Source organism: Hyla sarda, chromosome 3 (assembly GCF_029499605.1).
Source record: "Hyla sarda isolate aHylSar1 chromosome 3, aHylSar1.hap1, whole genome shotgun sequence".
Lineage (NCBI taxonomy): Eukaryota > Metazoa > Chordata > Amphibia > Anura > Hylidae > Hyla > Hyla sarda.
The window spans coordinates 141,648,735-141,791,255 of record NC_079191.1 but is presented as its reverse complement, the minus strand read 5'-3'; the positions used below and the strand labels follow the sequence as shown (position 1 = coordinate 141,791,255).

Below are 142,521 nucleotides of genomic sequence, written 5' to 3'. Positions count from 1 at the left end.
CTATGCCATTCGATGTACAGTAACCCCTCGAGATACGATGGCCTTGACATACGTTATTTTCAACATACGATGGCCTCTCAGAGGCCATCGTATCTTGAAAGCAGTATCGACATACGATACTTTTTGTCGGGCCATCATGAAAATTAACGGTTCTCCGGCGGCGCTGGTTGCTGCAGATGCCGCCGGGTCGCCGCACCGGGCTGTTTCAATTGCAGAGGAGCGGAGCTTTAAATCTCCCGGGTATGTCATGTGACATTATATCGTCACTTGACATTGCCGCGTCACACTGAGATTCACTCAGTGACTGTCTGCTGCGGGCCGAGTGGAGAGTCCTCTCCCCGGCACATTAACCCCCATGCACATTAACCCCCGAACCCCTTAACCTGTTAACGACCATGGACGTGTATACACGTCCATGTGCCATTAACGGGGTATGGCGCGGGCTCCCGACTGGAGCCCACGCCATACCGGCCGGCCCCCAGCTGATTCCTGTAGCTGGCTTTATCAATAGAGCACAGATCATACAGATCAATATGGTTCTATGCAACCATAATGATCTGTATGAGGAATCTAATGATTCCTCCTAAAAGTGTAAAAAAAAAAGAAAAAACTTTAAATACACACACATTAACCCCTTCCTTATTAAAAGATTAAATCACCCCCCTTTTCCCAAATTCCATATAAAAAATATAGAAACATAATAAAAATAAACATATGTGGTATCGTCGCATGCGTAAATGTAATTAATTAAATTGCATGGTCAATGGTGTACATGCAAAAAAATTCCAAAGTCCAAGATAGCCTATTTTTGGTCACTTTTTATACAATAAAAAAATTTATAAAAAGTCCGATCAAAACAAAAATGGTACCGATAAAACTTTAAATCACTACTCAGGAACCAATTACCAGTTTTCCATAGAGATATGTACTCAACATATGATGGTCTCGGGGCTCCGGAACCAATTACCAGTTTTCCATAGACATATGTACTCAACATATGATGGTTTCAACATACATTGGTCCTCCCGGAACCAATTACCATCATATGTTGAGGGACCACTGTATTTGCAATAGATTTTATATAGGCTGTACCATCTGTCCAGTTAACATCAGATTTAGGCAGCACATAAATTCCCTTAAAGGGGTACTCCGGCGCTAAGACATCCTATCCCCTATCCAAAGGATAGGGATAAGATGCCTGATTGCGGGGGTCCCACCGCTGGGGACCCCCGTGATCTTAAACGCAGCACCTTGTTACAATCAGTCCCCGGAGCGTGTTCGCTCAGGGTCTGATTACTGGCGATCACAGGGCCGGAGCATTGTGACGTCACGGCCCCACCCCCGTGTGATGTCACGCCCCGCCCCCTCAATGTAAGCCTATGGGAGGGGACCTGAGGGGGATAAGATGTCTTAGCGTCAGAGTACCCCTTTAAAACAGTTAAAGGCTCCCCTAGACTTATCTCTCATGTCCGAGAAGTGAATAATAGCGATCCAAAGACTTTTGTGTTTTTTGGAGATCGAGAGAGTGAGTACAGCAGATGGCATGGACATCAGAAAATCCCTTCTACAAAAAGAAGGGAAATGGATATTGAAGACAAATGCCCTGGGAGGTCTCAGCTTAAATGACAGGCTAGACATGAGCATCTTTTTAGACATTTTGAAATATGCTAATGGTAGTTGATCTTTCTATGGTTTCTGTATTTGTTTTTAATGTTTGAAAATAGCCTACCTTCCGTGACGTGGAGAAAAAGGTGTATTTACCTGCCTCCAGATGACAGAAGAGGCGTGGTTTGAAGAAGCGCCGGATCTCAGCGCGAAAGCGGCTGTTCACTGCATTCTTCTGTGGACCCTGGCGTCCTATGTTATGGAAGATTTTATGCACCTAAAATGAAGACGAAGTTTTTCACCGCAGATGTGCGTCTGGATCATAAGTACTCCCCTATTTTCTATGCCTTTTTATATATGCACTGCTCTAAAAAAATAAAGCGAACACTAAGATAACACATCCTAGATCTGAATGAATGAACTAATCGTATGAAATACTTTCGTCTTTACATAGTTGAATGTGCTGACAACAAAAATCAAATGTATCACTCAAAAAAAAGTGGAAAACCACTCTACAGGCTGATCCAACTTTGATGTAATGTCAACAACAAGTCAGAATGAGACTTAGCAGTGTGTGTGGCCTCCACATGCCCATATGACCTCCCTACAACATCTGGGCATGCTCCTGATGAGGTGGCGGATGGTCTCCTGAGGAATGTCTCCCCAGACCTGGACTAAAGCATCCGCCAACTCCTGCACAGTCTGTGGTGAATGGAGCGAGACATGATGTCCCAGATTTGCTCAATCGAATTCAGTTCTGGGGAACAGGCGGGCCAGTACATAGCATCAATGCCTTCTTCTTCTTGCAGGAACTGCTGACACACTCCAGCCACATGAGGTCTAGCATTGTCTTGCATTAGGAGGAACCCAGGACCAGCCGCACCAGCATATGGTCTCACAAGGGGTCAAAGGATCTTATCTCAGTACCTAATGGCAGTCAGGCTACCTCTGGCAAGCACATGGAGGGCTGTGTGGCCCCCCAAAGAAATGCCACTCCACACCATTACTGACCCACCCCCAAACCGATCATGCTGGAGGATGTTGCAGGCAGCAGAAAGTTCTCCACGGCGTCTCCAGACTCTGTCACGTCTGTCACATGGGCTCAGTGTGAACCTGCTGTTCAGTCGGGCTATTCATCCGTGAAGAGCACAGGGCGCCAGTGGCCAATTTGCCAATCTTCGTGTTCTCTGGCAAATGCCAAATGTTCTGCACAGTGTTGGGCTGTAAGCACAACCCCCACCTGTGGACGTCGGGCCCTCATACCACACTCATGGAGTCGGTTTCTGACCGTTTGAGTGGAAACATGCACATTTGTGGCCTGCTGGAGGTCATTTTGCAGGGCTCTGGTAGTGCTCCTTCTTGCAAAAGGCGGAGGTATCGGTCCTACTGCTGGGTTGTTGCCCTCATACGGCCTCCTCCACGTCTCCTGATGTACTGGCCTGTCACCTGATAGCACCTCCATGCTCTGGACACTACGCTGACAGACACAGCAAACCTTCTTGCCACAGCTCGCATTGATGTGCCATCATGGATGAGCTGCCTTAGCCACCTACCTGAGCAACTTGTGTGGGTTGTAGACTCTGTCTCATGCTACCACTAGAGTGAAAGCACCATCAGCATTCAAAAGTGACCAAAATATAAGCCAGGAAGCATAGGAACTGAGAAGTGGTCTGTGGTCACCACCTGCAGAACCACCTTTTATTGGGGGTGTCTTGCTAATTTCCACCTGTTGTCTGTTCCATTTTCACAACAGCATGTGAAATTGATTGTCAATCAGTGTTGCTTCCTGAGTGGACAGTGATTTCACAGAAGTTTGATTGACTTGGAGTTACATTGTGTTGTTTAAGTGTTCCCTTAAATTTTTTGAGCAGTGTGTATTGTATCTGTGATATCTGGCATTTTGACCCTTTGCCTCCGCTCTCTGACTCGTCTCCTGGCTCTGCGTATTGGCTTATCTGTAACCTCTTGGTATCAACTCGGACTGGTGACAGCTACTTATTGGCCCTCATTTACTATTGCAAACCCAACATGTTTTGTTGGGTTGTGCGCCAGATTCTGTCGCATTGTGCCAGAAATTCTGTCTGAGCCAGATTTTGCACCACAATTTGAGCCAGAATTGAAAAAACCCCGACTAACTCTCCATTTTGCTAATAAAACCCCAAAAGTGGCGTGGCAGCCGGGGAAAGGGGGCATGGTCTCCAAAAAGGGGCGTGTTCCCGTCATTTTCACAAAAACCCAACATATTTACCAATCATCAGATTTTACCCTATATAACGCTTGGTAAAGCGTTATATAGGGTAAAATCTTTATTTTCACCATTCCCGGGGGATGCTCCTGCCCCCAGGGATGGTGAAGATATGAAGTTATAAACTAGTCACCGCTGCCGCCGTAAGTAGTCCCCTGGGCAGGGAGCTCTTCTCATCTACTCCCGTTCTTCGGCCGGCAGCGACGCCCCCTCCACTTGATTGATGGGCCGCGTCATCACTCTGCTCCGTCTGTTCAGTGAGCGGAACGATGACGCGGCCCATCAATCAAGCGGAGGGGGCGTCTCTCCCGGCCGAAGAACGGGAGTAGATGAGAAGAGCTCCCCGCCCAGGTGACTACTTACGGCGGCGGCGGTGACTAGTTTATAACTTCATATCTTCACCATCCCTGGGGGCAGGAGCGTCCCCCGGGAATGGTGAAAATAAAGATTTTACCCTATATAACGCTTTGCCAAGCGTTATATAGGGTAAAATCTGATGATTGGTTCCCTTTAAGACAATAGATGTGGAGAATTCACACTAAGATGATAAGCTAAGCTTCTTATCTCTTTTTTTTTTTTTTTTTTCGAAAAACAGGGGACTCAATGTGGATTTGAGCTTCTTATCTCATTATCAAAATTTTTTATAACCTGTACTGGATTCTATTTTGCAGCTCACTTTGTCCTGCTTAATTATCAGTCTCTCCCCTGCTCCCCCCTCCCTCCCCCCTTTTTCTCATCCTTATCTATTTAGTCTTGTTCCTATAGCAGGACAATTTATGGCCCATCTTAGTGTGAATTCTCCCCATCTATTGTCTTAAAGGGGTATTCCAAGCAAAAACTTTTTTTTAATATATCAACTGGCTCCGGAAAGTTAAACAGATTTGTAAATTACTTCTATTAAAAAATCTTAATCCTTCCAATAGTTATTAGCTTCTGAAGTTTTCTGTCTAACTGCTCATTGATGATGTCACATCCCAGGAGCTGTGCATGATGGGAGAATATCCCCATAGGAACTGCACAGCTCCCGGGACGTGAGTCATCAGAGAGCAGTTAGACAGAAAACAACTCAACTTCAGAAGCTAATAACTATTGGAAGGATTAAGATTTTTTAATCGAAGTAATTTACAAATCTGTTTAACTTTCCGGAGCCAGTTGATATATAAAAAAAAGTTTGGGCCTGGAATACCCCTTTAACCCCTGCATATTTGTGAGATGTGACCTGTGTCTTCTGCTTGTGAGCTTAGATTTGCTTTGGACTTGATAAAGGGAGGAATCCCGAAAGCTTGTCTCTACAAAATTATGTTATCCCAAAAAAAAAGGTATTGCAAGATACTGCAACATTTTTTGATTTTCATCTAATATATATATATATATATATATATATATATATACAGCAACAGAAGAATGCAGCAGCACACTGCCAGCACAAGGATATAGGTGAAACATGAAAATGCAGTTAAAACATGGAGAGCTATACAGCTATGGTGTAATAGATGCAAATGTGAAACTATGAAATAGTGAGGCAAATTTGTCTCCGCCTTTCTTTGTCTGTATATATATATATATATATATATATATATATATATATATACTTCATCTGTACTTGCTTAGAATTCTCAGCAATAAGTGGTAAACTGGCTTACCATTTATTTATGTGTTTACCGTATTTTTCGCCCTATAGGACGCACCCAATTTATAGGTGCAAAATCTAAAAAAATAAAGATTTTGAACCCAATAGTGGTCTTCAACCTGCGGATCTCAAGATGTAGCAAAACTACAACTCCCAGCATGCCCGGACAGCCGTTGGCCGTCCGGGCATGCTGGGAGTTGTAGTTTTGCAACATCTGGAGGTCCGCAGATTGAAGACCACTGCATAGGAGGTAATACTCACGTGTCCCCGCCGCTCCGGACCCGTCACCGCTGCCCTGGATGTCGCTCCATCGCTGTCGCCGTGTCCCCGTCGCTACGGAACGTCTCTGCTGCCGGCTGGGTATCCTCGCTCTCCGTTGCCGCCATCACGTCGTTACGCACGCCAACTTACGTACGCGACGACGTGATGACGAGGAAGGAGAGCGCCGGCCATACAGGGGATCCCTGAACGGAGAAGACACCGAGGAGGCAGGTAAGGTCCCTCCCGGTGTCCTGTAAGCACTAACCCGGCTATTCTGTCGGGCGGTCCCGAATAGCCCGACTGAACAGCCGGGTTAGTGTCACTTTCCCTTCAGACGCGGTGGTCAGCTTTGATCGCCGCGTCTGAAGGGTTAATACAGGGCATCACCGCGATCGGTGATGTCCTGCATTAGCCACGGGCCCCGGCCGTTGATGGCCGCAGGGACCGCCACGATAGGGGTGTATTCGCCGTATAAGACGCACCGACTTTTTCCCCCCAGTTTTGGGGAAGAAAAAGTGCGTCTTATACGGCGAAAAATACGGTAATTGCAAATTCCCCAGGATCTCAGTAGGTTCAGATGAAGCACAGGGTTACCACAAGAGGAAACTGCAGCTACCACAGCATGTACCCGCATCCAGACATGGCTCCACTTGATATCACTTGATTATAATTAGCCAGGCTAATTAACCTTTTGCTAGGTAATAATGTGGCAGTATCCTTCGATACGTCTCCAAATTTAAAAGTTGTTCTTGTAACTGTGCAGGGTCACCTTTTGGAGTCCTCTAGCTGAATTGACAGGCCAGTTTGTCATTGATGCATCTTTGCTACATTCGCCAACAACATTTAACAATCTTGTGAAGTGGGTGAGCTGTTCTGTTGCAGGCATTCTTGGGCTAATTATAGAAAACTGATATATTCAGCATTTTTACACCTTACTCTCAGCATCGCTACAGACATTGATTTATTACAGTACGAGCATAGGGAGGAGCATTAGGTAGATCAGCTGGTCTTCACCGCATTACACCAGATATAAGGAATACAACTATTCCTACTACTTATACATCTATTATTACCAAGAACCACCAAAGCACAACACAATTCTGTATGTTACTATGACTGCTTAAAGCAGTATATATAAACTAACTATACAAAAGGTAGTACAACCAATGCTCAGGGAATGACAAAATACAGATAAATAGCAAAGAATTTAGCAATAAAGAAATAAATAGCAAAGAGTTGTTGCAAAATTAACAAAAGTTTTAAGCTCCATGGGGGAGATTTATCAAAACCTGTGCAGAGGAAGAGTGGTGCAGTTGCCCATAGCAACCAATCAGATTGCTTCTTTCATTTTCCACAGGCCTCTAAAGAGGCCTGTGGAAAATGAAAGAAGCAATCTGATTGGTTGCTATGGGCAACTGCACTACTCTTCCTCTGCACAGGTTTTAATAAATCTCCCCCCATGAGTAGAGCATTAGAAGATCACCACTAGAACAATCTGGGAGAAGTGGCACCGTGTCATGTGACTGAGATGGTCTCAGTCATTGCAAGTCTACAGGACCATCTTGCTCTATTCTGACTCGTTCTAGTGACTGGTTGCGGTCTGAACACTCAAACCCTGACCGATAAAACCTTTTGACATGTCCGTAGAACATGTCAAAAGTTTTCTTTGTGACAAGTACACTTAAGTGAATCTAACACCTCTTTAACCAGCACTAAACCCAATACACAGGGTTATAGTGCAGATAAACTGGATTCAAATTATGTATTACACCAATCTGTGGTCCGGTTCCAGAGATACTGTCACGATGCCGGCTGGCGGGTAGTGGATCCTCTGTGCCAGAGAGGGATTGGCGTGGACCGTGCTAGTGGATCGGTTCTAAGCCACTACTGGTTTTCACCAGAGCCCGCCGCAAAGCGGGATGGACTTGCTGCGGCGGTAGTGACCAGGTCGTATCCACTAGCAACGGCTCACCTCTCTGGCTGCTGAAGATAGGCGCGGTACAAGGGAGTAGGCAGAAGCAAGGTCGGACGTAGCAGAAGGTCGGGGCAGGCAGCAAGGATCGTAGTCAGGGGCAACGGCAGGAGGTCTGGAACACAGGCTAGGAACACACAAGGAACGCTTTCACTGGCACAATGGCAACAAGATCCGGCAAGGGAGTGCAAGGGAAGTGAGGTGATATAGGGAAGTGCACAGGTGAACACACTAATTGGAAACACTGCGCCAATCAGCGGCGCAGTGGCCCTTTAAATCGCCAAGACCCGGCGCGCGCGCGCCCTAGGGAGCGGGGCCGCGCGCGCCGGGACAGGAGCGAGGGAGAGCGAGTCAGGTACGGGAGCCGGGGTGCGCATCGCGAGCGGGCGCTACCCGCATCGCGAATCGCACCCCGGCTGGCAGCGGAATCGCAGCGCCCCGGGTCAGTGGATCTGACCGGAGCGCTGCAGCGGGGAGAGTGAAGCGAGCGCTCCGGGGAGGAGCGGGGACCCGGAGCGCTCGGCGTAACAGTACCCCCCCCCTTGGGTCTCCCCCTCTTCTTAGAGCCTGAGAACCTGAGGAGCAGACTTTTGTCTAGGATGTTGTCCTCAGGTTCCCAGGATCTCTCTTCAGGACCACAACCCTCCCAGTCCACTAAAAAAAAAGTTCTCCCTCTGACCTTTTTGGAAGCTAAGATCTCCTTGACAGAGAAGATGTCCGAGGAGCCGGAAACAGGAGTGGGAGGAACAGATTTGGGAGAAAAACGGTTGAGGATGAGTGGTTTGAGAAGAGAGACGTGAAAGGCATTAGGGATACGAAGAGAAGGAGGAAGAAGAAGTTTATAAGAGACAGGATTAATTTGACACAAAATTTTGAAAGGACCAAGATAGCGTGGTCCCAACTTGTAGCTAGGGACACGGAAGCGGACATATTTAGCGGAGAGCCATACCTTGTCTCCAGGGGAAAAAACGGGAGGAGCTCTTCTTTTCTTATCCGCGAACTTCTTCATACGTGATGAAGCCTGTAAGAGAGAATTTTGGGTCTCTCTCCATATGATGGAAAGGTCACGAGAAATTTCATCCACAGCGGGCAGACCAGAGGGCAAGGGGGTAGGGAGGGGGGGAAGAGGGTGACGGCCGTACACCACGAAAAATGGGGATTTGGAGGAAGATTCAGAGACCCTGAAGTTATACGAGAATTCGGCCCATGGAAGGAGATCTGCCCAGTCATCCTGGCGGGAGGAAACAAAATGTCGCAAATAATCACCCAAGATCTGGTTAATTCTTTCTACTTGTCCATTGGACTGGGGATGATATGCAGAAGAAAAATTTAATTTAATCTTGAGTTGTTTACAGAGAGCCCTCCAGAATTTAGACACGAATTGGACGCCTCTATCCGAGACAATCTGCGTAGGCAACCCGTGAAGACGAAAAATGTGTACAAAAAATTGTTTAGCCAACTGAGGCGCAGAAGGAAGACCAGGAAGAGGGATGAAATGTGCCATTTTGGAGAATCGATCAACGACCACCCAAATAACAGTGTTGCCACGGGAAGGGGGTAAATCAGTAATAAAATCCATACCAATCAGAGACCAAGGCTGTTCGGGGACAGGCAGAGGATGAAGAAAACCAGCGGGCTTCTGGCGAGGAGTCTTATCCCGGGCACAGATAGTGCAGGCTCGCACAAAGTCCACAACATCCGTCTCCAGAGTCGGCCACCAATAGAAGCGGGAGATGAGTTGCACAGATTTCTTGATGCCCGCATGACCTGCGAGATGGGAGGAGTGACCCCATTTGAGGATTCCGAGGCGTTGGCGTGGAGAAACAAAGGTCTTTCCTGGAGGAGTTTGCCTGATGGAGGCAGGAGAAGTGGAAATCAGGCAGTCAGGTGGAATGATGTGTTGCGGAGAGAGTTCAACTTCTGAGGCATCCGAGGAACGAGAGAGAGCATCGGCCCTAATGTTCTTATCGGCAGGACGAAAGTGAATCTCAAAATTAAATCGGGCAAAGAACAGAGACCACCGGGCCTGGCGAGGATTCAGCCGTTGGGCAGACTGGAGGTAGGAGAGGTTCTTGTGGTCGGTGTAGATAATAACAGGAAAACTTGATCCCTCCAGCAGATGCCTCCATTCCTCAAGTGCTAATTTAATGGCTAGAAGCTCTCGATCCCCGATGGAGTAGTTCCTCTCCGCTGGAGAGAAGGTCCTAGAGAAAAAACCACAAGTGACAGCATGCCCGGAAGAATTTTTTTGTAGAAGAACAGCTCCAGCTCCCACTGAGGAGGCATCAACCTCCAATAGGAAGGGTTTGGAAGGGTCAGGTCTGGAGAGCACGGGAGCCGAAGAAAAGGCAGACTTGAGTCGTTTAAAGGCGTCTTCTGCTTGAGGAGGCCAAGACTTGGGATCAGCATTTTTTTTGGTTAAAGCCACGATAGGAGCCACAACGGTAGAAAAATGTGGAATAAATTGCCTGTAATAATTGGCGAACCCCAAAAAGCGTTGGATAGCACGGAGTCCGGAGGGGCGTGGCCAATCTAAGACGGCAGAGAGTTTGTCTGGATCCATCTGTAGTCCCTGGCCAGAGACCAAATATCCTAGAAAAGGAAGAGATTGGCATTCAAACAGACATTTCTCAATTTTGGCATAGAGTTGATTGTCACGAAGTCTCTGAAGAACCATACGGACATGCTGGCGGTGTTCTTCTAGATTGGCAGAAAAAATTAGGATATCGTCCAGATATACAACAACACAGGAATATAACAGATCACGAAAAATTTCATTAACAAAGTCTTGGAAGACGGCAGGGGCGTTGCACAGGCCAAAGGGCATGACCAGATACTCAAAGTGTCCATCTCTGGTGTTAAATGCCGTTTTCCACTCATCCCCCTCTCTGATGCGGATGAGGTTATAGGCGCCTCTTAAGTCCAATTTAGTAAAGATGTGGGCACCTTGGAGGCGGTCAAAGAGTTCAGAGATGAGGGGTAAGGGGTAGCGGTTCTTAACCGTGATTTTATTAAGACCGCGGTAGTCAATGCAAGGACGTAGGGAGCCATCTTTTTTGGACACAAAGAAAAATCCGGCTCCGGCAGGAGAGGAGGATTTACGGATAAAGCCCTTTTTTAGATTCTCCTGGACGTATTCAGACATGGCAAGAGTCTCTGGGGCAGAGAGAGGATAAATTCTGCCCCGGGGTGGAGTAGTGCCCGGGAGAAGGTCGATAGGACAATCATAAGGCCTGTGAGGAGGTAGAGTCTCAGCTTGTTTTTTGCAGAAAACATCCGCGAAGTCCATATAGGCCTTAGGGAGACCGGTTACTGGAGGAACCACAGAGTTACGGCAAGGGTTACTGGGAACCGGTTTTAGACAGTTCTTGGAACAAGAGGACCCCCAACTCTTGATCTCCCCAGTGGACCAATCCAGGGTTGGGGAATGAAGTTGAAGCCAGGGAAGTCCAAGGAGAATTTCCGAGGTGCAATTGGGGAGGACCAAAAGTTCAATCCTCTCGTGATGAGATCCGATGCTCATAAGAAGGGGCTCCGTGCGGAAACGTATGGTACAGTCCAATCTTTCATTGTTTACACAATTGATGTAGAGGGGTCTGGCGAGACTGGTCACCGGGATGTTGAACCTGTTGACGAGAGAGGCCAAAATAAAATTTCCTGCAGATCCAGAGTCCAAGAAGGCCACAGTAGAGAAGGAGAAGGCAGAGGCAGACATCCGCACAGGCACAGTAAGACGTGGAGAAGCAGAGTAGACATCAAGGACTGTCTCACCTTTGTGCGGAGTCAGCGTACGTCTTTCCAGGCGGGGAGGACAGATAGGACAATCCCTCAGGAAGTGTTCGGTACTAGCACAGTACAGGCAGAGGTTCTCCATACGGCGTCGTGTCCTCTCTTGAGGTGTCAGGCGAGACCGGTCGACCTGCATAGCCTCCACGGCGGGAGGCACAGGAACAGATTGCAGGGGACCAGAGGAGAGAGGAGCCGAGGAGAAGAAACGCCTCGTGCGAACAGAGTCCATATCTTGGCGGAGTTCCTGACGCCTTTCGGAAAAACGCATGTCAATGCGAGTGGCTAGGTGAATAAGTTCATGTAGATTAGCAGGAATTTCTCGTGCGGCCAGAACATCTTTAATGTTGCTGGATAGGCCTTTTTTGAAGGTCGCGCAGAGGGCCTCATTATTCCAGGATAATTCTGAAGCAAGAGTACGGAATTGTACGGCATACTCGCCAACGGAAGAATTACCCTGGACCAGGTTCAACAGGGCAGTCTCAGCAGAAGAGGCTCGGGCAGGTTCCTCAAAGACACTTCGGATTTCCGAGAAGAAGGAGTGTACAGAGGCAGTGACGGGGTCATTGCGGTCCCAGAGCGGTGTGGCCCAAGACAGGGCTTTTCCAGACAGAAGGCTGACTACGAAAGCCACCTTAGACCTTTCAGTGGGAAACAGGTCCGACATCATCTCCAGATGCAGGGAACATTGGGAAAGAAAGCCACGGCAAAACTTAGAGTCCCCATCAAATTTATCCGGCAAGGATAGGCGTAGACCAGGAGCGGCCACTCGCTGCGGAGGAGGTGCAGGAGCTGGCGGAGGAGATGATTGCTGAAGCTGTGGTAGTAGCTGCTGTAGCATCACGGTCAGTTGAGACAGCTGTTGGCCTTGTTGCGCTATCTGTTGTGACTGCTGGGCGACCACCGTGGTGAGGTCAGCGACAACTGGCAGAGGAACTTCAGCGGGATCCATGGCCGGATCTACTGTCACGATGCCGGCTGGCAGGTAGTGGATCCTCTGTGCCAGAGAGGGATTGGCGTGGACCGTGCTAGTGGATCGGTTCTAAGCCACTACTGGTTTTCACCAGAGCCCGCCGCAAAGCGGGATGGACTTGCTGCGGCGGTAGTGACCAGGTCGTATCCACTAGCAACGGCTCACCTCTCTGGCTGCTGAAGATAGGCGCGGTACAAGGGAGTAGGCAGAAGCAAGGTCGGACGTAGCAGAAGGTCGGGGCAGGCAGCAAGGATCGTAGTCAGGGGCAACGGCAGGAGGTCTGGAACACAGGCTAGGAACACACAAGGAACGCTTTCACTGGCACAATGGCAACAAGATCCGGCAAGGGAGTGCAAGGGAAGTGAGGTGATATAGGGAAGTGCACAGGTGAACACACTAATTGGAAACACTGCGCCAATCAGCGGCGCAGTGGCCCTTTAAATCGCCAAGACCCGGCGCGCGCGCGCCCTAGGGAGCGGGGCCGCGCGCGCCGGGACAGGAGCGAGGGAGAGCGAGTCAGGTACGGGAGCCGGGGTGCGCATCGCGAGCGGGCGCTACCCGCATCGCGAATCGCACCCCGGCTGGCAGCGGAATCGCAGCGCCCCGGGTCAGTGGATCTGACCGGAGCGCTGCAGCGGGGAGAGTGAAGCGAGCGCTCCGGGGAGGAGCGGGGACCCGGAGCGCTCGGCGTAACAGATACACCCTATATTAGCCCCTGTTGCTATGTTAATAAACCATCCTCGTACAATGGAGGCGGGAGCCAGTGTTCTAAGCTTCTTTACCACCGTCCTCTCTGCTCCCATAAGTCCGCTCCCCTCATAAATATTCATAGTCTCTTTACACATATGAGCGCAAGTTGGCGGACATAATGGAGCAGAGGGGAAGGAGGCAGAGAGGCTTAAAACACCCACTTCCGCCTCCATTGCACAAAGGGGGTAATTAACATATTAAATAGGGGCTAATATATAGTGGGCCTCATTTACTAAGCTGAAACCGACCAGTTTTTGTCTGGTTATTTTGGCGCAGAGTGTCTGAGACATGTCTGCGCCAGCCTGCGCCTGGAAAATCAAACAAACCCAACATTGCACTGTGAAAAGCCGAAAAGGTGCGTGGTCGGCCCGAAAAGGGGCGTGGTTTCACATCCCGACCAATTTACTATTGAATTCACAGAAAATCCTGTGGATAAATGGCTGGAAATATCCGCCTAAAAAAAGCTGGTCAGAAAATGTTCCCGACTTTTCCCAATAGTAAATAGAGAGGAATCCTGCAAGTCTGAAACAACTTTTCCCATTTATAAACACCCGACACACTTAGTAAATGAGGCCCAGTGTATCTCCGGAACCAGGCCACGGATCGGTATGAGTAATACATCATTTTAATCCAGTTCATCCACACTATAGCCCTGTGTATTAGGTTTAGTGTGGGTGAAACAGGTATCAGATTACCTTTGGGCTAAGTTTCCACTTGGGTTTTTTTCTGGCAGTTTTTGGAATACTTCCACTTCAGTTTTTGAGCCAAAGTCAGAAGTGGATCCATAAGGGAGGAGAAGTGTAAGTCCTTCCATTATATTTCCCATTCCTTTTGAAAACACTTCTGGCTTTGGCTCAAAAACTGCAGTGGCAGTATTCCAAAAACTGCCAGAAAAAAAAAACAAGTGGAAACTTAGCCTAAAGGGAATGTATCACCTCTATTATTTTTTACTATACTAATACATTTTCTTTTTTTTCTAATCTGATTTTAGCTATGTGGTGAGCTGGGTGAGGCAATGGTGTTACAGGGTCTGGTGGTATTAACCCTTACTTGTCATGATGCTAGAGTGCGGTTTGCTTAGGATTGAAGGTCCTGCCGCCAACCGGCCCACAAACGGCAGGGATAATAATGGAATGTCCACAGCAAATTTTAGGAGATAACTGGAAACTTTTACTTGATCTTTTATGCAACAGTCTTTACAAGTATATACAGTGTCTCTCAAGGTAACCGGGATGCAGGTTCCTCACAGGCTTTGCTCACGGTTTTAGTGGCTGCTGGTTCTTAGGCTTTGGCCTAGATGAATTGAGATTGAAGATATGCTGATTGTGCTTGCTTGATAGTCCGGAACTAAGAGAGAAGCCAAGAGAGTCAATTTGGTGACTACAGCCCTTTATATATTAAGGGGGCTGGACTAAGCTCATTGGCCAGCAAACCTGTAGGCCCTGAACCCAGTGAACTCTGGGTACATCACATGACCCAGAAAGGTCCTTAAATCTCTGTACATTCACAATTGTAGATCACATGACCTGGAAAGGTCCTATACATTTATTTTACCTATACATTAAATAATATACATATAAACACAATTATATGAGGCGACCAAAGGGCAAGCCCTGCAGGAGAGCCCTGTGGAGATGAAGGAACTCTAGCTGAGGGGACTCAACACAAGGGACAGGACAAAGTCCTGTACAGGGACACCACATTTACTCATTGTAATTTTTTTTTTCCAAAATCTATACATGGTAAAGATGGTTGTATAAAGGCACAGCAATCTTTCCTGAGCTACTGTTAACAGCTTTTTAGGCTGGGTTCAAACTAGGACAATGCAGACTGCATTGCTGCCCACATAAACAACAATGCATTTCTGAGCAGATATGCCAAAAGAATGTGTACATGAAAATTATTTTGGGGAATCTCCTCAGAAATGCACTGCTTTCTATGGGAACAGCAATGCAGTCCGTGACGTCCTAGCCCTTTCTAAGGGAACAATGGCAAAAATATTGTCTGGAGATACTGTAGTGTTATTTCAGCCTTATAGATACGCTTTACCACAGCCACATAGATCACAGGAACCTGCAGTCTGGAGCTGACTTATTGACTTTTTTGGGGGAATGTTTTAAAAGCATCAGTTATTTAAAGTGTTGTGGTGTTTCTGCTGCTGAAAAGAGTGAAATAGTTCAATGCCTTGGACGAGGCATAAAAACATTAGATATTTCACAAAAACCTAAACGTGATCATCGCACAATTAGAGATTTGTGGCTGATTCAGGGCACAGATGGGTATGTGCAGATAAAGGCACGGTGAGGAATTTTTCAGCCAGATCCAGATCCAGAGCTGCTGCTAAAACACCATTATGTGGTGGCCCAGTACAGGAGTTGCACCCCTGTACCCTTGCTGTCCTGTCAGGTGGACTCTATTGTGGTGTCCCCTGAGCCCCTCCTTGCCCTATGCAATGTAAATGGTTAATTATATCTAACATTATCTATTGTAATGTATATATACTGTTCTGTGCCTTTAACCCCTCCATGACCCAGCAAATTTTGATTTCTGTTTTTTTCCTCCATACATTCTAAGATCCATAACTTTTTTTGACTGAAAAAGTTGTATTAGGGCTTATTTTCTGTGTGACGAGTTGGACTTCATCATACAATGTATTACAAAGCCAGAAAAAATTATATGCAGGACAAAATTGAGAAATAAATATGGAATTGCACAATTTTGAAGGGAAATCATTTTTTCGGAGTTCAAAATACGGTTAATCTGATATTCCATATTTATTTTATGGGTCAGTACGATACCAATGATACCAAACTTGTTTTTTTTTATTGTTAAAAAAATGTAAACCTTGAAATATAAAACTGCGTTCATTACCATGTTCTCACCCCTATAACTTTTTTATTTTTCCACCTACAGAGCTGCTTTAGGGTTTGCTTTTTGCGCCATGAGCTTTAGTTTTTAAGGGTACAACTTTTGTGTAGTTCTGGCTTTTTGATCATTACATTCTTTGGGGGATGTAATGTAACCAAAAATCAGCAATTTTGGCATTTGGATTTTTTTTGCGTTTACACCGTTCATTATGCAGGATCAAAAAACATAATAATTTAATAGTTCGGACAATTACACATGCAGCGATACCAAATATGTGCATTTTTTTTTGTTTGTACAGTGTTATATTTAACCCCTTAAGGACTCATCGTTTTTCCGTTTTTGCATTTTCATTTTTTCCTCATCACCTTCTAAAAATCATAACGCTTTCAATTTTGCACATAAAATTCCATATGATGGCTTATTATTTGCACCACCAATTTTACTTTGCAGTGACTTTAGTAATTTTACCAAAAAATCCACAGTGAAACGAAAAAAAATTCATTGTGCGACAAAATTGAAGAAAAACGTACATTTTGTTATTTTTGGGGGCTTCCGTTTCTACGCAGTGCATTTTTAGGTAAAAATGACACCTTATCTTTATTCTGTAGGTCCATGTGGTTAAAATGATACCCTACTTATATAGGTTTAAAGGGGTATTCCAGGCCAAAACTTTTTTTTATATATCAACTGGCTCCGGAAAGTTAAACAGATTTGTAAATTACTTCTAATAAAAAATCTTAATCCTTCCAATAGTTATTAGCTTCTGAAGTTGAGTTGCTGTTTTCTGTCTAACTGCTTTCTGATGACTTACGTCCCGGGAGCTGTACTGCTCCTATGGGGATATTCTCCCGGGACGTGACATCATCATTGAGCAGTTAGACAGAAAACTTCAGAAGCTAATAACTATTGGAAGGATTAAGATTTTTTAATAGAAGTAATTTACAAATCTGTTTAACTTTCCGGAGCCAGTTGATATATAAAAAAAAATTTTGGCCTGGAATACCACTTTAATTTTGTCGTACTTCTGAAAAAAATCATAACTACATGCAAGTAAAAAATTCTCATATTCTGACCCCTATAACTTTTTTTTATTTTTCCGCGTACGGGCCGGTATGAGGGCTAATTTTTTTTGCGCCATGTTCTGAAGTTTTTATCGGTACCATTTTTGTATTGATCATACTTTTTGATCGCTTTTTATTAATTTTTTCATGACATAAAAAGTGACCAAAAATACGCTATTTTGGACTTTGGAATTTTTTTGCGTATACGCCATTGACTGTGCGGTTTAATTAATGATATATTTTTATAGTTTGGACATTTCCGCACGTGGCAATACCACATATGTTTATTTTTATTTACACAGTTATTTTTTTTTTTATGGAAAAAGGGAGGTGATTCAAACTTTTATTAGGGAAGGGGTTAAATGACCTTTATTAACTTTTTTGTTTTGCAATGTTATAGCTATTGCATTACATTGATCTATGAAATCTGTGCTTGATTGCGAAGGGCTGCCTAAGTATGCCCTGTAATGGCTGGAGTGTGGATCCACTGTACCACTGTGGACGATGGTGAGAGCCTTACCAGGGAGCGGAGTCTAAGGAGCCGCTGGTTTTCACCAGAGCCCGCCGCAAAGCGGGATGGATGCTACAGCAGGCGAACTCCCAGGTTGCTACCCCTGGTGCCACTTGCCCACAGTAACAGCTGAGATGAGGCAAGGCACAGATTCATAAGGCAACTCAGAGTCGGGGACTAGCAGGAAGGTCAGGGCAGGTGGCAAGGTTCAGTGGTCAGGAAACGTAGCAAACGGTACTGGTACACGGTATGGCAGAACACAGTAAGGTAACGCTTCCTCTAAGGCTAATATGCACAAAGATCTGGCAGGGAACAAGGGGAAGTGCTGGCACTTTATAGAGTCAGTGCCCGGCAATAACCAATTACCGGTGTGCTGGCTCTTTAAATTTCAGTGAGCCATAGCGCACGCACTCTAGGAAGCAGGCACATGAACGCAGACTGTCAGGGAGGACAGAAGAGCCAGGAGCGTGGCGGAGTAAGTATATATTGGGGACTGAGTGCACACGCAGCCCAGCATGCAGGGCGCGTTACTGCCCATCCCGGGAACGGTACAGGGGAGCGGGCTAGGAGTGCGCCCGCAGCCAGCATGCCGGGCTGCGGCGCAACTCCTAACAAGCCCTAAGCAATCTCAGAGCCAGGGAAGACGCCAAGGAGCAGGTAAGACCTCGGGCTTCCCTAGCAGCCCATAGCCACCCCTGCAGAGGGCTATGAGACCACGAGACACCAGGGAGTAGCGGCATTTAGTGTTTAAATGCTGTGATCTGTATGTGCAATCGCCGAAGTCCGTCATTACCGGCAGATGTCAGCTGCTGATAGCAGCAGACATCTCCCGGTCATGACGCGGACCTAATCCGCCCATCTGACCCATGACGTACAGTACATGTTTGTCATGGGTCGGGAAGGGGTTAAATACTACTACCATGTGTTGTAACCAAGGAAGGTAGCAGTGATCACGTGACCTATAGGGTGACCTATGGGACCCCTCCAGAGTCTCCCCCATATAAACCCTGGGAGGAGCTAGATAGTCAGATTATTTCTATGCATACTGAAGAACAGTAAGGTCAAGTCCTGAGAGAGTGTCTGGTGTCCTGAGGAGGTCTAAAGCCTACCACGCAGCCACGCTTCCAGAAATACAGTCCCCCACAGGTGAACGTCAAAACCTGGTAAGCTACATACGGGGTGAAGTCAGTCTAGACAAGTCAGTCAAGATCAGTTTATACAAAGTCAGCATGGTCCTGCAATCCAAATCTACTATAAGTCCCAGCAAGCCCTAGAGTCTCTGAAGTCACTGGTCACCTAGCTGTCAAGACTTTTACACCTGTCTACCTCAGTAAAGCTGCCATTGTTACGTAACTTGGCGTTGGAGTCAATATTTGCCCCGAGCCTAGCCAGTGGCGAGATCCAGCGGCATACCTTCGGGTGGTGCAGAGGTTAAACCACACCCTGGTGTCACTAATACAAGGGGTTAATGCCATCTGCCCCTAGGGTAGTAACATCTGCCCTCATGACACCCTCACCACAATTACATAGCAGCAAACAGATATTTGAAGCTGCTGGTGCCTCTGGAGTCCCACGGACATCAACGTGTAGAGTCCTCCAGAGTCTTGCAACTGTGCATAAACCTTCTATTTGGCCATCACTAACCAATGCTCACAAGCAGAAATGGCTGCATTGGGCAGAAAAATACATAAAGACTAATTTTCAAACAGTCCTGTTAACTTTAACTGATGAGTGCCGTGCAACCCTGGATGGTCCAGATGGATGGAGTAGCGGAAGGTTGGTGGACAGCCACCCTGTGCTAACAAGGCTGTGACGTCAGCAAGGCGGAGGTTGAGTCATGTTTTGGGCATGACTGGTCGGCCCCTTTAGGGTCCCCGAAGGTACCACATTTCTTTGGTTATATAGCGCGCTTGTGGCTAGTTGAGCCCTTTTGTAATTGTCATGTGTTACATATGTTCACAGCAAATGTGTTTTTACTGACCTGTTTGTGGTGCAGGAAGTTCAGTAGTTTTTATGGCTGGTTGATACGGTCGTCCATACTTGCTGCCATGTCTGTTCTATGTTGCGGACAATACGTCTGGTCTGCGGGCATTCTGTTTGTTTTGTTTTCTAAGAATGTGCTCACCCTTTTCCCCTCCAATCGAATAAATATTCAGTGTGGACAATTGCTGTTCTCTGTGGATTTGGTTTAGTGTTTCCTCGTCTCCATGCCGCCATCACCTGATGTAATGTAACTAAGAGCGCATGCGCAGCTTCCTTCCACTGTGCAGTCAGCATAGGGTGTCTAGCGTATGTTGGCGCATGCACAGTTGTTCAGAGAAGTCTGAGGAGTCTGCGCTAACATAGGCTAGCCACCCTACGCTAACTGTACAGTGGAAGGAAGCTGCGCATGGCACTTAGTCTTCTATGCATTGTAGAAAACTATGCTTTGTTCCAGGCAACCGTTTTGGTGATGCTGCGGTGGCTCGTCCCATTGGGCTGGTTGCTGCGAGTCTGCTGGGCGGGAACGGCTAACCAAGTGGGCATGAACAAATAGGCCGCAAGGCATGCTGGAAACAGTAGTTTAGTGACCGCATGAAAAACGGAAATAAACGTCACACTACAAGGACAGGCTTGTGGAGGTGTAGACTGTTATTATACATACCTACATACCATACATACCTGTACACCCTTGTCCTGCTCCCCTTCTATAATGCGGGCCCGTGGCTAAAGCTGGACATTACCAATCACGGTAATGCCTGGCATTAACCCCTTAGACCAGGGGTTCTCAACCCGTGGTACGCCTAGGGGGAGAGGGATAATGGCAGAGGGGGGATGGGGAGAAATAAAGCACAAGGCATTAAGATGGAGGGGGAGAGGGATAATAGCAAAAGGGTGTAATAGGGGGGGGGGGATAATGGCACAAGGGGCTCCCTCTGATCCCCGTTTGCCATATCCGATAATAATAGCACAAGGGGATTGTGATGGAGGGAGGAATATTGGCACTAGGGCATAAATATGGAGGTGGGGGGGAGTAATGATTAACCCCCCCCCCCATCTTAATCTCTTGTACCCTTATTCCTCCCTCCCTCTTATCCTCTTGCACCATTTCCCCCCCTCCATCTTAATCCCCTTGTGCCATTCCCCCCTTCCTCTGATCCCTTTTTTGCCATATCGGATAATAATGGCACAAGGGGATTAAAGGGGTACTCCGGTGGATAACTTTTTTTTTTTTTATTCAACTGGTGCCAGAAAGTTAAACAGATTTGTAAATTACTTTTTATTAAAAAATCATAATCCTTCCAGTACTTATTAGCTGCTGAATACTGCAGAGGAAATGATTTTCTTTTTGGAACACAGAGCTCTCTGCTGACATCATGAGCACAGTGCTCTCTGCTGACATCTCTGTCCATTTTAAGAACTGTCCAGAGTAGGAGAAAATCCCCATAGAAAACATATGCTGCTCTGGTCAGTTCCTAAAATGGTATGCAGCAGAGAGAACTGTGCTCGTGGTTCAGCAGAGAGCACTGTGTTCCAAAAAAAAAAAAAAAAGAATTTCATCCGCAGCTAATAAATACTGGAAGGATTAAGATTTTTTAATAGAAGCAATTTACAAATCGCTGATCGGCACGTCCAGATATGGCATGGGCTCCCGACTTGAGCCCGCGTCATACCGGCTGGCCCTCAGCTGATTCCTGTAGTTGGGGGCCGGCGTTAATAGCCAACATGTGGCGATCGCCGCCGGCGGCTATTAACCCTTTATATCTCCGCTGTCAAAGCTGACAGCAGCATCCTAAGGTGCCTTTATCCCGTCCCTGGTGGTTCAGTGGGGTGGATCGCCCCCCCACAGAGCGATCACGGGGGGGCGATCCACTTCGGAGGTACCCGGAGGGCTTACCTCTCCTTCCATGCCGACTACTGTGCTGAGAATGATAAAGCCTGGCAGGACACTCGCAGAGCACACAGATCAATGTGGTTTTATGGAACCACATTGATCTGTATGAAGAATCTAATGATTGCTCCTAAAAGTCCCCTAAGGGGACTAAAAGTGTAAAACAAAAAAAAGTTAAAAAAAAGTTTCAAAACACACACATTAACCCCTTCCTTATTAAATGTTTAAATCACCCCCTTTTCCTAAATTCCATATAAAAATAATATAAACATAAAAATAAACATATGTGGTATCACCGCGTGCATAAATGTCCAAACTATAAAAATATATTGTTAATTAAACTGCACGGTCAATGGTGTACGCGCAAAAAAAAAACAATAGTGTTTTTTCGGTCACTTTTTATACCAATCAAAACAAAAATGGTACCGATAAAAACTTCAGATCACGGCGCAAAATATGAGCTCTCATACAGCCCTGTACGAGAAAAAATAAAAAAATTATAGGGGTCAAAATAGGACAATTGTAAATGCATTAATTTTCTTGCATGTAGTTATGATTTTTTTCCACTAGTAAGATAACATCAAACCTTTATAAGTAGGGTATCATTTTAATCGTATGGACCTACAGATAAGGTGTCATATACCGTAGTCTTATACGGCGAGTATATCTCACACTCTGTATTTTAACTGTAAAAGTTGGGGGTCGTCTTATGCGCCCAGTTGTCTTATACGCCGGAAAATACTGTAATCTGCCATGTGATTGGACCCTTGGCCATGTGGAAATTCTGCATGGAATCATTTTGGAATCAAACCCTCATTGATGTTAATGCAAAGTCCTGATGAAGATTCTATTTCCTTATGGAAATTCTGTTTGAATCTTCTTTTTGAAATTAGTTAGGGTTGGAACACACTGCACTTTGGCCCCCGTTAATCGTATCTGTCGGCATCCCAGTGAAAACGGGATGCAGACATATCCTGTTGACTGGAGCAGCGCACCCCATTCACTTCTGCTGTCGATAAGAGCCGTCCCTATTGACCCCTATTGACAGTAGGGAATTTCCAAAATTTGGCTTTGAAATTCTAGTGCAGTCAATAGGATTCCAGTGGACAATACAGAATTCTGGCGGTATCCGTGCAGTCCTAGCGCCAACAATTGACCGTCCGTCCTCGGAATCTCAGACCAGAATATTTCACGCCTCAGTATCTGCTAATTTCTGCAATAAGAAGTAGAGGATTTCAGCTTTTCCTCATGATTTCTTCAGTGTGAACAGATCACTAAATGACAGAGGATTTCAGGGGTGAAAGCAGACTCTGGATTTTTCGCAGTTTTGGGGAATTTTGGCAGAATTCGGGCAAAATTTCTGTGCACTCACAACACAGAATTCCTGATGAAATTCAGCTGTGTGAATGGGGCCTTAAGGTAAGTTAATACATGTTTTTTTTATTTTGCAAAAACGTCTTTAAAAAAAAAAAAATGCCGCACTGAGTTTTTTGTTGAGAAAACGCATTGGCCAGATGTTAGTGGAAAGTCAATAAGAATTGATAAAACGTCAAACCCACTTGGTGTTTTTAACCTTGCCGTTTTTTTTTCATTCATCATTGGTGTTTTTCTGTGGTAGTTTTAGAAAATTGCAGCATGTTCACACTAAAGTGTTTTTTTTTTTGGACCAAATATTGCCATTTCTCTCCCATAGAAGTCCATGAAGAAAAATATCACATGACTTGTCATGATAAAAACGCAGGAGAAAAAAACAAAAAAAAGTGGCAAGACTGAGGCTAAGTCTCTACTTGGTTTTTTGTCCTGGGTTTTTTTTTCAAACGCCTGAAAAAACGGCAGTGCAATTTCCCGCGTCTGGCGTTTTTTCATTTGTGTGGAAATTGCACCTTGGCAGTTTTTTTTGGTACCCACAATTGGTTGGGTACCAAAAAAAAAAAAAAAAAAAAAGGATGCAGTAGAGATGGAAAAAAATTTATTTAACAAAATTTATATATTTTGTAACTAAATTTTAATTCATTTTTTATAAAGTGTGAGTGTGTGTGTTTCATTTTTTCTCTCTATTTCTTATTTTTTTTTTAGGTAGTGCTACTACTCCCAGCATGAAACAGACTGTTCCATGAAGGGAGTAGTAGTACCTGCACTAATAGATATATCGCCCCGGGTGTCAGTCATGACACCCAAAGCTATTGTCCATAATATAGCAGAGATGTGGAGCAGCTCTATACAGCGCTCACATCTCTGCCCTATACTACGGCCAGTGATGTGAATAGAACATCATTCATATTTTCCGCCCAGAGTGGTGATTGGCCGGATGGTTGCAGCCAATCACCGCTCTCAGACGGAAATATGAATGAGTGAGTGGCCGGCCGGAGTATAGTGCAGAGATGCGGAGTGCAGGAGAAAGCCGCTCCACATCTCTGCAATAGACAGGACGATCGCAGCGGGTGTCAGGAGTGATACCTGCTGTGATCTGTTCTTACCGGCTGCAGGTACTACTACTCCCAACATGGGGCACACTCTGCTCCATGCTGGGAGCTGTAGTATCTGCATTAATAGACAGATCACAGCAAGTGTAACTTTTGACACCTGTTGCGATCTGTCTATTAATGCAGGTACTACAGCTCCCAGCATGGAGCAGAGTGTGCCCCATGTTGGGAGTAGTAGTACCTGCAGTTAAGGAAAGATCACTCTGGATGTTACTCCTGACACCCGCTGTGATCCTCCAGTATAATGTATAGATGCGGCCGGCCGCTCTTCTATGGTCCCCTGCACTGACATATAGACACACCTACTCATAACCTATTCCTATTTCCCACAGAGAGTTGTGATTGGCTGGAACCATCTGGCCAATCACAGCTCTGTGGGAAATATGAATAGGTGTATATATACGGCAGTGCAGGGGACCATAGAAGAGCGGTCGGCTGGCCGCATCTATACATTCAACAGGAGGATCGCAACGGGCGATCTGTCAATTAGTACAGGTACTACTACTCCCAATAAAGAAAAAAAGTGAAAAACATACACACACACTACATTTTTATTATTGTCGGCTACATTTTTAGGTCCCCGCTTGCCCACATAAATTGATACCTGTTTTAAAAATATATAAAAATTTTGTTATAAAAAAGATACATTTTGTTACATACAATTTTTTCCTTCACTACTGTATCTTTTTTATTTTATTTTTTTAATGGTACCCTACACAATTTTATTAAAAAAGGTATCTCCATCACTTTTTTTGGATCGCTAAAGTCCAAAAAAGAATAAAAACCGCCTGCAAAAAACGCCAAAGTTAAAACCGACATATCATTTTTCTTGTCGTTTTTTCAGTTTCATAGACTTCTATGGGAGAAAAAGGCCATGATTTTGACAAAAAAATCGCCAGTGGCTCAACATGCTGCGATTTTGGAAAACTGCCAAGGAGCTGAAAAGAGCAAAAAAAGAGTGAAAAAAACGCCAAAAGGATTTTAAAAAAAATGCCAAAGTTAAAAACGCCAAGTGGAATAAGAATTTAGCGATTTCTCATTGATTTACAGCTAACATCTGTAAACCCAAAAAAACTACCAGCCTACTACAAGCCTAAAACCCACTATTTTGTTAAAAAATAAAAACACAAAAAACAAAAATAAAACTGTGTCTTGGCTGTGCAAAATAAGTGTCATTTTTAGTGGCATTTTTTTCAAATTGAAAAAAAAAAAAGTAAATCTCTTAGGCTAGGTTCACTCATCCGTTGGTTCCCGTCCCGATATTCACCCGTTCAAGTAAAATAACAGAACATGAAAAAAACGGGTTACCAACTGGTGCAAACAGATTGCAAACGGGTCTAGTAACCCATTTTTTTCAAGGGTTGAAAACTCCTATATTATATCCGTTTGCACCCGTTTTAATCCGTTAATCCTTTAATTCCTGGTTCATGCCACCTCTTCTGAGCATGCTCAGAAGAAAATAGAGGTGAAAAACGGATTGAAATTAACGGGGACAAACGGGTACATTAAAGGGTAACCCGTTTGTAACCCGTTTCCCATAGACTTCAATGTTAAACTTAAAAGACCCGTTTTTCACCCGTTATTTTTGACGGGCAAAAAAAATTGTGCATTTGGCCGTCTTTTGGCCGTCAAAAATAACGGGTTAGAAACATAACGGGTGCAAACAGGTGATAAAGGACTGTAAAAAAAATCCCATTGAGATCAATGGGATCCTTTTACAACCCTTTACAACCCGTTTGCAAAATTAGCAAACGGGTGGCATAACGGGCATTTTTTGACGGGAGCAGGCGGCTGTGTGAACGAGCCCTTACAAGAACAAACTATCCACTACGGCAGTGTTTCCCAACCAGAGTGCCTTCGGCTGTTTCAAAACTACAACTCCCAGCATGCCCGGACAGCCAAAGGCTGTCCGGGCATGCTGGGAGTTGTAGTTTTGAAACAGCTGGAGGCACCCTGGTTGGGAAACACTGCCCTACGCTCAGGATAGGGGATAACTCTCTGCGGGGGGCAGTCCAGGCATACTGGGAGTTGTAGTTTTGCCTAATCTGGCAGTCCGGGCATGCTGGGAGTTGTAGTTTTGCCTAATCTGGCAGTCCGGGCATGCTGGGAGTTGTAGTTTTGCCTAATCTGGCAGTCCGGGCATGCTGGGAGTTGTAGTTTGGCAACATCTGGAGGTCCACAGTTTGGAGGCCCTATGGGACTAAAAACTTTGTGACTTGTGGATATTGCAAAAATCCAACAACCTTTGGTTGTCAGGGCAAGCTGGGCATTGTAGTTTTGCCTAATCTGGAGAGGCACAGGTTGGGCATCACTGGTAGTCTGTATACAAATGGATTTATCCGCCATAGGAATACATTTTATACAATTCCACTACAGCGAGTTATAAAGCCATCTCTATTAGAACAGCCATGTTAGTACTCCACACAGTGTAGAGAAGCTGGTATCGTCTGCCATGGGTACAAGCGACAGGAATTGGTACGAGGAGGTGGCAGTCCCCACTGCGGACACTTGTGGGGTTAAATGCCCTCACCAGCTGATAGTCACAAGGTGGCACGACGCATGCGCAGCGACACCTAGTGACTGGGATTAGAAAATGGCGGAAACTCAGTGAGTAAGTGAGTGTGAGCGTCCACTGGGGGTATAGAGATGCTGGTGGGCGGGAGTGGGAGCTGTGCACCCGGGGGAAGGCATACAGCACCGCACTACACCGGGAGGGGGCAGCGCACTATGCAGGAGGGAAGGAGGAGGGTACAGGTGACCCCGCGGCGGGGTGACGGGCTGTCATGAGGGCAGGTGACGGGCGGCTGTATGGGGGCGCACACTGATCTGCGTATGTGTACGGGGCTGACGGGATTGCGTTATGTAATGTCCTGTATCCATGTAATGGTGTCCTGGTCAGTGTATATAATGTGGATTCTCCAGTCCTGACCACACAGGAACAGCTGTATACAGGAGGACAGGACCTATATACCTGAGCACATGTGATGAGTGACATGTAAGCTATATACAGGAGGACAGGACCTATATACCTGAGCACATGTGATGGGTGACGTGAGCTGTATACAGGACAGGACCTATATACCTGAGCACTTGTGATGGGTGACGTGAGCTGTATACAGGACAGGACCTATATACCTGAGCACTTGTGATGGGTGACATGTGAGCTGTATACAGGAGGACAGGACCTATATACCTGAGCACATGTGATGGGTGACATGTAGGCTGTATACATGAGGACAGGACCTATATACCTGAGCACATGTGATGGGTGACATGTGAGCTGTATACAGGAGGACAGGACCTATATACCTGAGCACATGTGATGGGTGACATGTAGGCTGGATACATGAGGACAGGACCTATATACCTGATCACATGTGATGGGTGACATGTAGGCTGTAAACAGGAGGACAGGACCTATATACCTGAGCACATGTGATGGGTGACATGTAAGCTGTATACAGGAGGACAGGACCTATATACCTGAGCACATGTGATGGGTGACGTGAGCTGTATACAGGAGGACAGGACGTATATACCTGAGCACATGTGAGGGTGACATGTAAGCTGTATACAGGAGGACAGGACCTATATACCTGAGCACATGTGATGGGTGACGTGAGCTGTATACAGGAGGACAGGACCTATATACCTGAGCACATGTGATGGGTGATATGTAGGCTGTATATAGGAGGACAGGACCTATATACCTGAGCACATGTGATGAGTGACATGTAGGCTGTATACATGAGGACAGGACCTATATACCTGAGCACTTGTGATGGGTGACATGTGAGCTGTATACAGGAGGACAGGACCTATATACCTGAGCACATGTGATGGGTGACATGTAGGCTGTATACATGAGGACAGGACCTATATACCTGAGCACATGTGATGGGTGACATGTAAGCTGTATACAGGAGGACAGGACCTATATACCTGAGCACATGTGATGGGTGACATGTAAGCTGTATACATGAGGACAGGACCTATATACCTGAGCACATGTGATGGGTGACGTGAGCTGTATACAGGAGGACAGGACCTATATACCTGAGCACATGTGATGGGTGACATGTAAGCTGTATACATGAGGACAGGACCTATATACCTGAGCACATGTGATGGGTGACATGTAAGCTGTATACATGAGGACAGGACCTATATACCTGAGCACATGTGATGGGTGACATGTGAGCTGTATACAGGAGGACAGGACCTATATACCTGAGCACATGTGATGGGTGACATGTAGGCTGTATACATGAGGACAGGACCTATATACCTGAGCACGTGATGGGTGACATGTGAGCTGTATACAGGAGGACAGGACCTATATACCTGAGCACATGTGATGGGTGACATGTAGGCTGTATACATGAGGACAGGACCTATATACCTGAGCACATGTGATGGATGACATGTGAGCTGTATACATGAGGACAGGACCTATATACCTGAGCACATGTGATGGGTGACATGTGAGCTGTATACAGGAGGACAGGACCTATATACCTGAGCACATGTGATGGGTGACATGTAAGCTGTATACAGGAGGACAGGACCTATATACCTGAGCACATGTGATGGGTGACATGTAAGCTGTATACATGAGGACAGGACCTATATACCTGAGCACATGTGATGGGTGACGTGAGCTGTATACAGGAGGACAGGACCTATATACCTGAGCACATGTGATGGGTGACATGTGAGCTGTATACAGGAGGACAGGACCTATATACCTGAGCACATGTGATGGGTGACATGTAAGCTGTATACATGAGGACAGGACCTATATACCTGAGCACATGTGATGGGTGACGTGAGCTGTATACATGAGGACAGGACCTATATACCTGAGCACATGTGATGGGTGACATGTGAGCTGTATACAGGAGGACAGGACCTATATACCTGAGCACATGTGATGGGTGACATGTAAGCTGTATACAGGAGGACAGGACCTATATACCTGAGCACATGTGATGGGTGACATGTGAGCTGTATACAGGAGGACAGGACCTATATACCTGAGCACATGTGATGGGTGACGTAGGCTGTATACATGAGGACAGGACCTATATACCTGAGCACATGTGATGGGTGACATGTAGGCTGTATACATGAGGACAGGACCTATATACTTGAACACATGTGATGGGTGACATGTAGGCTGTATACATGAGGACAGGACCTATATACCTGAGCACATGTGATGGGTGACATGTAGGCTGTATACATGAGGACAGGACCTATATACCTGAGCACATGTGATGGGTGACATGTAGGCTGTATGCATGAGGACAGGACCTAAATACCTGAGCACATGTGATGGGTGACATGTGAGCTGTATACAGGAGGACAGTACCTATATACCTGAACACATGTGATGGGTGACATGTAGGCTGTATACAGGAGGACAGGACCTACAGTAATAGCCGTATATGATGGCAACCCTGAAAGTATTTCTCCCAGAAAAGGATTGCAGTAACACATGTTTTGCTATACACATGTTTATTCTCTTTGTGTGTATTGGAACTAAACCAAAAAAGGGAGGAATAAAAAACAAATTGGACATAATGTCACACCAAACTCCAAAAATGGACTGGACATAATTATTGGCACCCTTTCAAAGTTGTGGATAAATAAGATTGTTTCAAGCATGTGATGCACCTTTAAACTCACCTGGAGAAAGTAACAGGTGTGGGCAATATACAAATCACACCTGAAACCAGATAAAAAGGAGAGAAGTTCACTTAGTCTTTGCATTGTGTGTCTGTGTGTGCCATACTAAGCATGGACAACAGAAAGAGGAGACGAAGACTGCCTGAGGACTTGAGAACCAAAATCGTGGAAAAATATCAACAATCTCAAGGTTACAAGTCCATCTGCAGAGATCTAGATTTGTCTTTGTCCACAGTGCGCAACATTATCAAGAAATTTGCAACCCATGGCACTGTAGCTAATCTCCCTGGGCATGGATGGCAGAGAAAAATTGATGAAAGGTGTCAACGCAGGATAGTCCGGATGGTGGATAAGCAGCCCCAAACAAGTTCCAAAGATATTCAAGCTGTCCTGCAGGCTCAGGAAGCATCAGTCTCAGTGCGAACTATCCGTCAACATTTAAATTAAATGAAACTCTATGGCAGGAAACCCAGGAGGACCCCACTGCTGACACAGAGACATAAAAAAGCAAGACTACATTTTGCCAAAATGAACTTGAGTAAGCCAAAATCCATCTGGGAAAACAGCTTGTGGACAGAAGAGACCAAGATAGAGCTTTTTGTTAAAGCACATCATTCTACTGTTTACCGAAAATGGAATGAGGCCTACAAAGAAAAGAACACAGTACCTACAGTGAAATATGGTGGAGGTTCAATGATGTTTTGGGGTTGTTTTGCTGCCTCTGGCACTGGGTGCCTTGAATGTGTGCAAGGCATCATGAAATATGAGGATTATTAGATTTTGAGTCGCACTGTACAACCCAGTGTCAGAAAGTTGGGTTTGCATCCGAGATCTTGGGTCTTCCAGCAGGATAATGACCCTAAACATACGTCAAAAAGCACCCAGAAACGGATGGCAACAAAGCGCTGGAGAGTTCTGAAGTGGCCAGCAATGAGTCCAGATCTAAATCCCATTGAACACCTGTGGAGAGATCTTAAAATTGCTGCTGGGAAAAGGCGCCCTTCCAATAAGAGAGACCTGGGGCAGTTTGCAAAGGAAGAGTGGTCCAACATTCCGGCTGAGAGGTGTAAGAAGCTTATTGATGGTTATAGGAAGCAACTGATTTCAGTTATTTTTCCAAAGGGTGTACAACCAAATATTAAGTTAAGGGTGCCAATAATGTTGGCCAGACCATTTGTGGAGTTTGGTGTGACATGTACGATTTTGCTTTTTTTTACACATAAAGGGAATAAACATGTGTATAGCAAAATATGTTACTGCAATCCTTTTCTGTGAGAAATTCTTCATTTTCTTGAAAAATTTAAGGGGTGTCAACATTTAAGGCCATGACTGTATATACCTGAGCACATGGGATGGGCAGGAGGTGGCATGTGGGCTGTATACAGAATGTGGATGGACTCCGGTCCTGTCATTCTGTTTAAACTGTTACCATGGAGATTGTTGAATTGTTATTTGAAAATTATTGAACTGTTATTTAAAAATCCCAAAATAATGTATCAATTTTAACAGATACACAAACAGTAGTGTGCAGAGGGCCCTATAGTACATAGCCAGTACAGGGAGGGTCATAGTAATGGGGTGCTAAAAAATGGTGTTTGTATCTCTCTCTCTCTCTCTCTATCTATCTATCTATCTATCTATCTATCTATCTATATATAATTCAAAGTGATTGGAGATTGTCAGAGTTATGAATCTCCTGTGCTCAGGAGCAGAGCGTCCCCCTGTTAACAGGCTTTATGTACTCAAACAGATAAACAGCCCATAAGTCACCAGTAAGAGAGTAGACAGTGGCTTTATCACTATGGGCAGGGGTAAATGTAGCTGCCCAAGGCAAACTATAGAACCCCTCCCCCAAATAATATATATTATATGTACTCTCAGTGGCCACTTTATTCGGTACACCTGTTCCATTTCTTGATACCAAAATAGCTAATCAGCCAGTCACATGGTAGCAACTCAATTGGGGAGATTTATCAAAACCTGAACAGAGGAAAAGTTGACCAGTTGTCCATAGCAACCAATCAGATCGCTTCTTTATTTTTTATTTTTTTGTTGTTTTGTTTAAAAAGGTCTAAGAAAAATGAAAGAAGCAGTCTGATTAGTTGCTATGGACAACTGGTCAACTTTTCCTATGCACAGGTAAATTTCCCCAATGTGTTTAGGCATGTAGATGTGGTCAAAATTACTTGCTAATGTTAAAACCAAGCATTTGACCTTGCACGATGCTTGTCTGTGCCAGACAGATCTGAGTTATTCAGAAACTGCTGATCTACTAGGATTTTCTCACACAATCATCTCCTGGGTTTACAGATAATGGTCCGAAAAAAGTAGATTTTTTATGCTTACCGTAAAATCTCTTTCTCGGAGGATCCATTGGGGGACACAGACCGTGGGTATATGCTCTTGCTGCTAGGAGGCGCTGACACTAGGCAAACAAAAAAAAGAGTCGGCTCCTCCCGGCAGGCTATACCCCGCCTACTGGCCCTGAGCTTATCAGTTTAGTCTCAAAGCAATAGGAGGCAACCGACAAAAAAAGAGAAAACACCAGCAAAAGTCAGAGAGAACCAGACGAAAGAAAACTCTACCCAAACTGTGGGTGCGCGCTATGTCACCCAATGGATCCTCTGAGAAAGAGATTTTACGGTAAGCATAAAAAATCTACTTTTCTCGGTCGGAAACCATTGGGGTACACAGACCGTGGGACGTACCAGAGCAGTCCCCGGGGTGGGGAGAAAAAACTCAACCCAAATTAAGCAGAGGAGGATGCTACTGCCGCCTGCAACACCTTGTGGACCAAACTAGCATCAGCCGATGCAAAAGTATGCACTTGATAAAACTTTGCGAATGTATGCAAGGACGACCAGGTGGCTGCCTTACAGACTTGCAGGGCCGAAGCCCTATTACGGAGAGCCCAAGAAGCACCAACAGAACGCGTGGAATGCGCCGTCACCCGAAAGGGTGGCACTTTGGTCTTGTGGCGGTATGATTCCGAAATGGCCGAGCGAATCCACCGAGCAATGGTCGCCTTGGAGGCCGGAAGACCCTTACGACTACCCTCAGGAATCACGAAGGAGTCCCCCTGACGAAAAGAGGAGGTGACCGACAGATAAATCCGGACTGCCCGGACCACATCAAGGGTGTGAAGAGAACGCTCCTTGGCATTGGAAGGAGAGGGGCAAAAGGAAGGAAGAACGATCTCCTCGTTTACATGAAAGGAGGAAACTACCTTGGGCAGGAAGGAGGGAGGTGGATGGAAAACCACCTTATCCTGATGAAGCACCAAAAGGGGGGAACAGCAGGAAAGTGACGCCAGTTCCGAGACCCTCCGGATAGAAGTGATAGCAATGAGAAAGGTGACCTTCCACGAGAGAATATGAAGGGAGGCATCCCTAAGGGGCTCGAAAGGAGCCTCCCTCAAGGCTCCAAGCACCAGATTGAGATCCCACGGAGGCATGGGAGACCGAAAAGGAGGGGACATGCGGGCCACACTCTGCAAAAAGGTGCGGACATGGGAATTAGAAGCCAACTGCCGTTGGAAAAGGATAGAGAGAGCAGACACCTGACCCTTAAGAGAACTTAGGGTCAAACGTTTATCCAGCCCCGCCTGAAGAAAAGCAATGAGACGTGGAAGGGAAAAAATAACCGGAGAGAAGTCTTGCGCCTCGCACCACCGAAAATAAGCTTTCCAAGTGCGGTGGTAGATCCTGGCCGAGGAAGGTTTGCGGGCCCAAAGCATAGTACGGATAACCCCCTCAGAAAACCTGCGGGCCTTCAAAACACCACGCCGTCAAATGCAGCGACAGTAAATTGGGGTGGCAAAGGGGACCTTGAAAGAGAAGATTGGGACGAAGAGGTAGGCGCAGCGGCACGTTGTCGGCCAGTTGGACCACGTCTGCGTACCATGCGCATCTGGGCCAGTCTGGGGCCACTAGAATGGCGGAGACTCCCTCCGCCTTGAGTTTCCTCAGAACCCTCGGCAGGAGGGGAAGAGGCGGAAACGGATAAGGGAGTCGGAAGAACATCCACGGGATGACCAGAGCATCTGTCGCCAGGGTCAGGGGATCCCTTGATTTTGCTACAAAGAGGGGAACCTTCCTGTTGAGGCGAGATGCGAAGAGATCCACATCCGGGGTCCCCCAACGATCGCAAATCTGTGAAAACGCCTCCAGGTGGAGAGACCACTCCCCCGGATCCATCGAGGAATGGCTGAGAAAGTCCGCTTCCCAATTGTCCACGCCCGGGATGTGGATTGCCGACAGAGCAGGGACCCGAGCCTCGGCCCAGATGAGAATCTCGGAGACCTCCTCCATCGCCGAGCGACTCCGGGTGCCGCCTTGGCGATTGATATATGCTACGGCTGTCGCATTGTCCGACTGAACCCGGACCGGTCGACCCAGAAGGAGACGTTCCCAATGGAGGAGGCAAAGGAAGATCGCCCGAAGCTCCAGAATATTGATGGGGAGACGGGATTCCCCGGGGGACCAGTGACCCTGGACCGCCGTGCCTCGAAAAACCCCTCCCCAACCCATGAGGCTCGCATCGGTGGTGACAATCTGCCACTGGAGGGGAAGAAAGGACTTCCCCAGAAGAAGAAGGGGCGAGTGGAGCCACCAGAGAAGGGACTGACGTACTGCCAGGGGCAGGAGAATCCTGTGATCCAGGGACAAAGGGGACTTGTCCCACCTGCCCAGAACGGCCAGTTGGAGGGAACGATAATGAAACTGGGCGAAGGGGACTGCTTCCCTGGTAGCCACCATACGCCCAGGACCTCCATGCAGAAGCGAATCGGGACCATGGTGGGGCGCCTCAGGCGACGGACCCCACCTGCAGAGAGCGCATTTTGTCCAAGGGAAGACGAACCCGGGCTACTGCGGTGTCGAAAAGGAGCCCCTGAAAAATAAGGGACTGGGAGGGGAGCAGATGTGACTTCTCCCAGTTGATGACCCAGCCGAAAGAGGACAGGGTGTGAAGTGTGATCTGCAGGCTCTCCAAATTCTCGGACCAAGAGGGGGCCTTGATTAAGAGGTCGTCCAGGTAGGGAAGGACGGAGATCCCCCGGCTACGAAGGATGGCAATGACCGCCGCCATGACCTTGGTAAAGACCCTGGGAGCCGTGGCTAGACCAAACGGGAGCGCCACAAACTGAAAATGACCCTCCGGCACTGCGAAACGAAGGAAACGCTGATGCACCAGGAAGATCGGAATGTCGAGATAGGCGTCTCGGATATCCACTGAGGAAAGAAACTCGCCCTGGTCCATGGAGGCCACCACAGACCGGAGGGACTCCATCCGAAAATGATGGAGGCGCAGATGGCGATTGAGCAACTTGAGGTCCAGGATGGGACGGACCGAGCCTTCCTTTTTGGGAACGACGAAGAGGTTCGAATAGAACCCGGACTTGCGTTCCCCCGGAGGAACCGGCACTATCACCCCCTGGGAGAGGAGAGAGCGCAGAGCCGACTGAAAAGCCGCCGCCAAGGTAGGGGACTGAGGAGGGCGGGATTGAAAGAAATGGTGTCTTGGGAGAGAAGAGAATTCTATGCGGTAGCCTCCTGAAATAACGTCTCGCACCCAGGCATCCTGGACCTGAGACAGCCAGATGTCCTGAAAAAGAGACAGCCGCCCTCCCACCAGAGCACACGACGCGGGTGGGGGCGCCCCTTCAGGAAGAGGCAGGCTTACGGCTACCTGATTTGGCAGCGAAACCTCCAGATCGGTTGCCCGACTTCCATGATGGACGTGCCCTAAAAGAGGGTGGCTGCACCTGTTTGGAGGGGCGACTCGGAGCCGCTGACCGAAAGGATCAAAAGGAAGTCGACTTCCGGCGGGGCTCCGAGCGCCGAGCCCTGTTCTGTGTAAGCAGAGAACTTTTACCTCCCGTAGCCTCAGAAATAATCTCATCCAAACGTTTTCCGAAGAGGCGGGAACCCGAGAAGGGTAGCTCCGTCAGAGACCTCTTCGACGCAGCGTCGGCATCCCACGCTTTCAACCACATGGCGCGACGAATCGCAACCAAGTTGGCCAAGGTAAATGCCGAACAGCGGGCGGATTCCAAAGTGGCTGAACAAAGGAAATCGCCCGCTTGAGAGAGCTGGAGAGCCACTTCTGCCAGTTCTTCCCTGGAAGTTCCAGCAAGGGCCCCCTGGCTGAGCTGGGAAGCCCAAACTGACAACGCTTTTTCCACCCAAGTGGAGGCAAAGGTGGGGAGAAATGAGGCCCGAATGGCCTCAAATGCGAACTTCGCAAAATTTTCCATTTTCTTGTCCGCCGGATCCTTAAGGGATGCTGCATCTGCAAGGGGCAGCGTAGTGGACTTGGACAGGCGGGAAACTGGTGGGTCAACCTTAGGCCGAACCGTCCACTTAGTGACTAGGTCCTGAGGGAAGGGAAAACGTGTTTGCACCTTCTTGATTCCCAGAAAACGCATCACATGCATGAGAGCTAAAAGCCTTGGGAGCACGCCGAGACCGGCAAAAGGAAACTTCTGGATTAGGATCAGAAGCTCCGGGGTCCTCCAGATGAAAGGTGTCCCTTATGGCTGAGACTAAACCGTCCACCACATCGGGCTTTGTAGAATAATCCTCATGATCCGAGGCGGAATCTGAACCTTCTTCTACCGCCTCCCCTGAGGAATGGGAGTCAGCGGAGGCAGCCTTCGCCGGGGGTGAAGGAGACCTAGGATGAGAGGACGGAGACCTAGAATGCCGACCCGGAGAACGACCCCTAGAAGCTGGGATACGCCCCAGGGCCGGGGAGGGAGAGCGAGACCTACGAAACGAGGGGCCGCCCTGGACCTGCTCCCGTGAGCACTACTACCTTAGCACGCTTAGAAGTGTGGGGAAAAAGCGGTTCCGGGGAAACAGAGCGTGAGCCCCTATAGCCTCACAGGGATGACCTCTCCGAGGCCAAAGCCACCGACTTGGAGACCTTAGCCAAATCAGATATCGACCGGGAAAGGGAAGAAACCCACTCTGGAGGGGGGCAGTTCCCACGCATTCCACTGAAGCCTCAGGGGCTCCAGAAACGGATGGTGGAGACAGTTTGGAAGAGTAGGCGTAGCAGGAAGATTCAGTAGAACCCACTGGAAATTTGGACTTACAACCCACACAAGCATAGGTGACCAGAGTCGTCGTCTGTCTAAGCGGTGGGTCGGGTCTGGGGTCGGATATAGCTGGAAACTAGTGACAGCAGTGGAAAAATAGAGCAATCTCGCCCTGTCTGTGTCCCAGAACTGGAAGCAGATGGCAGCCCCCGTATCCTCCGTGAGGTAGAGAGAAAGAGAGAGTGCAGGGGGAGGAGCCAGCCACTACCAAGACAGGCCGTCTCCCAGAAGCAGCCTATTGGCTGAACAGTAACCCCTGAGCGCGCACACCAGCTGATAGGCTAATCAGTGACCCCTAGGTGCGCGCGCTAAGCCCCCATTGGAGAAGCGGGCGGTGGGTGGAGCCTCTGCACACGCGGCCGAAGCTCGGCACCGCCGGCCGAAGCTCGGCACCGCAACCGCCATGTCCCCCGAGAATAACAGTAGCTTCGGCGACTCAGCCGGAGGAAAAAGGCAGCCGTGCGATCCCTGCAGCGGTCAAGCAGACTGCATGCAGGGAGGACGCCGGCAGAGAGAGCCGCCGTGCGCATCTCAAAAATGAAACTAACAGACTAACAGCCGTTCAATCCCTGCAGCGGCCGAACGGACCATATGTAGGGAGACGCCGACTGTACTAGTAAAAATACACGAGCTGGCAGGGGCGGGGAAGGAGAGGGAAACGCTGTCCCAGCGCCCCGACCCTGCCAAAGAGCTCAATCCCCCTGAATGCCCCCAATCCTTCATAAGTAGCCCCAATAGAGAGCTCCCTCCTGGGGGGGGGGGGGGAAATCAGGGGTTACATAATTCTAGGGGTCTCCAGACGTTGCCTCTAAAAATAATTAAAAGGAGGGCCCCCGTTAGAATATACTCACCTAGCACCATACTCACCTGAAGATGTCTTCTACCTGAAGATATCTTCAGCCAGATTTATGGATGCCTGCCTCACGTCATGCTGCTACAGACCAGGACGAGCAGGGAAAATAGGGTGACCTGGACCCAACGGTACTACTCCAGGTGCTGGCTGTTGGCGGGAAGGTGTTAACGGTGCATTTGTATATTATGACCCATGCCCCTTAGCCGCATATGGGCGAACAGGTAGCGCCATGCTGCTGAACCCCCACCTGAAAACAGTGAAAAAATAAAATGAATGAAAGAAACTAAACAGTCCCTAACTATAAATTAAGAAAAAATAGAAGACCAGGTCTGGAGAAATCCAGACCTGTGTCTTGCCTCCTAGGACACTAAGCTTAAACTGATAAGCTCAGGGCCAGTAAGCGGGGTATAGCCTGCCGGGAGGAGCCGACTCTTTGTTTGCCTAGTGTCAGCTCCTCCTAGCGGCAAGAGCATATACCCACGGTCTGTGTCCCCCAATGGTTTCCGACCGAGAAAGAGAAAATAATCCAGAATGGCAGTTGTGTTGGCACACTTTGGACCCCTTAGTACCAACTGAGAATTGTTTAAACGTGACAGCCTGAGTATTTTTGCTGACAATGATGTAGCTTTTATCAGTACTCTTGTAGCTATCTTAATCCCGGCCAAATCCGTATACAGAATGTATATACTGAAGTATAGCGAAGTAAATCAAACAGAGCCATGTCTGTTTCAAATGCTTCTACCCTTTATTCAGTCCTTCACTTGGCTCTATTACCTCTGTAATTAGCATAAGTTCCCAACCTCACTAGTGGGATGTTTTAGCATATAGGGAGTGTGCAAATAACAGAGAGTAGAATGGGGAATGACATTAGGGGGAGGGGGGCTCCTAAATGAACATTTTCTTACATATTAACATAGTAAGCTGTATACACATATATACATCTATTACAACAATGTCCATCACTTTAACCCCTTAGGGACTCAGCCCATTTTCACTTCAAAGGGGTACTTTTTTTTTATCAACTGGTGCTAGAAAGTTAAACAGCTTTGTAAATTACTTCTATTAAAACATCTTAATCCTTCCAGTACTTATTAGCTGCTGAATACTACAGAGGAAATTATTTTCTTTTTGGTACACAGAGCTCTCTGCTGACATTATGACCACAGTGCTCTCTGCTGACATCTCTGTCCATTTTAGGAACTGTCCAGAGTAGGAGAAAATCCCATAGCAAACATATGCTGCTCTGGACAGTGTAGTGTATTAACACAAGCCAGGCTGTATAGGTTGCTTCTTTATTCCATGAACTCCACACAGACACTAAACCAGCCACTCCCAGCACCAAGGCATAAACATAATATTGTAACATTTTGCAGCCAGCAACTTAACCCATTGTTTACCATACTACATTCCCTCCTCTCTTTGAACAACACATAACATGCACAACAGATCAATAACATTAACAAAATGCATGGATGAACAACTAACATTTTAAACTGTAAACTCCTGACTATACACCTAGTCCTTAAGGTAGGCCGGTGAATTAGTTGCTCGTTTTTCTCTTGGCCATTCCGATGTGGATGGTTGTGGATTGAAGTCTGAATCACTGGAAGTACCATTGCTACTCTCTGCATGTTCGCCATCCTCCGATACTTGACCTTCTGGCTCAATAAATTTCTTCACAAATGAGGAATTACGCACTTTTGTGTGTCCATCTAAACCCTCCAAAACCACTTGAGTACCTCTTTTCTCCTTTACAAGATAAGGCTTAGGATCAAAGGACGGAGCCAGTTTGTTAAACTGATCATTTTGAAGCAACACCTTATCACCCTGTTGAAGGCTACTAGTTTGACAATGGCGGCGATGGTTTGCATATACTGTTCAGCCCGGATCTTCCTTTCCTCATCAATATGCAGAAAAGGTTTCTGACTCGTAGGAGGACCCCCAATGTCTGGCAATTTTGTCCTGAATTTGCGACCATAAAGAATTTCCGCAGGACTAACTCCAGTGACAGTATGCAGAGTTGTACGATAAGCCAAAAGAAAATGCCACAGTTCCTTTTTCCTGTCTCTTTTCTCTAGATGAGCAATTCGCAAAGCTTTTAGCAAGGTTCGATTCTGGCGCTCCACTTCCCCGTTAGCCTGTGGCCAGTATGAGGTTGTATGATGATGTTCAATAGCATTTGATTCAGGTAATCATGAAATTCCTGAGAAGTAAATTGAGCACCATTATCACTCACAATCCGTTTAGGCAACCCATGAGACGCAAAGATGCTCTCCAACCCGTCAATTACAGTTGATGATGTAGCTTTAGTGAGAACTATCACCTCTTGCCACCTTGAATAATAGTCCACAACAACTAAAAGATGGTGTCCAGATGGAATGTCACACAGATCAATTGCTAAATCTTCCCATGGTCCCTCAGGTAGAACAGTGGGAGTTACTGTTCTGGTTTAGGTGTGCTGCCCACCAGCTGACATGCTCGACATGAAGAAACCAAACGTTCCACATCCTTGTCAATTCCTGGCCACCAGACTTTCTCACATAATCTTTGTTTGGTGCGTACAATGCCTTGATGGCCCTCATGGGCTAAGTGTAATGATCGTTTTCGTAAGTCTTTAGCCACGTAAAACTAGTTGTCCTGCAATACTCAGCTCTTGTTTGATTCTGTGATAGCTTGGGTCACAATCCACCCAAACACCTTGTCTTACACCTTTTCTCAACCGAGCAATTTCCGGATCAACTGATGACAATTCTTCAACCTCCCGCGGTGTCAATGCCTGAGGCATGGCGTTAGCAGCCACAAATCGAATGTACTCTTCTGCTAGGTTATGAAGAGGTGCTGAAGACTGGGGCAATCTGGAAAGTGCATCTGCTGCATTAGTCGGTCCAGGTCTGTACCGCACTGTAAATCGGTACGGTAACAATCAGAGAACCCATCTTTCAATTCTGGCGGATGGTTTTGATCGTGGAGAATATATCACTTCCAGAGGCTTGTGGTCTGTGATGATTTCAAAATCAAGTCCATAGAGATAAGTGTGAAACCGTTTGCATCCTTAAACAACAGCCAAAGCTTCTTTCTCAGTCTGAGAATAACGTCTCTCCACATCAGTAAGGGATCTGCTTGCATACTGAATAGGTCTGTAATCGCCTGTGCGTTGTCTCCGGACCAAGATTGCACCTAACCCCACAGGGCTAGCATCGACAATAACTTGGGTTTGTGCAGTAGGATTGAAATAAGCTAAAGTTGTGGCACAAGTCAGCCGTTCATTAAATGCACCTTGTTCCAAAGGGCCCCACTTCCAAGGGACTGCTTTGCGAGTCAACAATCTCAAAGGTTCACTGACAGTCGCCATATCTGGAATAAACTTAGCACAGTAATTCACTAGCCCAAGAAAACTCTGTACTTCTGCAGGGTTTTCTGGATTTCTGGCATCAGACACGGTTTCAAAAATGTCCTGGACTTGTGGTCCAGCTAGATGCAGCAGCATGGCTCTCTTCTGAGCAGGTGCAGTTACTCCTGTGGCTGTAACATAGAGCTGAAATCCCTTTTTCCACTTGTCCCAGCGCTGTGAGAGACTAGTGTGGTCTCCAGACACATCAAATGGTCCAATAGCCGGTAAATCCAGAAATCTAGCCATCCTCGTCGCCAAAATGTAGTGTATTAACACAAGCCAGGCTGTATAGGTTGCTTCTTTATTCCATAAATCCCACACAGACACTAAACCAGCCACTCCCAGCACCCAGGCATAAACATAATGGCCCTCATTTACTATTCTAAACCCGACCTCTTTTGTCGGGTTTTTTTGTCGGATCTTTGTCTGCGCCATGTCGCAGACATCGTGCGCCAGTCTGCGACACGATGCAACATTTTTTCCCGACAGACCCGATGTGGATTCTCCCAAACCCTAAAAAGGGGCGTTACCCGACATTTCTTAGCTTTCCCACGTATTTATTAAGGTTTCCAACCCGAATTTGTTGAATTGTTGTGGATTTTTTCCCGACAGCTCAGAGGAGTTGGAAACCAAAACCAACAAAACCCACGTGCGACAAACAGGATGCGACATAATAATAAATACCAGGGGAAAAAAGCAGTCGGGTAAGAAAGCAACATAGACTTACAACCCGATTTTCTTAGTAAATGAGGGCCAATATTGTAACATTTTGCAGCCAGCAACTTAACCCATTGTTTACCATACTACAGACAGTTCCTAAAATGGACAGAGATGTCAGCAGAGAGCACTGTGGTCATGATGTCAGCAGAGAGCTCTGTGTTCCAAAAAGAAAATAATTTCCTCTGTTGTATTCAGCAGCTAATAAGCACTGGAAGGATTAAGATTTTTTTTAATAGAAGTAATTTACAAATCTGTTTTACTTTCTGGCACCAGTTGATTTAAAAAAAAGGTTTTTCACCGGAGTACCCCTTTAACCCCTTAAAGGGATATTCCGCCCCTAGACATTTTATCCCCTATTCAAAGGATAGGGGATAAAATGTCAGATCGCCGGGGTCAGGTCGCTCTGTGCGTAATGACGGGCGATACGGGGGACGGAGCAGCGTGATGTCATGGCTCCGCCCCTCGTAACATCACGGCCCGTCCCCGTAATGCAAGTCTATGGGAGGGGGCGTGATGACTACCACGCCCCCTCCCATAGACTTGTATTGAAAGGGGCGGGCCGTGACATCACGAGGGGCGGAGCCGTGACGTAACGATGCTCTGGCCCCTGTACCGCCCATCATTACGTGCAGAGCGAACTCGCTCTGTGCTGTAATGATAGCGGGGATCCCAGGGGTCCCCAGCAGCGGCACCGCGGCGATCTGACATCTTATCCCCTATCCTTTGGATAGGGGATAAAATGTCTAGGGGCGGAATACCCCTTTAAGGACCACAGGTTTTTCCGTTTTTGCACTTTCGTTGTTTTCCTCTTCACCTTTTAAAAATCATAACCCTTTAAATTTTGCTCTTAAAAATCCATATGATGGCTTATTTTTTGCGCCACCAATTCTACTTTGCAGTGACATCAGTCATTTTACCCAAAAATCTATGGCGAAACGGAAAAAAAATCATTGTGCGACGAAATTGAAGAAAAAAAACGCAATTTTGAAAATTTTGGGGGCTTCCGTTTCTACGCAGTAAATTTTTCGGTACAAATTACACCTTATCTTTATTCTGTAGGTCCATACGATTATAATGATACCCTACTTATATAGGTTTGATTTTGTTATACTTCTGTAAAAAATCATAACTACAATGCAGAAAAATGTATACGTTTAAAATTATCACCTTCTGACCCTATAACTTTTTTATTTTTCCGCGTATGGGGCTGTATGAGGGCTCATTTTTTGCGCCGTGATCTGAAGTTTTTAGAGGTACCATTTTTGTATTGATCTGACTTTTTGATCGCTTTTTATTCATTTTTTCATGATATAAAAAGTGACCCAAAATACGTTATTTTGGAATTTGGAAATTTTTTGCGCGTACGCCATTGACCGTGCGGTTTAATTAATGATATATTTTTATAGTTCGGACATTTACGCACGCGGCGATACCACATATGTTTATATTTATTTTAATTTACATGGTGTTTTTTTATGGGAAAAGGGGGGTGAACTTTTATTGAGGAAAGGGTTAAATAACATTTATTAACTTTTTTTTTTTACACTTTTTTTTTTTTTTGCAGTGTGTTAGCTCCCATAGGGACCTATAACTCTGCACACACTGATTGCCAGCACTGTTCACTGCAAAACAATAGCTTTGCAATGATCAGTGTTATCGGCGGTCGATTGTTCAAGCCTGCATCTCAGGCTTGGAGCAATCAATCGCCGAGGGGACACGCTGGAGGCAGATAAGAGGACCTCCGCTCATGTCCCAGCTGATCGGGACACCGCATTTTCACTGCGGTAGTCCCGATCAGCCCCGCTGAGCAGTCGGGAAGGTTTACTTTCGTTTTAGACCCGGCGTTCAACTTTGAACGCCGCGTCTAAAGGGTTAATAGCGCATGGCACCGCGATCGCTGCCAGGACCGACCCGATATGACGCGGGGTCACCGCATGACCCTGCATTATATCGCGGGAGCTGGCCAAGAATGTAAATATACCTCCTTGGTCGTTAAGGGGTTAAAGGACTCCAAACAATTTTTGTTTTTGCACTTTAGTTTTTTTCCTCCTCATCTTCTAAAAAATCATAACGTGTTACATTTTACATCTAGAGTAGGGATCGACCGATATCGTTTTTTTATGGCCGATACCGATAATCGGTGGAGGTTAGGGCCGATAGCCGATAACTTATTCCGGTATAAGTTATCGGCTATTCATCCCCCCTCGACACCGCTGCAGGTCATTGATTTAAAGCGGGCGCTTTAAATCAATGCACTGCAGTGGCTTTTGCGGTGCCATAGGCCGCCGCCGCCACCACCCGCTTCTCTGCCGCTACCTGTCAGGGTGGTCCGGGCCACCCTTCCTTCCTGTAGTGTCCAGCGCCATTCCGGGTGGAGGGTGAACCGGTCCGGGCTGTCCTTCTCCGGGGGTCATCTTCTCCACTCCGGGCAGGCTCCGGCCTAGTAGCGCAGCAGTGACGCCCGTGCGCAGCGACGCACCTGACGTCACGGCGTAGCGGCGTCTATGCAGCGTACTAGGCCGGAGCCTGCCCGGAGTGGAGAAGAGGACCCCGGAGAAGGACAGCCCGGACCGGTTCACCCTCCACTTGGTATGGCGCCGGACACTACAAGAAGGAAGGATGGCCCGGACCACCCCCATTACGGGTAAGTTTATTTATTTTTTTATTGACTCGGAGGGTGGGGGAGGGGCCAGACCGGTATAGTGGTATGGGCAAAAATCCATACCGGTATACCGGCCAGCACTACGGTGGGGGGTGCGATGCGGTGGGTCGGGGGGGGCGGTCGCGGTGCGGTGGGGGCGCGTTGCGGTGGGGGCAGTGCGGGGGGCGGGGCATTATCGGCTTATCGGCAAGATAATTGCCGATACCGATAATGCCCAAAATCGTGATTATCGGCCGATAATATCGGCCATACCGATAATCGGTCGATCCCTAATCTAGAGACCCATAAAAGGGCTTGTTTTTTGCGTCACCAATTGTACTTTGTAATGACATTACTTACTTTATAACAATCTGTGGCGAAACAAAAAAATTATTTGTGGGGTGAAGTGAAAAAAAAAGAAACACCATTTTGCAACTTTTTAGGGCTTCCAATTCTACGCAGTGCAATTTGACACCTTATCTTTATTCTGTAGGTCCTACGGTTACAGGGATACCCAATTTATGTAGGTTTTATTTAATTTTACTGCTTTAAAAAAAAATTATATATTATAAAAACTACATGCACCAAAATTAGTATGTTTAAAATTGTCAAATTCTGACCCCTATAACTTTTTATTTTTCAGCGTACGGGACTATATGAGAGCTAATGTTTTTTGTGCCGTGGTCTGTAGTTTTTAATCGGTACCATTTTTGTTTTGATGGAACTTTTTGATCGCTTTTCATTAATATTTTTATGGTATATGAGGTGACAAAATGCACAATTTTGGACTTCGGTATTTTTTTATGTGTACGTCATCGACCGTGTGGTTTAGCTAACCTTTATATTTTAATAGTTCAGACATTTACGCACGCAGCAGTACCACATATGGTTATTTTTTTTTACATTATTTTTTTTTTTAAAGGAAAAGGGGTGATTCAAACTTTTATTAGGGGTGTGTGTGTGTGTGTGTGGGGGGGGGGTGCTTATTCACATTTATTCCCTTATTTTTTTACCACTTTTTTACTTTCTTTTTTTTAGCCCCCTTAGGGGACTATACCATGCAATCTTTTGATTGCATACACTGATCAATGCTATGCCACAGGCATGGGACAGTAGATCGCTGATCGGATGAGGAGGAGGCGGCAGGTGAGGACCCTCCCGTCGTCCAGTAAGCTGATTGGGACATTGCGATTCTGTCGCGAAATTCCTGATCAGCCCCGCTGAGCTGCCGGGATACTTTCACTTTAGACGCCGCACTACTTTGATTAGCTGTGGGTCTTGACTGCCCATAGCAGCTGGGACCCACGGGGTTTAACCTGTTCTCTGCTCGTGAGAACGGTTTAAACCCCATTAGTGGGACTCAGGACGTAGAGGTACGCTCGGAGTCCTTAAAGGGGTACTCCACTAGAAAAAAAATGTTTTAATTTACTTTCTGTCTGACCACAGTGCTCTCTGCTGACACCTCTGTCCATTTTAGGAACTGTCCAGAGCAGGAGAGGTTTGCTATGGGGATTTTCTCCTACTCTGGACAGTTCCTAAAATGGACAGATGTGTCAGCAGAGAGCACGGTGGTCAGACAGAAAGGGAATTCAAAAAGAAAATAACTTCCTGAGGAGCAAATAGCAGCTAATAAGTACTGGAAGGATTAAGATTGTTAACCCCTTAAGGACCAATAGTTTTTCAGCTTTTGCACTTTCATTTTTTCCTCCTTACATTAAAAAAATCAGAACCCTTTAAATTTTGCACCACCAATTCTACTTTGTAATGACATCAGTCATTTTACCCAAAAATCTACGGCAAAACGGAAAAAAATCACTGTGCGACAAAATTGAAGAAAAAACGACATTTTGTAACTTTTGGGGGCTTCCGTTCCTACGCAGTAAATTTTTCGTTAAAAATGACACCTTATCTTTATTCTGTAGGTCCATGCAATTAAAATGATACCCTACTTATATAGGTTTAATTTTTGTCGTACTTCTGGGAAAAATCATAACTACATACAGGAAAATGTTTAAAATTGTCATCTTCTGACCCCTATAACTTTTCTATTTTTCCACGAACGGGGCGGTATGGGGGCTCATTCTTTGCGCCATGATCTGAAGTTTTTATCTGTACCATGTTTGTTTTGATTGGAACTTTTGATTGCTTTTTATAAAAATTTTTATGGTATAAAAAGTGACCAAAAAGACGCTATTTTGGACTTTGGAATTTTTTGGCGCGTACGCAATTGACCGCGCGGTTTAATTAACAATATATATTTATATGGTTCGGACATTTACGCATGCGGCGATACCACATATGTTTGTTTTTATTTTTATTTATACACTTTTTTTTTTATGGGAAAAGGGGGATGATTCTGATTTTTATTAGGGAAGGAGTTAAATCACATTTATGAACTTTTTTTTTTTTATTTTATGCAGTGTTATAGCTCCCTCCAGTGGCTAAAAAACTGCATTGACTGATCTCTTACACTTTTCAATGCATTGCCAAGGGATTGCATTGATCAGTGTTTTCTGCGCTTGATTGCTCAAGCCCTGATTTCAGGCTTGGAGCAATCAAATGCCGATCGGACAGCCAGGAGCAATGTAAGACACCTCTCGCTGTCCTGTCAGCTGTTTGGGATGCCACGATTTCACAGCGGCGATCCCGAACAGCTCCGCTGAGCTAACGGCAGTGTATTCTCCCGTTTTAGACACCGTGATCAACTTTGACTGCGGCGTCTAAAGGGTTAATACCTAACATCAGTCCAATCGGCGATGTCCGGTATTAGCCGCGGGTCCTGGTTGCTGAAAACAACAAGGACCTTGCAGATACGAAGTGTGCTCAGCTTCTGCGCGCGCTTCAGATTGGGAGCGGCCACAGGACATAAATATACGTATGTGGTCGTTAAGGGGTTAATGGAAGTAATTTACAAATATGTTTAACTTTCTGGCACCAGTTGATTTAAAAAAAGAAAAACATTTTTTTCCAGTGCAGTACCCCTTTAAGGACTCGGGAACGGGTGCGTTGCCTGTTTGCCCTGCGTCCTTAACTGGTTAAGACCACAGTGTACTGATCTTCTTCCAGCAGAATAATGCACCATGTCACAAAGCTCACATTATTTCATACACGACAATGAAGTCACTGTTCTCCAATGGCTTCCACAGTCACCAGATCACAATCCAATAGATGACCGCGGGGATGTGGTGGAAGAAGAGATTTGCATCATGGATGTGCAGCCAACAGATCTGCAGCAACTGTGAGATGTCATCAATGCCATATGGAGCAAAATCAGCAAAATCTCTGAGGAATGTTTCCAGCATGTTGAAGTATGCCATGAAGAATAAGTGTATATGTGTGTGTATATAGGGATATAAAATATATATATATATATATATAATAGGGGTAAGTATTTTCCTTAGGGAGGAGCACTGCTTCTGGTGTAGAACGGAGATCCAAAAAGGCCATTAGCACTACGCGAGCTTTTTGGGTAAAGGAATATGCAAAGCCGCTCATCACACCACCTTCTAAGGTAGCATGCCCTAAGATCAGCCATCAGACATAATGCCAAGCCAGAATTCTCCACAGAAGGGAAGAAGACCCGCGGAGTGCTAATGGCCTTTTTGAATCTCCGTTCTACACCGGAAGAGATGCTCCTCCCTAAGGAGAATACTTGCCCCTTTTAGCTAGTCACAGGCCTCTCACCTCAGCCAAGCCAGATTACCCTGTTCTGTACTGACGAGGGGCAAGCACCCCGAAACAGCTGTCTGCAGATGGGTCTTCTGGGGAGAATTCTGGCTTGGCATAAATCCCAATCAGTTTCTGAGACTTGGCAACTGGAGCCAGAGCTGATCTTAGGGGATGCTACTAGAAAATGACAAATCAAGATTTAACTGTTAACTGTATCTTTTAAGAAGTTTTGGTGATTTTGTTTTCTCATTATCAATTTTAGTGCCCATTCACGCTACGGAACCTATGCCCGCAATTTCTTACTGGGCAGCAGGTGCTGGCAGAACAAGCTGGCACTAGAACTGCTTGGAAATGCATTGCCTCAAAAGACGGCAATGGATTTTTTTTGCGGATTCCTTTGAAAGAAAGAACATACTAATTCTTTTGTTGGAGTCTGGGATCTGGGAATTTCCGCAGCGGAACATCCGCCGCGGAAATTCCGTAGTGTGAATAGTGTAGCAGAATTCCACTAAAATTCAGCTTGGAAAATATGTAGTTTGAATGGGCCCTTACTATCTATATTTTATTATAATCCTGAAATCTTGCGTTCTCCATTCTGGCCACTAGGCCTAAAACTAAGCTAAAGCTCTGTAGAGATCATTGCCCAGCAGTGCCCTCCTTATCAACACAGACAGGAAAATAGTGAAAGGTGACACAAGTAGAAAACAGAGGTGTACACAATGGCTGTTGTTCACAGCTCAGCCTCCCCCTCCCTGTAGAATCACCTCTAAAAAGATCACAACCAGACCCTTTCCTGTTCATGTGAATGGGACAGCTCCTGTCTATTATTGCCTATGTCCATGGGGCCTACTGTAAAGCATATCTCTAAATGCAGTTTAAAAATAGCTCAGGCAAGATGGTAGCCCCTACAATAATGTACAAAAAATGTAATTAAAAGAATTACAATCAGAAAATAAAAACATAACACACGTACGCCACAGAAAAACCAAATGCTGCATTTATAGGTATTATATTCTCAGGCTATTATAAATGCCGTTCCACGGTATATAACAATATTCCACGCCCCCCCCACAAACCCCCCCCCCCCAAAAAAAAAAAAAAATATGACCCACGAGCGATGTCCTGCTTCTGCTCTCACCCCAAATAATTATCAGCCCAGTGCTGCGCTTTCCCCATCGGGGTAAATACTCACATATCACCCGCAAGCGCTGCCCTCCTCGTCGTCCTGTTTGTTGCTGGCCACCGGTGCTGACACTCTGTACTGTATGCTGTATCCCTTTGCCCGGGCTGCAAAAGATTAACTAAATAAACTTTAACGCATGTTCCTATGTCGGCCTTACGCTCTTCCTGGGAACAGGAACGTCTGAGAGCTGTCAACCTATCACCAGCCGAGGCGGAACATCGCTGCGGCCGGTGATGGGCTGACGGCTGTCCGACGTTCCCATCCCCAGGAAGCAGGTCCGGACCAACGGGGAAGGTGAGTTAAATTTTATTTTGTTTATCTTTTACAGCCTGGGCAAAGGGATACAGCATACAGTACAGAGTGTCAGCGCCGGCGGCCCGCAACAAACAGGAGGACGAGGAGGGCAGCGCTTGCGGGTGATATGTGAGTATTTACCGCGATGGGGAAAGCGCAGCACTGGGCTGATAATTATTTGGGGTGAGAGCAGAGGCAGGACATCGCTCGTGGGTCACATATCATTAGTTCCCAGATGTGGGGACAGCACAGCGCTGAGCTGATAATTCATTTATTCCCGAGGGGGAGGGGACAAACCGGTATTGCGGTATGGGGAAAAATTCATATCGTGCAGGACAAAAATTTCGGTATTCGGTATGAACCGGTATACCGCCCAGCCCTACTGTATACCTCTAAATAAGTCATACAATCAACAGCAATACTAGTATACAAGGGACAACTATTATCATCATACATATTAACACATACTGGAGCTACCACTGACCAAGTCATACAGTTTGAGGGTAAGGTCACATGTAGCGCATCCGCAGCGTATTTGTCAGCCAGAGTGAGCCTCCTGCTGTGCCCGTGTGTCATGCAGGGATCTGCTAGTCGCACGCATGTGCAGTTTACTCACAGACATTGCGGTCGCTCCCCCTGCTCTCTGAGCTAGGCCAAGAGTGGCCTGTGAATAAACTGAGCATGCGGGCGTGACTTGCAGATCCCTGAGTGTCTACTCATAGCGGCAGATTGCTGCTACGAGCTGACAATGCAGGACACACAGGCACAGCAGGAGTCTCATGGTCATGATCAGCACATCCGCAGCATCAAATATGCTGCTGATGCGCTACGTGTGACCCTATCCTGAGGCATAATCAACTACTCTTCTGAAGAGGGTGGAGATCACGCATATACACTCTCCTTAGCATCAGGATATTGTGGAACCTGGGAGTGAATGGAATTAGGAACAGGGAGATATGAAAATCTAAACGCCTGGTCTGCAGAGGGTAGTTGTTAAAGTCCAAAAACTTTATGAAGTCTATAAAAGTGCATGGTCTTAAGTGTAATACCAGGGAAGGTCTGCCCTGGATTTGTGAACGGGACTCTTCTCTATGGTCTATAAACAGGGAAGTTCTGTTGGATGACTTTCTTTGTTCACATTGGCCATTTATTTATGATTATTTACGTTTCGATCACAATTTCTACCCCATATTATAGAAAATGGTCATGTTTAAAGTTGTGTTTAAAAAGCTACTAAAACTGAATAGCATACACTATCATATAATGTCTGGGGTGGGTATGCAACTCACCATATATACTGAGCAACATATCAGTGAATCAGTTTTTGTCCTCCAGAAACTTTAGTATTTTTTTTTCCTCCCCTAGACAGAGTGAAATATTAACCAGGGACCATGGAGGGTGAGCACAACGTTACCACATCGTCGCCATCTCCAACAACTACAAGCACTTCTGCTTCCCATCCTCCCCCTATCTCTGTGTACAGCTCAGACCGCCATGCTGTGCAGGTATGTGTCCCCTATTGCTGGATAACACCACAGGAAGGCTGATTCTTGTCTTATATGTTCAATTCCATCTTGTCCAGGATGTCTTCCTTTTATGTGGCTGGCGATGAATAATCTAGTAGTCAGTATGTTCTCATTCTCATGACACAAGGAAAGAATTTCAGGCTGTTAGAAAGTGAAGTGAGTTCTCTCGCTGTAAAGAGTGGAGAGAAAACACTGGGCCCAACGCAAAATCTGCAACAGGGCCTCATGTGCCATTCATAATACTTGGGGCCACCTTAGTCACCAGGGCCCGGTGCGCCTGCTACCTCCACACCCCTGATAAGCCTGTAATGCTGGCATTTGTCAGCCTGTGGTGCCAAAATGGGGATGTATGATTATTTATATAATATGTATGACCAACCTTATTACTGGAATGATAGCCCAGAATTGCATTCACAGTTGTACCCGCTGGCTGATAAGACAAAAAGAGTAATATCTTGAGTTATTGCATTATAGAGGGGAAAGTCATTCAGTGCTAGCTTTGCCAATAAAATCTAGCCTTTATTTCATGAGTACTCATTTATGACTTGCTTATGCATTTCTGACCATGCAGCCATTAGTCATAGTTTTTAGGGCTTGCACTTCTCCATGTCTGCACATGCTGTCATAGGGTAGGGTCACACATGCCGTATTTTGCTGCCTTTTTACCTACCCATTGAAGTCAATGGGTAGCAAAATCAGCTGCAGAAAATATGCAGTAAATATGTCTTGTCCAACCCCACCCTTATACTATAATACATATGTGATCATCCAGAAGCTGCATCTGTGCCTGGACGGGCCTTTTGAAGAATTTTAACAGTGACCTAGAACAAGCTTTATATATCTATTTTTTTTTTTTTAAATAAGGATATCAATAAGTGATGTGGTTAAAAATATGTGAAAAGTTTTTGTCAATTGTATGAGCCAAACATAGCTGTAGTTTTATAGATCCGTGTACATGTTAAATATGATTTTTACTGCGTTTATTTAGAGTATAGAATCATTTGTGGCATTCTTCTCTTACACCTTATTATAGTGTGTATAGTGAGAGTGGCAGAAATAGTTTCTTAGGCTAGGATTACATATGTCCAGTGTCCGGCATACGAAAACCCAACCTAAATTTTGACGCAACTGATGCCACAACTGATGGCAATGTGCATCATTTGTCATCAGCTGTTTAGCATCCAGTGTTTCTAAACGGTGGACAGGGGAACGCAGCAAGATGCATTCCCCTGTCCGGTGCCGGTCTGCCGAGTCCAATCATCCGGTGTCCAAACTGAGACGCGGGATGAATGTAAACTGTCCCATTTAAAGGAAAAGGATCAGTTCTAGCATCAGTTGGCGGACAAATGTAAAGGAGGCCTTGGTGAGTTATTATATCATTTTATATATATATATTTTAGAATCTTGATACATCCGCTCGAAAATCACAGTATGTATAATAGCAATAACATTTTTATAGCATAAAAGATCTTTTCAGCTCAGTTTGCATTGTCTCTACCACAGCCGCTCCTTGCTCACAGCATTATCCTGTTGGGGGAGGGTTCGTACAAGTGCATGGGGTTTCTCCATGAGACACTGCTTTCTGCCAAACAAGGGAGAGATCTTACACAAACAGTGAGCCTCCAGCTGTTGCGAAACTACAACTCTCAGCATGCTGGAAGTTACAGTTTTTCAACAGCTGGAGGCACACTGTTTGGAAAACACTGCATTACAGTTTACGAAAAGGCATGCCACATTGCTTTTTCCTACCCATTCTCACAACTGGTACAAGCTTGTGTGTTGCAGTGCTAACAGTGTTAATGCTGTAGTGTGATATGATAGAGACAACTCAGCTGTGTATGGACCTTATTAAAATCATTAGGTGGCTTGTACCACTCCATATAGAATAGGAAGTGGTTATTTATAAATAAAATGAGGTAAGTTTGGGGCGGACACATCACAACCTGTTTAATACGTATAGGAATTCTGAACACCACCATGAAGAAATCATTGTGGAACTACAAAGGGGAAGCTTTTTGTTCTTCCATTTTTTAACCATACTCTTAACCATACTTTTTTTTATCTGTATAATTTATAAAGATCACCACTAGGTGGCGATAGTAAATAAAATGGATTAAAAAAAAGAACTTTGCCAACTACAAATACTACTGTATTTATATGTAAATAATACACTTAGGTCGCTGTATTACCAGAAATAGATGCCTAAATATAGAAATGAAAGTGCACAATACAGAAAAACTCCAAGCGGAAAAGGGATTAGGTCCTTTAAAAATTTTGGATTGGTAATCTTGTAAGATGCCAGATATATTTGGAATCAATTTCACTGTAAACTACAGTTTTGTCCCCTGTGGCAGATTTTTCACCGCCTTCAGGGTACCACTCCGTGGGTCGGATGTAGAGCGCCTGGTCCACAGAGTGTAAGGAGATGAGAAGTGATGTATAGCATCACTACTCACCTCCCCTGGCCATATAGTATACATAGGTTCATAGTATACCCGTGTAATCTATACAGATAGCTGTATATAGTGTATACAGAAAACGAGGTCCACTTACTTCCCTTTCTCCTGTCCCCGCCAGGTCTGTGATGAGAATAAAATACAGGGAACCCTATGCATTTATTTAGAGTCTCCCTGTCTGGAAAGACACTGCCAGAAGGGTTTGTACAATGTGAACACATTCTCAGACTTGGTATAAATAGAAAAAAGAATGTGTAGCTCACTTAGTTTTGAGGAAGTATATACCCAAGGATAACGGTGATGCCTTCACCCAAAAAGGGCAAAAATGTATAAAAATGGAAATAGAATTAACCAGTCCTCAAAGGTATATTAGAAAAGGAGGAAAACATAGAAGGAAAAAATAGAAAATGGATCCAGATATTGCAAGTTTATATGAGGTGTATAAAATATATATAAAATCAAATCAGCCTCATATCGCCTTAGCAGGGGCTTAATATAACATAAAAAATTATATGTAAAAAAGGGGGTAATAAAAATATGCTGATGGTTGAGGCGTATATACCAACTGAGGTGAATAGCAGCTGAAAATGGTAAGGTGCACTTAGTTCATAGAATAGTTTGTTAGTGGTACAATGTAACAATTCAGTGATAATGTAGCAGTATTTAGCAATAGTTCATAGAGTAGTTCATTGGTGGTATAGTGCAACAGTTCAGCAATAATGTAGCAGTGTTTGGCAATAATTCATAGAATAGTTCATTGCTGGCACAGTGCAACAGTTCAGTAATAGTAGCAGTGATGTAGCAAGTAATAACTTCCACTATTGGTGAATGATCGTTGGTGGTATAATGACACTGGAATAAAGCAAGGTTGGTGCACGGCACCACTCACCGACCGTAAGGGATGTAGAAGGATGAACAGTCTGGGCTGGCACGGAGCACAACACTTACACCAGGACGCCGGCATCCACTCGTGTACCAGCACAGGACTCATCTGTGTCTCCATCTGCCAGCCACCATGGCAATTATCTTCCCATAGGCCAGAAGCTGGACTGTGCCAGCCGAATATCACGGAACAAACCTGGTGACCGAGATCCTGTACAATCGCACAGACGGGCACACTTTTGAGTGCCTGGACGCCACCGTGACAACCCAGACTTTTCATCCTTCTACATCCCTTACGGTTGGTGAGTGGTGCCGTGCACCAACCTTGCTTTATTCCAGTGTCATTATACCACCAACCATCATTCACAAATAGTGGAAGTTATAACTTGCTACATCACTGCTACTATTACTGAACTGTTGCACTGTGCCAGCAACGAACTATTCTATGCATTATTGCCAAACACTGCTACATTATTGCTGAACTGTTGCACTATACCACCAATGAACTACTCTATGAACTATTGCTAAATACTGCTACATTATCACTGAATTGTTACATTGTACCACTAACAAGCTATTCTATGAACTAAGTGCACCTTACCATTTTCAGCTGCTATTCACCTCAGTTGGTATATACGCATGAACTATCAGCATATTTTTATTACCCCCCTTTTTTTTTTTTTTACATATTATCATTTTTTTATGTTATATTGAGCCCTTTCGCCCAATGCAAGGGCCCTGCTAAGGCGATAGGAGGCTGATTTGATTTTATATTTATTTTATACTCCTCATATAATAAACTTGCAATATCGACATTTTCAGAATTGCCACCCTGGCTCCTGTTTGTAGCTTCGCCCTTTATGACATCATCACTACATGGACAGGAGCGAGGGAGGTAAGTGGACCTCGTCTTCTGTATACGCTATATATATACGCTAGCTGTATATATTGTATACTACACAAAGGGTTAAAGAGTACCTGTCACCAAACAAAACTTTTAATGTAGTGTTCCTTGTGTAATTAGAAGACACTTTCCCATTCACTTTCTTTTAAAATTATCAACATAAATATGTTCAAAATGTAATAGAAAAATCGGCCACTAGGTGGCTCTGTTCTGGTCCCTGCTGCAATTACGGTAATCTCCTCCTGGCCTGTCAGAAAGTGTTTCTCTGTACTGAGCTTGATTACTGAAAGATGCATAGAGCTTGAGGTCTTCTATTCATCACAGCACTGCAACGATGTGAGAACGGAAGTGGTCCCCCAGCAGGCTTCACTGATGTCATGCCTGCTGGGAAACGCCCACTTTTTCCTGTGGGGAGATTGCACTATGTGAGTAAGAATAAAAGTAAGATACAGAGCTTTGGAAAACTTTTTTTTTTTTTTTTTTAATCAACTGATGCCAGAAAGTTAAACAGATATTTAAATTACTTCTATTAAAAAATCTTCCAGTACTTATTAGCGGCTGTATACTACAGAGGAAATTCTTTTCTATTTGGATTTCTTTTCTGTCACGACCACAGTGCTCTCTGCTGACACCTTTGTCCATGCCAGGAACTGTCCAGAGCAGGAGAAAATCCCCATAGCACACATGCTGCTCTGGACAGTTCCTTAAATGGACAGAGGTGTCAGCAGAGAGCACTGTGGTCATGACAGAAAAGAAATCCCAAAAGAAAAGAATTTCCTCTGTAGGATACAGCCTCTAATAAGTACTGGAAGGATTAAAAAATTTTAATAGAAGCAATTTACAAATCTTCATGCAATAGAAAAGGAAAGAAACGGAACAACTCAGCACACCAACCCAGGTATTCTTTGCAAGTGGTACTTTATTCCAAAGCTTCAACCATGGAAGACAATTTACAAATCTGTTTAACTTTCTGGCACCAGTTGATTAAAAAAAAAAAGTTTTCCACTGGAGTACACCTTTAAAGCTCTGAATTTTTTTTTAAGGGTAGTTGGGGAACGTAGCCTGAGTTAGTTTAGAAAAGTTTATTTGGTGACAGGTATTTTTTAACCTACACTGTCCAGCAGTGTAAGTTAACTCTTTCCTTGCTGCACTGGCACATAGCTCTAAGCTCAGCAGGTGGTTAAGTGAACCATACTATATACACATTGTAGGTTCACTGTAAATTCTTGCTGGGCAGTATATATATGACGTATATCTACTGCTCAGCATCTGCTCTGTAGCCATAGCACACCTGCAGATCTATGCAGGGACAGCTCCCAGTGCAGCAACATCCTGTGCTGGAAAATGCTGTGTGGCTGCGGAGGTAAGTAGAGACGCTATTTATCACTACTTCCCTCCAGGGATGCTAAAACTATGGTGTTTTTGCTTTAATAAAGCATCATAGTCTCAGCTTGCTGCGATTATGCAAAATTGCCAGATCGCAGCAAAACGCCGGGGTCAGGGGAAAAAACACCAAACCCAATAACGCAAAGGAGGTTTGGCGTTTTGCGTTTCCCTATTGACTCCCTGCTAACATCTGGCCACAGCGTTTTCCCACGGAAAAACGCCATGTGGCCATTTTGGCGTTTTTTTATTTTTATTCTTTTGGTAAAACTCTCCAAAAAAACCAAGTTGAAACATAGCCTTACATAGGTTTTATCCTAGAACTGGGCAAAAAAAATCAACTCCCCTGTGACAAACTTTGGACCAAATTCACAATTGAAAAATATTTATATTTTAATAAATAAAAATGTATAAAGATGTGTCAGTACTATTTCTTTTTTTTTCATGCTATACCAAAATGTATGTTACTACTTAATATTGCTTTAATAGCTCTAACATATTCTGCAGTGCTGTACAGAGATACGCATTCCAAATAAGTCATTCTAGGAACTTTTTAAAAATTGCTGCAGAATTCCTATGTACACTTATCTCTTCTACATGGCAGGAAAAAGGGGTTGGGCAAAGACGGTCTAAAGAAACAATGTAACATTTTTGCTGCATGTACAGTAATGTACTGTGCCGTAAAACTAGATATTTCCCTTTCACAATGACAGCACCAACTGAGAGAGGGACTCTGCCCCTAAGGACAGGAAACCTAGAGGATAAAAGGCAGGTCTCTCCTCCCCAGCCTCAGTGGTTTCCTGTCCTTGGGAAGCCTAGTGGGGCAGGAGTTCCTGTCCCAGTTGAATACTGAGGCTGAGGGAAGAGATCTACACCCTGCAGTCTATGGTTCTATTCCCTAGCAGGCTCCCCTAGTCTGGGGAAATAAAAAAGAGAACAAGGATGCGCTCCATAGTGTGACACTGAGGGATAAAATAGGTAACGCACTGTGTGAATTGCGCTTACCAAAGGAGGTTGTACTGCGTCCATGTACAACCATGGATAAAGGTGCAATACAGGGCGGTCTCTGCAGCTACTCCACGCCGATAAAATCCAAATAAAACCAATTTCTCCAAGCAACAGGGCGGGATGAACAGGAGCGCTGAGACCAGGTACTAAGGTAAAAAGATTTATTTCCCACAATGCATCAGGTGCAGAGGGCGGCCTGATAGTATTTAGGCAGCCCTCTGTACCTGCATCGTCTTCCACAAGCAGGAGTCATCGAGCCTGTCATTGTGAGCTCCAAGGGGGACCCCAAGCGAGACTTAGCTGAGGTCTCAGCAAAGATCCCGTCCACGGTACCTGCAATAAGTTTCAGGATACCTGATTGAGTGTACTCTTCCGTTTTTTGGTGTTTCTAATTGTAGTCTGTTTTTTTCCTGTTTTTTTTTAGAGAGATGATGTGCCTAAAAAATCTAAAAAAAAATCCAAGAGTGTAGCTCTTGTAAAGGGAAGATGCATCCTAATTATGACAAGTCTATCTGTCAAGCCTGTATAGCTAACATAATAGCAGCAGTGAGATCCTCTTTTTTGGCGTTTTTGTTTGGTTATGTATTATCAGATATTTTAGAGAAAGGGGGAGATGGGAAAAAGCTTTCCCTTATTCTCAGATCTACAAGCCTAATAAGTCTTTACATCCCAATTAGAAATCTAGGTGCCCAGAACACGATAAAGTTGGAGTCCTCTAAGTGGCATTTTCCCAAGAAAACAAAAGGTTACATGTTTAACCAGTCCCCAAGTAACCCCAAAAAACCTAACCCAAATTGATGTTTCGGGGCGTGTAGGAGGCAGACTGCAGAATTTCTTTCCGGAATGGGAGAAAATATCAAACAGCAGCTAGATCCTCAGTATCATCAAAGAGGGCCCTGTGGTTGGAATTCTCCAGTCTGGCTCCTCCCTGCCTGGTAGTCACAAAAAAATCAGGATTAAGGAGGTCAAACAGGAAGTTTTTTCTTTAATCAAAAAAGATGTGCTGATTCCAGTCCCAAGGGAAGAAAAGGGGCAGGGGTTTTACTACTCCCTTTTTCTAGTAAAAAAAAAACAAAAAAAAAAACAGACGGTTCATACTGGACAATTATAAACCTGAAACCTCTAAACAAGTTACTGATTTATCAAAAATTCTAAATGGAAACCATAAAGTCTACTGTAAATCTGTTAAAAGACTGTTATATGGTCTCACTAGACCAAAAAGATGCCTATTTACATGTCTCTATTCACCAGGATTATCAGAAGTACCTGAGGATAGCAGTAGTATTAAATTCAGAAGAAGTGCATCTCCAGTTCTGGGCCCTGCCCTTCGGTATTTCTGTTGCCCCTAGGGTATTTACAAAGATCATTTCAGAGATGGCGACCCATGTCAGAGAAGGGATGGGAACTTTTGTCCCCATCTAGATTATTTTCTGCTTATTGGTCATTCAGTAGAGGAGGTAAATTCCTTCCTAAATCACACCTTACTAATTCTAAAAAGTTAGGGTGGATCATAAATTGGGGAAAGTCCTCCATAGTTCCTGCAAGAAAGAAAGTATTTCTCAGAATTATACTAGACTCCAATCTTCAAAAATGTTTCCTTCCTCAAGAAAAGATCCAAAAATTACAAGACCTAGCCAGAGAGGTGTTGAGGTTGCGCACAGTACCAATAAGGAAGGCAATGTCTTTACTGGGCCTTTACACAACCACCATCCAAGCGGTCCCTTGGGCTCAATTCCATACAAGAAAGCTTCAGTGGGAAGCTCCGGCAGCCTTGAACAAGTCCGCCTCAGATCTGGACAGTCCAGTAGAATTGTCAGACGCTGCACTAGCCTCTCTCCTTTGGTGGCTAGATGCCGCAAGTCTCTCAAAGGGTCTGGAGTGGAGGAATTAAGATCTAGTTCTTCTAACCCCAGATGCCAGTGCTTATGGCTGGGGGGCTCCCATTTTGGACACAAATTTTCAGGGAAGGTGGGGAAAGGAGTCCTCCCTCTCTTCAAATTAAAAAGAGTTACTGGCCATTCAAAAAAGTCTGGATCAGGCCAGGCCTTGTCTGTTCCAAAGAAATGTCAAAATTCTGTCAGACAACTCAGCAGTTGCAGTAATAAATCTCCAGGGCTCCACAAAAAGCAAAAATGTCATGTCTATTGCTACTCAAATGTTTTCCTTAGCAGAAGATCATCTTTTGTCTCTCACAGCCGTACACCTAAATGGAAGTCTGAATGTAAAAGCAGATTTTCTCAGCCGTCACAGTTAACACCAGGTTGAATGGTGGAGACTCGACCAGGACATCTTCCAAAAGATTACACAGCTATGGGAAGTTCCTCAGGTGGACTTATTCGCCACAAGACAAAACCACCAAGTAAGAAATTTTTGCTCCCTAGACCAAACAGAAAGGCCCTAGGTGGTGGATGCCTTAGCTCACAGGAGGGACTGGAGGGACAGGTGACCTGTCGGCCCTTTCCAGTGTAGAGCCCTATACTAAAATCCTAGCTGATAGGATCATCTTCTATCCCGATCCTGCTTACCAACCAAAAGTAGTGTCCAAATTTCACGTGTCACAGAATATTGTTTTGCAATCCTTCTGTTCGGAAGTTTCTAATGAAAGAGAAACTTTTCCATAATCCAGATGTGAGGAGGTGCATTCTAGAATATCTATAGAAAACTAGGTCCTTTTAGGAAGTCCTCATCTTTATTTATTCTGTTTTCTGGCTCAAATAAAGGGAAGCAAGCTAGCAGGAGCTCTGTTGCTAGGTAGATTAAACAAGCTATATCTCTAGCCTATATAGCTTCTGAAGTTTCCCCTCCTTCAGATCCCAGGGCTCATTCCACTAGATCAATGGCTTCCTCTTGGGCCGAGAGAAGAGGAGCTTCCATAGACCAGATTTGCATGGTGGCCACCTGGTCGTCTCTACTTACCCTTTTCAAGCACTACAGGGTGGATGTGGGCATTTCTTCCTCTGCTGTTTCTTTTGGACGGAAAGTCCTCCAGGCTGTAGTCCCACCCTAGGTGTTATCTCTGTTATCTCAGTTGGTGCTGTCATGGCGAAAGGGAAAGCCGGTAGTTACTCACCAGTAATTGTGTTTCCCCCAGCCATGACAGCACCGGGGCATTCCCACCCTATGTTTCGGAAGAATTATTTTAGTGTTTTTTTTCTGCACTGGTATGACCCTTATTATATTCTTCTTCCTATTTTTGTAATTTTATGTATATTTTGTATACTAACCAATGGTAGGCCCTTCTCAACTTGGAAATTCACTGAGGCTGTGGAGGAGGGACCTGCCTTTTATCCTCTAGGTTTCCTGTCCTTAGGGGCGGAGTCCCTCTCTCAGTTGGTGCTGTCATGGCTTGGGGAAACACAATTACCGGTGAGTAATTACCTTCTTTTGCTCATACCTACATTTTTTTACACTTAAAAGGAAAAAGATGTATAAAGAAATATAAAAATATAAGGATGTAGCAGCCCCCAACTTGATGGGGATGTGCTCCTCTGTTTCTTTGGCTCGCTGTGCCACTGGTGTAGTAGAGAACTCAGAGGTCAAATCCTGCAGAAATGTGTGGGAACTGAGTTCCTGCCCTTTTTCCACAGCAGCAACACCATTCCTATTACCAGGAGTCCTGAAGGACCAGCCCTTGAGTGGAAATTATGGGTGAGTTCCCTCACTTTTTTTTCCAGGACTTGACCCTAGAGAGAACCCTTTGTCACCATAGTCTTTCATAGGCTAAAGACTACAAGAATGTGGTAAAGGTCAATGCTGACCTGCGAAATATCAACACGCCGATGCAGAAAGCTGCAATATGGAAGGTGTATATTTATAAGCATTCATTTCTATTTAGGTAGGTATATAGGATCCCAGTTTAACATTATCCCTCATACTAAAGATTGAAGATATTTTTACTTTGCCTAATATGTTCTATAAGTAATGATATCACTGCCACAGAACTACAAAAGAAGAAAAAGTCATTATGTCCTTAATAATCTGAAAGGTTCCTGATGTGTTTCTATCTTTCTAGTTTGTGATAGTAAAGGAAGTATGTGGTGAATAGCAAACCACGATGAGACATTTTTATAGCGACCGTGAGTGCTGACAATTTTTTTAATCTTTTCAGTTTGGTAATGTTAATTTCCCTGCAGGTTATTCAACAGACACTAAATCGTCCTCCTAGCTCTGCGGCCCAATATCTTCAGCAAATGTATGCAGCCCAACAGCAACATCTAATGCTCCAGACAGCAGCACTCCAACAGCAGCATTTGAGCAGCACACAGCTTCAGAGTTTGGCCTCTGTTCAACAGGTACCAGATGTGCAGAGGAATACCTTGAATTTTCAAGCCCCCAATGTAAAATCTTTGACAGACTCCATTAACTCGACACTAGAAAATGTACAGATACTGTATGGGAAAAATTCTTACATAATGTTCAGATGGTGCACATAATAATATCCTACCACAGGGATTAAAGTCACAGTGCAAAGATAGGAATAAACTCTCCACAGGGATCTTAAAAACATTGACATCACAGCACATGGGTAATGACCAAAGTTTAGTTACATTAGTTGTAATAGTTATAGTAATGTTACAGTTCAGGGACAGCGCACACCGTGATGTCACATTACCTAATAAAAAAACCATTGTATAGCCACAGATAAGGCTGTTTACACACAGTGATGTCACAGTGCAATAACTTTCACAATGTTTTACAATGCAGGAACGATTCACAAAATATTATGTGCCACGCACTACAAAGACTCTTGCACTCACCATTCAACCGACGGCTTAACACTCCTATCGTAGACATCTCAGACATGGCTGCAGCAACTGCATGGGGTGCTCAGAGGCGACTGCCGGCGGTTTTGCGCAAGTGCGCTTCTTCTGGCCTCTTCGAGGCCGGAAGAAGCGCAGTTGTGCGAAATCGCCAGCAGTCGCCTCTGAGCACCCCACGCAGTCCCTGCAGCCACGTCTGAGGTGTCTACAATCGTAGTGTGAAGCCGTTGGTTGAATGGTGAGTGTAAGAGTCTTTGTAGTGCGCGGCACGTACTCTTGTTAATTTTCTGTTTGGTCTACGTTTCCTCCTAGTACCCCCATACCACGCCTTACATGTTGACACAACCTCACAGCCTTGCTTTATTGATCCTCAGTCCTCCATGAACCTACAATTAGTTGTCCTAGCAGTGCCGTCCAGCCAATTTTTCTACAATTCAAAAAAAGATGTCACAATACTGGAATAACACACATGGTGATGGCACAATACATGGATGTTAAACATATGAGTTAATGCACACAGTGACATCATCACAGGGTGCAAATGGCTTATGCTATGCCTAATAGATTTGTTTTTAATGTAAAACTAAGCATTCCAAAGTTTTGTATCAGGGAACAAATGAAGTCCTCAAAGAGAATAAATAACTGAAATTTTGTTTAATACGATTTACTTAAAATGTTACTGTCATGAAAACATTTTTTTGGACATGTCATGCAGACATGAACAGAAAAATGACAGCAGCACTCTGCTAGTGCTATGTTATATAATATAAAACTGCCACACTACTATAGAGGAAAAGCCTCTTCTAACATCTGGCTGCCTTCATTTTTGGTTAGCCCAGAAATATCCGAGATTTACAGAGGTAAATGGACAAGTTCTCCTGAAGCTTTTCTTATAGAACTGTATATCAATCTGCTCAGCTCCTCCAGCTAATATGATGTCTGCAGAGTAGTCTGCATGTTTTGCCTGACAGGTTCCCTGTAAGATATTGATGGTGCATAGTATAATGTTTATTTCATAAGTTGGGGGGGGGGTCACTTCGGCTCTGCTATACGTATTCTTTGTCAGAAATGTTCACCTTTTCTTGTGCTTGTCTCTAGGCAGGTGTGTCTGGCGACAGACGGTCTGTTTCTCCTTGCGCTGTTAGCCAGCAGTCCTCTGTTCCTCAGTCATCTGTAAGTTTTATTGTCAGATTGACCTTTTATGGTTCTTGTCTTATGACATGTTAATAAGAAGTAATAGGCACTTATTGAATAAGCTAAGACCATGACATACAGGGAAATGGAATACTTACACCATGCAGCTTCTTGACTATTGACTGTGAAAACATTGTATGAAAAGCTCCTATTCTGACACGGTTTATGTGAAAATGAAAAAAAAATTCTTAATAAACTATATAAAAAATCTGTAAGTGGCCAGGACTGAGTCCCAACAATTTCTGTTCTAACACAAACTACAAAAATGGATAAAGGAGGTAGCATGGTTGTTATGATTTTTATTTCCATATTTTTAAACCTTTCTAGTATCTACAAGAAACCTTTAAAGGGGTTGTGCGCTGCCCTGCAGTTCGGAGCTCCGCTCACAGCGTCCGGAAGTTCATTACTCCGAACGCTGTGTGCTGGCTTCCGTGTTCGCAGCCGCTGGGCGTGACGTCACGCCCGTCCCCTTCGTTACGTCACGCCCGCCCCCTTCGTGACGTCTTGCCCGCCCCCTTCGTGACGTCTCGCCCACCCCCTCGTGACGTCTCGCCCGCCCCCTCAACGAAAGTCTATGGGAAGGGGGCGCGACCGCTGTCACACCCCCTTCCCATAGACTTTGGTAGAGGGGGCGGGCGAGACATCACGAAGGGGCCGGGCGTGACGTCACGCCCGGCTGCTGCGAACACGGGAGCCTGCACACAGTGTTCGGAGTAATGAACTTCCAGACGCTGTGAGCAGAGCTCCGAACTGCAGGGCAGCGCACAACCCCTTTAATACAATGAACAGATCACAGTTTATGTGCTCATTATGATTCAAGAGAAACTATAGAAAGAAAAGGGAACAGAAAAAAAGCGCAGCAATGTGCCGTTACTCCTAATAACTGAGGGTAAATGAGAAGAGAAGCAGTTCTGCTCACCTTTGGGTGTTGCACTACGGGTACAACACCATATAGCGTAGTGAATAGAAAGTCCGGGAGTGCTGCCACGTCACCTTCTCCGTCTTAGAATGATCCTAGGCGGTCTTGGAAATAGAGGGAACTGTGGTCTGCATTGCAGCAGAAAATGCCGGTGTGTTCAGGCGCTTTCCTCGCAAGTGTAGATCAATCCAAGGTTGGATACAAATCAAATCCAAAATGGGAAATTATATATAGGCAAAAGGATTTTATTTAACATAAAAGAATAAAATGGGGATAGTGAAAAAAGGCCGTAACATGGGGGGCGGGCCCGGGTGGGCCCTCCCCTCCTCTGTTATTGGATGGGAAACCTAAACCCTGCCAGTTACCTTTATGGTCAGAGCACAGTGTGTGGAGAATAGGAGAAACTGTGAGGCAGGGACTGCAACTGTTTAGTTTGGACTGAGCCCAGATGAAGCAATTCCTTTTAGGAGTCAGGGTGCATTGGAATATATGTGGCCCCTTCTGCACCGCTGCCTGCCTTGTTTTCCTGGGATCTGATATGATCCAGAAGGACATTTACTGATCCACAGAAGGTTTTCCTATCCAGACTTGACATCTAGAAGTCCGCCAACAACTGGAAGCGAGCCGGGACCAGACGACAGGCACTCCTCCTGGTATAAATGACGACATCTCCATCTGCATAACCATTGGACCTGACGAAGAAGGGATCACGCCCTTCGAAAAGCGTTGTCCCACCCCCCATGTTACGGCCTTTTTTCACTATCCCCATTTTATTATTTTATGTTAAATAAAATCCTTTTGCCTATATATAATTTCCCATTTTGGATTTGATTTGTATCCAACCTTGGATTGATCTACACTTGCGAGGAGAGCGTCTGAACGCACCGGCATTTTCTGCTGCAATGCAGACCACAGTTCCCTCCATTATGATTCAAGAGCACAGAAGTATAATAAAATCTATATGATAAGAAAACACAACATTAATAGTATATTAACATGTAGAGTATTCTGCGCAGATGCACAGATTTAATGCACAGTATTTTCTGCTGCAGATTTCAATGTAAACTGAATGACTGGACACAGCTTCAAATCCTGCACATCAAATCTGCACAGAATACTGTACGTGTGAATAGACCCTAAAGGGGTTATCCAGCTGAAGGGGGAGTTTCGCAACTCTGGCCATACTTACAGTGTGCCTGTAGTGTCCAGCCTCTGTCCCGGCTGCGCTTCTCTTCCTTTCAGAAATCGTGACGTCGGGCCCAGAGTGTCATACTGCTACTCAACCAATCCCTGTCCGAAGCAGCACATTGTTACGGCCAGTGATTGGCTGAGCAACTGTATGACACTCTGGGCCCTCTCTCGCTCCAGGCCCAAGTGTCACAATTTCTATGAGGAAGAGGATCGCATCTGGGACCGGAGCGGGAATGCAATGAACAAAGTTGTGGAACTCCTCCTCCCGCTGGATAACCCCTTTAAGCATTTTATTAGAATGACCTTCTTTGTTTATATGTTCTCTGGAATACCTCAGTTAGGAGGACCTCTCAGCTCTCCTGATATGTCTTTTATATATTTGCATCCCCTAGAATTATAAATTTGGAACTTTATTTCTTAGAAATCTGAATTGTGCCGTTCTGCTAATCCCCCTGGAAATGCATAAAAGCTTAACTACATAGTTTCAGTGGCAGGATACACTTTTTGAACTTTGGCAAATCTGTGGCTTGCTGCTATGGAATTGTCGGAAGTCCCCTGCAAGCCTATGGAATTATTAGTAGTTCCATAGACTATTTGCTTTAGCTGCGTTCTATATACACTGCTCAAAAAAACAAAGGGAACAACACTTAAAACATTGGAACTCCAAGTCAGTCACACTTCTGTGAAATCACACTGTCCACTCAGGAAGCAACACTGATTGACAATCAATTTCACATGCTGTTGTGAAAATTGAACAGACAACAGGTGGAAATTATAGGCAATTAGCAAGACACCCCAAATAAAGGAGTGGTTCAGCAGGTGGTGACCACAGACCACTTCTCAGTGCCTATGCTTCCTGGCTTATGTTTTGGTCACTTTTGAATGCTGGTGGTGCTTTCACTCCAGTGGTAGCATGAGACGGAGTCTACAACCCATGCAAGTGGTTCAGGTAGTGCAGCGTAGTGTCCAGAGCATGGAGGTGCTACCAGGAGACAGGCCAGTACATCAGGAGACATGGAGGAGGCCTTAGGAGGGCAACAACCCAGCAGCAGGACCGCTACCTCTGCCTTTGTGCAAGGAGGAGCACTGCCAGAGCCCTGCAAAATGACCTAACTGACGTTAGAAAATCCCATTATAGTCTATGGGATTTTTCTAATAGCAGTTGTAACCCGTTATCGCCTGTTATTAATAACGGACGTTATTTTGTGATGGGCGATAGTAACGGGAGAAATAGTGCATGCACTATTTCTTCCGTTCATTCGCCCGTCACAAAATAACGCCCGTTATTAATAACAGGCGATAACTGGTTAAAACGGCTATTAGAAAAATCGCATAGACTATAATGGGATTTTCTAACGCCCGTTTAACGGCCGATTTGCAAGATTTATATGACGGACGTTCATTACGGATGAATTTGTATAGTGTGAAAGGGGCCTTAGACTGCGCCCACAGAGTTTCTATGAAGACACCCTACTTACAAATGTAATGGTAATGCCTATTTGTAAATTTATTTATACATTTCTAGGAAGAATTGCACAATAAGGAATTCTAAAGAAAGGTGCTCCAGCATTTTTCTTTTATGAGGAATACAAGCATTTACTATAGCAGACAGGTCTTTTTCAAAGTGAAACTGACAGGCTGTTCACCTGCACTAAACCTAATATACTGGGCATGGATGTGGAAATCCTATTGCCCGACAACCCCGGACATGTAGTTCCGGGCGCTTGGCAGGTGAATGTTTCATACATTTAGCCCTGTATCGGGCAAGCAGGGCCGGACCGACTTCTCCCTTTATTTTTATATTGCCGGTGCTCAGGGTATATGGAGCTCCTGACTTGTGCCTGCTCCACACCCGGTGACCCCCAAGGCCAACTATTACCCCTTTTAGATCGCCGTTGTCAAAAACCAAATCACAGAATTGCCTTTTTTAATGTTTATAACTTCAAGTAAAAAGTGTTCAGAAAGTCAGATGAAAATCAAAATGGTGCCGATACAAACAGCAGATTACGGCCCAAAAAATGACCCATCATACAGCCCACTATACGGAAAAATAAAAATGTAATAGGGGTCAAGAAATTGTTTTCAATAATTAAAAAGTTTTTAAAAAAATTTCAATTAGTAAAACATGACGGAAACTAAACACATTTAGTTTTGGTGTAATCAGGCCGACCTAAAGTATCAAAATAACATGTACGTTTGACCACAAGGTGGATGGCGAAAAAAAAAAGAAAACCCCCAAATGAGCATTTTTTTTTTTTCAATTTCACCTCACAAATATATTTTTTAGTTTCAGAGCATACGTTATGGAAAAATTAAAGGTTTCATTACAAAGTACAATTGGTCGCGCAAAAAAGGAGCCTCATATGGGTCTGTAGATGGAAAAATAACAGTTATGGCTGTTATAGGGCAAAAGTGCAGAAACTAATAAAGACCTTATTTACAGACTATTTTGGTTGAAATTATTTTGTCTACCAGCACAAGTGGATTTCACAAGGGACAAGTAGATTGGGCTCTGTTTTAGTCCCTTGGACAAGTACATTTTTTTTATTTTTTATTTCCACACCCCTGCTGTGTTATAGTCTGGGTAAACAGCATTATAATGTGGGGTCACTTACTTGAGTTAATGAAGTATTGGCAGAGTTACGTCTTTAGTCTAGTTATATTTTGTAGCTCTGTGCATTGAAAACAGGGACTTGGCTCACTGTGCTCCCCTGCCTCTTTTATATTCCCCGCTCTGGCCTGCCCCCCCGCAATGACTATTCAAAAGTATTTCAAGTCACTCGGTCTTAGCAACATGAGTGAATAATTTTGAACATTCATTACGGGGCGGGCCAGAGCGGGAACTATGGAGGAGGAAGGGGAGCACTGTGAGCTGGCTTCCCGCCTCCATTGTGCAGAGCAGCACAATACAACTAAAAGACTAACTCTGCCAATACTACATTCATTCAAGTAAGTGAACCTGCATTTTATTGCTGTTCACCCACACTATCACCCAGTATATTGGGTTTAGTGCAGGTGAACAGCCTGTCAGTTTCCCCTTAAGCTGTCTCATAAGCTTTCTATTATAATCAACTTGAGGGCAATACATTTCTTGCCTCATTTCTACACTTATGTTCACCTCTGGTTGTTCTGCCTCACTTCTTTTACCATGAAGCCTGTGTAGTTTTTATCTCATATATAAACACAGTTTTATAAGACTGTTTGTTTGTTGCCATACATTTGACATAGATTTTCTCATTCTCAATTTTTCCTGTTTCCTAGTTAAAACTATTTTATGTTTTCTTTCATCAAGCTTAACCTCTCCACTTCACCTCCTCCAACGCAAATTGTTAGTCGATCACAAACATCCAGCACAACAAGCAGCAGTATTACACAGAAAACAATGTTACTTGGAAGTACTTCTCCGTCTCTGAGTGCAAGCCAGGCTCAGATGTATCTACGAGCCCAGATGGTGAGTTTGTATCCTTGCTTAGTCGATTATTTAAAAATTTTTTTTTGCAGTTAGTGTTTTTATATATTGGCTAATAGTGTTTCATGCAGTATACATGTAAATGTGTACTTACCATTTTAATAAATATTGTCCAATAATCATTTATTTTTTATTTTTTTTAAGATCTTTCTTTTAAAGGGGTTATCCAGGAATAGAAAAAAACAGAGCAAATTTCTTTCAAAAACAGCCACACATCTGTCCTCAGGTTGTGTATGGTATTACAACTTTGCTTCATTCACTTCAATTAAACTGAGGTACAATACCACACACAAAAAGGTCTTGCCAAACCTATAAAACAATTTGAAAATGTTGACGGTACCAAGAAGTACTCAATTAAATCATATATGAACTGTAATTACAATAATGTGGTTTATGTCATTGAGTGCACTGTGTGTAAATTAAAATATGTGGGTTACACCACAAGAAAATTAAAAACGCGTGCATTAGGACATTTCAATGACAGTAATACCACTTCTGTAAGACATCGGTCGGCTGCATCAATTCATTTTTACTCAGTGTATGGTGGTAATGTAAATTCGTTAAAAATGTATGCCATCGAACATGTTAATGTTGGCATAAGAAAGGGATGTTTCTGTAAAAAATTGGCTCATAGGAAACCATATTGGCAGTTTACTTTGGGGACTCGTGCCCCAGCAGGCTTAAATGTTTGCCGTGAACTATTATTCCTTTATTGAGCCTCATCCCTTACTTAGCCACATACATCGGTATATTCTATTTTATATGTTTTATCATATTTGGATTTGATATGTTTTACAACTGTTTTACCCTTGTATATTGATCCGCCAGTCAGTTGTATCTCCGGTGAGGTGGGAGGTATCACTTGTTGATCCCCCGCCCTACATCTAGGTATTTAAACCTCACCTGGACATACTCTGACATCACCGAGGAAGAGCGCATGGCCTCGAAACATGTCTGACTGTCGTTTTACTGTGTGTTGTACATCCTAATAAAGCTGCTCATCATCGTAGTGCTGGACCTCACGTTCATTCTTCAGTCAACCTGAGGATAGGTATGGTACTGTTTTTGGAAGAAATCAACTCTGTTTTTCTAATCCTGGATAACCGCTTTAACAGAATATTAACAGTATCTGTCACCAAACTAAACTTTTAATATATTCTTCCTTATGTAATTATAAGACACTTTGCTGTTTACTTGCTGTTAAAATTCCCAACCTTTATATGTTTTTCATGTGATTGATAAAACAGCCACTAGGTGGCTTTGTTCTGTTCCCTGCACAAGTCAAACAGTTAGTTTGGTCTCCTCCCTGCCAGTCAGGACACCAAACTCAGGAAGTGCGTGGGGGGCATGGCGAGGCACAGCTCTCTAAGGCTATAGTGACATCACACCTGCTGGGGAACACCCATTTCTTCTGCCAGGAGCTCACACAATGTGAGCAAGGGGAAAGGTATAATTCTGAGCTTTTTAAAGCTCGGACATTTTTTTTAAGGGCGGGAGGGGTGTTAGGAGTAGTTGGGGGATATAATCTGAGTTAGTTTAGAAAATATGGTTTGATGACAGGTAATCTTTAATTATTATTAAATACTGTACAGGGTGGGCCATTTATATGGATACACCTTAATAAAATGGGAATAGTTGGTGATATTAACTTCCTGTTTGTGGCACATTAGTATATGTGAGGGGGGAAACTTTTCAAGATGGGTGGTGACCATGGCGGACATTTTGAAGTCATCCATTTTGAATCCAACTTTAGTTTTTTCAATAGGAAGAGGGTCATGTGACACATGAAACTTATTGGTAATTTCACAAGAAAAACAATGATGTTCTTGGTTTTAACGTAACATTATTCTTTTATGAGTTATTTACAAGTTTCTGACCACTTATAACATGTGTTCAATGTGCTGCCCATTGTGTTGGATTGTCAATGCAACCCTCTTCTCCCACTCTTCACACACTGATAGCAACACCGCAGGAGAAATGCTAGCACAGGCTTCCAGTATCCGTAGTTTCAGGTGCTGAACATCTCGTATCTTCACAGCATAGACAATTGCCTTCAGATGACCCCAAAGATAAAAGTCTAAGGGGGTCAGATCGGGAGACCTTGGGGGCCATTCAACTGGCCCCTGATGACCAATCCACTTTCCAGGAAACTGTTCATCTAGGAATGCTTGGACCTAACACCCATAATGTGGTGGTCACCATCTTGCTGGAAAAACTCAGGGAACGTGCCAGCTTCAGTGCATAAAGAGGGAAACACATCATCATGTAGGCCACTGGATATGCAAAATTGCTACATGATGATGTGTTTCCCTCCTTATGCACTGAAGCTGGCACATTCCCTGAGTGAAAACTTTAGGTTTAAAACTTATTTTATTCTATTTGTTCCCCTCAAACCATTTTACTTGGGTAAGCATAGCAAACTATGGTTTACACCTGGTTTGGGGATGTAATGTTTTATTAGTTCCATACAAACATAAAGGTAAAGTTTAACAAGTGTGAATATTATAATAATGTTAATATGTTACTAATATTATTATTACATTTTCTGTGTTCTCAACAGCTTATTTTCACTCCGGCTGCCACTGTTGCGGCTGTGCAGTCGGACATTCCTATGATCTCGTCATCTCCATCTTCAACCTCCAGTCAGTCATCTGCCACTCAGGTAAATGGGGAAAAGAATCTCTTAAATCATATCCATGTTTGAGGTCCATTGCACATATAGATTACTTTACAACTTTCCCTGCCAACATCCAAATTGCCCTTAAAACCAACCTCAGAACAGAAGAGTGCTAAGCTGTAGCAAACAATGCAGACATCATATACATTGTGAGGCATAAGCTGTCATAGTCACACTTTACTATCTAGATGTCTGTTGGACAAATCTACGTCTGGCTGAGGCTGTGAATATACTTGATGTCACTGCAAAGAACCAGGAGAATGGTTCTGGTGTTGATTCTCATGATTCAGAACAGGCTTTTTTTTCTGCACCGATTGAAAACTTCATGCAGAAAATGGTGTACTTCCACCTTCATGCATACAGTTTGGGAACAATCTTTTCTATTTTGGCATGATAGCTCCCTATCAAATGATTTGCAGTTGGATGATACTTTGCCTCTCAACTCCATGAAACAATTTTAGGATAAATTCGAACTGTTTTTATGGCAGAGTGGATGCAAATCCCCAGAGCCATGTTGCAGAACCACTGGAAAACCTTTCAAGCAGCAGCAAACACGAGGGGAGACCAATACCTTATCATAGGAGACCTACCTTAAAGGGATATTCTGGCTTTATACATCTTGTCTCTTATCCAAAGGATAGGGGATAAGATGTATGATCACAGGGGTCCCACCACTGGGGACCCCTGCGATCTTGATGCAGCCCCCGGCATTCTGCCGGGGGCTGCACCGAGATTGCAGGGGTCCCCGGCGGCGGGATCCTTGCGATCATACATCTTATCCCCTATCCTTTGGATAGGGGATAAGATGTATAATGCCGGAATACCCCTTTAAGGATAGAAGAGGCTATTTTTAGAAGATTAGGATAGATAGTGGTTTAAAATTACAGGACCAAATATTAAACGGGTACTCCGCACCCCTAGACATCCTATCCCCTATCCAAAGGATAGGGGATAAAATGTCAGATCGCCAGGGTCCCACTGCTGGGGACCCCCGGGATCTCGGCTGCTGCACCCACCTGTATGGATTCCAGTTCACACCGGCAACGCTGGAGGCTTCGGATCCCGACCACAATGGCGGACGAGCGTGACGTCATGACTCCGCCCCGTGTGAGGTGGAAGCCGTACAGGTGGGTGCAGCAGCTGAGATCCCGGGGGTCCCCAGCAACGGGACCCCGGCGATCTGACATCTTATCCCCTATCCTTTGGATAGGGGATAAGATGTCTAGGGGTGCGGGGTACCCCTTTAAAGCTGTACTGCAAAGAGATTCTGATAACTCCCTTCTGGTTTCTGTCAAATGCAGAGCTCTCATGAATTTTGTGGATCCAAATCATCATCCATAGCAATATCCAGTAATGTAATAATTATTTACCAAATATAAGTTAATGCTATTAGGTCTGTACCACCGATACTGCTCTGATGGTAGACCGGAGTGTAAATGCTTCAGTCTAGAATGCTATTCCAGGGATCAAGGCTTTTCACCACTCTGTATCAACTGAGGTTTGTTAGTTGCGCAGCATTAGTAAATATCCCTAAGATATGCCATTACTGACTACTGGGACCATCAGTACTTAAAGTGAAGTGGCCATAGTGCCTCCTCAGTGTATTCCTGTATATGAACACTTCTGGACCATGCAACATGGCTCTATTCATTTGAAGGGGATCGTGTTGGAGTTTCCTGCACAACACATTGGTAGAAGTCCAGTTCATAGTGATATGCAGTTGGGAATGTTTGTATGTTAATAAAAATTTATATGAATTCAGGTAGAAAAAACAGACATGGTCGCACATCTACAATCTTGTATAATGATCTTATTGCTTCTCAGCATAATATAAAAAACTAACAGGTAGTTAGTATACATTTTTGATCAAAAAGTACAAGCCCACTCGCCACGTCAAGGCCACCTATTTAGAGTGGGTCCTTAATGTCCCTAGCATAAAATGGCGTAGCACCGGGCGACGACCACCACCGCCGCGCAACCAGTGCCCACGGGGGGGGAACGACCCACTGGCAGAGCGGCCCCAATGCCACTCAAACCAGTCTATGGGCCGCACCCCCCACAGACACGGCGGCAATGGACGCCGCACAGCACCACACCAGTGGGAACAAGGTGTTATAGCACACTTACCATGCTCTCCCAGTCAGACTGGGAGGCTGCTAGGAAAGAAATGGCCCTTGTGCAGCTAACTACTACTTGGGCTGAGGGGGTGGGGAAGAGTGCAGACACATGTTAAAACATGGTGTGGTGCTGTTCGGCGTCCGTTGCTGCCGTGGCGCCGTGTCTGTGGGGAGGTGCGACCCATAGACTGGTTTGAGTGACATTGGGGCCGCTCTGCCAGTGGGTCGTTCCCCCCGTGGGCACTGGTGTCGCGGCGGTGGTGGTCGCCGCCCAGTGCTACGCCATTTTATGCTAGGGACGTTAGGGACCCACTCTAAATAGGTGGCCTTGACGTGGCGAGTGGGCTTGTACTTTTTGATCAAAAATATATACTAACAACCTGTTAGTTTTTGATATTATGCTGAGAAGCAAGCAGATCATTATACAAGATTGTAGATGTGCGACCATGTCTGTTTCTTCTACCTGAATTCACAATAAAAATGTATATATTTTTCTTTTTTATGAAAAGCATATTTATTTTATTTTTTTTACTTAGGTTCAGAATTTAACACTGCGGAGCCCACCAATATTGGAATTATCTTGCCCTCAAAACAGTCCTCCAAAAATAAATAACCACGAACAGCCCCTCGCCATGTGTCACAAGACAACCGTCACCAGCTCCAAAACCATACACACTGACTCTTATGAGGCAAGCCGTAAAGGAGAAAGTCCTGGATCAGAATCCCGCTGCACCGCCGTAACACGCACAACAAGTTTACATCAGCTGCTTGCGCCAGGCATGTTTTATTATTATTATTATTATTATTATACTTTTTTTATTCCGTTTTTCATTGTATAACCATAACATTTTTTGCATTTTCCAACATAATGGCCCACATTTCTAAATCTGCCTGAAACCAAAACTGGTTTTGTCCATAACAACCAATCACAGCTCAGCTTCCATATCTTAGCCATCTCTGGTAAAATAAAAGCTGAGCTGGGATCGGTTGCTGTGAGAAAATCACACCAGTTTTTATCTCCCAACAGGCTGATAAATTGGGGCCATTGGGTACAGTAATGCTTGGGGTCCATGAACTAATTGTAGCAAATCAGGTTAAAAACCTAGGTTAATAAAACTACCATAAAAAATGGTAATAAATATGTCAGAAGTAGCGGAGTGCTGCAGGGGGAAAAATAGAAAAAAGAAGGTGAGATTAACAAATACCGTATTTATCGGCACTGGCGTATAACACGCACCCCCATTTTAACAGGGAAATTTAAGTAAAAAAAATAAAATGTAAAATAAATGACTTGGACTAAATGCCACATCATCCCCCCCCCACTTTGTTTTCTTCTGCACCTCAGTTTGCCACATCATTCCTTCCCTTTTATCAGTCCCTGTGCCACATTTACCCCTCTCATCGCCATCCCCCCCCATGTCTCATCATCCCTCCCATGTCTCATCATTTCCCCCTGTCATAGACCACCACTAGCCATACAGACATTAAGCATTTAGTGCCTCCCCCCACATAATTTCCCCCTGTCTCATCATCCCCCACCCAGTCTCATCATGCCCCCATCATCCCCCCCTCATCATCCCCCACCCCGTCTCATCATGCCCCCCATCATTCACTCTGTCTGATCATCCTCCCACCCTGTCTCATCATGCCCCCCATCATTCCCCCTTCATCATCCCCCACCCTGTCTCATCATGTCCCCCATCATTCCCCCCCTCATCATCCCCCACCCTGTCTCATCATGTCCCCTATCATTCCCCCCCTCATCATCCCCCTCATCCTGTCTCATCATGTCCCCCATCATTCCCCCTCATCATCCCCCACCCTGTCTCATCATGTCCCCCATCATTCCCCCTCATCATCCCCCAACCCTGTCTCATCATGTCCCCCATCATTCCCCCCTCATCATCCCCCCACCCTGTCTCATCATGTCCCCCATCATTCCCCCCCCTCATCATCCCCCCACACTCTCATCATCCCCCCGCACTGTCTCATCATCCCCTCCCAACCTGTTTCATCATGGCCCCCATCACCCCCCCCTCATCATTTCCCCCTGTCTCAAGCCAGTGGTCTTCAACCTGCGGACCTCCAGATGTTGCAAAACTACAACTCCCAGCATGCCCAGACAGCCAGCGGCATTCTGGGAGTTAAAGTTTTGCAACATCTGGAGGTCTGCAGGTTGAAGACCACTGTATGCTATTCTTCCCCTCCCTCATCATTCCCCCTTTTCCCTGCTTTTCATAGTTTTTTAAATTTTCCTTACCTGGCTGCGCTTCGGCAGGCGGGGGTCTTGCGGGCTGCAGTCAGTGTAGCAGATGAGTGACATCCTCTCCCGGCTCCTCTGCGCGGCATCAAGGGCGGTGACTACAGGAAATGAAAAGTGATGTTACTGATGCCGGCAGAGGACGTCACTCATCTGCTTCACTGACCGCAGCCCACAAGACCCCCCCGCCTGACCTGACCTGCCGAAGTGCAGCCAGGTAAAAGAAACAAAAAACTATAAAAAGCAGGGAAAAGGGGGAAAGATGAGGGAGGGGGGAGGTAAGAAAAATTAAAAGTAAAACTGTCACTTGTTTTCTCCCGCACTATCCACAGGTACTGGTGGATAGTGCGGGAGATGCTGATTAAAAGGTAGGGCAGATCCGGACAAGGTAGGGCTCATTTTTATCAGCGTCTCCCGCACTATCCACCACACCAGTACCTGTGGATAGTGCAGGAGAAAACAAGTGACAGTTTTCCAGAGTGGGGAGGAGATGCCGCTGGTCACTGATTTAAAGTGACCGCGGCCTTGCTGCTAATACCTAACAAGCAGACGCTGCCGCGGCCGCTTTAAATCAGTGTCCAGAAGATTTATCTGCGGATACCACGCAGGCAGACTTTTTGCCTTAAATTTAAGTTTTAAAAGTGCGTGTTATACGCCGATAAATACGGCAGTCAACGAGGGCATGAATGAGGAGAAATAGGGGCAGGTATTAAACAGCCAGTTTCTACATTAGTGGAGTTAATGAGAGGAGGTCAGAAGAACTCTCCAGTTCTAGTGAGCACTATGACACCATGATTGGCAGGACACGACTGATATGAACAGGGAATACAGATGTTCCTAGTAACAAGAACACAGTCCAGGACAGATTTGTGGTGAGCTGAGTAAAGGATCCCTTCTCAGGTAGTAGACCTGGCCCCCATCTCATTCATTTGAATGAGCCGACCGGAGCCAGATAGTGACTCTGGTCGGCTAATTTTTGCCCCATATCTGGTTTTCTGGCTGGACTAAAAAACGCAGCATACCATGGTTTTCAGTCCAGCCAGAAAACCAGATACGGGGCAAAAATGAGCCGACCGGAGTCACTATATGACTCCTGTCGACTCATTCAAATGGAGCCAGGTCTGGCTAGGATACGGGAGCACTCGGTTTTCCCATCCCCCAGCCGGATCCCGGTCCTGGTATGGACAAAACGTAGTGTGAATGCAGCCTTACAGCCCGAATGAAGTGTTTAGCAGCACAGCCCTCACTACCCGGCTGCCACTCAAACCGAATCATTCATCATTACCTCTAATACAGTGTGTAAGTTGGATGTGATGGCCAGCGAGGCAGTCTTAAATACCATGAGGAGTTGAGCTATTAGAAAGTATATTGTAATACTTGTATTACATAACTTACAATGGTTCAGTTACTTTCCTTTACACGCTGAAACTTCTTGAGTACTTCATTAAAAGTCATCTCTTACCAGAGATCAGGTAGAACGAGGTTAGGGAGACATAACTAGTGACAATTATTAAGGCCCATTCACACTACGTATTTTCTGTGCGGAATTCTGCTCAGAAATTAAGGTGCAGCAGCCTCTCATTATTTCTCCAGATCCCAGACTGAGCACTTATTTTGTGTGGATTTGATGTGACACATTATATGCATCCATGATGTTCATGCAAAATGCATCTATTTTGCACAGAATTGTCCATTTTTTAATGGTTTTATTATTATTATTATTATTATTATTATTTTTTTTTGCATAACTCAGAACTCTCTTTCAGCGCTGTGGGTAGGATGATCAAGCTAACACACTGCCAGTCTATTTTGTTTTATTTCTTTTAAATGGGTGAGCTCTATATAGTGTCTGTCATTATAGAGGATCACATATAATTCTATTTGAGCATCAGAAGCTGGAATATAAATCTATGTATTGTGGTCATCTAGGGCAGTGTTTCCCAACCAGGGGGCCTCCAGCTGCTGCAAAACTACAACTCCCAGCAAGCCCAGAAAGCCTTTGGCTTTCCGGGCATGCTGGGAGTTGTAGTTTTGCAACAGCTGGAGGCCCCCTGGTTGGGAAACAATGATCGAGGGGTGCAGAACACTGGTACATTTAGGCTGATAATAGATTATTTTATTGGATGCCTTCCATCATTGTTAATAGAATCCAGACTTCTGCTACTGACTTTAGTATCCTAGACCCAGAGGGAATATTTTTCCACCGTGTTGGATTTTATTGGCTGTTACAGAGTTCCCAATGATATAAGTACCACATGTCTCACAAGGTCCACTAGTCGTTATAAGTAAAGCTGCTATAATGCAATGTTATGTGTTGTAACTTTGGAATTTTGTTGTTCTATGATGTTTTCACTTCTCATTTGAGTTACTTGGTATACACTTTTCCATTTTTTTTTTTTTACAGTATCCTATTCATCAGTCCCGCCACATTCTTTGGTTAAACACCCAACAATGCAACTCCATCCAGATCCACCAAAGCTGCCACATCATCAAATGATATTACAACAGCAGCAGCAGATACAGCATCGCCATCAGATCCAAACCATTACCTTACATAACCCATCCTTAGAGTCCCCATCTGCCCAACAGTGTGTGCCAGTCCAGAGCCCAGCATTTCTGTCCCTTCCCAGCAGTGCTCATTCACACCATAGTACCCCAGCCCCTACTCCTCCATCTCCAACTCTCACACACCCTTCCCAGCAGTCTGTAGTTGTATCACCATCTCCAGCACAGTCACCATGTCAGTCTCCAACTATAATTATTCACCCACAAGCCCTTCTTCATTCTCAGCCGCCTTTGCTTGTGCAGTCACCACTTCCATCCAGAGAAAATACTCATTTGCACAGCACATTGCATCCATCACCACAGGTGGTTATTCCAACACATCATTCATCTACAGTAACTCCAGGAAGCGATACTGGATCATCACATCAACAGATAATAGAATCCACTGCACCGCACTTAATGTCTCCTATAGATCCAGTGCAGTCAACACTCCAGTCCTTGCCACCACCAATCGCATCCTCCCCAAATTTGCCTGCATCTCCACCTTCACAGCTTCAGTCATTGCCTTTACAGTCCATGCAGACCATATCGGTACAGCCAGAAATCTTAACACCAGGCCAGGTTCTGGTGCAGAATGCATTACTGACAGAAGAAGAGCTTCCTGCTGCAGAAGCACTTGTTCAGCTGCCTTTCCAGACACTTCCACCACCTCAGACAGTTGCCATAAACCTGCATATACCGCAAGCACCAGTGGAGCCACCAGTGGTAAGCTACCAACATGACACTTATATAATGAAATACTTTATACAAAATAAAGGACAATCAATCATTTATATATGATTTAATTGTCTACATAGTAATCTCATTAGGGCTGCAATTAACGATTTTATATCGATTAGTAAGCGATAAGTCGATTCACTGTGTGAGCCCTACAATACCTGTCTCCGATCCGTTTCACCTGTTACTTCCTCCGTTCAGGTGTCGGGCGGAGCTTGCTGATGTCACCGCTGGGGGGCCTCACTGTGAGCAGACCAGGGGAAACACCAGCGGTGAAGTCATGAAGCTCTGCCCGGTGCCTGAACGGAGGAAGTAACAGGGGAACCGGGCCACGCTTCAGAGATGCGTATCAGGGCTAAACCAAGTAATCGATTACTAATCAATTAAGTTAATCGTTAGTTGCAGCCCTATATCTCATTATCTGACACTTCTGTGTTTTGGTTGTTGCCCATAAATAGGTTCAGTCAGTATGGCCACATTTACACCTGGCACTGAGGTTTCTTCCTTGCTTTGCCTGACCAGTAAATGTGAATAGTTAGCCAATGCAACATGCTTTACTGCGTAGTCCCTGTGTAGCTATGTCAGTAATCTGGGAAGAGTAACCACCTCTAGAGAAGTATGAAATGTCTTCTGTATTGGTTGTATACCAACTTTTCCTTAAAAAGATATAGATTAAAAAAATACTGAAAAGAATACTAAAAGAATTAAAGCAGAAGTGTCCAAAATATATGGGCCCATCTGTTGAAAAGCTAAATGTATTTACTACAGTCAAGTAAGTTTTATATATTTTTTTGCCTGATCCACTGCTTTTTGAATTCCACTTCCTGGTCCGATCTGAACATGCAGAAAATGGCCTCTCAGCTATCCACTGGCTGCTGCAGTGACTTTTCTGAGCCAGAGATTGGCTGACCCAGCATTTTCTTGCATGAAGATAGGACCAGGAAGCTGTGATCAGTGTGGATCCAGTGATTGTCGAAATGGCATCAGCATGAGATCAAGCAGAGTATTGCTGTTTTTTTTTACTCCAACCTTATTTATTTAAATTACATGAGTATTAGTAATAGCTAGTGATATGTTTTGAAGATTTCACTTTACACTAATAAGGCTTTGTTCATGTAAAGAGCTTACATTAGAGGTATACATCAGAAGGATCTCCTACTATGTACCTCTTCTGAAAGTTTGCAACATATCTCACTTTATAGGCTAACAAAGAGATAAATTACTAATAGGGTCAAAAGTTTTGATCAGCTGGGGTCTCAGTGCCTAGACCCCACCGATCAGGAGAAACGAAGATAAGTGTTCAGTAGTGCACTTTACTCCCCGGCTCTTTGTTTTGCTGTCCCACCCTTTTTCCCCATTGGAAGAATGTGAACATTTCCTTCCTACTTGTACAGTGTACTGGAAGCTCTTCTACATTAAAAACTGTTTTTGTTGTTTATTCTGTTGGTAATATTGTCCGGGGTTTGAGTTGTAAGAAAAAAAAACTAAAGGAAATGTTTTCATTAGCTGCATTGTTCCCAAGGGCATATCAAAATGATTTAATCCATTAATGTGGACCATGTCGTTTTAGCTTATGCTTTTCCCTATCTAGGTTTACCAAGTAGGAAATTTGTGTTCTGAAGAAGTGCCAATAGAACAACAAGAATGTGTACGTGTGATTACACAGGCCCCCACACCTCCGACGCTATCTCCCCCTGCGCTTCCTTTAGGAAGTGGAGAGGAGCTTCCTGTAGATCATATCATGCAAGGTAAAAATAACCTATAACACATAGTAAAAGATATTATGCCTTAAGTTTCTGCCCAATATAAAATACATTACAGTAGTCCGCTCAGAAAGAGTCCCAGGTATTTTGTAGGGCTACTGGTACATCTTAGAGTTATTGAACAATTTATTTTTTCTGCTCAGATTAACCACTTTTTCATTTAATATATAAATTTTTATTAGAACTGATTAAAATTAATTCACATATACAGTGTTAGCACCAGGTTATAGCACGAGCAAACAAGAGACTGATGTGACGTCTTGGACTGCTATACCTACCTGCAGTCCGGAGCCCCACTTCTCCGAAGGGCCCCCTCTTCTAGTGCTGACTTGCGCTTTGAGGCGGGCCTGCTGGCTAGATTTAAATATTCATAAGCGCCGGTCACGTGAGCGCTCAGTAGGCACGAGTGCTCATGTGACCGGCGCTTATGAATATTTAAATCTAGCTGGCAAGTCAGCACTGGAAGAGGGAGACCTTTGAAGGAGTGGGGCTCCGGACTGCAGGTAGGTATAGCAGTCCAAGACCCTGTATCGGTCTCCTGTGCACCCATACTATAACCTGGTGTATCGGGTTACAGTGCGGGGGAACTGGTGACCGTTTTTCCTTTACATAAATAAATAAGGTACTTCAGAGAAATATACTGATTATAAGGGGACACATCAACACAAACCTCAGATCAATTGCACATATCCCTATAAGTTCACAACTTACTGGTTACTGTCTTATGCCATAAATCGAAGAGGAAATTGGGCTAATACTCATACATACTTCCAATACAGCACCTATCCTCCTAACAACAGTCCTGGTCTCCAATAAAATCATACAGCGATCGCTCCACAGTAAGGTTGTAAAACACAATTAGATATTCTTAGTTCTTACCCCGGTCTGTGCAAGATGTGTCCTTACCGTACGTGACCTCTGTACCCCTACGTATGTTTCGTTCCCACTTCCTCAAGTGGCTGCTACTTCTTGTCCTTCTCCTAACTATTTATATACTGATACCGGAAGTAGTATATGTCACGTGGACGGTAACGTTGGTGCTCCCGCCTTATCCCCGCCTGCCCCTCTCTGCCCCACTTTCAGCTCCCTCACACCAGTGCGCAGGCTCGGGACCAAGTCTCCAGTCATGGGCACTAGGCTACAGACGCCGGAGGGGACAGCGCACTATGGAAGAAGCAAAGGATCTCAGAAAAAAGCCCTGTACTTGGTGCTACCGTAGGCTACCTTTGTTCCTGCAGTTGAAAAAGGGAGATATAACTCCCGAAACGCATCTGGCTTTTAGTGTGTACCTTTTATTGTTTTTATATGTAGTGTCAATAAATCGTGATACTTTTCAACTTGTTCTAATCTGGATTCAATTATGCGAGCGCCAAGTACAGTGTTTTTTTCTGAGTTCCTTTGCTACTTTCCATTACTGTCTCCTCCTGTGGATACCGTCTCACACACTGTCGGCTGCACAACCTGGGATCCATATGGTACCCCGTGTGCTGGGGTTATATGCCTGAAAACAAGCTTCACTCCAGGTGAGAGACGCCAGCCTCTCTTCTTTTTTTCTATTACTATTGCACTATGGAAGAACACAGACTTAGATTCTATCCTATTCTCACCAATGATCTATTTATTATTCGGGTAATATTGGGGCTCCTGTGGAGGATCGCTGCTCAATAGTGCATAACTACTATACAATTTCAAATAAAGTGCTAGTGCTAAAGTGTGTTGTGTATTATTACATGACCTAATGTGCAAAGGTAATACAGTACATCGTAAATATTACTTAATAAAGAATAATCTATATACAATATAATAAAAACATAAATATATAATTGAAAGTGTGACAATAATTATGGTAGTAAATTGCATCTTTATACCAAAACATGACATATTATACAAAATATCAATCTTTAATGTGCAAATTAAATTTACATTAAACACTGTGATTACACACTGACAGGTAAAACCTTTATTTTCCACACCCGTGGATCAACCCAGTACTCATAAGTACATTTGTGAATATTTATATACTCAAACCTTAATATATATATATATATATATATATATATATATATATATATATACAATTACAACCCCACTGCACAAAAATCAGATTTTTGAATGCAGCAAACAATATAGTATCATATTGTTTTATATTATACACATATACCACTACAGTAACTGTATTTCCTCTTCACAGTTTTTATTTTTGTTTAAAAATGTTTTCAAAGGGGCAGAGGTAACAACCAATTACAAAGCGCCAACATATTTCGCAGCGCTGGTAAGATTGGCATCACTTACTTTGGTCCCTGTCACCAATGGGGTTCACAACCTATATTCCAACTTACCGTAAGCTATCAGTATATTTTGAAATGTGGAAGAAAGCCAACACAAACATGGGGAGACAATACAAACCCCATGCAGCTGTTGTCCTTGGTGAGATTTAACAGTGTTAACCATTGAACTACTGTGTATTAGAGTACAGTCCCACATAGCGCTTACGTGGCGTATTTCCCGCTGCAAAAAATCTGCTGCTCAGCGGGAAATACGCTGCATATTCTCCGATCAGCATACACTCAGGGCTGTGCGGCAGCCCTGTGTGTTCAGTGAGGTCTGAAGGCAGGGCTGTGCGCTGATGTGGCTGTGATGCGCGGCCCCACCTCCAAACCTTAAAGAACACACAGGGCTGCCGCGGGGTAGCCCTGAGTGTACGCTGATTAGAGAATTTGCAGCGTATTTCCCACTATGCAGCAGATTTTGTAGTACGCTACATAAGCACTAAGTGGGACCATACCCTAATAGCATATCTACTACTCACTGGAGGAGAAATCATACAAGACCTGAAATGTAAGGCTCCAACATCTTGGGTCTAGGATGTCCATGTTGGAGTATACATAGCCTTGGTTGTAGCCATGACATTTAGAATAAAACATCCAATACTAACATTGCTGACAATGATGCCTGTTAGCTTTTTTTCTCATAAAAAAAAAAAAAAAGAATCCTTTTATATAGTGAAATAAAATACCTTCACTCCAGCATTAGCATAAACCAACGCACGATCCATTGTAAACATTTCAGGTGATCATGGAGTAGCACTTGATCTATAGTGGATCTGTCACCTGGATATACTGGTGGTATATTACAGGGCCAGGTCCACTCTGCTATTGGTCCAAACAGCACAAGGACATTTTGTGTCGCTTGTTTAATAAACCCTTACAAAGAATACAGTGGACTCTTGGATATAACTTTGTTGTATTCATAAGGGGAGCACTTACCCAGTCATCTTCACCAATGACTGAAAGCTGCTATGTATCTGCAGTCAATAGACATTGGTGAGAAGGGTGAGAGTTCCACTCCTCTTATGAATAGCACAGGATCATAAATATATTGTATTCTTTGTTGGATTCTAATAGTAAAAGAGCTGTTTGAATTAGGGTGCATTCACACCACGTTTTTGCTATACAGTTCCCATATCAGGTTTTTGATGAAAAACTGATTCCTCATAACTGGACTAAACTGTATCAAAACGTGTGTACAAATTTTAACCTGTATACTGTGAAAAAACGTATTCAGTTTGAAAAATGATGTGAAAAATGATGTTCCGTTTAAGAAAAAAATGGATAAGTTTTTAACGTTTCACTCCATTATGAATAAAATTTCACTTGTTTGAAATTCAAAGAAAAAAAACTGTGCAAAGTCAAAAACTGTACGGAGCAAACCGTATGGAACCGTACACACATACGGTTCTGTACAGTTCCCATTGACTCCCATGTTAAAAAAAAAAAAGTATACTGTTTAATATGGTTTTTCACCCGGACCAAAAAAAGTGGTAGGCTACGGTTTTGGGTACGGGGAAAAAAAAGGACAAAACCGTACAAGACGCAAAACAGACACAACCGGATGCATCTTTTGGCATACGGTTTTCAATGGAAAGTCAATGCATACGGTTTTCAATACGGTTCCGTAAGGTTTTCACATTGAAAACGTATTTGGGAACTGTATTGCAAAAACGTGGTGTGAATGCACCCTTGTAGAGTGGACCGGTCCCCATCCTATGCTCTCTTTACATATGACTTCACACAAAAAAAAATCTGCTTTAAAGGTGTACTCCACTGGCCAGCGTGGAACTAAATGTTCCGAACGCTGTTTTCACGCGGCGGGGGTCGACCATGCCCCTCGTGATGTCACAGCCACGCCCCCTCAGTGCAAGTCTATGGGAGGGCGCGTGACTTGCATTGAGGGGCGCAAAAACAGCGTTCAGAATATTTAGTTCCATGCTGGCCAGTGGAGTACCCCTTTAATAATGAAATGGTTCTATCTGGAACTCAGAAGTGGTGGTTAGAACCTGCAGGCTGTGGACTTAAAGGGAATCCGTCATTATGTTTTACCATATAGAACGAGTGGCAACACGTAATAGAGATTAATATCATGTGTCCTACCATGTTTGGATGTCTGCTGGCACGTCTGTAAATGTGGCAAAAACCACTTTAATAACTGTCACATGTAGTATGTAAATGAGGCTTAAGTAGTCACCAGGCATGCTCAAGTAGTCACCAGGCATGCGGCCTGCTGAAGAAGTAACGGCTCCCCACGCTGTACTCATGTTCATTCAAGCTCTAATCACTCCTATTTAGACATGATTGACAGCCTACCTCTGAGAAATGACATCAGACCCTGACTGAGCTGCTGAATCATACCTAGATAGGTATTATTTGAGCCTGAATAGGCGTGATTACTGATCTGGTAGCCATGACTACTTTAGCAGCCGCACTCCCGACTGAGCCTCATTTACATACAGCATGTGACCATTTATAAAAGTTGTTTACTTCACATTTATAGATGTACCAGCGGACATCCAGACATGGCAGAACACGTGATATTAACCTCTATTATGTGTTGCCACTGATTATATAAGGTAAAACTAGTGATTGGTTCCCTTTAAGAAGGCCATGCACATCAGATGAAGATCGGTTGTATATGTTCCTACAGATGATCCAACCAAGCCAAACTGGACTGGCTTTCCCAGAGCGTCAGAAATTGTCTGATATTGGCTGATCCCACATGGCTTTAGCTGTCAAAATTGAACATGAGTATTTCTTTTCCAAAGGCATTGGTTGGTTATTGGCCTGATGTTCCTTTTGCCCATCTTTCATCCATGTGTATGGCAAGCTTCAAGCTCATCAGAGGTAGAGATCTGGGCTGCCCAAAATGAAAGAGGCAGATCAGAATGAAATACCGTAGTTCTATTGTAAAAGATGCCGTCAGTAATTCTTTACCAGTGGAAACTTGTAATTTGTTACTGCTGGTAAGCCTGGATTATCAAGGTCTTTGTGGGAAACGAGGATAATTATAATGATAAATTTAGCTACAAATGTATATTTACAGGTTTTAAGATGTATGCGCATGGTGTAGAATAATATACCTATGTCTGTATATGTGGATAATGAAATTATGTTTTTATAAATGACAGGTCTCCCTACAGCTGTGTCCTCAGTTAGTGCCTCAGTTATAAAGTCCCCATCTGACAATTCATATGCCTCCATACCAGCACCACCACTGCTTCTACCGGCTGCTACAACTAGAAGCAACAGTACCCAGAAGCCTAACAGCATTCCAGGCTTGGATAGCAAGCTTCCTCAAGCCATAGTGAAACCACAGATTCTGACCCATGTCATTGAGGGATTTGTCATTCAAGAAGGCCTAGAACCATTCCCCGTAAGTATAAGCATCACCACCTTTTGTAGTAAGATGTGTAGCAGCAGAAGTTGCAGCTGCATGGTCAATCACTACAGCAGTGTTTCCTAAACAGGATGCCTCCAGCTGTTGCAAAACTACAACTTCCAGCATGCCCAGACAGCCGAAGGCTGTCTGGGTATGCTGGAAGTTGTAGTTTTGCAACAGCTGGAGGCATCCTGTTTAGGAAACACTGCAATAGAGGGAACAATCCCTGCTGACTACAGAGGAGATTGTTCATAGCCTGAATCCCCTAGTTAACTATAGGATTCTGTACATCAGTTGTAAATATATCCAGGTGTAATACGGGACTAAGGACTATAAATAGGTAAATAAGATACATTACAAAGTTGTCGATTTTTATAATTTGTAGGTATTTGCCTTAACTTGCTTAAGGGTACGTTCACACGAGCGGATTTTCGCAGCGTATTTCGCTGCGGATCCGCTGGTGAAGGCCCGCTCTATGCTGTCTTTACATGTGCCTGCTCGTAGCGGTGTAGCAGACACACTGCGATATGCGAGTGGCAGTATACTCGCACATCGCGGGAGCTCTCTGCCTAGCTCAGAGCAGGGAGAGTGGCCACGATGTGCGAGTATGGCGCGCACATCGCTGCAGTGTGTCTGCTCGTCACGGCGTATTGCCGCTACCAGCAGGCACATGTAAAGACAGCATAGAGTGGGCCTTCACCAGCGGATCCGCAGCGTAAAATACACTATAAATCCGCTCGTGTGAACGTACCCTAAAGGCGGGGAAAAAAATGGACATGTCAAAAAATTTTGGGTCAGTTGGGGTCTCGGTACATGACATGTCAGACGTTTTGCTGTCTTCATGACAGTAACTCTTTTAATACTTTGGCTATTTCTTTTCTTATTGTTTTATTATGTTTTTGTGTGTATGTCTACCATTTTGTCACATGAATGTTTTGCTGATATAACTATCTTTAGATGAGAAATGATGATTTTAGTTTATAGATGGAGAGGGATGAGCAAAAGCATAGAGATCTGTAGCAAATGTGAATTCATAACATCACTGCCTTTGTTTTAGATTTAGTTCCTGGCGCCTGGAATTGTGCTCTATAACAAACTAATAAAAAGACGTTCTATATTCTAGGTGAGTCGATCTTCCCTCCTTGTAGATGAACCTGCTAAAGGGAATCTGCCGCTTGATGAACAGACTATGAACCTTACTGACATGGAGTCGGACATTCAGAGCACAGCCAAGCTTCCGGACAACTCCACTGACTCAGATGTAGACGATCTAACAGCTGAGGGTCAGTTATTGGTTTTATCTTTTATTTTTCTTTATCATAACATGCTTTTCATCTAATGGTGCAACCCGGATTGTACTGACTGCTACTTGATCCTATAAAAGAGAGATATAGACAGACCTCAGTACTCAGGAGCTTCTAGAAGTATAAACAATACTGTTATGTTGTGTTATACATCCTTAAAGGGGTATTCCTGCGCTAAGACATCTTATCCCCTATCCATAGGATAGGGGATAAGATGCCTGATCGCAGGGGTCCCGCCGCTGGGGACCCCTGTGATCTTCCACGACGCACCCCATTAGAATCAGTCCCCGGAGCGTGTTTGCTCCGGGTCTGATTACTGGCGATCACGGGGACGGAGCATAGTGACGTCACGGCTCCACTCCCGTGTGACGTCACGCTCCGCCCCCTCAATGCAAGCCTATGGGAGGGGTCGTGACAGCTGGCACGCCCCTCCATTAAACTTGCATTGAGGGGGCGGAGTGTGACATCACATCGTGGTCGAGATGGTCTCAGCCTGAGGACTTCCAGCGGTTCCGGAAGCTGCTAAAGGTGGGTGCTGCATGGTAGATTCCGGTGGTCCCCAGCAGCAGGACCCCGGCGATCTGACATCTTATCCCCTATCCTTTGGATAGGGGATAAGATGTCTTAGCACCGGAGTACCCCTTTAAAATGCCATCAGGGTAATTGTTTCCACTTGTTAAGAAAATAAAAGCACAAAAAATGCTTCCACCTTTTTCTTACATAGTTTTGAGTTTTTATTTACTGTAAATCGCTACATGGAATAGGCATAAGACTATCCCCTATATATAAGATAGGGCCAGGGAATATTGATAGTATTCAGAATATTCATCACAATAGATTGGCCACATAGCTCTTATCTGCCCACACATTCCTAGTTTCTTTGTTTCTATGCTTTCCTATTACTACCGGGCACAGAATATCAGTTTACTGTATAAGTGCTAAGTGCCGTATATTCTTAATACCTCTATAAAATGAACCTAATTGATAGTTCATATAAACATCCATTACTTTAGCAACTATTATTTTTTTTTTCTTTTTCTGCCATAACCCTTCTGCTGTTTTCTTTACTGGATAGCAGGGTGGTACACAGATATAATGGTCACTTGTGCCAAAGAGGATACTAGTATTATAAATGGCACATGGGGAATCTCTTACAGTTTTACATCATTGCCTGGGGACTTCAAGTTACATTTCTGATCACTCTCTAGTTTGTTGTATACATATTACATGGTAACATAGTTCATAAGGTTGAAAAAAGACCAGAGTCCATCAAGTTCAACCTATAACCCTAATGAGTCCCTACTGAGTTGATCCAGAAAATATTAGGTTAATGTGGTTAACAGGAACATTGCCAACTTGCCAATATAGACTGTGCTTACTCAAAGTTGTGTGTTGTATTTTTTTCACCCCATGGTTAGCAAAACCTTCGCCCCCCCCAACAGAATGCCACTGGTGTCCACAAGACGGCAAAATATGGAGGGTGAGATGTCATAACTATCAGCCACCTCCACTGAAATAAACTTTACAAGGCTTTGCTAACCAGATGGTGTTTTTCTCAGAGTAAAAAAAAAAAACTGCAGAATTTCTGATGTGTATATATTAGTAAGATGGCTATATGCTTTCTTCTCACATATTTGTAAAGACACTAAATAAAGTAGCTAGGTCTAAAGTATGGCTGCCATCACCACACCAGTAGGTCTATAGTATGGCTGCCATCACCACACCAGTAGGTCTATAGTATGGCTGCCATCACCACACCAGTAGGTCTATAGTATGGCTGCCATCACCACACCAGTAGGTCTATAGTATGGCTGCCATCACCACACCAGTAGGTCTATAGTATGGCTGCCATCACCACACCAGTAGGTCTATAGTATGGCTGCCATCACCACACCAGTAGGTCTATAGTATGGCTGCCATCACCACACCAGTAGGTCTATAGTATGGCTGCCATCACCACACCAGTAGGTCTATAGTATGGCTGCCATCACCACACCAGTAGGTCTATAGTATGGCTGCCATCACCACACCAGTAGGTCTATAGTATGGCTGCCATCACCACACCAGTAGGTCTATAGTATGGCTGCCATCACCACACCAGTAGGTCTATAGTATGGCTGCCATCACCACACCAGTAGGTCTATAGTATGGCTGCCATCACCACACCAGTAGGTCTATAGTATGGCTGCCATCACCACACCAGTAGGTCTATAGTATGGCTGCCATCACCACACCAGTAGGTCTATAGTATGGCTGCCATCACCACACCAGTAGGTCTATAGTATGGCTGCCATCACCACACCAGTAGGTCTATAGTATGGCTGCCATCACCACACCAGTAGGTCTATAGTATGGCTGCCATCACCACACCAGTAACCTTTTTCTCTTTACCAGTCTACATACAAACTAGTCAAACCGTATCTTGATGTTTTTCCCAACCTACCTTCTGTTTTTGGTGTTGTGGATGACTTAAGTCTTTTTTTATTATGTCCTTTTGTATAACTGTATTCTTGATATGTTTCATAAAGTGAGAAATAAGCTATTGCCTTGAGTTATGACATGCTACTTTCCACAACGTTACTCCAGGGATCCCCAAGCTGCCCTTTTTCTATTCTGAAGTTTTATCATGTGCATACCAGCAGAGGGAGTATTGCCTGTACAGACCTCCATCAATATGCTGCACAGAGGCCATCGTATGGCACAGGATTAAGCTTTGGCCTAGAAGAGGACATTGGGGATACTTTCAAACTCTAGTCTGAAGAAAAAACATTTTTTTTTATACTTATGTTGACTTAGGAAGCTGTAGATTGTTGCATAGTCTATCCATGAACATTTAAACATATTGAAAGTTAATAATGCAAAGAACTGCTCCGTTTGGCCAAAGCATTCCCCTTAGTTTTTTCCATAGTTCCTTTGCATTCATTTAGTCTACTCGCAAGATTTTTTTTTTTCAAGTGAAGTGTAATAATTTGGGGCAGTGTTGTTTCTTTCTTAATTTTACGAGGTATTCTCCCTAATCCCAGTCTTAATGGTGTGCCCCCAAACAGAAGTCTCAAAATCAAGGCCCAGGAAAAAGCGCTTCTACCATGAAGATCTTACAGTGGAATTTAGCAGGTGAGGTGCAGGCAGGTAATGCTGTGTTGTGGGCTCACAGGTGGTTCCAACAGGACCCCTGTTTATTAGTAGGCAAGCAGGACGTTACCTTGAATATCTATATCATTGTTGAGACATTTCTAGCATGCAGATTTCATCCATCCAGTGGTAAGTATTTTCTTTCAGCAATTGTTTAACTTTAAAAAGTGACTTGCAATGATAATGTTAATGAACAATAATATGCCACAGTTACTTCTTATAGCGTTCTTGCAGGGAAACCATTCCAGCATATTCACAGTTTCCACTTGTTGTCACAGGCCTTAGAGCTGGTGGATTTAGAAGCAAAGCATTTAGAAAATAATCCAAAATGAATAAGTTCAGACTGTAACCATATTTACACGAGTTGCTACTCTACCAAAAATCTTAAAGAGGACTTGTTTCCAACCCCCCTAAATTTAGATTTTACTTAGATTAGATAACTTGTCTGACAATTCAGAGAATTCATCAGATGGGCGTGAACATAATTTTAATAATTGGAGTAAATATCAGGTGATGGGGTGACTGTATAATCCCACCCATCACCTGATTGTACCTCCCACTATTAAAATTCATACCTCATTTTTGGGGGGTTGGCTACAGGTCCTCTTTAAACAGTTTATTGCTCATGGACGTCATGAATTAGTAGACAGTCCCATATCCATCTAACCATAGAAATGATCACATTATATTCTATTACTCTTTGTAGATTTAATGGTCTGTCTGGAGTAAAAAAAATATTTTTTCATTTATTATGTGTAAGGCATTTTTAGGCCTAAATGTAAACCACCAATGGGTTTATAGAGTAAAACTAAGTTGCCAGAATTAATTAAAGGGGTTATCCACCATAAAGTGATTCTGCCAGACAGTAATGGACATGCTTAGGAAGGATCCTTGCTCGTCTTGGAGCTAAATGGCTATGTTGTGAGTCCACTATAATGCTGCTGATTTCTTTTTGTGAAATGGCTTTCCTGTTGGAATTCCCTCCCTCCAACTGCAAGTCCCAGGATTCCTTGTTTGTAAGTATGAGGTCACTTTGCTCCCTCCAACACATCAGCCACCCCACCCATTGAAGCACACCAGTGTTTTCTAACCAGGGTGCCTCCAGCTGTTGCAAAACTACAATTCCCTGGAGAATGATTCTCCCCCTACCCAGTGGTCACTCCCTGTCATGACCTGACTAGTGATATGTCTCCGGCCACACAGCAACCTGGGAAAACCTGAGACGACAGTCATTTTGTATGCTGTTAAAAATAAATATTGTGGTGAAAATCACATAAGGATTGTGAGAAAACCGTCACACACAGGAACAGACACTATATTATGAACTTCACTAACTTTACTGCCCCTGTAGCAATGTAAAAAAATAAATCCTGGAATACCCCTTTAAATCTGAAACCTATAGTCCTCTCAAGGTGCCATGTCACTATGGACCCCTCCCATTAAAGGGAAAAAAAAGAAAGGGAGTGTAGCTTAACTGGCTTACCATCAGAGATGCTTTAAAGCTGTCCTCGTTCATCAGCCAGATGATAGTAGATATTGGTAAGAAAATGCACTTTTCACTATTAACATACCTTTCATAGAAATAACCTAAAACTAATTTTTCGGTGAGAAAACATAAAGGGAAATGGTGTGTATGTATATGTATATAATATACATATATATAGAAATAAATACATTTATATATATTTATTTATACTTATTTTTGTATTTACTCTCAATTACACAACATTTCATGTTTTGGCTTGTCAAGGACAAGACCAGAGTGATTCAAGAGAGGTACTTAATGTTGTCCAGGTAGGGAGTAAGTTTTACTGCACTGGAGTACTCCTTTAAAGCAACAACCAATATCCCCAAATGTCTGCAAATTTATCATCCCGCCCCTGATAAGAGCTCATCAGTTCTTCTGTACGCTGAATATAGTTGAGTTTAGGGAGTCATTTGAAGAGTGTCAGGGGATTTGTGGATTTCCAGTGCCTAGAAATCACCTAGGAATATTTTTTATATAATTAAAATATGTGGAAAGTGTTTATAAAGAAATGCATTTGAGACAGTTTCTAAAACCTATAAATGTGTGAGAGGAATGAACACTGGGCCATTAAATAATCCTTTGTGTGAAATAATTGGTACAAACAAAATAAAAATAAGATTAAGGATTTCTGGGAATGTCACGCCCCCTCCCATAGACTTGCATTGAGGGGGCGTGGCGTGATGTCATGATAGGGCTGGGCTATGACATCACGAGCTCCAGCGTTCTAATGCTGAGCAACGGAGTACCCCTTTAAAACTAACAAGCTTTGAGAGAAAATAAGTCAGTATGTGTCATTCTAAAACCATGGCCATTTATTTATATATATATATATATATATATTTTCTTTTAACAAAATGTTTTATTTGCACCAAAGAAAGAGAGAAAGTTTACAATTGTACAATTTATCGTAAAAGTAGCGGTATAAATTTATAAACTTAGCATATGATAAAAATATAATTTATTAACATATATTATAATATAAACTAATAATTAACTAAAAAAAATAATGCAACCAAAGCCTTCAAATATCTAATTTAAAATTGAGAAATTATGGTCTAGAGAGTCGCGTCTAAAGAGTTAATGACGGACATCTGCCGGAACAGCGATGTCCGGCAATAGCAACGGGTCCTGGCTGCTGATAGCAGCCGGGACCGTGCGGGTATGATGTGAGCTCAGCTCCTGAGCTCGCTTCATAACTTTCCAGTGCCGCAGCGCCGAGTATACCCGGCGTTCTGCGGCAAAGGGTTAATTCGTACAAACTTTGAACCCCTGTTTCACCCCTTCAGGGGTGGAGTTTTAGAAAAGTTAAAACATGTGTTTCTTTATCTCTGATTGTTAGACTATAAACAAAGTTTCATGCTTCTAGCTTCAAAAACAAACTTTCAACCCCTTCCCCCCCCCCCCCCCCCCTTAAGGGTTGAATTTCAAAAAAATCCTTTATTATTCCTCATCTATGTCTTAAAAACACCTGTGAAAAATTCAGGTTTCTAGGTCCAAGGGTTTAGGCTGGGGCGTTGATGAGCCAGTGAGTCAGGTCTTATCTTTTTATATATATACGGTGTATAGATTGGGCCTTTTTCAGCTTCAGAAGCCTCCACTTTTCCGTTATTTTTGCGTTTTCCATTACTAGAAATACTTGCACATTCAGCCCAAACAATATTTGTCAAGGTAGGTACTCTTCTTAGATGAGAATGTATGGCCTACTATCAGGGTTCATACTCATCCCAAAGGTGTAGGATGCCTATTGGACTTCTTTGAGCGAAGAGTTACCCGTTATGCTTGAACACAAAAGGGCCAAACCCAAATTGTCCCCAGAAAGTTAGGAGCATAAAATTAAATGTCATTATATTATCTCTCTTCATATAAATTCACAACAGGCACTGTGCAATCCAGAAGGCAGTGTTCTCCAAGCTTCTGCCAAACCCAGAATCACAACCGCACTGCCAGACAGTGAAATGAGATTCTTTACTCCAGAGGGCATGTTTCCACTGGGGTCGCCCTTTACTATTCATGGTCTTCTAGTTTGATGACGTTGATGAAATTCTTGGTGGTTTACAACATTGAAGTCGGTATATTCCTGGTGGTCATGGGCAGAGAAGGTGGTCAGTAGTCTACTCCCTCCTCTAAGCTCCAGTGTAAAAGTAGCAGATTGTTCAGCCTCCCGTTCTCTCTGTCACACAGCTTCAAGGTGGACTTACATTTCCTTTAGAACTGTTCCTGCTAATGTCATACACAATATTTATGGATGCTGTTGCATTACAGTTTTAACTTCAACTTTAACTTTAAAATTAAGGATTGTGGAAGGAGGAATGTACAATATTGGTTTGTTTGTTTCTTTTTTTTTCAGCAGAAGGTGTCGATGAGCTGGAAAGTGAACTCTTGCAGTGTGAGTTTTGTGGGAAATCGGGCTATCGAAACAAGTTCCTGAGATCGAAGAGATTTTGTTCACAGTCATGTGCAAAAAGGTAATGTGAATAGTTCCGTATGAAATTGAAGTAAATGTGAACTTCATTAACTGAAAAGTATTAGAATTTTATATTTAAATGAATCGTTAAGGGTGTATTTTCACGTACAGCATCCTGCACATATTTGATGCACAGGATTTGAAGCTGCAGATTTGAAGCTTTGTTCAATCATTTAGTTTACATTAAAATCTGCAGCTTCAAATCCTGCGCATCAAATGCGTGTGCACAGGATACTGTATGTGTGAATAGACACTTAAACAATAATTGTCAAAAGGGACTTTGGGGGAAAGCTTTCTGAAATCAGCATTAACTCTGCAAGCCTCTGAGGCAGCTATTCCCAAAGTTTTGTTTAGTTTTTTTAATAAATCACTGAAAAAACATTTTTCCCACCTTGAGTAAGTCCTAATAGTTATTGAAAATATGTACAGAGGGCTCCAATCCACAGACAACACACAATTCTCACAGATCCTTTTAAATTGCTGTCTAATGTATTAAAGGGGTACTCTGTTGCTAGAGTATTATTATTCCCTATCCATCCTGCCACTGAGACCCCCTGTGATCTATGTGCAGACACCGGGCACGACCATGGCCTCCCAAACCCAGAGTTCTAAACAATGTTCTGAGCGTCTGGTATCTGCACGGAGATAGGGGATCGATCATATTATAAATGACACATATCAGTCCTGCTTTAATGGTAGACATAGGAGAAAGCTCTGATCCTGTGTGTTTAACCCAATGTTTGCCACAATTAAAGGGAACCAGTTACATTGAAAATGCACCCAATCTGCTGACCTAATGTTGTGAAGCAGAAGATGCAGAGCAGATTGTGGGAAGAATTCCAAGATAACTTGTCATATTCAGATAAATCTCCGCTCATTTGGAACAAAGTAGTCATGTGGAAGGTTCTACTCACAGCTATCTGTTGTTGGAGTTTAGCTCGGTAGAGATAGGCAAATGGCATAAAACACCAGCCAGAGACAGTGACATGGTTTAAATGCAGGGTTTCTTAAGCAGTTTATTGTCAAAACCAAAATACAGTTGTAACAAAATAGGCCAAAAATAGGACTTGCCAAAAGTTACTAGCTTGCTAAGTTTTGTTAGAATCAAAAACACTTTATATGTTGTATATCTTGGTAAAATATTAACCTTTCTAATATACTTTGTAAAAAAAAAACTCCTTTTTATAAAAATCATGGCAGTTAAAAAAAAAAAAAAAAAAAAAAGACCACTAGAGGTCCCCATACCACCCAGAACATAATCCTGTCGGGCTGGAGAATCATCTTTTTTCCAGCTGAAGCACAGACTGGGACAAAGTCCAGAAAGTCAGGGTGGGACTACACTCCTCTGTGCTCACTCCTGTCCTTTTAGACTGCAGCATGAAAACAGAAAGGAGCGTGTAACAGAGCAGCCTGCAGTGATTGGATAAGGAGACATAGTACAGCACAGCAGACTCAGGGAAGAAGTGAATGCAGGGTGAGTGAAGGCTGGCTCAGTGGATTAGATATGTGCCTCCTGAAACTTCGTTTCTACATATGCCAGGTACGTTGGTGAAATATTGTGATCCCCGACCACCATTCTTGTCACTGTTCCACACTGTGTACAAGTGTGCATGTAGAGGGAGCTGTCAATGACTGAACAGGACTATCCACTTGAGTACTTAGGTCAGAGTGACCTAAGTACTCAAGTGGATCGTCCTATTCAGTCATTGACAGCTCCCTCTACATGCACACTTGTACACAGAGTGGGTTATGTAGTCAAATAGATGATTTACAGCTTTCTCTCTACATGCATACTTATACATACATATAGCTGTCGATCAATGAGTAGGACCGCCCACATGACTACTTAACGTAGAATGAGAAGAAATTTAAGAGGGTAAATGACAAGTTATTCTGAAACGTTTCCCACAAAAATTTTTAAATTCTTGTTAATGTACGAAGGCTTGGTCAGCATGCTGAATTTACTACCTAAAAAAGTAACTTACAAAAATGAATACATTTTTCATTACTTTTCTTTAAAGAACAAAAAAGTTGCAAGCTAACATGTGGAACAAACAAAATATAACAAAAGGGTAATAGACTACAAAGGGTGTGGGGGAGTACATTCATCATAGGTTGTTGCATACAAGTATTTAGTGCGCAGATTTGATGCACAGGATTTTCTGCTGCAGATTTCAATGTAAACTAAATGACTGAGAACAGCTTCAAATCTGCAGTTACAAATCCTGTGCATCAAATCGGCACAGGATCCTGTACGTGTGAACGTACCCTATAGGGGTTATCCAGGAATTGAAAAACAGAGATAATTTCTTTCAAAGACCACTCCCCGTCTGTCTCCAGGTTTTGTGTGGTTCTGCAGCTCAGTTCCATTGAAGTGAATGGAGCCAAGTTGTAATACCACACCTAAAGTGGAGACAGATAGGGTGTGGTCTTTGAAATAAATTAGGTCTGTTTTTAGATTTCTGGATAACCTCTTTTAATAACAAAGGAATGGACAACAGAAAAAGGGAACATAATACACTAATGTATCTGCATATGAAAGACAAAAGTTTCTGTATGTAACTCAATGTTTCCAGGTTATAACAAAACAGTGATCAGTGATAAGTTCTGCTCTCCCAATTACCTAAGTCTGTGAGTTTGGTCGCATGGACTAAAACTTTGGGGGTTTTCCGACTTCCAAAAAGGAGGATATTAGGATTCTTTCTTTGGCTAGTTGGATCAGGATCATTTGAAGAAGGAAGGTCTATTTGAGTGAGTTGGGGTATAAAAAAAAATGTTAAAACATTTTTAGGTTAATGTTGGAAAACAAAAGCAATCTTTGGGCAATACTATTGTCTTTATCTGGGATTCACAGTTGGATCTCACATTACTTTATTGACTGCATTTTAGTTAGATGAAGGGAATCCATTTTGTTGTTTTTGTATTGGTTGTATATCTTTTTATTTGTAACGAGAAATAACAAAATAAATTATTTAAGGTGTAATATAAGCGGTACAAAGCATCTTGGGCTTTACAAGACTGATAAAGGCAACAGATGGAGTAGAAAATCTGAAGGAAATCTAGGGCGGCGTGGGAGGCGTCCACACAGCTCTGGAGGCTCAGCACGAGACCACTATTTAAGACAGGTTTGTACAATGAAGTTTATCAGCAATGACTGCTGACATATGATGTATGTGAGTTAAATGTTATTCTATTCTACATATGTATCTAGCAGCTCTCCTCTTCATATGCTGAAGCTTTAGAGGATCCCATCCCGGTGCCTATGACCACTCGTCTGCGGAGGCAAAGTGAGAGAGAGCAGGAGTTGCGTCGTCTTCAGATAAGGAAAATATCTTCGCCATCTGAGTCCCCACCTGATACACAGACTGAGCCATCTCTATGGACGGTTGAAGATGTGTGGGCATTCATACATTCATTACCAGGTATTATCAGATGTTTATACAGAATAACCAGTAAGGTTACTCAGCCATAGAATAAAAAGAATATTTTAACCCCCTAGTGACCACCCTCTTGTAGACCTGAATGACCAACCAATTATTATTTTTTATTATTTGTCACACACCAAGTTGTGTAACACCAGGGCTCAAGTCCTGCAGGACTGTGTGGGAACGGAGTTCCTGCAACTTTTTCCACAGCAGGAACACCATTCCCATTAGCAGTATCAGCCCTTGAGTGGAAATCTTGGTTAGTTCCCACACTTTTTTTTCCAGGACTTGACCCCTGTGTAACATCATGAGAAGTTTTTTATAGTACCATTTTGGGGTTTCTGTAACTTATTTATTAGCTTTTATTGACACTTTCTGAAAGGAAATATTAATGTTTTAAATTTAGGTTTACCTTGCTGTAAAAAAAAAAAAAATAAACAACATCATTTTTTCTCTGGGACAATACAATTATGGTAATGCCAAATATATAGTATCATTATAGTACTTAAAGCGTATAGGTATGCCCTTGCGTCCTGGTACTTAAAGCAGTACTCCACTGGAAACATCTTTATCCCCTATCCAAAGGATAGGGGCATAACCTGTTTGATCGCAGGAGTCCCGCTGCTGGGGACTCCTGCGATCTCTGCTGTGGCACCCCTGTTATTTAGTGCACAGAGCAAACTCCACTCCGTCCCCAATGATTGGCTGTTGCAACCACCACGCCCCCTCCATTCACGTCAACACGTACACGTACATTCATAGTTACATAGTTAGTATGGTTGAAAAAAGACATATGTCCATCAAGTCCAACCAGGGAATTGAAGTGAAGGGTGTAAGGGGATAAGGGAAAGGGATGTAGTTTTATAATTCTGCATAAGCATTAATGTTATTTTGTTCCAGGAATGTATCTAACCCTGTTTTAAAGCTGTTAATTGTTCCTGCTGTGACCAGTTCCTGAGGTAGACCGTTCCATAAATTCACAGTCCTCACGGTAAAGAAGGCGTGTCGCCCCTTGAGACTAAACCTTTTCTTCTCCAGACGGAGGGAGTGCCCCCCCGTCCTTTGGGGGGGTTTAACCTGGAACAGTTTTTCTCCATATTTTTTGTATGGGCCATTTATATACTTATATACGTTTATCATATCCCCCCTTAAACGTCTCTTCTCAAGACTAAACAATTGTAACTCCTTTAATCGCTCCTCATAGCTAAGATGTTCCATGCCCCATATTAGTTTAGTCGCGCGTCTCTGCACCCTTTCCAACTCCGCAGTGTCCCTTTTATGGACAGGTGCCCAAAACTGAACAGCATATTCCAGGTGAGGCCGTACCAATGCTTTATAAAGGGGGAGTATTATGTCCCTGTCCCTTGAGTCCATGCCTCTTTTAATACATGACAATATCCTGCCAGCTTTGGAAGCAGCAGCCTGACATTGCATGCTATTCTGTAGTCTGTGATCTACAAGTACACCCAGATCCTTCTCTACCAGTGACTCTGCCAGTTTAATCTCCCCTAATCACGTCACTAACGCAGAAGCTGCAAGCTTCCATGTTCCAGATGCTGCTGCTGGCCCAGAGATCGCAGGGGTCCTCATCTTATCCCCCCATCCTTTTTCAGTGGAGTACTCCTTTAAAGACCAGGGGCGTACCTGGTTCCATTACCGGTGTTTAAAGCAGGCTCACGTGCTATCAGCAGACGGGACCCAGAGTTAATGTCGGGTATCACCGATGGGGCCTATGCCTGGCATTAACCCTTTAGACGCTGTGATCACAGTTGATCGCGGCATCTAAAATGAAAATAAAATGATCCATGGCGTAGCCCCTTATGGACACAAAAAAAAAAAAGAAAGAAAGTTAATAAGTGTGAAAAAACCCCTCCCCTAATAAGTTTGAATCACCCCCCTTTTCCCATTTTTTAAATAAAATAATCTAATGAAAAATAAACATAAACATCTGTGGTATCGACGCTTGCATAAATATCTGAACTTTTAAAATATAAGGTCAGTTAAACCGCACGGTCGATGGCGTACACTTAAAAAATACCGTATATACTCGAGTATAAGCCGAGTTTTTCAGCACGATTTTTCGTGCTGAAAACACCCCCCTCGGCTTATACTCGAGTGAACTCCCCCACCCGCAGTGGTCTTCAACCTGCGGACTTCCAGAGGTTTCAAAACTACAACTCCCAGCAAGCCAGGGCAGCCATCGGCTGTCCGGGCTTGCTGGGAGTTGTAGTTTTGAAACCTCCGGAGGTCCGCAGGTTGAAGACCACTGCGGCCTTCAACATCATCCAGCCCCCTCTCACCCCCTTTAGTTCTGAGTACTCACCTCCGCTCGGCGCTGGTCCGGTCCTGCAGGGCTGTCCGGTAAGGAGGTGGTCCGGTGAGGAGGTGGTCCGGGCTGCTATCTTCACCGGGGAGGCCTCTTCTAAGCGCTTCGGGCCCGGCCTCAGAATAGTCACGTTGCCTTGACAACGACGCAGATACGTCGTTGTCAAGGCAACGGCTCTATTCCGGGCCGGAAGCGCGGAGAAGAGGCGCCCCCGGTGAAGATAGCAGCCCGGACCACCTCCTCACCGGACCACCTCCTTACCGGACAGCCCTGCAGGACCGGACCAGCGCCGAGCGGAGGTGAGTACTCAGAACTAAAGGGGGTGAGAGGGGGCTGGATGATGTTGAAGGCCGCAGTGGTCTTCAACCTGCGGACCTCCGGAGGTTTCAAAACTACAACTCCCAGCAAGCCCGGACAGCCGATGGCTGCCCGGGCTTGCTGGGAGTTGTAGTTTTGAAACCTCTGGAGGTCCGCATGTTGAAGGCCGCAGTGGTCTTCAACCTGCGGACCTCCGGAGGTTTCAAAACTACAACTCCCAGCAAGCCCGGACAGCCGATGGCTGCCCGGGCTTGCTGGGAGTTGTAGTTTTGAAACCTCTGGAGGTCCGCAGGTTGAAGACCACTGAGGGCGAATGATGAGAAGAGGATGATGAAGGGGGGGGGGGGGGGTGTGGGGATGATGAAGGGGGGTGGGGATGATGAAGGGGGGGGGTGTGGGATGATTACAAGGGGATGATGAAGGGGGGATGTGTGGGATGATAAGGGGATGTGTGGGATGATGACAAGGGGATGATGAAGGGGGGATGTGTGGGATGATGACAAGGGGATGATGAAGGGGGGATGTGTGGGATAAGGGGATGTGTGGGATGATGACAAGGGGATGATGAAGGGGGGATGTGTGGGATAAGGGGATGTGTGGGATGATGGCAAGGGGATGATGAAGGGGGGATGTGTGGGATGATAAGGGGATGTGTGGGATGATGACAAGGGGATGATGAAGGGGGGATGTGTGGGATGATAAGGGGATGTGTGGGATGATGACAAGGGGATGATGAAGGGGGGATGTGTGGGATGATGACAAGGGGATGATGAGGATGTTAATGACGGGTCTGGATGATGACAGGGGGGGATGAGGTATTTCCCACCCTAGGCTTATACTCGAGTCAATAACTTTTCCTGGGATTTTGGGTTGAAATTAGGGGTCTCGGCTTATACTCGGGTCGGCTTATACTCGAGTATATACGGTAATTAAATTTAAATAATTGTTAGTTTTTGGTCACTTCATATACCATAAAAAAATTAATAAAAAGCAATCAAAAAGTCCCATCAAAATTGAAATAGTACCAATAAAAACTACAGGCCACGACGCAAAACATTAGCCCTCATATAGCCTCATATGCGGAAAAATAAAAAAGTTATAGGGGTCAGAATAGGACAATTTTAAACATACTAATTTTGGTGCATGTAGTTACAATTTTTTTAAAGTAGTATAATAAAATAAAATTGGGTATCCTTGTAACCGTATGGACCTACAGAATAAAGATAAGGTGTCATTTTTACCGAAAAGTGCACTGCGTAGAAACAGGAGCCCCCAAAATTTACAAAATCTCTTTTCTTTTTTTTTTTTTTATAGTTTCAACGCAGATTTTGTTATAAAATAAGTGATGACACCTTCTCTTTATTCTGTAGGTCCATACGATTAAAAGGATACCCTACTTATATAGGTTTGATTTTGTTGTACTTCTGGAAAAAATCATAACTACATCATAACTTTCATGATATATAAAAAGTGACCAAAAATACGCTATTTTGGACTTTGTAATTTTTTTGCATGTACGCCATTGACCATGCGGTTTAACCCCTTAAGGACGCAGGGTTTTTCCGTTTTTGCATTTTCATTTTTTCCTCATCACCTTCTAAAAATCATAACGCTTTCAATTTTGCACATAAAATTCCATATGATGGCTTATTTCTTGCGCCGCCAATTCTACTTTGCAATGACATCAGTCATTTCACCCAAAAATCTACGGCAAAACGGAAAAAAAATACAATGTGCGACAAAATTGAAGAAAAATTTTTATTTTGTAACTTTTGGGGGCTTCTGTTTCTATTGAGTTCACTTTTTGGTAAAAATAACACCTTATTTTTATTTTGTAGGTCCATACGGTTAAAATGATACCCTACTTATATAGGTTGGATTTTGTCATACTTCGGAAAAAAATCATAACTACATGCAGGAAAATTTATATGTTAAAAATTCTCATCTTCTAACCCCTATAACTTTTTATTTTTCTGCGTACAGGCCAGTATGAGGGCTATTTTTTTGCGCCGTGTTCTGAAGTTTCTATCGGTACCATTTTTCTATTGATTGGACTTTTTGATCACTTTTTATTCATTTTTTCATGATATAAAAAAGGGACCAAAAATTCACTATTTTGTACTTTGGAATTTTTTTGCACGCACGCTATTGACCGTGAGATTTAATTAACAATATATTTTTATAGTTCGGACATTTCCACACGCTGCGATACCACATATGTTTATTTTTATTTACACAGTTTTTTTTTTCTTTTTTTTTTTTTATGGGAAAAGGGGGGTGATTCAAACTTTTTTTTAGGGAAGGGGTTAAATGACCTTTGTTAACTTTTTTATTTCCACTTTTTTTTTGCAGTGTTATAGCTCCCATAGGGACCTATAACACTGCACACACTGACCTCCTATGCTGATACCTGCAAAGCCATAGCTTTGCACGGATCAGTGAGATAGGGGCTTGATTGCTCAAGCCTGTAGCTCAAGCTAGGAGCAATCAATCGTCGATCGGACGGCACGGAGACAGGTAAGGAGACCTCCGCCTGTGTCCCAGCTGATCGTAACATCGCGATTTTATCGCAATGTCCCGATCAGCCCAACTGAGCTGCCGGGAAGCGTTTACTTTTGCTTTCAGACGCGGCGGTCAACTTTGATCGCCGCGTCTGAAGGGTTAACAGCGCGCGGCACAACGATCGATGCCGCACGCTTTTAGCCCAGGGTCCTGGCTATGATTAGCAGCCGGGACCAACCCGGTGTGATGCGGGGTCACGGCGTGACCCATTTTAAACACCGGGCGTAGGGCGTACAGGTACATCCTACGTCCTTAATGGGTTAATTAACTAAATATTTTTTATAATTCGGACATTTCCGCACGCGGCGATACCACATATTTTTCTTTACACTTTTTTTTTTTTTAATGGGAAAAGGGGGGTTATTCAAACTTTTATTAGGGAAGGGATTAAATGATCTTTCTTAACTTTTTTTTTTTTGCAATATTAAAACCTCCACACTGCACACACTGATCTTTTACATTGATCATTGTTATCCCATAAGATAACATTGATTAATGATTCTGCCGCTTGACTGCTCATGCCTGGATCTCAAGCACTGAGCAGTCATTTGGCAATCAGACACACAGGAGGCAGGTAGGGGCCCTCCTTGTGTGCACCAGCTGTTTGGGACGCCGCAATTTTGCCCCGATGTCCGCCATTAACCCCACAGATGCCGTCATCAATACAGATCACGGCATCTGCGGCAGTGCGGTACTTTGGATGATCGGATCGACCGCAGTGCTGCCGCGGGGATCCGTTCATCCAGCATGGTGGACGGAGGTCCCCTCACCTGTCTCTGGCTGTCTCCTGGGGTCTTCTGCTCTGGTCTGAGATCGAGCAGTCCAGAGCAGAAGATCACCGATAACACTGATCAGTGCTATGTCCTATGCATAGCACTGAACAGTATTAGCAATCAGATGATTGCTATAAATAGTCCCCTATGGGTAAAAGTAAAAAAATTTAAAATAAAAAAGTAAATAAAATGTGAAAAATCCCCTCCTCCAATAAAAAAGTAAAACGTCAGTTTTTCCCATTTTACCCCCCAAAAAGCGTTAAAAAAAATTAGAATTAAACTATTAAAATATATTGTTAATTATCCCAAGCAAAGTCCAAAATTGCTGCTTTTTTGTCACATTTTAATAAGCGGTACAATTATAAAAAAGCATAAAACATGGATATCATTTTAATTGTATTGACCCAAAGAATAAAGAAAACATGTCATTTTTACCGGAAGTGTACAGCGTGAACACAAAACCTTCCAAAATTTGCTAAATTGCTCTTTTCATTTCAGTTTTCCCACATAAATAATATTTATTTGGTTGCGCCGTACATTTTTTGGTAAATTAAGCGATGTAATTACAATTTACAATTGGTGACGCAAAAAACAAGCCCTCATATGGGTCTGTGGATGGAAAAATAAAAGAGTTATGATTTTTAGAAGGCGAGGAGGAAAAAACGAAAATGAAAAAATAAAATTGGTCTGGTCCTTAAGGCCAAAATGGGCCTGGTCCTTAAGGGGTTAATGAGTCAACTCCACACATTTTTGTAAACATTTTATTCTATCTTTTCATGTGACAACACTGAAGAAATCACCATAGAAAGGATAAAAAGGACCTGTAGTATCCAGTCGCTGCTAACATGGCCAAAGTAGAAAAAGTTCAGAAGAAACCTTAGGTTCTTTATAAACACGATTGTTTATTGGTACAACATAGGTAAAAGACAGATGACGCATTTCGAGGGGAGGTCCCCCTTTTCCTCAGATCAGGTATACAGACAGTAAACAGGAAGCATATTTAAAGGTGCAAATGGCGTCAAAACCTCAAAAGGGGGCGTGGCACAGATGGGGGCAGGCACAGATGTTGAATACAACCTGCACAGATACAAGGCATATTCATACAAAACACATAATCTATTCACAGCATACCGGGACCACAATGGGTTTGAAAGTAGCACCCAGTTTTGCCAACCTCTTTGTTGGTCTTTTTGAAGAACGTTTTATTTATCCCCATGTTTTATTTCAGAACTGTCTATTTTACAAATGTTTTATTGATGATATATTTTTTATTTGGAATGGACCCCAGGATCTTTTAAATGAGTAAAATGTAAACCAAAGGAATTATCATTAAAGGAGAACTCCAGAATATAAAAATTGTTCCCCATACTGCCAGCAGTAAAAAATAAAGATGTACATACCTTCCTCCGCCCCCCTAGGCCCTCCGGTAGCCGTCTCCGGTCCCCGCCGTGATCCTCTTCCTGGTTGCCGGTGGTCGGATGAATCATACTGCGCTCAGCCAATCACCAGCCGCAGCGAAGTCCGACTCGGCCGGCGATAGGCTGAGCGGCAGTGTGAGAACGCTTCAAGACACACAATTCTTCACTACACCGGCACCTGCTGCCAGGGCCGAAAACGTCACACTACCACTCAGCCTATCGCCGGTCAAGTCGGGACTTCACTGCGGCCGGTGATTGGCTGAGTGCAACCAGGAAGAGGATCGCGGCGGAGGCCGGAGCCGATTACCGGAGGCCCTGGGGGAGCGGAGGAAGGTATGTACATCTTAATTTTTTTTTACTGCGGGCAGTATGGGGGACAATTTTTATATTCTGGAGTTCTCCTTTAAAAAGGCTAAAAATTCAATCTGTTTTTACCAACTACGCAGAGTTTTTAGACGTTGTTGTTTTTTATGATGATAGTGGCTCTCTCAATACTAAGACATATTTTAAAAAAGTGGACAGTAACAGTTACTTGGACTTTTCCAGTGCCCACTACAAAAAAATGGTTAACGAATATACCCTTTGAGCAATTTAAGCATGTACAGCTAAACTGCACCACAACCAAGGATTTTAGCGAACAAAGTAAAATCCTAAAAGCCAGGTTTAAAGCTAAAAATTATCCAAACACCCTGGTTGAATCTGCCTTTGAGAGAGCCAATAAACTATCCCAATCTGGCTGCCTGAGAAAGAATAAACCTGTTGAGGATTCTTACATTGGTGACTGGTCTTTAAACTTCATCACCACCTACACCAGGAAGAACAGGCAGATCAAGGACATTCTACGTAAACATTAGGCTGTACTTTTAAGAGATCCTCATTTGCGCAAAGTTCTCCCCCCAAAACCCACAGTAGAGGGAGAACTCTAGGCAATATTATTGCCCCTAGTAGGCTAAGGTCCTCCAAGACGGGTGTCACCACATTTTTATCCACTACCGGTTTGGTTATACGTGGTCTTCTAAGATGTAAATGTTGTGTGAATATGAAGAACAACTGTGAACAATTCTGCTCCAGAAACACAGGTGAAATGTTTAATATCAAGTCTTTTCTGAATTGCTCCTCCCAGTACATTATATACATGCTTGAGTGCCCATGCGGCTTCAATATGTGGGACGTACAACTAGATGCTTTTTTACTCCATAGTGTATCTAGGCACCTTACACAGTACCATAAACAGTATGTTGGGTGCATAACTCTCATTCCTATAGAAATGATACCTAAAGACAATCCGCAGAGATTCAACACACCCCATAAAAGAGAAAATTACTGGATTTATAGACTTCAAATGCTGGTACCAATAGGGCTCAATCAAATGATTGAATGTCATTTTTGACTGTTTTTTTCTCTCCTCTGGTGCGCAGCTTACTTAGTTCCCAGTCTGTTGTTATAATAACACCATCCCGGTGTTTATCACCTTGTCATATTATATTAATTTATTTTATTTTCTATCCATTCCTTGGATGTTATTAAGGTGATCTGTTCCTATCTTACCATTCCATTATATTATATATACATTTTTATCCCTCTATTGGTCTAGAGAGTTCTAGTTTATTTCTAATATTTATATTTTTATATCTATTTATATTTGCATACTATGCTATATGTATTTATTAATTTATTTATTCTGCAGTGTCACTTTACACCTACTTTTATGCATCTATTTATATATTTATTATGTACTCTGCAGTGACACTTTATATCCACCGTTTATACCTCCTTGTTCCTGTATCTATACCATCTGAATCACACATCATGCCTTCTACCCCTGTATTATCCATCCGCTCTTAACCTGCTACTGTCCTAATATTTCCCCAGTGCATTGTGCATGTCCTTTTACTCCCCCCTTACTTTGCATATAATATTAACCCCTTAACTATGCAGGACGTAAATGTACGTCCTGGTGAGCTGGTACTTAACGCACCAGGACATACATTTACGTCCTATACATAACCGTGAGCATCGGAGCGATGCTCGGGTCATGCGCAGCAGTTTCCGGCTGCTGATAGCAGACGGAGGTCCCCTCACCTGCCTCCGCTGCCTTCCACTGGTTTTCTGCTCTGGTCTGAGATCGAGCAGACCAGAGCAGAAGATCACCGATTACACTGATCAGTGCTAGCACTGAACAGTATTAGCAATCGAATGATTGTTATAAATAGTCCCCTCTGGGGACTATTAACCTCTTAAGGACCCAGGACGTATGGGGACGCGGTCGGGCCCTTTACTGCAATGCATGTCGCCGTAAAGCGACATGCATTGCTGTATTGGGACCCTGTATACTATAACTCCCAGCATGCCCAGACAGCCCTTGGCGTCTGGACATGCTGGGAGTTGAAGTTTTGCAACTTCTGAAGGTCCACAGTTTTGGGACCACTGTGCCCTTCCAGATGTTGCAAAACTACACATCCTCAGCATGCCCTTACTGTCCAGGCATGCTGGGAGTTGTAGTTCTGTAACATCTGGCCCTTCAGATGTTGCAGAACTACAACTCCCAGCATGCCTGGACAGTTTTGGCATACTGGGAGTTGTAGTTTTGCAACATCTGGAAGGGCACAGATTGGAAACCACTGTATTAGTGGTCTGCAAACTGTAGTCCTCCAGATGTTGCAAAACTACAACTCCAAGCATGCTAGGAGTTGTAGTTTGGCAACATCTGGCTCTAAAGATGTTGCTGAACTACTACTTCCAGCATGCCTGAGAATGTTTGGGAGTTGTGGTTTTGCAACAACTGGAGGCACACTGGTTGGGAAACATTTTTGCTCTCAAAAAGCCAAATATGACTCCTTCTCTTCTGAGCATTGTAGTTCGCCCGTAGTACACTTCAGGTCAACTTATGGGGTACCTTCATACTCAGAAGAGATGGGGTTACAAATTTTGGGGGGTATTTTCTGCTATTAACCCTTGCAAAAATGTGAAATTTTGGGGGAAACAAACATTTTTGTGAAATTTTATTTTTATTTTTTTACATATGCAAAAGTCGTGAAACACCTATGGGGTATTAAGGCTCACTTTATTCCTTGTTACATACCTCAAGGGGTCTAGTTTCCAAAATGGTATGCCATGTGGTTTTTTTTTGCTGTTCTTGCACCATAGGGGCTTCCTAAATGCAACATGCCCCCAAAAAACCATTTCAGAAAAACCTACTCTCCAAAATCCCCTTGTCGCTCCTTCGCTTCTGAGCCCTCTCCTGCTCCCACCGAACACTTTACATAGACATATGAGGTATGTGCTTATTCGAGAGAAATTGGGCTACAAATATAAGTATACATTTTCTCCTTTTACCCCTTGTAAAAATAAAAAAATTGGGTCTACAAGAACATGCGAGTGTAAAAAATGGAAATTGGGAATTTTCTCCTTCGCTTTGCTGCTATTCCTGTGAAACACCTAAAGGGTTAAAGCGCTGACTGAATGTCATTTTGAATACTTTGCGGGGTGCAGTTTTTATAATGGGGTCATTTGTGGGGTATTTCTAATATGAAGACCCTTCAAATCCACTTCAAACCTGAACTGGTCCCTGAAAAATTGTGAGTTTGGAAAGTTTGTGAAAAATTGGAAAATTGCTGCTGAACTTTGAAGCCCTCTGGTGTCTTCCAAAAGTAAAAACACATACATTTTATGATGCAAACATAAAGTAGACATATTGTATATGTGAATAAAAATTTTTTTTATTTTGAATATCCATTTTCCTTACAAGCAGAGAGCTTCAAAGTTAGAAAAATGCAAAATTTTCTAATTTTTCATAAAATTTTGGGATTTTTCACCAAGAAAAGATGCAAGATACCACAAAATGTTATGACTATCTTAAAGTAGAATATGTCACGAAAAAACATTCTCGGAATCAGAATGATAACTAAAAGCATTCTAGAGTTATTAATGTTTAAAGTGACAGTGGTCAGATGTGCAAAAAATGGCCGGGTCCTAAGGTGTAAAATGGCTGGGTCCTTAAGGGGTTAAAGTGTAAAAAAAAAGTTTAAAAAAAATAAAAGTGAAAAAAATTTGAAAAAACCCCACCCTTAATAAAAACATAAATTGTCCCATTTTCTCTATTTCACCCCCAAAAAGTGTAAAAAAAATAAAAATACATTTTATATACATATTTTGTATCGCAGCTTGCGTAAATATCCAAACTATTAAAATATAATGTTGACCCCTACAGGACCCACGACGTACCGGTACGTCATGAGTCTGCTCCCGTTCTATAACGCGGGACCCGTGGCTAATAGCGCGCGGCACTGAACGCTGCATCTAAAGTGAAAGTAAATTGTTGCCAGTTAGCTCAGGGGACTGTTCGGGAAATCACGGCATCCCGAACAGCTGTGACACAGCAGGAGGGTCCCCTTACCTTGCCTCCTGGTGTCCGATCGCCGAATGTCTGCTCAGTGCCTGAGATCCAGGCATGAGCAGTCAAACGGCAGAAACCACTCATGAGAAACCACTGATCAATGTAAAAGATCAGTGTGTGCAGTGTTATAGGTCCGTATAAAAAAAAGTGAATGAAGATCATTTAACCCCTTCCCTAATAAAAGTTTGAATCACCCCCCTTTTCCCTTTAAAATATATTGTTAATTAAATCGCACGGTCAATGGCGTACGCGCAAAAAAATTCCAAAGTCCAAAATAGTGTCTTTTTGATCAATATGTCCTATGAATGCAAAAATGGTACCTCTAAAAATTTCAGATCACGGTGCAAAAAATAAGCCCTCATACCGCCCCATACACGGGAAAAATAGAAAAGTTATAGGGGTCAGAAGATGACAATTTTAACCCCCTTAAGGACCAGGCCATTTTACACCTTAAGGACCAGAGCATTTTTTGCAAATCTGACCACTGTCACTTTAAACATTAATAACTGTGGAATGCTTTTAGTTATCATTCTGATTCCGAGATTGTTTTTTCGTGACATATTCTACTTTAACTTAGTGGTAAAATTTTATGATAACTTGCATCCTTTCTTGGTGAAAAATCCCCAAATTTGATGAAAAAAATGAAAATTTAGCATTTTTCTAACTTTGAAGCTCTCTGCTTGTAAGGATAATGGATATTCAAAATACATTTTTTTTGGGTTCACATATACAATATGTCTACTTTATGTTTGCATCATAAAATTTATGAGTTTTTACTTTTGGAAGACACCAGAGGGCTTCAAAGTTCAGCAGCAATTTTGAAATTTTTCACAAAATTTTCAAACTCACTATTTTTCAGGGACCAGTTCAGTTTTGAAGTGAATTTGAAGGGTCTTCATATTAGAAATACCCCATAAAGACCCCATTGTAAAAACTACACCCCCCAAAGTATTCAAAATGACATTCAATAAGTGTATTAACCCTTTAGGTGTTTCACAGGAATAGCAGCAAAGTGAAGGAGAAAATTCAAAATCTTCATTTTTTACACTCGCATGTTCTTAAACCAAAAAAGGGACCCTTTGGAAGTCACAGAACATACGCAAAACATAGTATGAATACACGGAGGACCAGCGTATAATGAATCAAAGATAGAAAAAGTTTATTTCAATATAAATCATTAAAAACAGTCACAGACAAGAAAATAGCCTTAAAAGCAAGGAAAAACTGACAGGGAAAACCGAAGAAATGGAGTCCAGCACTTGGAAGGGAATCACAAATATAGTCCCCGAATATACAACCTTGATCACCAAGGTAAACCAATAGTGAGGGAAATGGGATAGTTGGTACCCACCCAGGGGTTAACACAAACAAAGTTAGTAAACAGTGATCACATAGTGTGAAATAACATTACCAAACAATGCAGACCAAGTGCAGGACGCCACTGCCCGATGTTTCGCCACTCAGGGAGGCTTCTTCCGGGGCGCTTTGTTTGTGTTAACCCCTGGGTGGGTACCAACTATCCCATCCCACTTTTTGCAAGGGGTAAAAAGGAGAAAATTTTTACTTGTATTTGAAACCCAATTTCTCTTGAGTAAGGACATACCTCATATGTCTATGTTAATTGTTCAGTGGGCGCAGTAGAGGGCTCAGAAGGGAAGGAGCAACAAATGGTTTTTGGGGGGCATGTCACCTTTAGGAAGCCCCTATGGTGCCAGGACAGCAAAAAAAAAACACATGGCATACCATTTTGGAAACTAGACCCCTCAGGGAACGTAACAAGGGGTAAAGTGAACCTTAATACCCCACAGGTGATTCACGACTTTTGCATATGTAAAAAAAATAAAAAAAAATTATCTAAAATGCTTGGTTTCCCAAAAATTTTACATTTTTAAAAAGGGTAATAGCAGAAAATACCCCCCAAAATTTGAAACCCAATTTCTCCCGATTCAGAACACACCCCATATGGGGGTGAAAAGTGCTCTGCTGGCGCACTACAGGTCTCAGAAAAGAAGGAGTCACATTTGGCTTTTTGAAAGCAAATTTTGCTCTGGGGGCATGCTGCATTTAGGAGCCCCTATGGTGCCAGAACAGCAAAAAAAAAAACACATGGCATACCATTTCGGAAACTAGACCCCTTGGGGAACGTAACAAGGGGTAATGTGAACCTTAATACCCTACAGGTGTTTCACAACTTTTGCATATGTGAAAAAAAAAAATTTTTTACCTAAAATGCTTGGTTTCCCAAAATTTTTACATTTTTAAAAAGGGTAATAGCAGAAAATACCCCCCAAAATTTGAAGCCCAATTTCTCCCGATTCAGAAAACACCCCATATGGGGGTGAAAAGTGCTCTGCTGGTGCACTACAGGTCTCAGAAGAGAAGGAGTCACATTTGGCTTTTTGAAAGCAAATTTTGCTCTGGGGGCATGCCGCATTTAGGAAGCCCCTATGGTGCCAGGACAGCAAAAAAAAACCACATGGCATACCATTTTGGAAACTAGACCCCTCGGGGAACGTAACTAGGAGTTAAGTGAACCGTTATACCCCACAGGTGTTTCATGACTTTTGTATATGTAAAAAAAAAAAAAATTTTTTACCTAAAATGCTTGTTTTCCCAAAAATTTTACATTTTTAAAAAGGGTAATAGCAGAAAATACCCCCCAAAATTTGTAACACAATTTCTCCCGAGTACGGCGATACCCCATATGTGGCCCTAAACTGTTGCCTTGAAATACGACAGGGCTCCAAAGTGAGAGCGCCATGCGCATTTGAGGCCTAAATTAGGGACTTGCATAGGGGTGGACATAGGGGTATTCTAAGCCAGTGATTCCCAAACAGGGTGCTTCCAGCTGTTGTAAAACTCCCAGCATGCCTAGACAGTCAGTGGCTATCTGGCAATACTGGGAGTAGTTGTTTTGCAACAGCTGGAGGCTCCGTTCTGGAAACAGTGGCGTACCAGACGTTTTTCATTTTTATTGGGGAGGGGAGAGGGGCTGTGTAGGGGTATGTGTATATGTAGTGTTTTTTACTTTTTATTTTATTTTTTGTTAGTGTAGTGTTTTTAGGGTACAGTCACATGGGCGGGGGTTCACAGTAGTTTCTCGCTGGCAGCTTGAGCTGCGGCAGAAAATTTGCCGCAGCTCAAACTTGCAGCCGGATACTTACTGTAAACCTTCGCCCATGTGAGTGTACCCTGTACGTTCACATTGGGGGGGGGGGGGCATCCAGCTGTTGCAAAACTACAACTCCCAGCATGTACGGTCTATCAGTGCATGCTGGGAGTTGTAGTTTTGCAACCGCTGGAGGCTCCGTTTTGGAAACAGTGACGTACCAGACGTTTTTCAATTTTTATTGGGGAGGGGAGGGGGGCTGTGTAGGGGTAAGTGCATATGTAGTGTTTTTTATTTTTTATTTTATTGTGTGTTAGTGTAGTGTAGTGTAGTGTTTTTTAGGGTACAGTCGCACGGGCGGGGGTTCACAGTAGTTTCTCGCTGGCAGTTTGAGCTGCGGCAGAAAATTTGCCACAGCTCAAACTTGCAGCCGGATACTTACTGTAATCCTCCGCCCATGTGAGTGTATGTACCCTGTACGTTCACATTGGGGGGGGGGGGCATCCAGCTGTTGCAAAACTACAACTCCCAGCATGTACGGTCTATCAGTGCATGCTGGGAGTTGTAGTTTTGCAACAGCTGGAGGCACACTGGTTGTGAAACACCGAGTTTGGTAACAAACTCAGTGTTTTGCAACCAGTGTGCCTTCAGCTGTTGCAAAAGCTACAACCCCCAGCATGTACGGACAGCGGAAGGGCATGCTGGGTCTTGTAGTTATGCAACAGCCGGAGGCATACTACTTTGGCTGGGGATTGTAGTCATGCAACAGCTGGAGACACACTGGTTTGCTACTTAACTCAGTGTGCCTTCAGCTGTTGCAAAACTACAACTCTCAGCAGTCACCGACAGCCAACGGGCATGCTGGGAGTTGTAGTTATGCAACCACCAGATGCACCACTACAACTCCCAGCATGCACTTTAGCTGATTGTGCAAGCTGGGAGTTGTAGTTATACAACAGCTGAAGGTACACTTTTCCATAGAAAAATGTGCCTCCAGCTGTTGCAAAACTACAAGTCCCAGCATGCCCATAAGGGCATGCTGGGAGTTGTGGTGGTCTGCCTCCTGCTGTTGCATAACTACAGCTCCCAGCATGTCCTTTTTGCATGCTGGGAGCTGTTGCTAAGCAACAGCAGGAGGCTGTCACTCACCTCCTTCTGCTGCTCCACGATGCCGCCGCACATGTCAGTCCCGCCGCCGCCGTCGCTCCTGGGGCCCCGATCCCAACAGGGATGCCGGTAATCGGAGTCCCCAGCACCCGGGGTCTTCTGCCCGCACCCGCTCACATCCTCCGGAAGAGGGGCGGAGCGGGTTGCGGGAGTGACACCCGCAGCAGGCGCCCTGATTGGTCGGCCGGGAAACCGCCCGACGAATCAGGGCATTCGTGAGGTGGCACCAGTGCCACCTCACCCCTGCTGGCAATGGCTGTTCGGGGCCGTCTCTGACGGCCCCGATCAGCCAGTAATTCTGGGTCATCGGGTCACTGGAGACCCGATTGACCCGGAATCCGCCGCAGATTGCTGGACTGAATTGTCCAGCGATCTGCGGCAATCGCCGACATGGGGGGACATAATGACCCCCCTGGGCGATATGCCGGGATGCCTCCTGAACAATTTCAGCAGGCATCCGGCTCCGCTCCAGCTAGCGGCTAGGGCCGGAAATGTGCAGGGCGTATCCATACGCCCTGTGTCCTTAAGGACTTGGAAACTGGGGCGTATGGATACGCCCTGTGTCCTTAAGGGGTTAAACGTATACATTTTCCTGCATGTAGTTATGATTTTTTCCAGAAGTACGACAATATCAAACTACATAAGTAGGGTATCATTTTAATCGTATGGACCTACAGAATAAAGTGAAGGTGTCATTTGTACCGAAAAATGTACTGCGTAGAAACGGAAGCCCCCAAAATTTACAAAATGGCGTTTTTTTTTCAATTTTGTCTCACAATGATTTTTTTTCCGTTTCGCCGTAGATTTTTTGGTAAAATGACTTATGTAATTACAAAGTAGAATTAGTGGCCCAAAAAATAAGCAATCATATGGATTTTTAGGTGCAAAATTGAAAGAGTTATGATTTTTTTAAAGGTAAGGAGGAAAAAACGAAAATGCAAAAACGGAAAAACCCCGGGTCCTTAAGGGGTTAATCGTATTGACCCAAAGAATAAAGAACACATGTAATTTTTACCGTAAATTGTACGGTGTGAAAACAAAACCTTCCAAAATTAGCAAAATTGCGGTTTTCTTTTTATTTTCCCCACACAAATAGTATTTTTTTGGGTTGCGCCATACATTTCATGGTAAAGTGAGGGATGGCATTACAACGGACAACTGGTTGCACAAAAAAAAAGCCCTCATGCTAGTCTGTGGATGAAAATATAAGAGAGTTATGATTTTTTGAAGGCGCGGAGGAAAAAACTAAAACGTAAAAATAAAATTGTCTGTGTCTTAGGGCCCAAATGGGCTGAGTCCTAAGGGGTTAGGACAGCTCAGGCAGATCGCTGTCAAATGGAGCTCTGTGTACTCTACACGGCACAGAGTTTGACTCTCCCCGCGTCGTGATTGGACACCTAGCAGTCACATGACCGGCCCTCACAGCAACCCGTCCTTAGTGACTGAGGCGCCGGCGCACAAGCAAGCAAACCACTGCTCAACACAGCAGACATCTCCGGGTCTATGCTGACAGCTGGAGATGAGTGAACTTACAGTGATTCGATTTGTCACGAACTTCTCGGCTCGGCAGTTGATGACTTATCCTGCATAAATGAGTTCAGCTTTCAGGTGCTCCGGTGGGCTGGAAAAGGTGGATACAGTCCTATAAGGCTCTCTCTGACTGTATCCACCTTTTCCAGCCCACTGGAGCACCTGAAAGCTGAACTAATTTATGCAGGATAAGTCATCAACTGCCGAGCCGAGAAGTTCGTGACAAATCGAATCACTGTAAGTTTGCTCATCTGCACTGACAGTGTTACTCTTTGTGATTTTTACCAATTTAAAGCTACAATGGTTATATATGTATACTTATGTTATGATTGATGTTTGATTGTGTGTTTTGTATGATTATGCTTGTATCTGTGCAGGTTGCATTCAACATCTGGGCCACGCTCCCTTTTGTGGTTTTGACCCTATTTGCATCTTTAATTATGCTTCCTGTTTACTCTGTCTGTATACCTGATCTGAGGAAGAGGGGGGACCTCCCCTCTAAATGCGTCATCTGTCTTTTACCTATGTTGTACAAATAAACTATCATGTTTATAAAGAACCTAAGGTTTCTTCTGAACTTTCTTCACTATCTGATGACCATGTTAGCAGTGCCTGGATTCTACAGGTCCTTTTTTATCCTTTCTATGGTGATTCCTTCAAGACAAGTGGCTACTTGTTTCCTGTGACCTCCGGCTCAGCTGCTCCTTGGACATCAGTGAGTACCCCTTGCACGGAGCGATATACTTTTACTTTTTGCTTAGGTGAGCGGCCACCTATAAGACACATGGGTCTCCGACACCTATTTGCCCCATTTATCTAAGGTAATACACAAGGTTCTGGTCCGCTTTTTTTTTTCCTTCCCTTTCTTTCTAACACTGAAGAAATTACACTCTGTTACAATGTACAAAGTAGTGAGTGCACAGGCTCTTTAACAGTGTTTAATGTTGTGTCCTCTCAAAATAACTCAACACACAGCCATTGTAAACCTTGGCAACAAAAGTAAGTACACCTTTAAGTGAAAATGTCCAAATTGGGCCCAATTAGCCATTCTCCCTCCCCGGCATCATGTAACTCATTAGTGTTACAGGGTCTCAGGTGTAAATGGGGAGCAGGTGTCTTAAATATGGTGTTATCACTCTCTCTAATATTGGTCACTGGTAGAGCAATGTGGCATCTCAGTGCAAACAGCTCTCTGATGATCTAAAAAAAATAAAACAAATTGTGCTCTACATAAAGCTGCCTAGACTAGAAGAAGATTGACAAGACCTTGAAACTAAGCTTCAGCACAGTGGCCAAGACCATACAGCAGTTTCACAGGACAGGTTCCACTCAGCATAGGCCTCACCCTGGTCGACCAAAGAAGTTGGGTGCACATGCTCAGTGTTATATCCAGAGGTTGTCTTTAGAAAATAGAGGTTTGTCTGCTGCCAGAATTGCTGCAAAGGTTGAAGGGGTGGTGGGATCAGCTTGTCTGTGCACAGACCAAACGCTGCTCACAGCCTCTTGTAAAGATGATGCACAAGAATGCCCCCAAACAGTTTGCTGAAGTCAAGCAGACATGGATTACTGAAATCATGTCCTGTGGTCCGATGAGACAAAGATAAACCTATTTGGTTCAAATGGTGTCAAGTGTGTGTGGCGGCAACCAGGTGAGGAGTACAAAGACAAGTGTGTGTGTGTCCTACAGTCAACCGTGGTGGGAGTGTCATGGCCAAGTCTGCATGAGTGCTGCTGGCACTGGAGAGCTACAGTTCATTAAGGTAACCATGAATGATCCCCTCCTTTCAGAGACTGGGCCACAGGGCAGTATTCCATCATGATAATGAACCCCAACACACCTCCAAGACTACCACTGCCTTGCTAGATTAGCTGAGGGTAAAAGGCCAAGCATGTCTCCAAACCTTAACTCTATTGAGTATCTGTGGGGCATCCTCAAATGGAAGGTGGGGAAGGGCAAGGTCTCTTACACCCACCAGTTCTGTGATGTCATCATGGAGGAGTGGAAGAGGACTCCAGTGGCAACCTGTGAAGTTATGGTGAAATCCATGTCCAAGAGGCGTAAAAAGTACCTGTCACCAAATAAACTGTTCTCATCTACCTCAGGCTATCTTCCCTGACTACTCCTCAAAACTATTTCACCTTTCTTTTTGCTCGCATAGTGCAATTTCCCAGCAGGCATGACATTACTGAAGCCTGCTGGGGGACAACTTCTGCCCTCACATGGTTGCAGCATTGTGATGAATAGAAGACCTCAGGCTCTGTGCATGTTTGTCTGTGTTGTCAGTGAGGTTCTCCTTCAGCTTTCAGTCTGTGTGGTATTCTGTGAGAATCTGTGGAGCTTTCACTTTCTGTGCAGCTGACAATCGAACTCCGTGCAGAGAAACACTTCCTGAGTTCAGACTCCTTCCAGGCCGGGAGGAGAACGAACTCACTGTATTAATTGTGGCAGGGAACAGAGCCACCTAGTGGCCGTTTTTTATATTACATTTTAAACATATTTATGTTGTTAATTTTAAAAGCAAGTGAATGGGAAAGTGTCTGCAAATTACACAAGGAACATTACATTAAACGTTTTATTTGGTGACATGTACTCTTTAAGGCAGTGCAGGAAAATAAAGGTGGCCACAAAAATATTGACACTTTGGGCCCAATTTGGGCAGTTCCACTTAGAGGTGCACCCCCTTTTGTTGCCATAGTTTAACCATTAATAGCTCTCTGTTTTGTTATTTTGTTACATTAGACACTGTACAGTACTACACAGTAAAGTATTGAGTGCACAGTCTGTATAAGTATGTAGTTTATTCAATGTTGTCATATGAAATATTTAGAAAAATAGACAAAAAATTAAGCAACATTTTTTTCGGAGTTGAAAATACAGTTAAACTGACATGCCATCTTTATTCTATGGCTCAGTACAATTCCAGTGATACCAAACTTAAGTAATATTTATGGTTAACCTGTTGGGGACGAAGGGCGTATGCATACGCCCTTGCGTCCTGGTACTTAAGGACGAAGGGCGTATCCATACGCCCGTGGGAATTTCGGCCCAACAGGCGGGGACCGGGCCGGGGTGACTGCTGATATCTATCAGCAGGCACCCCGTGCAAATGCCCAGGGTGGTCATTAGACCCCCCCCATGTCGGCGATCGGCGCAAATCGCAAGTGAATTCACACTTGCGATTTGCGCCGATTCCGGGTCATTACGGGTCTATGGTGACCCGGAATAGAAGGGGGATCGCGGGTGTCTAAGACACCCACGATCCCCCTAAAGCGATAGGAGTGAGGTGGCAGAGTTGCCACTCCTCCTATCTCTGCTATTGGTGGTCTAGACGCGACCACCAATAGCAGATCTGGGGCGGAGGGGTTTACTTTCGTTTTCCCCGTCCTGCCCTCCCACAATAGGCGGGGCAGAGCGGGGAAAACGAAGAGGAGCGGCGCCGGAGTCCACTTACCCCTCCGGAGGCAGCGGAGCGACGGGGATCGGCGGTCGGCGACGGAGATCTGCGGCGGCGTGCGACAAAAGAGGACGGCTCCCAGATGCGACGGAAGCCGGTGAGTAGTTGCCTAGCAACATCTAGAGGGCTACAGTCTGAGACCACTATAGTGGTCTCTAGACTGTAGCCCTCCAGATGTTGCAAAACTACAACTCCCAGCATGCCCAGACAGCTGTTTGCTGTGTGGGCATGCTGGAATTTGTAGTTTTGCAACAGCTGGAGGTCTGCAGTTTAGAGACCACTGCACAGTGATCTCTATACTGCCCTCTAGATGTTGCAAAACTACAACTCCTAGCATGCCCACACAGCTGTTTGCTGTCTGGGCATGCTGGAAGTTGTAGTTTTGCAACATCTGGAGGTCCACAGTTTGGAGATCACTGTTCAGTGGTCTCTAAATTGTAGCACTCCAGATGTTGCAAAACTACAAATTCCAGCATGCCCACACAGAAAACAGCTGTCTCGGCATGCTGGGAGTTGTAGTTGCGTACCTCCAGCTGTTGCATAACTACATCTCCCAGCATGCCCTTCTGTGATCAGACATGCTGGGAATTGTAGTTTTGCAACAGCTGGAGGCTCACTGGTTGGAAAATACTGAGTTAGGTAACAGAACCCAACTCAGTATTTTCCAACCAGTGTGCCTCCAGCTGTTGCAAAACTACAACTCCCAGCATGTACTGACAGACCGTGCATGCTGGGAGTTGTAGTTTTGCAACAGCTGGAGGCTCACTGGTTGGAAAATACTGAGATAGGTAACAGAACCTAACTGAAGGTTTTCCAACCAGTGTGCCTCCAGCTGTTTCAAAACTACAACTCCCAGCATGTACTGACAGACCGTGCATGCTGGGAGTTGTAGTTTTGAAACAGCTGGAGGTTTGCCCCCCCCCCCCCCCCATGTGAACGTACAGGGTACATTCACACGGGCGGGTTTACAGCAAGTTTCCTGCTTCAAGTATGAGCTGCAGCGCAAATTCCTAGTGGGAAACTCACCGTAACCCGCCAGTGTGACTGTACCCTAAAAACACTACACTAACACCTAATAAAGGGTAAAACACTACATATACACCCCATTACACTGTCCCCCCCAATAAAATTGAAAAACGTATTGTACAGCAGTGTTTCCAAAACGGAGCCTCCAGCTGTTGCAAAACAACAACTCCCAGCATTTCCGGACAGCCACTGATTGTTCAGGCATGCTGTGAGTTTAGCAACAGCTGGAGGCACCCTGTTTGGGAATCACTGGCGGAGAATACCCCTATGTCCACCCCTATGCAATCCCTAATTTAGTCCTCAAATGCGCATGGTGCTCTCTCACTTTGGAGCCCTGTCGTATTTCAAGGAAACAGTTTAGGGACACATATGGGGTATCTCCGTACTCGGGAGAAATTGCACTACAAATTTTGGGGGGCTTTTTCTCCTTTTACCCCTTATGAAAAGGAAAAGTTGGGGTCTACACCCCCAAAATTTGTAACGCAATTTCTCCTAAGTACAGAAATACCCCATATGTGGGCGTAAAATACTCTGTGGGTGCACAACAAGGCTCAGGAGTGAGAGCGCAACATGTACATTTGAGGCCGAAATTGGTGATTTGCACAGGGGTGGCTGATTTTACAGCGGTTCTAACATAAATGCTAAAAAATAAATACCCACATATGACCCCATTTTGGAAACTACACCCCTCACGGAATGTAATAAGGGGTACAGTGAGCATTTACGCCCCACAGGGGTCTGACAGATTTTTGGAACAGTGGTACGTGAAAATGAAAAATGTAATTTTTTTGTTTGCACAGCCCACTGTCAAACGCCAGTGGGGTGTAAATGCTCACTGTACCCCTTATTACATTCCGTGAGGGGTGTAGTTTCCAAAATGGGGTCACATGTGGGGGGGTCCACTGTTCTGGCACCACGGGGGGCTTTGTAAATGCACATGGCCCCCGACTTCCATTCCAAACAAATCTCTCTAAAAGCTCAATAGCGCTCCTTCTCTTCTGAGCATTGTAGTTCGCTCGCAGTGCACTTGACGTCCAAACATGGGGTATTTCCATACTCAGAAGAAATGGGGTTACAAATTTTGGGGGGCATTTTCTCCTATTACCCTTTGTAAAAAAGTAAAATTTGGGGAAAAACCAGCATTTTAGTGGAAAAATATTTTTTTTTCATTTACACATCCGACTTTAATAAAAAGTTGTCAAACACCTGTGGGGTGTTAAGGCTCACCGTACCCCTTGTTACGTTCCTTGAGGGGTGTCGTTTCCATAATAGTGTGCGATGTGGGGTTTTTTGCTGTCCTGGCACCATAGGGGCTTCCTAAATGGGACATGCCCCCCAAAAACCATTTCAGAAAAACTCACTCTCCTAAATCCCATTGTTGCTCCTTTGCTTCTGAGCCCTCTAGTGCACCCGCCGAACACTTGACATACACATATGAGGTATTTCCTTACTCGAGAGAAATTGGGTTACAAATTTTGAGAGGATTTTTTTCCTTTTACCCCTTGTAAAAATTCAAAAACTGGGTCTACAAGAACATGCCAGTGTAAAAAATGAAGATTTTGAATTTTCTCCTTCACTTTGCTGCTATTCCTGTGAAACACCTAAAGGGTTAACACACTTACTGAATGTCATTTTGAATACTTTGAGGGGTGCAGTTTTTATAATGGGGTCATTTATCGGGTATTTCTAACCAGAAGACCCTTCAAATCCACTTCAAACCTGAACTGGTCCCTGAAAAATTTTTGCGAAAAATTTGAAAATTGCTGCTATATTTTGAAGTCCTCTGATGTTTTCCAAAAGTAAAAACTCATCAATTTTATGATGCAAACATAAAGTAGACATATTGTATATGTGAATCAATATATAATTTATTTGGAATATCCATATTCCTTATAAGCAGAGAGCTTCAAAGTTAGAAAAATGCAAAATTTTCAAATTTTTCATGAAATTTTTGCATTTTTCACCAAGAAAGGATGCAAGTATAGCCAAAAATTTACCACTAACATAAAGTAGAATATGTCACGAAAAAACAGTCTCGGAATCAAATTTATAAGTAAAAGCATTCCAGAGTTATTAATGCTTAAAGTGACAGTGGTCAGATTTGCAAAAAATGCTCCCGTCCTTAGGGTCATAATGGGCTCCGTCCCCAAGGGGTTAAAAAAAAAAAATACTTTAATCATGAAAAAAAAAAAAGTTTGTTCATTATTTTTATTTTTCCACCAACGGAGTTGTTAAGGTTTGTTTTTTGCACCATGAGCTGTAGTTTTTAATGGTACCACTTTTGTGTAGTTCTGGCTTTTTGATCACTTTTAATTATGTTTTTTTGGTGGTGGTGTTGGCGGTCTATGGGGCCACTAGACAACAGGGAATAATGACATTTAATGTTTTAATGCTGTGATCTGCATAGATCACGGTATTTAACAAGTTAAATCACATACATCGGAGTTATCTCCGACGTCCATAATTACTGGCAGGTGTCAGCTGCTGAAAGCAGCGGGCATCTCCCAGTTGTGACATGGACTGGCCCCACAAGCCCGCTTCATGTCCACCCATCGACCCATGACGTACATGTATGCCATGGGTCAGGTAGGAGTTAAGTCACCAAGATAAAGGTTATTTTTATATAATTTTTTTCTGTAGTAATCCCAACGATAAGGGGTTTACACATTTTAGGAATATGCTACCAGACAGGAGAGAGCACAGAGGAGTGCTATCAGAAAGGAGAGAGCACAGAGGAGTCCTATCAGACAGGGGAGAGCATAGAGGAGTACTATCAGGCAGAAGAGAGCACAGAGGAGTCCTATCAGACAGGAGAGAGCACAGAGGAGTGCTATAAGACAGGAGAGAGCACAGATCCCCTGTGCCCTCTCCTGTCTGATAGGAGAGAGCAAAGAGGAGTCCTATCAGACAGGAGAGCGCACAGGGGAGTCCTATCAGACAGGAGAGAGCAAAGAGGAGTCCTATCAGACAGGAGAGAGCAAAGAGGAGTCCTATCAGACAGGAGAGCGCACAGGGGAGTCCTGTCTGATAGGACGCCGCTGTGCTCTCCCCGTCTGATAGCACTCCTCTGTGCTCTTCCCGTCTGATAGGACTCCTCTGTGTTCTCCCCGTCTGATAGGACTCCTCTGTGCTCTCTCCTGTCTGATAGGACTCCTCTGTGCTCTCTCCTGTCTGATAGGACTCCTCTGTGCTCTCTCCTGTCTGATAGGACTCCTCTGTGCTCTCTCCTGTCTGATAGCACTCCTCTGTGCTCTCTACTGTCTGATAACACTCCTCTGTGCTCTCTCCTGTCTGATAGTACTCCTCTGTGCTCTCTCCTGTCTGATAGGACTCCTCTGTGCTCTCTCCTGTCTGACAGGACTCCTCTGTGCTCTCTCCTATGAGAGAGGAGAGAGCACAGGGGAGTGCTAGCCCATAGATATTGCCCAAGCCTGTGCTTTAGCTTAGACAAAGCCATGATTTTATAAGCTATGATATCTATAAAAAGGAAATAAAATTTTCTTATGAAGTACAGTGGTCCCTCAACATACGATGGTAATTCGTTCCAAACGACCCATCGTTTGTCGAATCCATCGTATGTTGAGGGATCCGTGCAATGTAAAGTATAGGAAGCTGTACTCACCTGTCCCCGCCGCTCCGGACCGGGTCCTCACCGCTCCCGATGCTGTCCCAGGGGCTCCAGATGCTGTCCCGCTGCTCCGGTGTCTTCTTCGCGATCCTCCGGCTTCTTCCGCATCTTCTGCAGGGTCCGGGCCTCGCTTTCTGGTGACGTTACTACGCTGCTGCGCCGGCGCGGCGTGCGTAGTGACGTAATAACGACGCCGGAAAGCGAGGCCCGGACCCTGGAGAAGAGGCACAAGACACCGGAGGATCGCGAAGTGGACCCGGAGCAGCGGGAATAGGTAAGCGAACCTGCCAGGGATGCTTAAACTGCTATCCGACAGCAGCTTAAGCATTTTGCGCTGTCGGATAGCAGTTAATGCGATGGCCCCGACATATAAACGCATCGTATGTTGATGCTGACATCGACATGCGATGGCCTCTGAGAGGCCATCGTATGTCGATTTTATCATATTTCGGGGCCATCGCATGTCGGGGGGTTACTGTATATTAAAAAGGTACATTTTTTGCCAAGATGTACATACAACATATAAGAAGTTTTTGTATGACAGTGCCCATTTAAGGTTTTACTGTAAATGTATTTCTTGACTGTCTTACTGTAAAACATAGCTTCCACTTATATATCTACAGGCTGCCATGAGATTGCAGATGAATTCAGGACACAGGAAATTGACGGACAGGCTCTTCTTTTATTGAAGGAAGATCATCTGATGAGCACCATGAATATTAAGTTGGGACCAGCCCTTAAGATTTGTGCCCGCATTAACTCACTAAAGGAAACATAGTTTACTACAAGGCGGCATTAACTAAGTGTACAGTGAAGAAATAGTCTTTGCAAGTAGACAGTCCACGCATTGGATAGTTTTGTAGTCATTTGTTTCTTGAATCAGTGTAAGCCTGTTCCATCACTGGACAGTCAATGGAGATTTTGAAAGAACCAGCACTTGGTATTTACAAAGAAAACGCTCAATACAGCTGAAGGCAGAAACCACATGGAACATTTGGTCCCTTATTTTGCAAATTGGTCCTCATTTATATATTTAATTCCAGTTTTCTTCAATTTCTATAACTGGGAACATGTTGGGTAGTTGAGATTCTGTAACGTATTGTTCTGAACATTTCCCTACATACTTAACTTCCATTGTATGTTTTCTACCACTTGTATTTTTCTATCTTACTGAAAGTGAATCAAGTATTGCACAGACAGATCGCCAGTATTCTTTATATCTTAAAAGCTATGTAATATGAAAGCTTTGCGTGATTTAATAAGAACTACGGTACTTTCCACATTGTATTATATAATACGTCAGTGATCTTCAGTGTGAAAGCATTTGTCATAATACAAATATGCAGCCAAAGTTACTTGGCACTGCATTGACCTTAATAAAGAAGCTCTCCACCTCCCAAAGTATTCATAGCATGATGGGTTTTATTTAGCTGTTCACTTCATGAATATTAATGGACAGAATGAATGTGGTTTTAAAAAGTAAAGCAATATGGCACCTTGCTTTTGTTACAGTATAAGGAGAAATCGTTAAGTATCTTGAATATATGCAATGAAGGCTATGTATACATATGAACATTTCAGATGTAAGTGACAAATATTTATTACTATTTGTGTTAACATGGACTCTGTAGTGTCAACTGATGTGTCCTTGAAAAACAAAAAGTAAAACAATTGGAGAATTACTGAGGTTGTCAAGTGGGATTTATTTTATTTATTTTTTTAAAAGGGTCAGCTTAATAAAAACACCAAAAGCATTACTTACCTCCCCTATTCCCTTGTATGGGTCCCTGCTAATCTCAGGAAATGCCTACCCCCAAAATTTGCTGAATAGGCCTTTCCTGTGTGAGCTGCACGCCAGTGCTTGAGGCTCAGAGTCTGAAGCTCACAATACTCCGACCCCATAGTCATGAGGCTTCAGACCGAGCCTCCAGCGCTGTCGTGCTTCTCACACAGGTGGCTGCTGCCTAAGAGATTGCGGGGGTCCCTAGCAGATAGGGGATCAGATGTCTTAGGACCGGAGTACCCCTTTAAACAGCAGCTGGGAATCAGATGGGAGATAAGATCTATGTAAAATAAACTACAGCATACTTACTTGCTTAGACTAGCACCATCATTCTGTTCCACCCTAGTACCTGTGTTATTTACCCTAATGATATGCTTTCTCTTTCTGCTCTCCCGGTGACTTCTGAATCCATTGTAGTCAACCAGTAAATTTGAGGCGATAGGTAGACCAGTAAACATAGGCATTATGGCAGAAAAGAGCTGGTCTGGGCAAGAGAGTACGCTGCAGTCTGCTATTTCACTGCTCTAATAGGAAATAAATGTTTTACTTTTAATTTAAGACCAAAAAACACAGAATAAAAAAGGTTTAGTGTTTAAAGTATCGGAGGGTGGAATGTGGGAAGCTTTTGCTGAACTCTCCCTTCAGGTTTTCTCTTCATTCTACCAGTGCTATGACAATAGATTTCTTAAAAAGCTAATTTTCTGGTTTGCAAGAAATGGGGACTGTTTACATAGATAAGACATTTACACCCAGCACACTTGACAAATAATACTTACAGTTCACTAGCAAAGCGCCTGCATCATAATAAAGCCGTTAATGTGTTTTAGTTATAAAAGTGGCTCCAAAGCAAAGTTGTACCGAAAAGCCATTAGTTTACACAGAAAATTGTATCATAGGAACATATGCACTATTTCCAATTATAGGTGATCGCCTTTACGGTACAGTCACAAGTGAGGGATCTACAGCAAGTTTCCTCCTGCAGGTTTGACTTCAATATAATCTGCTGCGGCTCAAACCTACTGCAGGCAACTCGCTGTAGATCCTGCTGTGTGAACCTAGCCTTGGGCTGAATTCACACAGTGAAAACACCACACACACACATTTAAAAAAAAGAATTATTATATATAGATATACACATATAGATATATATATATATATATAGAGAGAGAGAGATAGATAGAAGGAAATGCGATGACAGCACACTGGAGTAGTCCCACAGTAGATGGGTGCAAGCCAAAATCAACAGTCCCAGTCGCAGACTGTTTAGCCAATATCCAGAATAGATATTAGGCAGCACACCAAGTAGTGTTCAAATCAAAGTGCGATTTAATATCCCATATGAAGATATAACGTTTCGGCAGTATCACACTGCCTTTCTCAAGCATAACATGGTGGGTATCAGAGTGACAATATATCAGGTGAACAATCAAGTGTTTTTCAATTACAATCATTACATGATTACAAAAAGATTCTCAAAATTCATATACAACATAGTAACAAAATAAAAACCAATCATATATAGTGTTAAAAAGTAAAGTGCAAATATTCATTATAGTACAGATGGTAAAAATCAGTGCATGTATATACTATAAAAACCATATTTAGTTAATTGCAGTGCAGGTGTAATAATTAAAAACATTAGTGAGGGGGCGGGCTGTCATCACTCACCATAATAAAATTTATCATCATAAGTATACGGTATGTGTCTTGGTTACACATACCGTATACTTATGATGATAACTTTTATTATGGTGAGTGATGACAGCCCGCCCCCTCACTAATGTTTTTAATTATTACACCTGCACTGCAATTAACTAAATATGGTTTTTATAGTATATACATGCACTGATTTTTACCATCTGTACTATGAATATTTGCACTTTACTTTTTAACACTATATATGATTGGTTTTTATTTTGTTACTATGTTGTATATGAATTTTGATAATCTTTTTGTAATCATGTAATGATTGTAATTGAAAAACACTTGATTGTTCACCTGATATATTGTCACTCTGATACCCACCATGTTATGCTTGAGAAAGGCAGTGTGATACTGACGAAACGTTGTATCTTCATATGGGATATTAAATCGCACTTTGATTTGAACACTACTTGGTGTGCTGCCTAATACCTATTCTGGATATATAAATATAATTTTATGCCAAATAAAGACTGTATGACAGAAGCCTTAAAGCTAAAACAGGGAGCCCAGCCCAAACAAAGGAGGTTTCTTTACCAGAAGACGGGACAACTGGATCCTGCATCAGGAAGCCACTAAGCCAGTCCTTTTATTTCCAGGTTTCCCATCTCAACTTTCCGGGATGCTGTTGTGACGAGGAGAAAGTTTATTTTCTCTATTGGCTCCATTGGGGGACACAGACCGTGGCTGTATCTTGCTGTCTCTAGGAGGTATGACACTATGGTAATAAAAAAAAAGTCAGCTCTTCCCAGCAGGATATACCCGCCTTCAGGCTCTGAGCTAGTCAGTTTAAGCTTAGTGTCTGAAGGAGGTGGACTGGTCTGGGTTGCCCAGACCAGGTCTTCTGTTTTTTGTTTTCCTAGTATAGGGACGTGTTAGTTTTTTATTCCTTTTTCTTTCTGTTTTCAGGTGGGGACTCGGGAACTGCGGTTCACTGTTTCCCCATTGCGAGTAAGGGGGCACAGACATTGCGTATATGCGCTGTTAACCCCCTTTCGCCAACGGTCAGCGCCTGGGTGGTACCTCATGGGTCCGGGTCTCCCTATGTCTCTGCTCGCCTCGCTCGCGCATAGCAGCCAGGCGTGATGCAGGGACCTTAAGCTGACTGAAGACTTAACTGAAGACTCCATTAGGTAACTTCTTCTGACTGAGGTAAGTACTTTTTTTCCACAGGTACAGCCTCGCAACCTCTGGAGACCCCCTGTTTTGGCCCACCCTCAGTTTTTGGGGCTTGTTTAACAGCCTGGGTTTCTTCCCTGACCCAGTATATGGCTGACTTGACCCAAGTCTCCCGTTATGTGGCTGAGGCCTCCCGCGAAATGGTGTCCGCTTTGAAGGGGTCATCCCTGCGCAGGACCTCCGAGAGGGCCCGCTCGTCGTCTCCTCATACTTCACGCTCTCACAAGCGTGCTAGGGGTGCCTCGTCTGACTCTTCCATTGAGTCTTCGGATAGACGTGGGCGTTTCCCCTCGCGGGTCTCGCCCCCCCCCTATCATCTGGGCACAAACGTCGCTCCTCCAGAGGACGTTCTCGGAGTCGCTGCTCTGCCACACCAGAGCAGTGTATCCGGTCTGGATTGCCCCCCTCCAGGACTGCCTCTACTCATTCACATTCCCCTGGGGAACTAGTGGACGAGGCTTCCGAACCGGCATTTGACCCAGAGGACCGCGCGGACTCAATTGCTATGGTGAACTCATTGGTGACAGCCATAAGAGACACCTTTCACTTGGAGGACCCAGGATCTTCGGATGTCAATCCGGAAGTATCCTTTCATCGTACTAAGCCAGCACCTCAAAGGTTCAGCTCTCACGCTGACTTTGATGACATTTTGGAATCCGCATAGAAACATCCAGACAAGAGATTCCCGGGAGTCAAGACCATTCAAGAACGTTATCCATTTGACAAGGACTTTGTTGCTAAGGTGGCTTCCCCTCCCTCTGTGGACCCACCAATCTCCCGGATCTCAAAGGCGACTATGCGGCCTCTGGCAGATGCCGCTTCCTTCAAGGATCCAGCGGACAAAAAGGTAGAATCTTTAGCGAAGTTCGCTACTGAAGCAGCTGGCTCTTCTCTTCTTCCCATCTTTGCCTCGACATGGGTGTCCAAGGCTCTGTCGGAGTGGTGTCAACAGCTCCATCAGGATATTTTAGCGGGATCCCCCCACCAGAGGATCTATCTGCTCTGGCTCTCCGTTGCGCTAAGGTTGGGGACTTTGTGCACAGCTTCCATGCAGGCAGCCCGTTGTTCTGCCTTTGCTGTGGGTCACCTAGCAGCCCTCCGCCGCTCTACGTGGCTTAAAGCCTGGAATGCGAATGCCGCTTCCAAAAGGTCTCTCACTGAGCTTCCCTTTACGGGTGGCCGTCTTTTTGGCAAACGCTTTAATGAAATTATCTCCGAGGCAATGGGAGGTAAGAGTTCCTAGTTACCTCAAAATAAGGCTCGCCCTACTTCCCAAAGGAAGTCTTTTTCCTTTCGGTCCTTTCGGACCTCTGGCTACAACAAAGGGTCCGGACAGGCGCCCTTGAGGGACAAGAAGGCTCCCTCATTTCGGGCACGCCCATCTTGGAAGTCGGGCTCCAACCGCTCTGGCCGTTTTGCGCCCAAATCGGGCAACCGCAAACCCACTTCTGCATGAAGTAAGGCCTCCACGCGCGGTTTCTTTGCGGGTGGGAAGTCGTCTTTTGTTTTTCCGAGACATCTGGACCTCACACATTCAGGACTCTTGGGTCAGGGACGTGGTGTCCAACGGTTACCGTATCAAATTTGCCTCCCTCCTGAGGGATTGCTTTTTTCGATCCGGGCCCCCCGGTCTCCTCCCCTGGTGAAGCAATTTTGTGCGGCTCTCCAGTCCCTGCTTCTCTAGGGGGTGATTGTTCCCGTCCCCCTAGAGGAACGTTTTCGGGGTTTCTATTCAAATCTCTTTGTGGTCCCCAAGAAGGACGGTTCTGTACGACCAATCCTAGACCTCAAGCGTCTCAACCGTCATCTTCTCATCCGCCACTTCCGGATGGAATCTCTCCGCTCGGTGGTGGCATCCCTGGAACAGGGGGAGTTTCTCTCCTCAGTGGACATCAAAGATGCCTACCTCCATGTGCCAATATTTCCAGGCCATCATCGGTACCTCCGCTTTGCAGTTCCGGAGGGGCACTTTCAATTTGAAGCTCTCCCCTTCGGTCTAGCCACGGCTCCTCAGGTCTTTACGAAGGTCCTTGCGCCAGTGATGGGCCTGTTACGGTCGAGAGGCATCTCTGTGATACCCTATCTGGACGACCTTCTCATCAAGGCTCCAACCAGAGCCCAGACTCGGGAGAATCTGGACGTCACTCTCCACACTCTGACTCGTTTCGGCTAGCTGGTCAATCAGGACAAGTCAGTCCTCCGGCCTACCCAGTCTCTAACCTTTCTGGGGTTTCGATTCGACACGGCCTCTGCCCGAATTTATCTGCCGCCGGACAAACGTCTGGCGCTCTGGGAGGGGGTCCGCTCCCTGTGGACTCAGGTATCAGTCTCCATCTGCACTTGTATAGAAGTCCTGGGTCGGATGGTGGCAGCTATGGAGGCCGTGCTCTTTGCTCAGTTCCATTACCGCCCTCTCCAACTGGCGATTCTCTCTCGATGGAACAGGTCGCCTCTGTCCCTTGATCATCAGATTATTCTCTCTCCCAGGGTCCGTCAGTCTCTGCTCTGGTAGCTCCGCTCGTCGCTTCTTATCCAGGGGCGGTCCTTCCTTCCTCTTCATTGGCAGGTGGTTACGACGGATGCCAGCCTGTCAGGCTGGGGCGGCGTGTTCAGGGATTGGACGGTTCAGGGTCTCTGGTCTCCCCAGGAGACTCTTCTTCCGATAAACATATTGGAATTACGGGCGATTCTTCTTTGTCTTCTTCATTGGGAGCTCCGTCTTCAGTCCCGTCCTGTCCGCGTTCAGTCAGACAACGCCACGGCCGTGGCGTACATAAAACAGGGCGGCACCCGCAGCTCGGCAGCCATGGCCGAGGTGACCAAAATTCTTTCCTGGGCGGAGAGCCAGGTTCCGGCCATTTCGGCGATCCACATTCCAGGAGTGCTCAACTGGGAAGCGGACTTCCTCAGTCAGTCCTCTCCCGAGTGGTCTCTTCATCCATAGGTCTTCACGCAGCTCTGCGACCTCTGGGGAGTTCCGGACGGGGACCTCTTCACGTCTCGGCACAATCGCAGGGGTGTGGAAATTTTATAAAAAACTACTTGTCCACGGGACTAAAATGGAGCAAAATCTACTTGTCCCTCATGACGATCCACTTGTCTGGGCCAATTTTCGCTTTTACACTCTCGTTTTTTCCTCCTCGCTCTATAATAGCGATAACTACCTACTTTAATGATAAATACCTACTATAAGGATATCTTTTAATTTTTCAATAACATATTCTCCGAACTATATATATATATATATATATATATATATATATATAAATATATATATTTATTAAGGGAAGTGAAATTAAAATAGTAAAAGATAATTTTGCAGATTTGGTGGTTTTCTTTTCTGCGCCATTTACCTTGGGGTTGAGGTAACATGTTAGTTTTATACTTTAGGCGCCTGATTACAGCGATACCAGATTTGTATCGTTTACGTCATGTTTTACTAATTCTGAACTTTTTCTAGTTTTATTAATTGCCATTTTTTAACCCCTGTAGCTTAATTTTTTTCCGCATACCAGGCTGCATGAGGGCTCATTTTTTGCGCCATAATCTGTTTTTTGTATCGGTACCATTTTGGCATTGATCTCACTTTTTAATCGCTTTTTAACTTTTTTTTCTGGGATATTATAAAAATTGCAAATCTGTGGTTTGGTATTTTTTTACATTTACCGTACGGGATACATAATGTTATATTTTCATAGGTTGTACAATTACGCACAAAGCGATACCAAATATGTTTATTTTTATTATGTTTGCATGTTTTTATATAGGAAAAGGGGGTGATTTGAACTTTTAACATGGAAGGGGTTAATGCAGCGGTCTTCAAACTGTGGCCCTCCAGATGTTGCAAAACTACAACTCCCAGCATGCCCGGACAGCCAACGGCTGTCCTGGCATGCTGGGAAGTGTAGTTTTGGAACATCTGGAGGAGCACAGTTTGAAGACTACTGGGTTAATGTGTGTCTTTCAAACTTTTATTAAAACTTTATTTTATTTTATTTATTTTTTTACACTTTATTACACTTATAGGAGGAATCATTAGATTCCTCAGACAGATGAATAGAGTTCTATTGAACTCTATTAATCTGTGTGCTCTGTGATCCATTGATAGAGCCTAGTCCAGCCAGGATCTATCAATGACAGAGCGGGACAGGAGGAAGCAGAGGTAAGTCCTCGGGCTACCTCCATAGTGGATCGCCCCCCTGCGATCGCGCTGCGGGGGGGCGATCCACCCCACTAGCCCACCAGGGAGCATTCACGTCCATTTAGACGCCGCTGTCAGCTTTGACAGCGGCGATCTAAAGGGTTAATAGCCAGCCGCTGCGATCGCCGCATGCTGGCTATTAGCGGCGGCCCCCGGCTACTGAAAACAGCCGGGGGCTGCAGAGTATGGAGCGGGCAGGAATCCAGAGCCCGCTCCATACATACTGCAGAGCGCCACATGCATCTCCCCGTGCAGACGCGTCTCCTCCCCTCAGCTCTCCGAAGCTACAGCTGGGGGGAGTGAAGGCAGAGGACGCAGGTCTGCACGGGGAGCAAGAAGCCACGCCCCTTCATCTCCCCCCGCACGTCTGCAGAGCAGGGGAGAGAAGACACATACACAGCTTCTCATCTCCCCTGCTCTACTTCGGAGGACACAGGCTGCAGAGTATGGAGCGGGCACGAGTCAGGAGCCCGCTCCATACAGACTGCAGATCGCGCCGCACTTGTCAGGTCCGGCCCTGCTTGCCCGAAGCCGGGCTAAGGGCCGGACAAATTCACCTGCCCGGCGCCCAAAACTGCTAGTCCCGGGCGTCGGGCGATAGAAATTCCACATCCCTGAATCGGAAAATTCTTCTGTTTGTGTCCAAGTCCCGGGACCCTCAGGCCTTGGCCGTGGACGCCCTAGTGATTCCTTGGACAGGGTTCGCCCTGCCTTATCTGTTCCCTCCTCTTCCGCTCCTTCCCAGGGTGCTGAGGAAGCTCAAGGCAGAGGTCATTCCCACCATTCTGGTAGCTCCAGATTGGCCCCGAAGGTCGTGGTACGCCGACGTAGTCAGGCTCCTAGACGACACTCCTCTCCGCCATCCGCTCCGCCCGAATCTACTCTCTCAGGGTCCTCTTTGCCACCCCAATTTACAGTCGCTGCATTTGATGGCGTGGCGGTTGAGAACGCGGTTTTGAGGGCCCGCGGGTTTTCCTCACAAGTCATTCACAACATGCTCAAGGCTTGTAAGCCCTCCTCCACAAGAATTTACCACCGTACTTGGCGGTCTTATTTTCATTAGTGTGAAGCTCAGGACTTCTCCCCGGTGACCTCAGTTCCCAGTCTTCTCTCCTTTTTACAGTCGGGGCTGGAACTGGGATTGTCTCTCAGTTCCCTTAAAGGTCAGGTTTCAGCCTTTGCTGTTCTCTTCCAGCGGCCCCTGGCTTCTAATTCTCATGTCCGGACTTTCCTGCAAGGAGTGGCGCACACTGTTCCTCCTTATCGGTCACCCTCTCCCCCTTTGGACTTGAGTGCCCTCCAGGGTGCACCCTTTGAGCCCCTTAGAGAGGTGTCTCTCCGCCTCCTTTCTTGGAAAGTGGCCTTTCTTGTGGCTATCACCTCCATCTGGAGAGTGTCTTAATTGGCAGCTCTTTCCTACCGTTCTCTGTTTCTGGTGGTTTCCGGCCAGATCCTTCCGTTTTGCCCAAGGTGGTCTCAGCCTTTCATCTCAATGAGGACATTGTCCTCCCGTCCTTTTGTCCTGCTCCCTCTCATCCTAAGGAGCGCTTACTACACAAGCTGGATGTAGTCCGGGCTGTTCGGGCTTATCTCTATCACGTCCTCGTTTCGTCAGTGTGATTCCTTTTTTGTCCTTACGGAAGGTCGTCGCAAGGGACAACCTGCTTCCAAGGCCACCATTTCTAGGTGGATTCGGTCCGCCATTTCGTAAGCCTATCGCTGCAAGGGGAAGATTCCTCGTTTCAGGGTTGTGGCTTATTCCACTCGTTCTGTTGGGGCATCCTGGGCTCTCCAGAATAGAGCCTCGGCCTTGCAGATTTGCAAGGCGGCTACCTGGTCATCTTTGCACACTTTCTCGAGGTTTTACCGACTTCATACTTTCGCATTGGCTGATGCTAGTCTGGGCGTAAAGTGTTGCAGGCAGCAGTGGATCGGCCGTCTGCCTGATTACTTATCTGCCCACCCAAGGGACGGCTTTGGTACGTCCCACAGTCTTTGTCCCCAATGGAGCTGATAGAGAAAAGGAGATTTTTTAAACACTTACCGTAAAATCTCTCTTTCTCGAAGGATCCATTGGGGGACACAGCTCCCGCCCTTTGTTTGGGTTTTTCCCGTTGGTTCTCTGTCAGAGGGTGTGTTCAGTTATGTTTTTCCTTCTGGTTTGCGGACAGTTTTTGGGTTTTCCTTGACCTATTGGTCTCCTCCTATTGCTCTGGAACTTAAACTGACTAGCTCAGAGCCTGAAGGCGGGTATATCCTGCTGGGAGGAGCTGACTATTACCATAGTGTCACACCTCCTAGAGACAGCAAGATACACCCACGGTTTGTGTCCCCCAATGGATCCTTCGAGAAAGAGATTTTATGGTAAGTAAAAAAAAAAAAAAAAAAAAAAAAAAGCTAGGAGATAAAAGCAGGGGGGACCACTGAGAAACCTATTTTCTTTTGTTTTATTTTAACCCCTTAACGACAGGACGTATATTTGCATCCTGCTCCGGCTGCCGCGATTTGAAGCGGGATTGCGCCGCGATCCCGCATCATATCGCGTCAGTCCCGGCGCTCATCAACGGCCGGGACCCGCGGCTAATACCACACATCGCCGATCACGGCGATGTGCGGTATTAACCCTTTAGAAGCGGCGGTCAAAGCTGACCGCCGCTTCTAAAGTGAAAGTGACCCGGCTGCTCAGTCGGGCTGTTCGGGACCACCGCGGTGAAATCGCGGCGTCCCGAACAGCTGACAGGACACCGGGAGGGCCCCTACATGCCTCCCCGGTGTCCGATCGGCGAATGACTGCTCCGTGTCTCAGATCCAGGCAGGAGCAGTCAAGCGCTGATAACCTGATCACAGGCGTGTTAATACACGCCAGTGATCAGCATAGGAGATCAGTGTGTGCAGTGTTATAGATCCCTATGGGACCTATAACACTGCAAAAAAAAAGTTTAAAAAAAGTGTTAATAAAAGGTCATTTAACCCCTTCCCTAATAAAAGTTTGAATCACCCCCCTTTTCCCATAAAATAAAAGTGTAAAAAAAAATAAAAATAAATAAATATGTGGTATCGCCACATGCGTAAATGTCCGAACTATAAAAATATATCATTAATTAAACCGCACAGTCAATGGCCTACGTGCAAAAAAATTCCAAAGTCAAAAAAAGCGCATTTGGGTCACTTTTTATACCATTAAAAAAAAATAATAAAAAGTGATCAAGAAGTCCGATCAAAACAAAAAACATACCGATAAAAACTTCAGATCACGGCGCAAAAAATTAGTCCTCATACCGCCCTGTACGTGGAAAAATAAAAAAAAGTTATAGGGGTCAGAAGATGACATTTTTAAACGTATAAATTTTCCTGCATGTAGTTATGATTTTTTCCCAGAAGTACGACAAAATCAAACCTATATAAGTAGGGTATCATTTTAACCGTATGGACCTACAGAATAATGATAAGGTGTAATTTTTACCGAAATTTGCACTGCATAGAAACGGAAGCCCCCAAAAGTTACAAAATGGTGCGTTGTCTTCAATTTTGTAGCACAATGATTTTTTTTTTCCGTTTCGCCGTGCATTTTTGGGTAAAATGACTAATGTCACTGCAAAGTAGAATTGGCGACGCAAAAAATAATCCATAATATGGATTTTTGGTGGAAAATTGAAAGGGTTATGATTTTTAAAAGATAAGGAGGAAAAAAACGAAAGTGCAAAAACGGAAAAACCCTGAGTCCTTAAGGGGTTAAATAACATCATGTTTAGGGAAGGACTGATCAGGCAATGGACTAAGGGAGACATTTATCAAAACGTGCAGAGGTAAAGTGCTGCAGTTGCCCATAGCAACCAAATTACTTTATTTTTTAAAGGCCTCAAAGAAGCAATGTGGTTGCTATGGGCAACTGCTCTCTCTCTCGAGTTGTCCTTTTTGAAGGTACATGCTTAGCCCATATTGAGCTTCTGTATGGATCTGTAATTTGTTGCCTTACTGTTCTTTTGCAAGCCTTCAATTCTCTAGATTCAACTTTCAACTTCAGTTGCATGCACTGCTTCCCACCATTTTGTAATTTAAAAAAAAAGCATTAATATATTTATCATCAAGCATTTCTAGGCATATTTAGTGGTGATTTTTGTTAGTTTCTTTAATTTTGTACAATTGTGTAATTTTGTTTTTTCTTGCATTTTCAAGTTTCTTAAGGAGCCTATAAGAGGGGGGGGAGGGAAGGAAGTCTTTGTACCACAGGCTAAAATCTACTGCAGCCAGAAACCGGTATAGACTTCAGCTACAACGTATATTTTCTGGTGTGTCCTATAGTAAATGTAGCTGGCAGCAAGTGGCTACTGCCCCTTTATACTAAGCCATGCCCACATTTTTTTTTATGGTATAAAACCCATTAAAAAGTTTCAATTTTTTTGTGCAAATTAGCAACTTTGTTAGAAGACTGGCATATTTACTTTAATAACCAGCCTTCCATAGTATTCTCTTCTAAAAGCATTTCTTCTAGCAGTGACTACACTACCTTGTGGAGTACTCAGAAGGACACAAACCTGCACCAAGGAAAAGGTCAGTAGATATAACAAAAATCAGTCATGATTAAGTCCAAAGTGAGTGTGTAAACACATAAAATAACACATGGTGTTTTTTTGTTTTTTTCTTCAATTTTATTCTATACAAATCAGGAGTAGCTTAACCTACAATGAAAGCATTAAACAGTCATTACTGAAGAGGTAAACTCATCTCGGAGAGGCATTACTTTAGTATATTCAGCTTTCAAACAAGGCATAATACAGTATTTCCAGCTAATAAAAGGGTCCTTAGAAAATGTATTTTCAGTTCTTTGAAGATCAGGATATTTAAGTCCATAGGAAACTCCTATTAGGAAACTGTTCATAAAATATAACCAGGGGACATTCATATCCATGTATCCTGGGATATGTGCACACAAAACAATTATGACTATTTGAAAAACAATAAATGGGGCCCAAGTGCCCAAAAAGGAGAACAAGAGAGCTGCCATGAGGCGTTTACCTCCTTGGACAGGCCACATATCTCCTTGTGGGAATGAAAATAGGACCACAGTGTTTCTGGCGTAGGATATCACTTTTAATGACTTTAAGAAAGCCACAATTTCAAAACAGCAGAAAGAAAGTGCTGTAAAAATACTACAGACTAAAACAATGGATAAGTAAAAACTTTGGCTGCTAATGTAAAAAGTGCACTGATAGCCAGACTGTCCCATGTCCAACGCTGGAGATCTCATTGGTGAGAGAAGAACATGGGCAAATGCCCCAGTCCATAGAAGAACAACACATGCTGTATATAGAAGTCCTGAACAGGCACATGGGATATGTATAGACTTGACAATAGTCAAATAGTAATCTAGTCCAGACGCCAAAAGAAACGGCAAATGAAGGATACCATAGGTATGAGATATAATCTGTGTAAACAGACAGATGTGGTAACTGGTGAACCTTAGGCCCACTACTGTAAAATCCTGAAAATAGTGGATGGCAGCAATGGCAAGTAACAGCATAAAGTCCACAATAGCTAGAGAGACGCAGCAGTAGCCCATTAAGCTTGTGCCAACATTCCTGTGTCTTGCCCCAAGAATTAATATGTTCAGGATCACTTTTCCTGTTATTATCAAGATCAGTATACAGCTGGGTTCAAGACTCAATGAGCCTGTCAGCGGCATCTCATGTCCATCCATTGTATCTAGGCCGGTCACGTTGTCCGCCACAGAAAAATTGACGAAAGCTAGGCCATTATACATAGTCTTGGATCTTCTTCCTGCTGGAAAGATAATAGATTTACTTCAGATACCATGAGGAATGATTTTTAAAGACCCCTTGCCCCTTTAAATACCAAACAAATAGCTTTTATTAAAAATGTATTCTAGTGACTAATGACAGAAGAAAATCTAACTCCGTGTCCCTTAGTCTCTCTAAAACTGGGTTCACACTAGCGTAACACATGACATGCACAAGTCCCTGACTGACCATGGGTGTAATGACTAGAGATGAGCGAACTTACAGTAAATTCGATTCGTCACGAACTTCTCCGCTCGGCAGTTGATGACTTTTCCTGCGTAAATTAGTTCAGCCTTCAGCCACCTGGAAAAGGTGGATACAGTCCTAGGAAAGAGTCTCCTAGGACTGTATCCACCTTTTCCAGCCCACCGGAAAGCTGAACTAATTTATGCAGGAAAAGTCATCAACTGCCGAGCGGAGAAGTTCGTGACGAATCGAATTTACTGTAAGTTCGCTCATCTCTAGTAATGACCCAAACCTACAGATATTCATTGAGGTCATCAGACCCAGTCAGGCTGGGACTTGTGAATGTAATATAGATGAAAACTGCGTCTTTAATACACTAGTGTGAAACCAGCCTTACTGTTCAGAGGCAAGTTTGACTACCTACACAGGGCAGATTTCAAACTGGTAAATAGCTGTAGATAAAAGATAAGGCACAGAGTTCCAATGGACATTTCCCACATATGATAATTACAATATACTTATCAATCCAGCTCTTTTCTATTAATCCTGTAATAATGATCAGCAATTCTCCAGGGCATGGGAACAATACATACAATAGTACGGCACTGGAAATAGTGTTAAGTGCCCGGAACTGGACTGAAGGAATTGTACAGTAGCTTGTAATGACTGAAGACTTATCCCTCTGGGGAGATTTAGCAAAACCTGTGCAGAGGAAAAGTTGCCCATAGCAACCAATCAGATCGCTTCTTTAATTTTTCACAGGCCTTCCTAACAATGAAAGAAGCGATCTGATTGGTTGCTATGGGCAACTTTTCCTCTGGACAGGTTTTGATAAATCTCCTCCTATGTTCTTAAGTAAGATTTGGCGCACATTCATGGTGGAAAGGTCTAGTGCACCAGATTGTGTGGCTGTTTAGTACATACAGGCATCACTGGCCTTCATATTGAGAAATGTAATCCTTTTCTTGGACAGAAAAAGCCTCTGCAGTTGCATATGTAGCAGAAGCCTTAGGCCATGTTCTCACATCAGAATTTTCATGCCGGATTCCACATTGGAATCCAGCACAGATTCCACTGCGTCAGAGTCCAGTTGAATTCAACAGGATTCTGCTGCCCTGTGCACACGGTGGAATTACCGTGCCAGATGTTTCCGGCGCGGACATTTCATTTTCCGTGTCTGCACAAAGAATAAACATGTTTTCTTTGTGTAGAGTCTGCACGGAATGCATAGCAGTCTATGAAATTGCGCATTCCTGTGTGGTCCTAGCACTGTCATATTATGCCTGCACCCTGCAGAAGTTTCTGATTATTGAGTGACAAACGAGTTTGGCGTTTTATCTTGTATACTACTATAGTTCATTTATGTAAAAATAGAGATTTTTCTGCATTGATCATCCCTTGGATCTAAGCACTAATTGTGCAGTTGCTCAGGGTGTAAACTATTGGATCCTATTTTGATGAAATTATACATTTTATAATTTACTATCACTATCTGATATTTTAAAAGGAGATCTATAAAAAGTTAAAGTTTAAAAAAAAGGCACATATCCTTGCAAATATTTTTTGTGTTTCTAATTATTGATATTTGCCAGATATTGGGGTGCTCAAGCATGGTCTGACATTACAAATGTTTCACAGACACTTTTATATACATATTATGGAAAGCAAAAACAGAAAAAGAAAAAAAAATGAATAAAGGTATAAAAACACTGCAGTGTATGAGCAATTTGTCAACAAGAAAGATTTGCGTCCCTGGGAGTTATATACAAATGTCAGTAAGTATGCTGAAGCTTCCCAACACACGCTACATACACGCATAATAGAACATGGTAAAGAGGATGTTTCAGGGGTACCTCCAACTTGGCTCCTGGCTGGTTCTCCTGCCAGACAGCTAAACCGGATGGCAGGAAACACATCTGGCATCACCAAGGCTCTTGCCAAGGTAACTTTAGCACAGAGAAGCCTCTTCAGCACAGTAGCTTGCCTCAGCATCCATACTACTATTCATCCTCCAGCTTCCTCTCCTTTGAGGAGGTACAGCCAGGATCAACTTTCATTAAGCTGAACAGCACCTGTACATCTGCCCTATAAGCTGCATAAATGTCATTGGGGGCTCAGGACAACCATATATTTCAGCATTTAGGGGATGTTTGTTCATGCTAAATCTCAATTGTGAGATGACGTTCTATTTTAAGAGCAGTTTCTTTTAGAAGTATTAATTTTGCTCCACTGTAAATATGGTGGGCACTGTGTGTGCTATACTGTGTTCAGCTAGGTTTTGTTTTTTACAAGCAGTTTGAGCACCTTTTTGGGTCCTGAGTTGCTGGAACTGGTGAGCAATACAACTAAAAAAGATCTGGAGTACTTCTAAACAGACTTAAATTACTTCTATATAAAAATCTTAACCCTCCAGTAATTAGCTGCTGTATGCTCCAGAGGAAGTTGTATAGTTCTTTATCAGGGACTGTCCAGAGTAGGAGCAAATCAGTTCCTGACACAGACAAAGGCGTCAGCGCACTGTGGTCAGACAGACAAGAACTATACAACTTCCTCTGTAGCATACAGCAGCTGATAAGTACTGGAAGGATTTAGATTTTTAAATAGAGTTAAATTTACAAATCTGTATTACTTTCTGGCACCAGTTGATTTAAGCTTGTCTGTCAAGGTGCAGGGTGGGTGGAAAGCTAGAGGGCAAAATGTGCATTGTGAAAGTGATGTTGAACCAACACTTCCTCTGTATATCTGGCCCATTGACTATGATGAACAAGCCAGTGGGCTTATTTAGCAGACAATATTGGCTGGGCTCGAATTACAGAGGAACTGTGATCAAGGACCAAAAGGGATTGTGCATAAAAGGTTACTTGGCATATTGTCAGGAGACCCTTTGCACAGGAGTTGTCATTTGGACATGCAAGGCCTGATGACTTGCAGTAAGTAGACTGTGAGCTAACACAGGGATCCATTACCACTTGGGAGAATTGGGCCAGTTCTGGTGAGTTTTCTGGGGGAAGTGGGAAACTTCAACCTGAAAAGTAGACTAGGCCAGTTG

General features: G+C 44.1%; 2 protein-coding genes across 25 annotated transcripts in view; one reads left to right on the top strand and one right to left on the bottom strand.

Annotated features, from left to right (window-relative positions):
- The first annotated feature begins 26,504 nt into the window (after positions 1-26,504).
- Positions 26,505-126,307, top strand: PHC3 (polyhomeotic homolog 3). 12 transcript variants are annotated; one of them, XM_056565161.1, is made up of 15 exons: positions 26,505-26,627; positions 50,926-51,065; positions 61,853-62,011; positions 63,578-63,652; positions 69,076-69,234; positions 71,813-71,914; positions 74,583-74,823; positions 78,711-79,576; positions 81,180-81,336; positions 86,813-87,057; positions 88,187-88,346; positions 95,378-95,492; positions 98,469-98,616; positions 98,706-98,913; positions 125,248-126,307. In XM_056565161.1, exons 2-15 carry the CDS (start codon positions 50,952-50,954, stop codon positions 125,400-125,402), a joined length of 2,904 nt encoding a protein of 967 aa, XP_056421136.1. In that variant the 5' UTR covers positions 26,505-26,627; positions 50,926-50,951; the 3' UTR covers positions 125,403-126,307. The 12 variants fall into 12 exon arrangements, 10 of the variants coding, with proteins under 10 accessions (XP_056421136.1, XP_056421134.1, XP_056421135.1 ...); XM_056565159.1 differs by having other exon boundaries at positions 98,703-98,913; XM_056565160.1 differs by having other exon boundaries at positions 95,375-95,492.
- An 11,823-nt stretch (positions 126,308-138,130) lies between these two features.
- The window catches only part of GPR160 (G protein-coupled receptor 160), a 21,929-nt gene continuing 17,538 nt past the window's right edge, over positions 138,131-142,521 (bottom strand). For 7 of the 13 annotated variants that reach the window (XM_056565142.1, XM_056565146.1, XM_056565137.1 and 4 more), the window contains exon 2: positions 138,131-139,269. In XM_056565142.1, coding sequence (XP_056421117.1) covers positions 138,182-139,249 — 1,068 coding nt within the window. In that variant the 5' untranslated portion in view covers positions 139,250-139,269 and the 3' untranslated portion in view covers positions 138,131-138,181. Of the gene's footprint in view, positions 139,270-139,983; positions 140,003-142,521 lie in introns of those variants that run through there. The other 6 variants (XM_056565144.1, XM_056565139.1, XM_056565140.1 and 3 more) reach the window with 2 other exon arrangements.

Coding starts and splice junctions, on each gene's coding strand:
- PHC3 (XM_056565151.1), top strand. CDS start 50,952: ATGGAGGGTGAGCACAACGTTACCACATCGTCGCCATCTCCAACAACT. Junction 79,577..81,179: donor CACCAGTGGAGCCACCAGTG/GTAAGCTACCAA, acceptor TTCCCTATCTAG/GTTTACCAAGTAGGAAATTT. Junction 98,617..98,702: donor GAGACCACTATTTAAGACAG/GTTTGTACAATG, acceptor ATATGTATCTAG/CAGCTCTCCTCTTCATATGC.